The 138,171-nt window shown below is 48.8% G+C and overlaps 7 protein-coding genes, 3 long non-coding RNA genes and 1 pseudogene across 14 annotated transcripts in view; 5 read left to right on the top strand and 6 right to left on the bottom strand.

Moving 5' to 3' along the window:
* NYAP1 (neuronal tyrosine phosphorylated phosphoinositide-3-kinase adaptor 1) overlaps positions 1-1,715 on the bottom strand; it is a 7,756-nt gene extending 6,041 nt beyond the window's left edge. For 2 of the 3 annotated variants that reach the window (XM_058285863.1, XM_012524649.4), the window contains exons 1-2: positions 1,602-1,715; positions 313-464 (exon numbers count right to left, since the gene is read on the bottom strand). In XM_058285863.1, coding sequence (XP_058141846.1) covers positions 313-380 — 68 coding nt within the window. In that variant the 5' untranslated portion in view covers positions 381-464; positions 1,602-1,715. Of the gene's footprint in view, positions 1-312; positions 1,555-1,601 lie in introns of those variants that run through there. The other variant, XM_012524648.4, reaches the window with a different exon arrangement.
* Positions 1,716-5,935: 4,220 nt separating this feature from the next.
* TSC22D4 (TSC22 domain family member 4) lies at positions 5,936-14,889 on the top strand. The gene is made up of 4 exons (XM_004457167.5): positions 5,936-6,700; positions 8,802-8,968; positions 13,745-13,793; positions 14,209-14,889. Exons 1-4 carry the CDS (start codon positions 5,936-5,938, stop codon positions 14,416-14,418), a joined length of 1,191 nt encoding a protein of 396 aa, XP_004457224.1. The 3' UTR covers positions 14,419-14,889.
* LOC131275475 (uncharacterized) lies at positions 6,696-13,759 on the bottom strand. The gene is made up of 3 exons (XR_009182930.2): positions 13,727-13,759; positions 8,223-9,561; positions 6,696-7,087 (listed from the first exon to the last, which is right to left on the bottom strand). It is a non-coding gene; the product is annotated as an uncharacterized lncRNA (long non-coding RNA).
* LOC131275476 (uncharacterized) lies at positions 14,828-15,713 on the bottom strand. The gene is made up of 2 exons (XR_009182932.2): positions 15,626-15,713; positions 14,828-14,950 (listed from the first exon to the last, which is right to left on the bottom strand). It is a non-coding gene; the product is annotated as an uncharacterized lncRNA (long non-coding RNA).
* Positions 15,714-15,721: 8 nt separating this feature from the next.
* On the top strand, positions 15,722-19,310 carry SPACDR (sperm acrosome developmental regulator). The gene is made up of 3 exons (XM_004457166.4): positions 15,722-16,085; positions 16,316-16,609; positions 18,847-19,310. The coding sequence occupies exons 1-3, from the start codon at positions 16,032-16,034 to the stop codon at positions 19,078-19,080; spliced, it is 582 nt and encodes a 193-aa protein (XP_004457223.2). The 5' UTR covers positions 15,722-16,031; the 3' UTR covers positions 19,081-19,310.
* A 39,915-nt stretch (positions 19,311-59,225) lies between these two features.
* On the top strand, positions 59,226-62,541 carry LOC101444238 (CAP-Gly domain-containing linker protein 4-like; annotated as a pseudogene).
* A 180-nt stretch (positions 62,542-62,721) lies between these two features.
* Positions 62,722-70,003, bottom strand: LOC139437403 (uncharacterized). The gene is made up of 3 exons (XR_011647173.1): positions 69,911-70,003; positions 64,336-64,375; positions 62,722-64,102 (listed from the first exon to the last, which is right to left on the bottom strand). It is a non-coding gene; the product is annotated as an uncharacterized lncRNA (long non-coding RNA).
* On the top strand, positions 69,221-70,431 carry PPP1R35 (protein phosphatase 1 regulatory subunit 35). The gene is made up of 4 exons (XM_004457168.4): positions 69,221-69,540; positions 69,621-69,855; positions 69,935-70,071; positions 70,176-70,431. Exons 1-4 carry the CDS (start codon positions 69,310-69,312, stop codon positions 70,347-70,349), a joined length of 777 nt encoding a protein of 258 aa, XP_004457225.1. The 5' UTR covers positions 69,221-69,309; the 3' UTR covers positions 70,350-70,431.
* Positions 70,432-71,222: 791 nt separating this feature from the next.
* On the bottom strand, positions 71,223-76,413 carry MEPCE (methylphosphate capping enzyme). Its single transcript, XM_058285862.2, has 4 exons — positions 73,791-76,413; positions 72,264-72,482; positions 71,955-72,081; positions 71,223-71,825 (listed from the first exon to the last, which is right to left on the bottom strand). Exons 1-4 carry the CDS (start codon positions 75,450-75,452, stop codon positions 71,773-71,775), a joined length of 2,061 nt encoding a protein of 686 aa, XP_058141845.1. The 5' UTR covers positions 75,453-76,413; the 3' UTR covers positions 71,223-71,772.
* Positions 76,414-77,274: 861 nt separating this feature from the next.
* Positions 77,275-104,335, top strand: ZCWPW1 (zinc finger CW-type and PWWP domain containing 1). Its single transcript, XM_071211162.1, has 17 exons — positions 77,275-77,363; positions 82,362-82,418; positions 83,297-83,553; positions 83,992-84,070; positions 84,845-84,965; positions 85,239-85,396; positions 85,592-85,714; positions 95,635-95,751; positions 97,309-97,429; positions 98,046-98,121; positions 98,547-98,651; positions 99,597-99,680; positions 100,278-100,344; positions 101,360-101,475; positions 102,762-102,822; positions 103,242-103,391; positions 103,890-104,335. The coding sequence occupies exons 2-17, from the start codon at positions 82,394-82,396 to the stop codon at positions 104,186-104,188; spliced, it is 1,959 nt and encodes a 652-aa protein (XP_071067263.1). The 5' UTR covers positions 77,275-77,363; positions 82,362-82,393; the 3' UTR covers positions 104,189-104,335.
* PILRA (paired immunoglobin like type 2 receptor alpha) lies at positions 80,912-116,818 on the bottom strand. 3 transcript variants are annotated; one of them, XM_071211161.1, is made up of 9 exons: positions 116,254-116,625; positions 115,634-116,005; positions 111,688-111,870; positions 106,661-106,691; positions 105,613-105,662; positions 105,349-105,380; positions 104,959-105,173; positions 85,256-85,370; positions 80,912-84,155 (listed from the first exon to the last, which is right to left on the bottom strand). In XM_071211161.1, exons 1-7 carry the CDS (start codon positions 116,300-116,302, stop codon positions 105,051-105,053), a joined length of 840 nt encoding a protein of 279 aa, XP_071067262.1. In that variant the 5' UTR covers positions 116,303-116,625; the 3' UTR covers positions 80,912-84,155; positions 85,256-85,370; positions 104,959-105,050. The 3 variants fall into 3 exon arrangements, with proteins under 3 accessions (XP_071067262.1, XP_004457227.2, XP_004457228.1); XM_004457170.4 differs by lacking the exons at positions 80,912-84,155; positions 85,256-85,370 and having other exon boundaries at positions 100,703-105,173; positions 116,254-116,818; XM_004457171.5 differs by lacking the exons at positions 80,912-84,155; positions 85,256-85,370; positions 111,688-111,870 and having other exon boundaries at positions 100,703-105,173; positions 116,254-116,626.
* Between the last annotated feature and the right edge of the window lie 21,353 nt (positions 116,819-138,171).

The raw sequence follows: 138,171 nt of genomic DNA, 5'->3' as shown, positions 1-138,171 counted from the left end.
CTTCCAAGGTCAGAAGACAGGGGAGCCAGGAGCCAGCCCCAAATGGACAGAGGGGAGAAGACCACGTGCCAAAGGCGAGTCAGGAAGGAGGGCCCCGGGTGGCTGGGGAGGAAGCGCCCAGGGGTGCTTGCCGGTGGGCTGGAGGCCCCCTAGGAGGCCGGGAGAGGGGTCAGAGGCAGGAGGAGGGACTGCACACAGGGCTGAGATGGGGGGATGCTCCCTGCTGACAAGGCCGTGGGGACAGGGCTCTGGCCCAGAAAGCTGGGAGGCTGAGGTGGGACCGGCAAGGGACCCCGGGACCCGCCGCCTTACCTCCTCTTGGCCTCCTCCTCCTTGTGCTGCCTCCACTCCAGCTTGGTCTTCCGGTAGAGAAGGTTCATGTCGCGGGGCAGGAGGTGGGGGCTGGGGGGCCCTGCTCAGCGCCACCAGGCCCGGGGGGCGGCCCTCCCTGGGTCCCCGATCCACTTGGTGGTGGGGAGGGAGGGAAGGAAAAAAGAAAGAAAGATAAAGAGGGGGTGAGGAATGAAGGAGAAAGAGAAAAAGGCAGAGATGTGACTCGGGTCCTCGGAGAGGAAAACAGAGGCACAGAGAACCTCACAGAGCCCCCAGGACCGAAGGACAGACAGACAGAGACGCCTTGTGTACCCGGAGCCAAACACCCTGACAAAGGGGTTCAGAGCCACAAATACACACTCTGGAGAGGGCAGGTCGACACGGCTCCCACCGTGTGTAAATACAGCCTGCTACACCACCAATGCACCGCCGGCCCGGCGAGCCTCAGCCCCACAGCTGCACGCAGGAGCAGACGCACAGGTCGGCGCAGGTAAACACAAACACCCCCAGACACACCCACAGAGACACACACACACATCCAGACACACACAATTCTTCTACACAGAACCCGACACACCTACAGACCAGGCGCTCGGCCCGGGGCCTGCCGGCGTCCACTGCACCCACCGGGGAAGAGGGAGACAGGCTCCCCACCCCCTCTTGGGCCCTGAGGCTTGGGGTGGGGGTCTTGAGGGCAGGGTGGGGGTGCCGAAGGAAGGGGGGGCACTCAGAGTTGGGCATCTAAAATACCACCCATCCGTGCACCTCCATTCCCTGCCTGGCCTGGGCCAGGGCCGGGTCCACCCAACTCCCCCACCCCCTGGCAGGGGTCTGCACCTCCACCTCTACCAAATCACCTTCCTCCTCCTCCAGGATTTGGGAGGCTCCCGGCTTCCCCCTTCCGGTCCCCGCCCCTCAGTCCGGGGGGCTCCAGGCTGGCCCCACAGCTACCTCCTGCGCCGCGGCCTCCATACCTGCTCTGCTTTCCCTTCCCCCAAACACACACTCTCTTTCTCGCCTCCAGCCTCACCTCTCCTCCCAGGCGCCCCTCCTCACTGCCGTCCTCCCCCTCCCCCTCCCCCTGTTTGTTCCCAAACTGGCCTGCTTCATCCCCCTCTCCATCCTGGGGCCCCGGCGCCCGGCACCCTTCCCTTCCCCTTGTCCTGCTGCCCCGGGTTTCTCCGCCTCTCGCCCCGCCGATCCTCCCAGCCCCTTGCGCCCCTCCGCCCTCCCCGCTCCAAGCCTCCCCAGTTTCCCCATCATCGTACCTGGCCTGCCGGGCGCCGGCCCCCCCATGCCGGGCTCCGCCCGGAGCAGGAGGAGGGAGGAGGAGAGACAGAGAGAGACCGGGGGGAGCGGAGCTGGGCCCTGCCGCAGAGGCAGCCCCGCCTCCGGGTCCGCCCCCAGACCCGCCCCCGGCCCCAAACCCACCCTTCCACACCCTCCAAGGACAGAGCGCGAGCGGCCGCGCCGCGCCGCGCCGCGCCACGCCGGGAGGCCGGGGTAGGGGGCGCGGGGCCCGCCGGCGGGGATGCGGCGGCAGGGCGAGGGGCGCGGAGGACCCCGCGCCAGCCCGCACCGCCTGGGGCCGCCCGCCCCTTGCCCCCTGCCCGGCCGGGCCGCGCTCGCTTCGGGCTCCCCGGCCCAGGCGGAGCGGCGCGCAGCGGCGCCCCCCCGCGGCAATCCGCGGCCCGCACCCACGCGTGCACCCGGCGCGCCCGGCGCTCGCGGGGTCCGCGCCCGGCGTGGGGCCGGGGCGAGGCTGCGGCTGCTGCGGGGCGCGGGGTGCAGTGAGGCGGCGAGGCCGGCAGGGGGGGCCCCCGCTCTCCCGGCCGCGGGGCGCGGAGTCGCGAGCCTCGGGCTCCGCGTCCCTGCCCGGCAGGGGGCGTGCTCGCCTGGCCGCGCCCCCGGCCCCGCCGCCCCCCAGGTGCGGGGGCGGGCGCGGTGGCCTCGCGGTGCTGCCTGCCCGGCGCCGGGACCGAGCGCCCCGGCCTGGGCTCAAAGTCTTCCGTCCGGCCCCGCGGCCCAAGTCACCCTCCCGTAACCTTTGACTCCGCCCGCGCCGCCCGCCGCGACCTGGGCGCACCTGGGTGGGCCTGGGCCGGGACCACGGCGGCCTCCACCCGGGTGTGGCCGCGGCGGGCGACACCGCCCCTTCCTCGTCCGCTGCGGGAGAGGTTTCTCCCTCGGAGATCCCTTGGGCGCCTTAGGGTGAACGCCCCGAGACCCCGGTTCTACCGCTAACCAGTTGTGACTTTGAGGGGCGTCTCAGGTGAAACCCACCTGGATAGAGTGGTTGGGGGAGTGGGGTGGTCTTTAGAATAATGAATCCCAGAGTGCTTTGTAAGTCCTGGAGGGCCCACCCGTTCACGGTCAGGGCTCTTAGAGATGCCCTCAGGGCAGGTAACGGTCAAGTCTGGTGTGTAATTCCACCTTGACACATTCATTCATACAACATCGATTTCCCAGAGACCTAGTGAGTCCCAGACACTCCACGGAGAAGAATCCCGGAGACTGAGAGCCTGAGGGGCGGGAAGGGGTCAGCAGAGTCGGGGGGCGGGGCGGGGGAGAGTCCAAAGATGAGCTCTGAATCAGTCGCTGAGTCAGTGCTGAAGTAAGGAGGGCTGAGGCGGGGCCTGGGGTGCTGTGTTGTCAGAAGACACAGGGTTCTGCAGAGTGCAGGGTGGGGGCTGGGAGGGCTTGTGGGGGCCGCTTTCCTGACCTCAGGACTTGAGGGGCCGTGGAGCAGGTGTCGCTCAGTGGTTGAGCACATGCTTCACATGCACAAGGTCTGGGGTTCAATCCCTGGTACTTCACCCCCCCCAAAAAAAAAAGGACTCGAGGGGCCTCAGGAACCCTATTACTATGGCTAAAGGGAGAGAGGCAGGTGCTTTTTTTAGCCAGGGAATAAAGAATGAGTTTATAGATGGGGGTGGCATTGTTTTATTTTTTGCCTAACCTCAAAGGGTGGTCGGAAATTTCCAGGAGCTAACGGAGTGAGGGAGGAGGAATATGGGAAAGAGAGGGATGGCGGGAAGAGCACTGGAATAGGAGTCAAAGTTCTAAGGCCTTGGGCAAGTAGCGGAATGCCTCTGAGCCTCAGTTTCCTTTGTTGAAACAGTGGAGCTCAAAACTCCCCATCTCCACTCAGGACAGTTTTGAGCATTCAATGAAGATAATTATGGGAAGTGCAGAAATGTGAGGAATCCATTTCCTTCTGCATCTGAAAGGCAGATGTGATCATTAGAAACTGCTTTTGCTAAAAGAATCCTTCTTGGAATGTTGGCTGTGGGTGGCACCTAGTAGGTGCTTGTTAAGTGTGTGGGTTTGCCTTCATAACAAGCGATGGGTTTATATATAAAAATATATGAAAAAAAAACAACAAGTGATGGGAGAGGTGGGAAGGGTTGGGGGGAGCAGACTGAGGCCAGCCAGGGCTTGTCCTTGGGTGCACCTGGGTGGGTGACCGCATGGCCAGCAATTGGAGTGAAAGTAGAAAGCCGCACCTGCGTCTCTTTCTACCTGTGTGTCCGTTCATGAGGGCCCCATGAGGACACACCTGAGCTTGTAGTACGTCCCTCCTCTGCGCCTGAGAGCCTTTTTGAACCTCCTGGCTCTCCATTTCCACATCTAATAAGGGGGGGTAAGCGATGTCTGGGATTTGATTTCAAATATTCCAGCAAAACACAACCAAAGATTGGGGGGTGGGGTGTATAGATGACACCAAGATGAGCTGTGAGTTGGTGACTGTTGATAGAAACGATTGGTGCATGTTTGAAATTTTCCATAATATACTTTTATTTTTTTAATTTTTTTTAGGTACTGGGCCCAAACCCAGGACCGCATATGTGGGAAACAGGCGCTCTACTGCTTGAGCCACATTCGCTCCCCTCATAACAATCTTTAAAAAAGGGGGGCCCGCGGTGCAGATGTAGCGTAAATGGTTGAGCGCCTGCTTCCCCTAGACGAAGTCCTGGGTGCAATCCCAGGTACCTCCTAAAATAAGTAAGTACATAGATAAGTGGGCAGGGGAAGTAAGAGCATCTTCCTCACACGGGTACTGTGAAAACCAAATGAGGTGTGATGACAGCAGAGCAGCAGGACAGCATGTCCCAGGCTCTTAAGGGGTACGGCGCCCGGCAATCGCCTTCCCACTGACCGTGGGGCTCCAGGCCCGCAAGCGCCTGCAAGTGAGGGAAGCCCTGGCCTCCCGCAACGCCTCCCCTTTCTCCCCGCCCTCGGGCCCCCGCCGCCGGGGAAGAGGCGAGGCGAGGCGAGCCGGCAGGGGTGGGGGTAAGGCGGGCTGTCGGCGCCCCAGGCCCAGCCCGAGCAGCGGCTGCGGCAGCGGCAGTGCGGCGGCCGCGGCGGGCCTGGCGCGGGGCCAGCTGGCGGGGCGCCCCGGGCGCGCGGGAGGAGGAGGAAGGGGCGGAGGCGCGGCGGGAGGAGGCGGCGCGGCGCCGTCAGCAGGCCCGGGGAGGCAGGACTTCCTGGTGTGGGGGTTGTCAACAGCCCCGAAAGGGACAGACTGCGAGGCTGGAGCCGAGGAGCAGGGGGACCGAGCCAGCGTGGCCACGCGGGAGGACGCTTGGGGGACCCGCGCACCGAGACCGCTGAGGCCGGCTGCCCCCGGGGAGGCTTTCCACCTGGAGGAGCGGCGGGCGGTCGGGAGACCCTCGGGGCTTCGGAGGCCGCGCCTGGGCTCCGCCGAGGAGGCGGGGGGCTCCTTCTTCGCTGGCGAGCAAACTTTCCACGGAGATGCCTTGCGGGGCCAAGTGCGGCCCCCAAAGAGGACCGGGCAGCCCCTGATCGCCCCCTGCGCTCCTCGAGCTGCCCGGGGCCAAGAGGCCCCAGGGAAGGACCCTCGAAGATCCTAGGCAGGGGCGACCCCAGCTCCACTGCGCGTCCGAGGCCGGAGAGGTAGGGCTCAGGGCTGGGCGGGGCGGGCCGCGCTGCCACCGCAGCCCCAGGGATGCGGGAGCGGGGCTGCGGTGCCCCCGCGGAGGCCGGGACAGCTGAGCTGCTGCTGGTCACCCAGACCCCAAAGCCCCTGCCCTCGAGGCAACCCCCATCCCGTGGATTTGAGTCCTGGGCCAGCAAGGCCAAACTTTGGGTGCCAGCTGCCTCTTCTTGCACTCGGCACCCACTGGGATGGCCACCCCGCGCCTCTGGTCCCTGCCCTCTCTGTGCGTCTCTTTGTCCCTGGGTCTCTGGTGGTTTCCCCTTCCTCCCCCATCCTGCTCCCCAGAGAGGAAGCCCCGGAGATGGCCTGCCCACTGCTTTCTCTCTCGCACACAGCAGCCTCTCTCTCTTTTTTTCTAGTTTGCAAACTCAGCTCTGGAGTTCGGCAGCGACATCAGCAGGAAAAACCTGCCCCTGCCCCCCCACCCCCACCCCCGCTGCCTCCCCTCCCCTCTGCCTTCACCAACCAGGCACCCCCAGTTCCCGCCAGGCCCTCCCGCCATGTCGGACCCAGACGTCCCTAGGGGCCCTGATGCCCCTGCCATGTGGCCCCCCTGTTCCAGGGGTGCCTGAGCCCCCACGCAGAGCCCCAGCTGCCCCCCAACCCCTGCCCGTCTCGGCCCAGGCCTGAGCCCCAGGGACCATGAGCGGGGGCAGGAAGAAGAGCAGTTTCCAAATCACCAGCGTCACCACCGACTACGAGGGCCCAGGGAGCCCGGGGGGTGCCGACCCCCCGACCCCACCGGCCCCCACCGGGCCTCCGCCCCGCCTGCCCAACGGGGAGCCCACCCCCGAACCAGGGGGCAAGAGTACTCCCCGGAATGGCTCCCCGCCGCCCGGGGCCCCTGCCTCCCGCTTCCGGGTGGTGAAGCTGCCCCACGGCCTGGGAGAGCCCTACCGCCGAGGTCGCTGGACGTGTGTGGACGTGTATGAGCGAGACCTGGAACCCCCTAGCTTTGGCCGGCTCCTCGAGGGAATTCGGGGGGCCTCTGGGGGCACTGGGGGCAGATCTTTGGATTCCAGGTTGGAGCTGGCCAGCTTGGGCCTGGGCACCCCGGCCCCGCAGCCAGGCCTGTCGCCGAGCCCCACATCCTGGCTCCGGCCGCCCCCCACCTCCCCCGGACCTCAGGCCCGCTCCTTAACTGGGGGGCTGGGCCAGCTGGCAGGGTCTGGCAAAGCCCGGGCGGAGACTCCCCCGCTGTCGGTCTCCGCATCCCCGCAGCGCCCCCCGGAAGCCGGGGCCGGGGAGACCGGCACGGTCACACCCAGGGGCCCTACACCCCTGCCCTCCCTGAGGGTGGAAGCGGAGGCCGGGAGCTCAGCCGCTGCGACACCTCCACTGTCCCGAAGGAAGGATGGGGCCCTGCGGCTGAGGATGGAGTTGGGTGCTCCGGAGGAGTCAGGGCAGGTAAGGGAGACCCCCCGGGGGCCGCGCAGTTCCAGCTCAGCCTCTGCCTAGCCTCCACCCTGGGCCATCCCCTTTCCCCCTCACCTCTACAGTGCCTCCCCGTCATCACCTGTCTATCAGAGCAGAGAGCTCCTCCTTTCCCTTCCCTTCCATACCTCTTAGAAGTCCCTTTCTAGTCCTCCCGGGCCTTTATTTGCTTCCTCCCGCATCCTGCGCCTTCTTTGGCCTTGCCTCTACCTTGGCTGGTCTCTGCCTCTCCACCTCCGCCGCCTCCTCACTTTGGCCTTCACCTTCCATCTTGGTCTCACCCCTTCTGGCTTGAGGAGTCGAGGGTGGAAGCCCCTGCAGGGCTGGGTATGTGTGTGTGCTGAGCCTTCGGGTGAGGAGCTGCCAGGGATTTTGGGGGAGGGGGTGGGAACCAAAGGTGGGCATTCCATTGTGAGTCCATTCCAAGTCCAACCCCAATGCCGGGGTCTTCTCCTTCCCACTAGCCACCCATCACAGCCCCCTCTCCAGCTCTGGCCCAAGCCTAGTCTCTCGTCCTGAGGAACTGGGTCGGGGAGACACGTTACAGGGACCCAGTTTGGGGTCTCAGTTTCCCGCCTCTGGATCTCTGGTGGGGGAGACCACCTTGGAGGGCAGGAAGCGGGCGAGAAAGGGTTAAACCAGCTGCTCTTTCTGCTTCCTGTCTCCAAAAGAGGAACAAGTCTGGACTGGGGGGCAGGATGCCTGGGTCCCTGGTGGGGGCGGTGGTGGTGGTGGTGGGCAGCCAGGGATGTGGGGGCCGAATGCCTCTCCTGGAGGAGAAAATAACACCTTGGGGCGGGAGGAAGGCAGGGAGAGTGAGGATGGGAACTGCCCCCCCCTCCCGGCCTTGGGCACAAACCACAGTATAAAAATAACCTGCCACTGGGTGTCTGGGCCCTGTCAGGACCGGTCAGGACCGGCTGCCCCCCCCACCCCGCCCTCCTGCTCACATCTCTCACACACACCCCTACTTTATTTGAGCTCTTCCATGCAGCTCCCACCCCAGGGGAGAAGATGCTATTTCTTGACATGTCCCTGTCCCCAGACGCCCTGCTTCCAGAGCAAAGCCCTCTGCCCCCTGCCTCCCCATCCTGCCCCTCTCTCAGTGCTGCCCAACCCCCCTGCCTTCTCCCGGGGCCCCCACCCTGCCAGGGTTGGGTGTCCCGTGTGGCTGTTCCTCTGCCCTTTGACACCCCCCCTTCCTTCTCAGTTGCCTCTGGCAGGACTGGGGATTGGGGTGAAGGGCTGGGGGCCACCACCCGGGCCCCTTCCTCTCCTCCGTCCCTCTAGCCACCTTGGACTCCGTGTTCTCGGCTTTTCCGAGAAGCTCGGGCCTCCTGGGCCTCACAGAGGAGGCTTGTTCCTGTCGCCCCCGCCCTTTAGCAGCCGCCCCCAGCGCCTGATGGGCTGTGTGGGTCCACGCCCAGGCCCCGCCCCCCCCAACTTCCACTGCTCCCTTCCCCCCACAAAGGCCCAGAGCTGCCGAGAACTTCACCTGGGTCCCCAGATGTTGGAGGGGAGAGGCTGGAGTGGGGGCGAGAACAGCTTCTGAGGCTTCATTCATTCTGCAGGCAGTTATTGAACTAAGCGCGGTCCCCCTGGTGCTTACCTTCCAGCAGGGGAGACACAGGATATACTTCAATTTCAGATCACGTTAAGTACAATAAAAAGTGAAATAAAACATCGCAGTGACCTGGTGAATGACAGGGGGGAAAAGATACCTTTCTGAACACGTGTCATTTGAGCAGCGTGAAGAAGTCAGGGGACAGAAGCCACTCTCTGGCTGAGCAGGAGAAAGGATGCTGGGGTGCAGACCATAGCTCCTCTCTGGTATCCCCTAAACCAGTGTCTGAAAGCCTCTTACGCCCGTCCTCACGATGGACACTGTCCCCAGTGCTTCCAGTCCCTGCCCAATGCCTCTACCCAGCATCAGGGGAGAGAGGGACCGGAGATGCCAGGCTCCCGGTCCTGGGAAGGGCATGGGGGAGGGCTGTGGAGGGAGGAAGGCCGCTGGGCAGATGGTGAGATGCCTGTCCCCATCTCTCCACATGATGTGCCATCTCTCCGCCTCCAGGTGCCCCGGCTCGACTCGCGCCCCAGCTCCCCCTCCTTCTACTTCTTCCCCGACGCCAGCCTGGTTCACAAGTCTCCAGACCCCTTCGGGGCAGCGGCAGCCCAGAGCCTCAGCCTGGCCCGCTCCATGTTGGCCATCAGCGGCCACCTGGACAGCGATGACGACAGGTAGGTGGGCTCGCGTGGTGGGCGGTGAGCCCCGGGCTCCCCACGCAGCACCTGGGGTCTCTGCGTGACACTGCTGGGAAGGCGTTCCTCCCACCAAGTCCAGCTGGGAGAGGCCTGGGACGCGCTCCCTCCTGCAGGTGGGGCCCGTTGGCCTGGGAGTGTCAGGTGTTGATGGTCTTAGTCTGGAGGGAGTCGCTGTGGTCACATCCCCGAGCTGGTGCGGATTTAGAGGTCATCCAGCCAAACCTAAGAAGGTGCTGGCGAATGTCCTGGAGGCGGCACTAGGAGATGAGCGCCACCCCCAGCCCTCCTGGGCCCCCTCTGCCTTTGGAGGAAGCACCCCAAGAGTCTGTACGGACGAGGGCTTCCAATGCCAAGGCAGCAATTCCTGCAGGTCCCGTCCCGTAGAGTGGCCGTGTCTGGGCCCCAGGAGGGCTGAGCCTTCCCCGTGGCAGGGGTTGGCTGTCGGGGGGGCGGCCTCGGTCAGCAGGCTCTCCCGGGCTGCCCTAGCAGCGAGAACGCCCTGTTCATTGGTGGGGTGGGCAGAACTTCCTGTTTCGAGGGCCAGGTTTCAACACAGGAATGTCAGCAAGCTGAAAAGGGAGGAACAAAATTGCGTGGCCGATAACTAGGCTGCTCCCGTCTGGCCGTGGGCTGATAGGCAGGGGAGAAGGTCCGGGGCAGGCGGGAGTGGGGCTTCCTGTCGGAGGCCCTGGAGGGGAGGGACTTCCTAGTGGAAAGGCGAGAAGGGGTGGGGCTTAGCAAGAGAGGGTGCTGGAGGGGCCTCTGCCAGATGGGAGCCCCTCCTGATCCTGACACCCCACCTCGAGTCAGGGGCTGAGTCCCCCAAGGGAAAGGACCTGAGGCTTTGGAGACCGAGGGGAGCAGGAAAGGGTGGGATGGAGGGCAGGGGCGTCCATGGGGGGCTGGGTGGAAAACGGGGGACAAAGCTAGGCAGGGCCTAGGGCGCTTCTGGGCTCCCCACTCAGGAATGTGTGAGGCCAGGAGAGTCACCTGCCCCTGGCTGCTATTCTCAGCGCTTCCCACCCTCTCCCCAGCCACAGGGGAGGTTCTCTGGCTAGAGGGCGGGTCCCTCCCCCTGGCTGTTGACTTTCCGTAGTCCTGCTTTCTGTCTTAGCAGCTCTGCCTCCAGGGGCCTCAGCGGTTTTTGACTTGTCCCCTCCCTCCCTGGATCCCTGTTCCCTCCTTCCTCCCATCAGTCGTCCTCTGCACACCCTAGTCTGACCGGCTTCCAGCCTCCACTTGCCCCTGCTGCCCTCCAAGCTCCCAGGCTCCGGGGCTCTGGCCCAGCCCTCCCCTCCTGCCCCACCCTGCTGGGCCAGCAGGTTCGGGCTGGGCCATGTCCCCTGCCGAGTCCCCTTCCCGGGTTGGGGCATGTAGACCCCACCTCACCCCTCAGGGGTGATGGAGCTGGCTGGGGAACTGGCCCTCCTATCATGGAATCTCTCTTGTGAGTGGGAAGGGGGCTGGGCTGTTTATTGCCTGGATTCCAGGAGGATCCAGAATCTGTAACTTGGGGTGGGAGGGACCCTGGTGGCTTCCAACTGCTCGCCTGTTCCTGGGTGCAAGAATACTTGGCAGGCTCCTGGGTGCAAGAATACTTGGCAGGCGCTGGGTGAAGGTCCGAGTGAGCGAATGAATGGCTGGGTGGCGGGCCGGGAGGATCCAGCCTTGAAGGCAGTGGATCCCCGGGACCCAGGAAAGCACAGGTCCTGTTATGGACCCAGGGCCTCCTTTGCATCAGGCGCTCCGGATCTTATGCAATCCTAAAAGCGACCCACTGATCCCCCCTTTCCCGATGACACCGAGGCTCAGCAGGAGGGTTTTGGAAACTTGCCCAGGGTCACCGGGTCAGTAAGTGGCTGGATTGGCATCCAAACCTACGTCTGACCCCCAAAAGCCATGCTCTCTTCACAAACTCCCACGGGGACCCCATGTCCCAGGGCAGGGGAGGAGGCAACCCAGCTGTCTCCAGGATGCCATTTCTCTCCAGGACAGAGGCTGGGACAGCTCTCCCGAGCCGGGCAAGGCGCCAGCCTCCTCCCTACCTCCCCTGGCCTGGCCCAGCCCACAGATCCGGGAGGGAGGGAGTGTTTTTGGCCTCAGGCCCAGCCCTGGGGGCTCCTCCGAACCCTGTGAGGGAGCAGGGCTCGCCCCTGGGGCTGGGGTCAGAGCTGCCCCGCCTCCCAGATGGGAGCAGGGCTCGCCCTTGGGACTGGGGTCAGCGCTGCCCCACCTCCCAGATGTCCTGCTGCTTTACCGGATCCTCATTTTGAGACTGTTTCATTTGACCTTCAGAGAGGTCCCAAGAGCCCTCCACGGGACCCTGGTTGTGCCCATCATGCTTCGCACAACTCCAGGGGGCGCCTTTCACCTTTGTAGTCGTGGTGGATGCCTGAAGTCATGATGGTTTTCCGGACGATGGCACTTTTAAGGCTCTTGGAGAAGGGGGCGTTTTGTTCTTAGTCACACAAAGTCACCTTTGGAGCGTGTAGTCAGGGCTTATCCCATCTCTCAGACCAGGCTTCCTGCTCCTGCCCAGGAATTCCAGCAAGAGCCCGCAGGCCCTCCCTGGGGGGGTCTTACTGGGAGGGCTGGGATGACCGGAGTCTCAAGTGTTACTGTGAGCACGTGAGAGTGAGAAAGGGCTTCCAACAACTAGGAAGCACTAGACAAACAGGAGATAGTCATCTATCAGCCAACCAAAGTTTGCTGTTGTATTATTCCTTTCTTTCTGGCAAGAAGGAACCGCTTCCTTGCCATCTTCACCCCAGTGTCCGCCAAAGCCGGACCAGTGTCCCTCTCCCTGTGGCTCTGCCCCTCTCTGGCCTCCATGCCTCTGTGTTCTGGGCTTGGGTTTTCTGGGATGTCCCAGTCTCCACCCAGGTGGCACGGACTGAAATAGCTTGAAAGCTGCTCTGACTCTCCAGCTAGCCGGCCCACCCTCTGCTCTTGAACTTGTCCCTCCCCGCACCCCGAGAGTCCCAGGTGTCCTTCCCCCACCCCACCCAGCACTGTCCTCTCAGGGCTGGCCGTCCTCTTGGTTCCTCTCTGGCCCCCACCTGTCAGCGCCTTCTGCACCCAGAGCTTGGACGGGAAATGGAAAATTCCCAGCTCCCTCCTGCTCCCTTGCTGGCTGCAGGGCCTCATCCAAGGGTCACCTTGAATGGAGTGCTGCACCCCCCAAGCAAGTTGGACCTGTCCGCCTGGAGGGAGGGCTTGACAAGGGAGCAGGGGGGAGGGGGCAGGGTGGTCGTGCAGCAGGCTGGGGCCTGCACTCTGAGAGGGGTGAAGCTGAGAGCTGGGGGCGGGAGGACAGCACCCGCTGTCCTGGAGGGCTGGCCTGGGGGCTGAGGGGGTGAGGCAGGAGCCCTGGAGGATGCAGTGGAGCACGGCGGCCTGGGAAGGAAGGTCCTGAGCTGGGGAGAAGAGCCGGGTCTGGGACTGGGAGCCAGTCTAGCGCCCTGGGGATGGCCAGCCCAGGAGCCTGGCCCTGGGGGCCTGTGAGATTGGCCTGAGTCGACCCCTGGTGGCCACTTCACAGACTGCAGCCAGAACCCGCTGTCCTCCCTGTGGCCAGCTCCCAGCTGCCTTTCCAACGCTCCTGCGCCTGTTCCCAACATCCCCCCTCCAGCCTCACCTTCCCATCGTCCCTCAAACCTGTGCTCCCTCCAAGACCCCCAGACCCAGGTCCCAGCTCCAGAGGCTGAGCTCAATTTACAGGGCTTTTGTGTCCGTTGCCGTGGTAACCTTTCCCCCTCCTCACCCCCAGCATGGCAGGTGGGGGAACCTATGGCCCAGGCCTCAAGAGTTGCTGTGCATATTGCAGGCTTTGGGTCTGGGGGGTGGGGTGGGTGCTCTGAGTCCCAGGGAGCCTACAGGCACATCCAACCCCCTTAACTGCACCCCCCCACCCTGTCCCAGCTCAGCAGAGCTGAGGCCTCCAAGGAGGCCTCTGTTGGTGCAGAGGGGTGAGGCTGGGGTCAGCAGCCGGACGCCTCCCAGGGCCAGGCTCTCCCCACTTTTCACACCCCCCTCCCCAGCCCCGGGCCACCAGCTGACTGCCCTCCACCGTCCCCCTCCCCTCAGCTCTGGGATTCGTGCCAGGGCGAGAAGGGGACCCTGGCACTGACCGTGCCTGGGAATTCCCGCCCACCATGGAGCCGGCGGGCGGGGGTCCCCGTGTCCCGGAGGAGCCAATGGCAGCCAGGCCTTGCCCCGGGGGGCGGTGTATATTTTCAGGCCGGCACCCTCTGGGCGCTGTCTCCTCCCTGCGTGCCTGGCACCAGCCAGACCCTGCTCTGCCCGGGGGGCTCTGAGCCCCCCAGGCGCTCCTTCCGATACAGCCCTCTCCCTTTGGGGGTCCCGAGGACCTGTTGTCCTCCGGGATGGCCCAGCCGGGGGTCTCGGTCAAGTCCCTGGTGTCATCCTTTGAGACCCGGGTGGTCGGGATGGCTCCCGGGCCACCCCGCAAGAGGGGCTGTGTCTCTTCTCCTTGCTCCCCTCGGGCGGCATCCCCCATCCGAGGGGCGTCAGGACCCCCACCCCACCGGGGCCTGGGCGGGCCTGGGCAGCGACCCCTACCCCGCCGGGGGGTGGACAAAACCCTCCTCTCCCTGATTCTCTACTGTCACAGGTACGGGCAGGGGTGCGGGCGGGGGGCTGCAGGAACGGGGCACAGGGCAGGCCGGCGGCTGGGGTGACACCTGGCTTGCCACCTGCTCCTCCACTCCTCACCTTCCCGTGTCTCTCCAGCGGCTCCGGAAGCCTGGTTGGCATTGACAACAAGATCGAACAAGCCATGGTAAGAAGCCGCGAGGGTCCCTTGGCCCCAGGAGGTCCTGGCTCTCCGTGCCACCACCCGGGCCCCTGCCCCCTTCAGCAGCCCCTCTGCCCCAGCCCTCCCCTCGGCAGTACCAGGGAATCCTGACTCCCAGCTCCTCGACTGGTCCCAGGGGAATCCCCCTGGGTCCTCTGCCCCCCTCCTATCTTCCCCTGAACCCTTCACTTCTCCTGGTCCCCCATCTCTGCCCTGGAGCCCTGGCCCTGCGTCCTCGCCCCCACCCGCTCTGCTTTGTCTCCAGTGGCCCCTGGTCGCGTGGGAGCAGGGACCTGTCCTCTTCATGCCCGGTCTGCAGGGCGGGCCCTGGGCAGGGGATGACGGGGTGCGGGGGGTGCCCTGGGACCCCTGACGCTCTGCCTGTCCCCGGGCCCCCCAGGACTTGGTGAAGTCCCACCTCATGTTCGCGGTCCGGGAGGAGGTGGAGGTGCTGAAGGAGCAGATCCGGGACTTGGCCGAGCGGAATGCCGCGCTGGAGCAGGAGAATGGGCTGCTGCGTGCCCTGGCCAGCCCCGAGCAGCTGGCCCAGCTGCCCACCTCGGGGGTCCCGCGGCTCGGGCCCCCCGCGCCCAATGGGCCCTCCGTCTGAGCCTGCCTTCCCTCACAATGTGCCTTTGGGAGCTGCCACGGCCGTGGGGCCTTGCGCCAGCTGCCCGCCCCTCTTCCTCTGCAGCTTTAATGCCCCCGATTTCCCGGGGACGCGAGTTCAAGGCTCTGTACTGGCCTGACCCCCTTCCCTTCTCCCAGCTCCCCCACAGTCCCCAGGGACTGGGCTGGGGGGGGGTCCCCGGGCCTGGAGGGGGTGGGAGGGCTTGGGGACTGGGTGTGAGATGGAGCCTCTCCCTCCCCGCCCCCTCGGGGTCAGGGTTCTGGGACCCCCAGCAGTAGATGGCTTGGGGGAGTTGGAGGCCCCTGGGCACTCCCCTCCCCCACCTTGTTTCCTCACAGTGCTCTCTCTCCCCTGCCCAGGGGAAGGGAGTATGGACAGTATCTGGAAGTTCTGGGGTTCAGGTTGTTATTAAAATAATAATTATAATTAAAAGATCTGAAGAAACTTGAACTTGGGGGCTGGCATCTCTTTGCTGGTGTCAAGGTCGGGGGCCTGCTCCGGCCGCTTCCGCCTGCGGGAGGAAGACGAGGCTGAGCCCGGGAGCTCTGGACATTTGTCCAGGCTGGAGAGGTTTGATGCCGCCGAGGCAGAGTGGTGGAGAGAGAGAGAGCTGCAGCCCGAGGGGGCCGGCAGCTCTGCCCCTAGGACGGGGCAGGCGAGGCGGAGGAGGGGGGCGTCTGCCCACGTGCTGGGGGGACAGGGAAACAATGAGGCCTTTGGTGATGGTGCAGGATCCACCCCCAGCTTCCCAGCGTGTCCCCACTGCGGGCTGGATCCGGGTGGCTGCCTGGGGGCGGGGCGGGGGGCCCTGAATGGGCCCCTTGTCTCGGGGCTGGGTGTGGGCCAGGCTCTCCGGGCACACGGTGCCCTCGCCAGGCCTGGCCGGCTGCCGCCGCGTCCACCCCCAGCTGGCTGGGACCCGGCCCCGTGGGCGAGCGGGCCCCTCCCCGCGAGCCGCTGCGGGCGCCGGTCCCAGCGCCTCCCTCCTGCCCCGGCCCGGGGAGAAGGGGCAGGTCGGGAGCAGGGCCCCACCTAGCGGGGAAGGCCGGGAAGTCAGCGCCTCACCCCCGGAGAGGGGCCTGTCCCTGCCCTGTCCCTCGCCAGATGTATGACCTTGGTCGGGTTCCCTGGTTTTCCAGAATCTTAGATTCCTCCCTGGCAAAAGGGCACCGACAGTCACACCTACCCCAGGGGCTGTGAAGCTTGCGTGTCCCAGCGGGCACGTGGCCACTGGTAGTTTTCCTTCCTGGATCTGGGGGAGAAGGGCCGAGGGCGTAGGGCTTGGCCCCGGGGGTCCTGGCAGGGCCTCGGGGGTTGGGGCAGGGCCGGCAGCCTCTCACAATGGACTAGAACTCTCCCTCCCCCCACATTCTCCTCCACTTGACTCCTCTCCCTGTCCCAGGGAGGGGAGGAAAGGCCTGGATGAGTCGCTGGGAGGAGCGCCCCCCTCGGATCCCCTACTCCTGTTCTCGCTGCTGAACTTGAAGCGCCTTGGCTCCCACGAGACCCCTCGGGTGGCGGCCGCTGGCCCGCAGCCCGTCCCCCCCGGCGGGTCCCAGCCGCCTCCTTCGGGGGTCGTCCTCTCAGGACCCATGACTGGGTTCCTAGGCTTCTTCCGGTGGGTTTGGCGAAAGATTACTTGCTGGGTGAGTTTCAGAGACTGCCTGGTCCCGATGTCCCTCTCCCTAGGTCACAGCCGTCCCCCACCCCCGGCCTCCCTCCCCTGCTGGGGGCCAAGCAAGACAGGACGGGGAGGCAGTGCGGGAGGACAGCTGGGGAGGGGCTCGCTGCCCGTGTCCCCCTTTCCCCAAGCCTTTGGGTCTTGATTTCCATTGACCGCTGCCTCTGTCTCCCCTCTCCATGCCTTGGTTCTTAGGTTTTGTTCTGGAGACACAGAGCTAAGCCAACCACATTGGGGCACCCTGGCTCCACGAAGCATGTGAAGAGGGTCGAGAAGCCTTTAAAAGTTGTCGAGGCCAAGGACCTCAAGCTGGATGAGCCCCCCGACGTGGGCGAGCCTTGCCTAGTGGTCAGCCCGGCAGAGGGCACCCAGCTGGAGCTGGGCCAAGAGGCCCACTCCCTGCTGCAGCTGCCACGGACGGCCGTCCAGTCTGTCTCGACACTCATGGTTTCGGCCCTGCAGACCGGCTGGCAGATGTGCCCCTGGAAGGTCAGCGCCGGTCCCCCTGTCCCCACCCACCCCCAGCCTCCCCAGTCCCCGGTGACACATTCCCGCTTCTTCCATAATTATTTCTGGTACCTTTGTTAACTGCCAAGCCCTGAGGCAGGCACTGGGGATACACCCGGCTGGGGGGGGGGGGGTCCAGACAAGACAGAAGGCGTTGTTGGTTCAGTGACCTAAGGGGTGCAGGGAGGTGCAGAGGAGGGCGTCTCCTCCAGACCCCTGGGAGTCAAGGAAGCGCCCTGCAATTCACCTGGCTTATGTGGAGGTGGGTAGGGAGAAAAGCTAGCGTGAGCTGGACTGGCCCAAGGCGTATGGGTCAGAGTGGGAGGGACGCCAGGTGGGAGGCCCAAGTGACAGACTTTGGATTTTACCCTAAGAACATTGGAGCAGAGGAGTGACACGATCAGATCTTGATTTAGACACTCACCGGCGCCCTTTCGTTGCTGGTGGGAATGTCCTGTAAAATGATCTGCTCGCCCTGGAAAACAGCTTGGTAGTTTCTTGGAAAACTAAACATTCGTTTATCCCACGACCCAGCAACCGCACTCTCAGGCATTTGTCCCAAAGAGTGAAACCTTACGTTCACGGAAGAATCCGTCCACGGATATTCTTAGCAGCTTTATTCGTGATAGCCAAAGGCCGCCTCCAGCCGATGAATGGGTAAACGGTGGTGCATCCACACCGCGGGGTGCCCCTCGACAATAAAAACGGGCAAACCTGATCCAGGCCACAACTGGATGAATCTCAAGGGGATTCAGCCGAATGATAAAAGCCGATCCCAAAAGGATTTACGTGTATATAAATATATTTGTCCTTTGAGGTACCAGGGCTGGGGATTGAACCCCAGACCTCGTATGTGGGAAGCCAGCCCTCAACCACTGAGCCCCATTGGCTCCCTGAAAGGATATGTACTGCATGATTCCATTCATGTTCTAGAACTTGCTTGAAATGACCGAAGGACAGCAGTGGAGAACAGATTAGCGGTTGAGGGGTTGCTAGGGGCTGGACGGGGAGGTGGCAGCTGTTATCCAAGGGGAGCATGAGGAGGACGTGCTGGATGTTGACTGTGGCAGTTGGATGCACGAAAAATATGACAAGATGGCGTAGAATTAAATACACACAGACACGCCCAGATGAGCGCAGGAAAACGGGGAATCTGGAAAAGACCAATAGCTTGTGTCAATGTCCGTATTTTGACTGAGCTTGTTCTGGAGCACTGAAAGGTGTTAACATTGGGGGAAAGTGGGTAAAGGGGACACAAGAGCTCCGTAGTAGTTCTTACCGCTGTATGTGGCTCTACGATGATCTCAAAATAAAAGAGTTTAATAAAAAAGATGTCTAGGTCACTATCAAAGCAACCGATTTTGGCCTTGAATAAAGGATTGATTTTAAAAAACTAATTAAAAAACAAGCTCACCTAAGAAAAGGAAAAGAAAAACAAACAAAAATCAAGATCACCGAGTTGCCCTGGGGAGGGGGTTCCGAAGGGCACGAGGGGCCAGGCAGGAAGCTCCAGGGGAGGCTGGTGCGGGCTGGGCTGCCGTGAGGGCGTCCGGACGGGGCGCCGCGGCAGCAGGGAGAGCAAGTTCATGGAAATGAGGGGCGCTGGGAGGAAGCGTCAGTGGACCGGGCGGCCAGTTGGAAGGGGGCGAGGGGGAAAGAGAGGGACAAGGCAGGGTAGGCCGGTGCGGATCCTCGGCGTGCAGGACGGAGAAGGAAGAGCAGACCTGGGGGAGAAGGGGCTGAGTTTGGGGTGCTGGGACAAGACGTGTTGACATCTGAGAGGTGCCCAGGAGGCCGAGGGATAGGCAGGCCTGGAGGCCTCCTCCAGGGAGCCTTCTGAGGCTGCACTAGGGGTTTGTGTTCTCTTCTTTTGGGTTTCCCCCACTCTCCCTCTTTTCCTACAAGCTTCCTCTACGTGGTGCAAGGTCCTGGAAAACGGGGAGCCCGGGGCGGGGCAGCCAAACCCTTTGCTCTTTTGGCAATATATTTTCTTTGCTGACCCTTCCTTCCCTTCCTTCCTTCCCATATAACCCACTCCCCACCCCACCACCACATCATTTTTGCAAATTATGTATTTTTGAAGATACAGACATCACATAAAAATGTTACATTAAAAAGGATAAGAGGTGCCCTTAGCTCTTGACCTGCAGCTCCCGGCACCCGGCCGGTTCTTTGTGGGCCAGGCTCGTGGCACACTGTCAGCTCTCTGTCTTTTCTAGTCGCCTGAGAGTTCTGCTTCGATCCCCTCCCAAATGACGACCAGGTCCCCTTTGGAGTCGCCGGAAGCTGAGATGCTGCGGGAAGTGTACCTGGTGCTGTGGGCCATCCGGAAACAACTGCGGCAGCTGGCCCGCCGGCAGGAGCGGCGACGGCGGCGCCATGCCCGGGCCCACGCCAGCCCCCAGCCTGCCCCGGCTCAGGGCCCCAAGCAGGACGCCCGAAGTCCCCTCTAGGGGAAATGCCCGATCCTCAGAGAGCCCCCGCCTCACTCTCAGGTGAGGCTGATAGGAGGGGTCAGGGCGGCAGGCCAGGAGTTGAGGGTGAGGAGAAGTTTTCACGCTGTCACCCCCTTATTGGGAGCCCAAGGCCAGACCTGGGGTCCCACATACTCCCCTTCATTGTGTTTATTCGATTTGTAGAAATTATCAAACTCTTGGGAAATAAATATTGATATTTCCGAACAGAGCGCGTGTGTTTGTGATGGTCAGAGACAAGGAGGGACACTTGGGGGTGGGGGAAGGGGACGGGAAGGGGCCCGAGGTGGGGACCCACATAGGTGCGGGAGTACCCTGTGGGCCCGGGTGGGGGGCAGCAGGCTCTGGGCCTGCACACTTGTGAGGGCTGGACTGCTTGTGGGAACGGCCAGGCCCCAAACTACAGCCACAGCACCCACTTATTAAGCACCTGCTGTGTACCAGGCCCTGCGCCAGCTGCTCGCTATCCTGCAGGAGAGGCCGTGTGAGACCTGGGGAGGCTGCGGGACTTGCCCGAGGCCCGACAGAAGAGGAGGCGGCGCTGGCAGCCCCTGCTGGCACGGCCAGGCCGGCCTCTGCGTGGCCCCCCTGCACTCTCCGACTCTCCAAGGTCAGAGCCTCTGAGGAGGCAAAAGGGATGGGCCCGGAAGGCGCTCAGAGCCTTCTGAGAGCCCCCTTCTCCTGCCTGAGGGGAGGGGCTTTCCCCGAGGAAAAGCAGGCATATTTAACAAGAAATTTCCCCGACAGCGACATCCAGAGATTGAAGGGTTCGCAGGCGTGGGGGCGGGGTAGGGCAGAGAGAAGGGGGGCCAGGGCTAGGGGCGGGTGGAGGGCGAGCACGCAGGCCTGCACGGGGTCTTGCTCAGACAGCCTCGCCCCAGGAGCGGGGGGGAAAAGCCCGGGTATGCGGGAGCCAGGAGGACTGTTTGCTGGAACCCTCGAGTCACTGCAGAGTCGGGGCCTGCAGTTCTGGGACAGTTTGGTCATGTTGCTGGGAATCCCGGTGGCCTTTCCGCAGCATGGCAGGCGGCCAGGGGCTGCACGACAGCTCTGCCACCCTGAGCCCAGGAGGAAAGGCCCATTTCCCCGCCGGGCTGCCCCTCAGTGCTTAGCGGCCGCAGCAGTGTCCCCCCAAACTTACCAAACACCTGTAACTATTTTTCAAAGAATTGTATTGTGTCAACATGTATAAAACAAAACTTCCCATTTTAACCATTAAAAAAAAAATCGATGTTACAAGATACTCAGCACAAGATAACCACAAGAACAATAAATTTGGTCAGTGGCTATCCCACCTCACCCCCGACCCGTCCGCGCTCACTGTCTGCCCTCTGTGTCCATTTGCTGTGCTTTCTTCTGTGTCTGCTTATCTTCTTTTTGGGCAGCACTGGGAACCGATCCTGGGACCTTTCCAGAGTGGGAGAGAGGTGCTCAATCTCTTGCGCCACTTCAGCTCCCTGGTTTGCTGTGTCTCTTATTGTCTTTCCTCTGTGTCTCTTTTTGTTGTGTCATCTTGCTGCACCAGCTTTCCACGCAGGCCAGCTCGGCTTCACCAGGAAGCCCTGGGCATTGAACCCTGGACCTCCTATATGGTAGACGGGAGCCCAATCGCTTGAGCCAATTTGCTTCCCCCATTTTTTTTTAAGATTTATTTATTTATCCACCCCCCCACCCCGTTGTCTGCTCTCTGTGTCCATTCACTATGTTCTTCTGTGACCGCTTCTATCCTTATCAGCAGCACCAGGAATCTGTGTTTCTTTTTGTTGCATCATCTTGCTGCATCAGCTCTCCATGTGTGTGGCGCCATTCCTGGGCAGGCTGCACTTTCTTTCATGCTGGGCAGCTCTCCTGACGGGGCGCACTCCTTGCGCGTGGGGCTCCCCTATGCGGGGGACACCCCTGCATGGCACGGCACTCCTTGCGTGCATCAGCACTGCGCATGGGCCAGTTCCACGCAGGTCAAGGAGACCCGGGGTTTGAACTGCGGACCTCCCATGTGGTAGGCGGATGCCCTATCCATTGGGCCAAGTCCGCTTCCCTTCCCACCATTTTTTGATCATTCCTCGATATTGAGGGATTTGGGATGCTGTCCCTTCAGGCTGAGAAGGGACATAGATATCATGGGGCAGAGGAAGGGAATTATTTTGCTTGTGGTTGAAGCTACTCCTTGCTTTTGGGGTGGGGCTCGTCCATCACCGTCTTTCTGTTGGCTCCCCAGGACAAGCCTGAAGAACTGGAGAGCAGGAGCTGGCTGCAACTTGCTGGATCTCAGGGCTCCACTGGCACAGGAGCAATCCGAAGACATCCTGTCCCTGAGAAACACACTTAACAGGAAAATTGAAAATTATAGGGTCTGATAAAAGAAAAGAATCCTGATTTGGGGATTTAGAAATAAGTATAACTATGTTATACTGGGGAAGCAGGTTTTTCCTATATTGCCAGCTGGGGCCTGCTGGGTGGGTGTTGAGTTCACGAGGCCGTGTGGCTTGCCTGTGGTGTCTGGATGTTCCTAGGGCCCTTGGGAGCACTTTTTTCTAGCACATTTCGAACGTACAATTCAGTGGAACGAATTACATTCGTAACGTTGTGTGAACATCACGCCATCCATCACCAAAACCCTTTCAGCACCCCAAAAGGAAACCCAGTACCCACTAAAGCAATAACTCCCATTCGCCCCCTCCACCTGACCCCTGGTAACCTCTAAACTACTTTCTGTCTCTATGAATTTGCTTATTCTACATATTTCATATAATTCAGACACTATTTGTCCTTTTGTGTCTGGCTTATTTCACTGAAAATGAAATAAGCTTTAGTCCATGTTGTAGCATGTTTAGAACTTCATTCCTTTCTATGATTGAATAATACTTCTTTGAATGTATAAATCACTTTTTTTTTTTAATCCGTACATCTGTTGATGGACATCTGGGATGTTTCTACCTTTTGGCTGTTATGAATAATGCTGCTATGAACATTGGTATTCAGGTAGCTATTTGAGACCCTGTTTTCATTTCTTTAGGGTTATACACCCCAAAGAAGTGGGTTTGCCAGGTCATAGGGTGGTTCTGTTTTTGTTTGTTTGTTTGTTTTTAAAGATTTATTTTATTTATTTCTCCCCACCCTCATTGTTTGTACTTGCTGTGTCTGTTTGTCTTCCTTGTTTCTTTAGGAGGCACCAGGAACTGAACTTGGGACCTCTGATTTGGGAGGGAGGTGCCTAATCACTTGATCCACCTCTGCTCCCTGCTTTGTTGTGTCTCTCATTATGTTTTTTTTCCTTCTTGTGTCTCATCTTGTTGCGTCATCCTGTTGTGTCTGCTTGCCGTGCCTGCATGTTGCCCCGGCTCCCTGTCTTCTTTAGGAGGCGTCAAGAGCTGAACCTGAAACCTCCCCTGTGGTAGATGGGAGCTCGATCGCTTGAGCCACATCCATTTCCCTTTGTTTGGTTTTTAGGAGGTACCTGGGATGTTGGAAACTGAGGCACAGTGGCCTCTCAAGGAGAGACATGCTGTCTCCATGCTAGTGCTGTCTCCATGGCTACGCTCGCAACCTAAGGAATGCGGTAATTAAGAGTTCCTGGCAAATGCGACAAAGCTGTTAAAGGCTGAAAGAAAAGACGAGCATACCTTTTGTACTGAATAGAACACTTAGACTTTGTACCTTGAGATAAGATTTTTTAAAATTCCTTAGACTATGGGTAATGCTGATAGCTAATCCGTGTTGCTGCTTGATGACACATAGGCTATATGTTTATGCTTATTGGCACGTAGGCTACATATGCCTGCTTCTTGTCACGTACACTGGGGTATATAGAGAGCCCCTTGTAAACGATAAAATTGTCTGAGGAGTTATTGCTCGCAGACCCCCTGATCCCAGCTCTCTCGTTCTTTCTCTTTGTTTCCTTCTCCCTTTTCTCTTTCTTTCATTCCCGATACCCTTCGGGTCCAAATCTCCAACACTGGGATTTAACCCAGGACCTCATATATGGGAAGCAGGGGCTCAGCCACTGAGCCACACCTGCTCCCCACCATAGGGTATTTCTATGTTTAACACTTTGAGGAACCACCAAACTGTTTTCTTGCTATGACTATTTTTATGTCTTATTCTAAGTAATTCTCACAACAGCTTTGTGATGAAGTATTAGCACTTCCATTTTTCAGAGGAGAAAACTGAGAGAAGGAAAGTTTATGTTTAAGGTGATGTAGCTTTCGTTCATTGAGTCTGGCTCGCCCAGACCATGTTCCTTAGCAGGTAGTCAGTGAATGAATGAATGAAGTGGGGCTTCTGGGAATCAGTCCTGGGTTCAGCCTTAAGTCAAAGCGTGTTTTCAGGCAGAGCCACAGAACAAATCAATTACAGTGGCTCCTTTCTGGAGCTTTCAATCACCAGTTATTCATCACTTCCCCTGTTATGGGCCAAACAACATGGTGCAGTGTTTATTTCCCAGAAAGCCCTGAGATGTAATGGGTCCCAGGGCTTTGTGGTGGTGCCTCCCATCTAAGATCCAGGATCAGCCCCTCCAAGTCCTTAGAGACTGGCTTGTCTTCCTGCGGGGCGCTAACATTTTAGTGAGAGGAGGGTAGGGAAGGGTGAAAGCTGGGCTCCAGAGGGTCACTGGGAAATAGCCTTGCAAGTAGCTATAGGCCTGGCAGCCAGTCCTGGCTTGAGGCTGTGGACTCGTGGGAAGGAATACTGCTCTCATTTTCCTTTGGTATCTTCAGCCTCTTGGGAAGAGGTGGGGGAAAAAGAAGACAGTGAGTTGGGCCAGCAGCCAGGGGAGCTGTTGGCACATCCCACTCCCAGACTTGGAGTCCTGTCTGGGCTTGGCCTGGCTGGCCAGGAAGCCTCGTGGGAAAGAAAGGGATGGGAAAGAAGGAGAAGATACATGGGTCTTTCTTTTCCTAGAGGTCTCAGCACCCAGACAGCTTCCTCCCCTCCCTATCCTCAGTACCCTGGAGAAGGGCCGCCATGAGACCTGACGAGGGAGAAGACTGGTGGGTCGCTGCGGTGGAGATTTAGGGAGCAGGGGTGCAGAGAGTGTGTGTTTCTTTCCCACCCCAGCCCTCTCCTGGTAGGGAGCAGTGGAGGGGGGACAGAGTGGACTCCGAGGCAGAAGAAAATCTGCCCCCTGAATGACAGTTCTTGGGCAAAAATCCCACCTCAGACACTCCCGTTCTCCCCACCAGACCCCAAGCATCCCCCCAACCCCGCCCCCCCACCTTACAGCAGCTTGACTCCATAAAGCAGAAGTGGCAGAGCTGTGGGTGGGCCCAGCTGGGGCGCAGTCCTTTATTTTCCAAGATCATTCACCCCATTAGGGAGCGCAGACCCAGGGAACAGGGGGTGCAAAATGAAAGTGCTGGTCTCAGATTCCCTCCCTCTCTCCCCAGCCCTGCTCCTGTCCCCACTCCTTCACCACCATCCGATTCTCTGAACATTTCAAACCTTTTCTCACACTGTTTCCCTGGGAACCCCTACAAGCCACTGACCACACGGCAAACCACGTCTCTCCCCTGCTTAAACCTTCCAAGGACTTCCACAGTCTTCGGGGGAAAATTCCAAACCGTTCCCTTTGTCCAAAATGCCCTTCTCTCTGATCCTGGCATGGTGGGCTCCTTGCCGGATTCTGTTCAGATGCTCCTCGTGGCGTCCTTCCCTGGCCACCCAACCTGGAGATCGAGAGACACCGGCCCTGGCCATCGTCCTCTCTGACCACGCTCCAATTCTTCCCAGTACTTAACAAGGAAAAGACCATATTGCTTTGTTTTTCAGAACACTTGGGAGGCAGCAGTGAAATGTAGGAGTTGGCTGCATGGGAAGGGGTATTGTAAACCGTGGGTTTATAATTAACAAAGGGGTGCTAATGCAAAATACCAGAAATTAGTTGGTTTTTACAAAGGGTTTTTATTTGGGGTAGGAGCTTACAGATACCAGGCCATAAAGCATAAGTTACTTCCCTCACCAAAGTCTATTTGGAGCAAGATGGCTGCCGACATCTGCGAGGGTTCAGGCTTCCTGGTTTCCTACATTCCTGGGACTTGCTTTTCTCTGGGTTCAAGGGTTCTTTCTTCCAGGGGTTGGCTTCTCTTTCCTCTGCGTGCTGACTCCCCGGGGCTCTAGCTTAAGTCTTCGGCATCAAACTCCAACATCAAAACCCCAAATCAGAAAACCCTCGGGAAGTAGATTTGGCCCAATGGATAGGGTGTCCGTCTACCACATGGGAGGTCCAAGGTTGAAACCCAGGGCTTCCTGACCCATGTAATGAGCTGGCCCACGCGCAGTGCTGATGTGCGCAAGGAGTGCCCTGCTTCGCAGGGGTGTCCCCTGCGTAGGAGTGCCCCTTGTGCAAGGAGTGCGTCCCATAAGGAGGGCTGCCCAGTGCGAAAAAATTGCAGCCTGCCCAAGAATGGCGCCACACACACGGAGAACTGACGCAGCAAGATGACTCAACAAAATGAGACAGAGATTCTGGGTGCCGCTGACAAGAATACAAGTGGACACAGAGGAATGTACAGCGAATGGACACAGAGCAGACAACTGGGGGGCGGGGAAGGGGAGAGAAAAAAAATTCTAAAAAACAAAAACAAAAAAAACCCCTCAATTCTGTTCTTTACCATACCTTTTATCTGTGAATCCCCCCCCACCAAGGGTTGGGGACTCAATGCCCTAATCGTAAATCAACCATGGCCAGGTACAGATCAGATTATAAACATATTTTTGGAATTCACACCCATATCAAAGTGCCACACCCTCTCAGCCCCAGTTGCCCCATCTGTGAAATGGGGTACCATAGGGTTGTCATGAGGATGAGAGGAAATAACGGCTGGCAGGACACAGGGCTCAACCAATGTCAGCGCCTACCATCATGGTACTGGTTATCCTTGTGATGACATCCCATGGCTGGAAACAGCGCCTAGCAGGATGAACTGGAAACTAAATCCCGGGAAACCCCCTCCAGCCATCTTGTGGGGGAACCCCATTGTGAGAGTGAGAAAGCATGTCATGTGAAGCAAGTAGTGGAAAGAGCATTTGACAGAGCATCTAGACACCTGGCTCCTGAACTCGATTTTGCCACCACTGCTGGGTGACCTTGGGGGAGTCACTTTCCTCCCCTGGGCCTCAAGCTCCTCAAAGGCAACGACAGGGAGAACCAATGGATTGCTCTGCTCCCCACCAGCTTCCAGGGCTTCCAGTTAGGGTGACGTGTTCCCTTTGTCTCCTGCCTGCTCTGCAGGGTTTGGGGACACATGGTCCCTCCAATTTCCCTTGGCTCTTGTTCCAACCGCAAGTGAGTGGTTTCTTGAACTGCCATGGGAAGAGTCTCCCTGGTGTCTTAGCCTCCCGTGGCTGTGGAACAAGGTGAACTTGCTGGCTGCACAAACCTGGCGGCTTCAGACCACAGACCTGGGTTCTCGCAGCCCGGAGCCTGGCAGGGAGAAATCGAGGTGGCGCAGGGCTGCGCTCCCTCCTACGCCTCCAGGGACGGATCTGCTCCCTGCCCCTCTCCCTGCTGCTGGTGGACCCCGGGCTCCTCCAGCCCAGCCAGGGCCTCCGTCTTCACGGAGATGGAGGGGACACAATTCAACCGTAACCCTTGGGGAAATCGGTCTCCACTGAAGCCTTTGAACTGCTCCTTTCCCCCCATCCACAAAGTCCCGGTCCTGGAGACGGGACCTTCTTTCTACTCACGCCCCTGCCTCCCCTTGAGCCTTAGCCGGTTTCCTGGACTGCCCTGGGGGGGCGGGCACGACAGTTGGGGGGCTCAGCCGGGAGCTCGGCTCATTTCATCATCTCCGAGGGTGGGGGATGAAGGCACAGCACAGGTGTGCACGCGCAGGTGTGAAGGGCCCTGGCCTGCAAGTAATTCTCGGACACAGAGGCAGGGAGTGTGCATGACCGCGGGTACCCAGATGCCCGCGCCTGTGGGTACCGCTGTGTTTCAGCTGGACCCCATTTTCCTCTAGGAGGGGCAGGACTGGGGCGCACCCGAGGGAAAGCGGGCCCTTGGGAGGGCGGGCGTCCGCTACCTGGCTGGCATCTGAGGGAAGAGGGCGCACAGCCTGTCGAATGAGGCGTTTGTCTCTAGGACGTTTGCGGGGAGCTCCTCGGGGACACAGGAGGCCAGGGGGAGCCGCTATGGGGCTCAGCGAGCTGGAGCTTCCCCAAGGCGCGGGAGCCAGCTTTCCTGGCGGCCCCACGCTGAGACCTCGGGGCCAGTGGCTGCGGGATCTGCCAGCTCTGCCCACCCCTGACCTGTGTTCTCAGGCTGGGGTCCTGGGTCCACGGGTGGGCAGGCAGCCTGAAGACCTCCGAGGGGAGATGGGCTAAGGGGGGGGGTCTCCTCTTCCCTCCTCTGCCCTCTTGGCTTCCCCTGCCCCTCACCTGTCCGCCCGTCTCCCTGCTGACATAGAGCGAGGACTTCTGCCTGCTCCCCTGTCCCCTGAGGCCTCAGTGGCTGCAGAGGGGCAGGCTCAGGGAGGGAGGGCTTGGGGCTTGGTCCCGGGTGTCGGCGCAGGCACCTGCGCTCTGGTCCAGCTGGAATGTGGCGGCGGCTGGGCTCGCCCAAGTCTGGGACAGATGAGGATGCGAGAAGGCTGGTCCCCAGGGTGCAGGGTGCAGGGGAGGGACATACCACCCTTCTCTCGGTCTCTCTCTCCTCCCCTAAGTTTAGGAGCCAGGTGTTCCTCCTTTACTAGTTATATACTTTGCCTATTTTTTTTTAATGGGTTGTGGGTCTTTTCTAGAACACAGAGAGAGTAAGAGCTTTTTATATAATCCTGGTTCTCCCACTTCCTAGCTACACAGCCTTGGGCAAATTATTAAACCTGTGTGTGACTGAGTTGCCTCCCCTGTTAAATGGAGAGTAGATAGGGTTGTTGTGAGGATTTTTAAAAAGATTTATTTATTTCTCTCCCTTGGCCCCCCACCTGTTGTCTGCTCTCTGTGTCCACTAGCTGTGTGTTTTTCTGTGTCCGTTTCCACCCTCAGTGGTACCAGGAAACTGCATCTCTTTTTTGTTGCATCATTTTGTGTGTGTGCGTGTGTGCGGTGCCACTCCTGGGTGGGCTGTGCTTTTTTTCAGGTGGGGCGGCTCTCCTTGCAGGGCGCATTCCTTATGTGTGGGGCACCCCCATGCAGGGACGCCCCTGCGTGGCACAGCAGTCCTTGTGCACATCAGCACTGTGCGTGGGCCAGCTCCACACGGGTCAGGAGGCCCTGGGTTTGAACTGTGGACCTCCCATGGGGTAGGCAGACACCCTATCTGTTGGGCCAAGTCCACTTCCCAAGATTTTATTTTTTATTTTATTTTTCTCCCCTTCCCTCCCATTATCTACTCTCTATGTTCATTTGCTATGTGTTCTTCTGCATCTGCTTGCATTGTCAGGCAGTACGGGGAAACTGTGTCTCTTTTTTGTTGCACCATCTTGCTGCGTCAGCTCTCTGTGTGTGTGGCACCACTCTTGGGCGGGCTGCGCTTTTTCATGTGGGGTGGCTCTCCTTGCGGGGCACACTCCTTGCATGGCACAGCACCCTTTGCGTGCGGCAGCACTGCACGTGGGCCAGCTCACCACACAGGTCAGGAGGCCCTGAGTATTGAACCCTGGACCCTCCATATGGTAGGTGGACGCTCTATCAGTTGAGCCACCTCTGCTTCTCTGCTATTATTTCTTATTGATGTCTAAATTAGCTTGCGTTGTGAATATTTTAACCCAGTTAGTTCTCTCTCTCTCTTTGCAGAGTTTTTATTTTGAAATAATTGTGGTTTCACATGCAGTTGTCAGAAATAATATATAGAGATTCTGTTATACCCTTCATCCAGCTTCCCCCAATAGTAAGATATTGATACTGCATTGTACAATATCGCATCCAGGAAACTGACAGGAATATAATTCACAGACCTTATATCGAGCTCATTAGTTTTACATACACTCATTTGTGTGTGCATGTGTCTTTAGTTCTATGTAATTTTCCACCCCTGCTCCCCAACTTCTGGCAACTATTTATCTGTTCTCCATCTTGAAATGTTGCCATTTCAAGAATGTCATATAAATGGAATCATCCAGTAGGTAAACTTTGGGTTTTTTCACTTAACACAATTCCTTTGAGTTTCATCCAAATTGTATGTATTAATCATTTATTCTTTCCCATTGATGATTGGTCTTCCAGGATATAGAAGTACTATACTTTAACCATTCACCCATTGAGGGACATTGTTTTCAGTTTTGGGCTATTATAAATAAAGCTTCTATGAACATTCATGTACAAATTTTTGTGTGAACATAAACTTTCATTTCTCTAGGAAAAATGCCCAAAAGTGCAAGAGCTGGGTCATATAGTAAGTGCTTGTTCAGTTTTGTAAGAAACTGTCTTACTCTTTTCCAGAGTGACTGTACAATTTTGCATTCCCATCAGCGATGTGTGAGTTATCCAGTTATTCTGCATCCTTGCCAGCATTTGGTGTAACTGCCATTCTTTTTTTATTGTTGTCATTCTGATAGATGGTGTAGTGATATCTCATTTGGTTTTATTTGCATTTCTCTAATGGCTAATGTTGTTGAGCATCTTTTCATGTACTGTACTTATTTGTTCTCTAGATATTCTCTTTTGTGAGGTCTGTTAATGTATTTTGCCTATTTTCTAATTGTATTTTTTTTAATGTTAAATCTTGAGAATTCTTTTTTTTTTTTTTAAAGATTTATTTCTCTCCCCTTCCGCCCCACCCCGGATGTCTGTTCTCTGTGTCTATTTGCTGCGTCTTCTTGTGTCAGCGGCATGGAAATCAAGTCATTTTGTTGCGTCAGTTCTTCGTGTGGGCGGCGCCATTCCTGGGCAGGCTGCACTTTCTTTTGCGCTGGGCAGCTCTCCTTACGGGGTGCACTCCTTGTGCATGGGGCTCCCCTACGCGGGGGACACCCCTGCATGGCAGGGCACTCCTTGTACGCATCAGCACTGCGCATGGGCCAGCTCCACACGGGTCAAGGAGGCCCGGGGTTTGAACCGCGGACCTCCCATGTGGTACACAGACGCCCTAACCACTGGGCCAAGTCTGCCGCCTTGAGAATTCTTTATATATAGTCTAGATGAAAGTCTTTTGTTCAACATGTGGTTTGAGAATATATTATTCCAGTGTGTATCTGTCTTTTCATCCTCTTAACAGGGTCTTTCATGGAGCAAAAGTTTTCAGTTTTGATCAGTCTAATTTGTCAAGTTTTTGTTTTATGGATTGTGCTGTCAGTGTCAAGTCTAATAACTTCTTGTCCTAGGTCCTGCAGGTTTTCTCCTATGTTTTTTTCCTGAGAGTTTTATAGTTTTACCTTTTACATTTAAGTCCATGACCCACTTTGAGATCTAGCTAAAGTATAATCAGTGGCTTTTAGTATAGTCTACATATGTTGTGCATTCATCACCACAAAAGATTTAGAACAGGGAAGTGGATGTGGCTCAAGTGACAGGGCTTCTGCCTACCTTATGGGAGGACCGGGGTTGGATCCCTGGGGCCTCCTGGTGAAAAAGAAGAAGAGAAAGTATGCCTGCATGGCGAGCCAGTGCCTGTGCGGCGAGCTGAGTACCTGTGTGATGTGCCAGTGCCTGTGCAAGTGAGTCGCACAGCAAGATGATGATGCAACAAAAGAGAGACGAAGGGGTGAGTCAAGGTGAAGTGCAGCAGAAACCAGGAATTGAGGTGGCGCAATGGACAGGGAACCTCTCTCCACATCAGAGGTCCCCAGGATCAAATCCTGGTGAAACCTAGAGGAGAAAGACGAGAAGAGAAGACCAAAAAAGAAATACAGAAAATCACACGTGAATGGGAACAGACAGCAAAAACAGCAGGGTGGGGGGAGGGGAGGAGGAGGGGGAAAAAGATTTCGAATAATTTCATTACTCCAAAAAGAAAAACCCCACACCCATTAGCAGTCACTTCTCAATCCCTTTATCTTTCCCCAGCCCTACATAACCACTAATCTAGTTTCACCTTTTTAAAAAAGATTTATTTATTTATTTTCCCCTTTCCCCTACTCTTCCCCCACCTTGTTTTTGTTGTCTGTATCCATTTGCTGTGTGATCATACAATATATAGTACTATGTGTCTGGTTTCTTTCACTTAGTATAATTTTTTGTCTGATATTAACATCTTATATATGCAATTTTGAAACACTTTTATTTTTTATTTTATTTTATTTTATTTTAAAGATTTATTTATTTATTTAATTACCCCCCTCCCCCGGTTGTCTGTTCTCTGTGTCTATTTGCTGCGTCTTGTTTCTTTGTCCACTTTTGTTGTCAGTGGCACGGGAAGTGTGGACGGCGCCATTCCTGGGCAGGCTGCACTTTCTTTCGCTCTGGGCGGCTCTCCTTACGGGTGCACTCCTTGCGCGTGAGGCTCCCCTACGCGGGGGACACCCCTGCGTGGCGCAGCACTCCTTGCGCGCATCAGCACTGCGCATGGGCCAGCTGCGCCCGGGTCAAGGAGGCCCGGGGTTTGAACCGCGGACCTCCCATGTGGTAGATGGACGCCCTAACCACTGGGCCAAATCCGTTTCCCTATTTTTTATTTTTTAATTTATTTCTCTCCCCTTCCCCTCCGTTGTCTGCTCTCTGTGTCCATTTGCTGTGTGTTCTTCTGTGTCCGCTTGCATTCTTGCCATGTGGCACTGGGAAACTGCATCACTTTTTTTGTTCCATCATCTTGCTGTGTCAGCTCTCAGTGTGTGTGGCGCCACTCCTGGGCAGGCTGCACTTTTTTTGCTCAGGGCAGCTCTCCTTGTGGGGGTGCACTCCTTGTGTGTGGGGCACCCCCATGTGGGGGATACCCTTGTGTGGCATGGCACTCCTTGTGCATGGCAGCACTGTGTGTGGGCCAGCTCACCACACAGCTCCATATGGTAGGTGGACACTCTGTTGAGCCACAGCCACTTCCCTTGTATATGCAATTTTACCCATATTCATATTTCACATACAGTATTGCTGTGCTATACATTCCTATGTTATATTTTTTAGCTTTCCTTTTAGTAATATACATGATCTTAGACTCTCCCTTTAAACCACTTTCATATACACAAAACAGTACTGCTAGTTAGAAACACTATGTTGTGCTTTCACCTTTTCTATTCATTTCCAAAGATTAACACACATCCTTTTTACTAATTCTGCACAAGTTAACCCTCAGCTTTTCATTCTCTAGCCTAATTCTATTTTCTGGTAACCCATATTCAAGTTATTAACTCCATGAGGTTATACAACATATTTAGTTTGTAGTAGCACAATCATACCGTACTTGTTCTTTTCTGTCTGGCTTGCTTCATTCAACTTAACGTCCTCCAGGTTCGTCCGTGTTGTTGTATGCTTCATGACTTCATTTCTTCTTTGAGCTGCATAATATTCCATGGTGTGTATACAACACAGTTTGTATATTCATTTGTCAGTTGATGGACACCTAGGTTGTTTCCATCTTTTGGCAATTGTGAATAACACCGCTATGAGCATCGGTGGGCAGGTGTCTGTTTGTGTCACTGCTCTCAGTTCTTCTGGGTATATACCCAGTAGTGCTATTGCCAGATCACGTGGTGAATCTATATCCATCTTCTTTAGAAACTGCCAAACAGTCCTTCACAGTGACTGTACCATTCTGTATTCTCACATCTCTTCATATCTTCTTCAACATTTGTAGTTTTCTCTCTTTTTAATAGTGGCCATTTTGATAGGTGTAAAATGATATCTCATTATAACTTTGATTTGCATTTCCCAATTTCCCTAATCACTAGTGATGTTGAACATTTTTTCATGTTTTTTTTTCCCATTTATATTTCTTCTTTGGACAAAGGTCTATTCAAGTTCCTTGCCCACTTTTAAGTTGGGTCATTTGTCTTTTTATTGTTGAGTTGTAGCATCTCTTTGTATTTCATGAATATTAAACCCTTATCAGACATGTGATTTTCAAATATTTTCTCCCATTGAATCGGCTACCTTTTCACCCTTTTGCCAAAGTCTTTTTTTTTTTTTTAAGATTTATTTATTCCACCCTGCCCCCCAACACACACACACTATTGTCTGCTCTTTGTGTCCATTCGCTGTGTGTTCTTCTGTGTGTGCTTGTATTCTCGTTAGGCAGCTCTGGGAACCGATCCTGGGGCCTTCTGGAGTGGGAGAGAGGCGATTATTCTCTTGCGCCACCTCAGCTCCCTGATCTGCTGAGTTTCTTATTATCTCTCCTCTGTGTCTTTTTTTGTTGTGCCATCTTGCTTTGCCAGCTCTCTGTGTGGGCCAGTACTCCTGCATGGGGTAGCACTCCTGTGCAGGGCAGCACTCTGCACGGGCTGGCTCGCCACTCGGGCCAGCTTGCCTTCACTAGGAGGCCTTGGTATCGAACCCTGGACCTCCTATATGGTAGGCAGGAGCCCAATTGCTTGAGCCACATCTGCTTCCCATGACAAAGTCTTTTGAGGTGCAGAAGTGTTTAATTTTGAGGGGGCCCCATTTATCTATTTTTTGTTTTGTTGTGAGTGCTTTGGACATAAGGTCAAAGAAACCACCATCTACCACAAAGTCTTTGAGATGTTTCCCTACATTTTCTTCTAGGAGTTTTATGGTCCTGGCTTTTATATTTAAGTCTTTGATCCATTTTGAGTTGAATTCTTGTATAGGGAGTGAGATAGGGGTCCTCTTTCATTTTTTTGGTTATGGATATCCAGCTCTCCTAGCACCATTTGTTGAAGAGACTGTTTTGTCCCGTTAACACGGATTTGGTAGGTTTGCTGAAAACCAGTTGGCCATAGGGTAAGGGCTTATTTTTGGATTCTCAGTTCTATTCCACTGATCGATGTGTCTATCTTTATGCCAGTACCATGTTGTGTTTTTTTTTTTTAATATCCCCTTGTACCGTGCTGTTTTGACCACTGTACCTTTGTAATATGTTTCAAGGTCAGGCAGTGAAATTCCTCCCACATCGCTCTTCCTAGTTCGAAAGTTTTTGTCTATTTGGGTGCATTTTCCCTTCCAAATGAATTTGGTAATTGCCTTTTCTATTTTTGTAATGTAGGCTGTTGGAATTTTGATTGGTATTGCACTGAATCTATAAATCAGGTTGGGTAGGACTGACATCTTCATGATATTTAGTCATCCATCCATGGACACAGAAAGTTTTTCCATTTGTTTAGGTCTTCCCTGATTTCTTTCAGCATTGTTTTGTAGTTTTCTGCATATGGGTCCTGTATTTCTTTGATGAAATTGATTCCAAGGTAGTTGAACTTTTTTTTCTTTTTGCTATTGTAAATGCAATTTCCCCCCAGATTTCCTCCTCAGACTTTTCAGTACTAGTGTACATAAACATCACTGATTTTTGTGTGTTGACCTTGTATCCTGCCACTTTGCTGAACTCATGTATTAGCTCAAGTAGCTTTGTTATAGACATTTCAGAATTTTCTAAATGTAAGGTCTAAAAAGTGAGAGTTTTACTTCTTTTCCTATTTGGAGACCTTTTATTTATATATTTTTCTTGTCTAATTGCTCTATCTAGAACTTCTAGCACAATGTGAAATAACAATGGTGACAGGGGGCATCCTTGCTTTGTTCCTGACCTTAGCGAGAAAGCTTTCAATCTTTCCCCATTGAGTATGATGTTGGCTGTAGGTTTTCATATATGTTCTTTATCATATTGAGGAATTTTCCTCTATTCCTGTCTCTTGAAATGTTTTTATCAAGAAAAGATGCTGGATTTTGTCAAATGCTTTTTCTGCATCAATTGAGATGATCATGTGGGTTTTCCCCTCCAATTTGTTAATGTAATATATTAAGTTAATTGATTTTCTTATGTTGAACCATCCTTGCATATCAGGAATAAATCCCACTTGGTTGTGGTATATAAGTCTTTTGACATGTTGTTGGATTCTTTGTTCTTTTTTTTTTTTTTTAAGATTTATTTTATGTATTCCTGCCCCCCCCCATTGTTTTGCACTCACTCTCTGCTCTCTGGGTCGATTTGTTGTGTGCTCTCTGTGTCTGCTCATCTTCTCTTTAGGAGGCACCAGGAACTGAACCATCTCCTATGTGGGAGAGAGGTGCTCAATGCTTGAGCCACCTCAGCCCCCTGGTTTGTTGTCTCTCATTGTCTTTCCTCTTTGTGTCTCCTTGTTGGGTCAGCTCACCACACCTGCCCATTGCACCAGCTTGCTGTCTTGCTCATCTTCTCCAGGAGGCATCGGGAACTGAACCCAGGACCTGCCATGTGGTAAGCAGGAGCTCAATCACTTGAACCATATCAGCTTCCCATGAGATTGGATTCTATTTGCAAGTATTTTTTTGAGAATTTTTGCATCTGTGTTCATTAGAGAGATTGGTCTTTAATTTTCTTTTCTTGTGTTGTCTATTTGGCTTTGGTGTTAGGATGATATTGACTTCATAATGTGTTAGGTAATTTACCCTCCTCTTCAATTTTTTGGAAGAGTTTAAACAGGTTGGTGTTAATTCTTCTCGAAATACTTGATAGAATTCATCTGTGAAGCCATATGGTCTTGGACTTTTCTTTTCTGGGAGATTTTTGATGACTGGTTCAATCTCTTTAGATGTAATTGATTTGTGTTAGGTTCTTGTATTTCTTGTAGCATCTGTGTAGGTTGTTCATTTCTAGGAATTAGTCCATTTCATTTAGGTTGTCTAGTTTGTTGGCATACAGTTTCTCATAAAATCCTTTTATGATCCTTTTTCTTTTTGTGGGGTCAGTCATAACTTCCCCCTTTCATTTCTGATTTTATTTGCATCTTCTCTCATGATTTCTTTGTTAGTCTAGCTAAGGGTTTGTCAATTTTATTGATCTTCTCAAAGAACCAGCTTTCGGTTTTGTTGATTTTCTCTATTGCTTTTGTTCTCAATTTCATTTATTCTCCTCTAATATTTATTACATCCTTCCTTCTGCTTGCTTTGCTGTTCTTTTCCTAGTTTCTACAGTTGTTCAGTTAGATCTTTGATTTTAGGTCTTTCTTCTTTTTTAATAAAGGTATTTATGGCTGTAAATTTCCCTCTCAGCACTGCCTTCTCTGCATCCCATTGGTTTTTAAAAAAAATTTTTTTATCCCCCATCCCCCGCAGCTTTTTGTGTGCTGTCTGCTCTTTGTGTCCATTCGCTGTGTGTTCTTCTGTGTCTGTATTTATTTTTATTTATTACCCCCCACCTTGGGGCTTGCTTGTTGTCTGCTCTCTGTGTCCGTTCGCTGTGCGCTCTTCTGTGTTTTGCTTGTCTCTCTTTTTTTGTTGCGTCACCTTGCTGATTTGGCTCTCTGCGGCGCTTACGGGTCAGTGGCACTCCGCGGTACTTGTGGGCTGGGTGGCACTCAGCGGTGCCCAGGCTGGCAGCTCTCCACAGCGTGCGGGTGAGCCTGCCTTCACAAGGAGGCCCTGGGTTAGCCTCCCATATTATAGACGGGAGTCCAACTGATTGAGCCACGGCTGCTTCCCATCATCCCATAAGTTTTGATAAGTTGTGTTATCGTTTTCATTCCTCTCAATATATTTATTAATTTCACTTACAGTTTCTTCTTTGACCCACTGATTATTTAGGATTGTGTTGTTCAGCCTCCATACATTTGCGAATTTACCTCTTTCCTGTCTATTTTTTTAGATTTATTTAATTTTTTAATTTAATCTTTCCCCCTTGCTGTTTGTGTTCACTGTCTGTTCTCTGCATCTGTTCATCTTCTTTTTTTTTTAGGAGGCACCAGGAACCAAACCCAGGACCTCCTATGTGTGATGAAGGCACCCAATCACTTGAGCCACCTCTGCTCCCTGCTTGTTGTATCTCTCATTGTGTTTCCCTATTGTGTCTCTTCATTGCATCCTCTTGTTGCATCAGCTTGCTGTCTTGCTTGTCTTCTTTAGGAGGCACCAGGAACCAAACCTGGGGCCTCCTGTGTGGTAGGTGGGCACCCAACTTCTTGAGCCACATCTGCTTCCCTCCCATCTATTTTTTTAAAGATTTATTTATTTATTTATTTATTTCTCTCCCCTTCCCCGCCCCCCCCCACCCCCCCAGTTGTCTGCTCTCTGTGTCCATTCACTGTGTGTTCTCCTGTGACCGCTGCGATCCTTATCAGTGGCACTGGGAATCTGTGTTTCTTTTTGTTGCGTCATCTTGTTGTGTCGGCTCTCCGTGTGTGTGGTGCCATTCCTGGGCAGGCTGCACTTTCTTTTGCACTGGGCAACTCTCCTAATGGGGCACACTCCTTGTGTGTGGGGCTCCCCTACACGAGGGACACCCTGAGTGGCACGGCACTCCTTGTGTGCATCAGCACTGCGCATGGGCCAGCTCCACATGGGTCAAGGAGGCCTGGGGTTTGAACCATGGACCACCCATGTGGTAGGCAGATGCCCTAACCACTGGGCCTAGTCCGCTCCCCCCCATCTATTATTAATTTCCATTTGCATTCATTCTGATCTGAGAAGGGGCTTTGTATAATTTCAATCTTTTTATTGAGAGCTGCCTTGTAACCTAACTTGTGGTTTATCCTGGAGAAAGATCCATCAGTGCTTGAAAAGAATGTATAACCTGCTGAATTTGGGTGTAACATTCTGTATATGTCTGCTAAGTCTAGCTTGTTTATCAGATTGTTCTCTGTTTCCTTGTTGATCTTCTGTCTAGTTGTTCTATGTAATGATGTGAGTGGTGTGTTGAAGTCTCCAACTCTTATTGCAGAGATTTCTATTTCTCCCTTCAGTTTTGCCAGAGTTTGCCTCATGTATTTTGGGGCACCCTGGTTAGGTGCATAGACATTTATGTCTGTTATTTCTTCCTGGTGAATTGTCCCTTTTATTAATTATAATGGCCTTCTGTATCTCTTACAACATTTTTGCATTTAAAGTCTGTTTTGTCTGATATTAGTATAGCAACCCCTACTCTTTTTTGGTTACTGTTTGCATGGGGTATCTTTTTCTAACCTTTAATTTTCAACCAGTTTATATCCCTGGATCTAAGATGAGACTCTTGTAGGCAGCATATGGATTGCTCATGCCTTTTTTATCCATTCTGTCAGCCTGTATCTTTTGACTGGGGAGTGTATTAGTCGGCTAAAGAGGGTGCTGATGTAAAATACCAGAAATCCATTGATTTTTATAAAGGGTATTTATTTGGGATAGAACCTTACAGTAATTAGGCCATAAAGCATAAGTTACTTCCCTCACCAAAGTCTGTTGCCATGTGGTGGAGCGAGATGGCTGCCGATATCTGCAAGGGTTCAGGCTTTCTCTTCCTCTCAAGGCTCGGTGGTTCCAGCTTCTTCCAGTATCAGCTGTAGGCTGGGCAAAGTCTCATCTCTCTCCTGGGGCTTGTTTTTCTCTGCGCTGATCTGCTCTGTTCTCTCATAAGGCTAGCAGTAAACTATCAGGCGAACAGCTTGTCTCTCTTCCTGGGGCTTGTGCTGTGTCTAATGGAGCCTCTTCTCTTTTCTCACGTGTCTGCTTCTCTGTGTATTCATTTCCCAGGGCTCCAGCATTAAAACTCCAACTTTCTCTTCTGCCATGTCGTTTTCTCTGTGAAATGTCCTACTGGCACGGCCCAGTCAAAGCCATAATCGTTATTTAATCAAGTAAAAGTGAAACCTCTGAATCCAATCCAATATAATATGCTCAGAGGAACAGACCAATTCACAAACATAATCCAATATCTATTTTTGGAATTCATAAACAGTATTAAAGTGAGTTTAATCCATTCACATTCAATGATATTACTGTAAATGCATTATTTACTTTCACCATTTTATTATTTGATTTTCATATGTCATACCCTATTTTCATCTGTCTTTTTATTCTTTTGGTTATCCTTTCTGCTACTCTTGTCTTTTATACTCTCCTCCAAGCCTCTCTCTTCTGTCTTTTTCTTTCAGGCTGTAAAGCTCACTTTAATAATTCCTGAAATAATGGATTCTTTTTTATGAACTCTCTTAGTTTCTGCTTGTTTGTGAATATTTTAAACTCATTTTCATATTTGAAGGACAGTTTTGCTGGATAAAAAATTTTCAACTGGCAACTGAAAAATTTTCAATTTTTCAAGAGGAAAAATTTTCCTCTTTCAGTATCCTAATTGTATCATACCACCGTCTTCTCACCTCTATGGTTTCCAATGAGAAATCCACACTAAGTCTTACTGGGTGCCCCTTGTATGCAATGGTTTGCTTCTCGCCTGCTGCTCTCAGAATTTTCTCTTTATCTTTGACATTTGACATGTTGAGTAGTAAGTGTCTTGGAGTAGGTCTATTTGGATTTATGCTGATTGGAGTATGCTGTGCCCTTGGACATATAAGTTCATTTCTTTTTAATATGAGTGCGGTCACCCCTCGGGCTGAAGTGTGGTTTGCTGGCCTGGCGGGGGAGCGGCCGCGGTAGGCCTAATTCCGCTGCCCCCATAATAGGGTGGTTGGTCGGGCCCACCGCCACCCCTGAAGGAAGCTCGGCATGGGCGCAGAGTGCCCTCGGGTCTCCCCTTCTCGGCAGCCATGCTTCCGCGGCCGCCCCTCCTCCCGGATGGCGCCACACGATGCCTTGTGGGGCAGCACCCTTCTTCTTCTTTCTCCCTGCGCAGGTGCAGAGCGGAAAATTCCAGTCTGCCCTTTTCCCTCCCCCCGACAGCAGCAACAGCCAGGCGTGGGCGGAAAAATCCAGTCTGCCCTTTTCCCTCCCCCCCCCCCCCACAGCAGCAACAGCCAGGCGTGGGCGGGAAACTCCAGTCTGCCCTCTACCCCAGCAACAGCAGCCACCAATCCCTAAACCCTGCCCCTTCCCCCAGCAACAGCGACAGCCAATCCCTAATCACCACCCCTCCCCCATCCAGTACCGCCCACTGACCTTTCCCCGGCAACCAATCAGAACAGGGCGTGGCTTCGACCAATCAGCCTTCCCCAGCCCCTATAAAACTGTTGCCTCTCCCTCAATAAAGTGGACTTGTGTGTTTACCTTGTCTCCGCGGTAGTTCTTCTGCCGTGCGCCCTCCAGTCGTGAGAGCCCCCGACAAGGGCCTGGCCTCCCTTGTCCCCAGTTCATCACCTGCTTCTCCGGGCGACCCCTTTGTCGCCGGCTTTGCCGGGCGACCCCGTCAGCCGAACCGCGCAACCCCTGTGAGACCGACCCCTCGTCTGCTGCCGGACTGACCGCTCGTCCCAAGTGGGACCGACCCCTCGTCCCAAGTGGGACCGACCCCTCGTCCCAAGTGGGACCGACCCCTCGTCCTGAGCTGGACCGACCCCTCGTCCGCAGCCAGACCCCACCTCTACCGACCGAGCAAGCCGCCGCATACGAGTTACTTTTTCTGTCCCCTTTCTCTTCTCTTCTCCTTCTGGAACTCCCATGACACATATGAGGTTACATTTTGTGTTATTATTCAACTCCCTGAGCTCTTGCTCAATTCTTTTCCATCCTTTTCTCTTTGTCTTCTTTTCTCTCTTCAATTTCAGCTGTTCTGTCTTCTGTACTGAGCCACATCAGCTTCCCTGGGTTGCTTTTTTCATTTGTCTTGCTTGTTGTTTTTTCAGGAGGAATTAAACCCAGGACCTCCCATGTGGGAGCTCAACCATTTGAGCCACATCCATTTCCCTATATCACTTATTCTTTCTTCTATCAAGTCTGCTGTTGTATGCCTCTAATTTGCTTGTTTTAAAAAAGAGGTTTAAGGGAAACGGACTTTGGCCCAGTAGTTAGGGCGTCCATCTACCACATGGGAGGCCCGCGGTTCAAGCCCCGGGCCTCCTTGACCCGTGTGGAGCTGGCCCACGCGCAGTGCTGATGTGCGCAAGGAGTGCTGTGCCACACAGGGGTGTCCCCGTGTAGGGGAGCCCCATGCGCAAGGAGTGCACCCATAAGGAGAGCCGCCCAGCGCGAAGGAGGGAGCAGCCTGCCGAGGAATGGCGCCGCCCACACTTCCCGTGCCGCTGACGACAACAGAAGCAGACAAAGAAACAAGACGCAGCAAAAAGACACAGAAAACAGACAACCGGGGAAGGGGAGGGGAATTAAATAAAAAAAAAAAAAAAAAAAAAAGAGGTTTAAGACCCACCCTGAATGAGGTAATTTTTTAAAAGGAGGTACCAGGGATTGAACCTGGGACCTCATACATAGGAAGCAAGCATTCAATCACTGGGCTACATCTGCTCCCTTTAATTTTTTTTTAACAAATCAGTTTTATTGATAATATAAATAAAGCATAGACTTCACCCAAAGTGTACAGTCAATGGTATTTGACATGATCGTAGTTGTGAATTCATCACTTCAATCACCATTAAAGCATTTTCATTATTTCCATAATAATAATAAACTAAAAACAGACAAACAGGAACATTCTTCACTTCTCAATCTCTCTACCTCTAGTCTGATTTTGATCTCACCTATCATGTCTTTCATTCCCATGAGCTGTTACTTTTCTTTTCAGGTTTTCTAATGTTTCTTTGTGCTCACTCAGTGTCTTCCTGATGCCTTTTATCTCTTTAGCAATATTGTCTTTTTTTTAAAAAAGATTTATTTATTATCCCCCACCTTCATTGTTTGCAGTCACTGTCTGCTCTCTGTGTCTTTTTGTTATGTGTTCTCTGTGTCTGCTCATCTTTTCTTCAGGAGGCACCAGGAACTGAACCCAGGACCTTCCATGTGGAAGAGAAGCACTCAATCACCTGAGCCACCTCAGCTCCCTGGTTTGTTGTGTCTCTCATTGTCTTTCCTCTTTGTGTCTCTTTTGTTGCATCATCTTATTACATCAGCTCACTGGGCCTGCCCACTGTACCAGTTTGCCTTCTCCAGGAGGCACTGGGAATTGAACCTGGGACCTCCCATGTGGTAGGCAGAAGCACAATCTCTCGAGCCACATCTACTTCCCCATATTGTCTTTCAACTCATTAATTTGATTTTGGAAATTTGTATGAATTGCATTAATTAGTTGTCTCAAATCCTGTGTCTCATCTGGGGCTTTGCTATATTCCTTTACTTGGGCCATTTCTTCCATTTTCTTAGTGTGGCTTGTAGTTTTTTGCTGATGTCTAGGCATCTGATTAGTATGGTGAGTTTACTCAGATGCTCAATTTCTCTTCCATAGGGATTTAGTGGTGGGAGGCTGTGTTATAGCTGTTCTTTCATTCTTGGTTCAACCTGTTCTGGGTCTTTAGGATTGTCCCTTGTTCATATCTGGGTCCTGGACCCAGTAATGGTTTGCAGATCCACTTTCAAGGGCCTTGGGGAGGGAGGTTGTAAATGTGGAAAATGCCTCTCTCATTTACCTTTAATTTCCTCACATGCACTTCCTTGGTCTGCCAGTAGATGGCGATCTTTGACAGCCTTCTCAGTTCAAAGCCTCATGGGAGTGTGTTTGCTGAAATACCACTGCATTAATGTCCAGTCCCAGGATCCTGCCTGGAGGCTAAGAGCCTCTTAATCCAAACTTCTCAGAGGCAGTTCTCTAACCTTTGCTGGCAGCCCCATCCTTGTTCCTGAGTAGAGAAGAATTCTACTCCCCTGTGTGTCCTCAACAACTAGGGCTTGTCAGTAGAGAGGGAGATTGGGTGGGTCGTATATCTTTATTCCCTTGTTGACTCCCAAGACAAACAATGGCATGGCCCCACCCAGGCTGGAAGTGGGACCCAGCAGACCAAATCTGTGGGTCAAAAGCTGAGTCAGCCTTAGGCTGTGTCCCTTCTCTCCCTTTCCTGAGGAGGTGAATCCCTGGGGCCCCCTTTGTCTGTAGCCACCGCCCCAAGGCCTGAGTGTCTCCAGGGTGGGGGAGGATGCCAGCAGCTGCAGCTGCAGCTTTTAACTCACAGTTTTGCCATCACAGTTCTTTTCCTTTGCTCCTCTTTTCTCTGGGCAGTGTCCAGCCTTCTGCTGGTATCCTAAACCCTAGAACATATTTTTCTAGGCTCTTTCTTCCTGTCCTTTAGCTATTTTTCTGGAGAGAAGAGAGTCCCATGTCTTTCTAGTCTGCAATCTTCCTGGAACCCAATTAATCTTATACTTGAGATTCTTTTTTTTTTTTTTTTTCCTTCTGGCTGTCTCATTGCTCTGGCACCATTTGTACCCTTCTTCCATTGAATTGTTCTTGCACTTTTGTAAAAAATTGGTTGGGCATATATATATATGTAGGTCTACTGCTAGGTTCTGGTTCCTCTACTTTATTCTTCTTTTCAAAAATTGTTTAAGCTGTTATTTTATGTTATTCTTTTACCAGGCAGATATATTTTTTCAATTTTTAGGGTTTTAAAGAGATCTTTTTAGTATAACCTGGAGCATGTCATCTTCCTATATAAGATCCTTAAGGGCATCGTGTAGCAGTAGGGTGAAATCCAAACTCTTGATCTCAGCTTTGGGCTGTGGTTCCTGCCTGGCCTCATCTCTCCAAGTTTCCCTTCACTATCACCTCTGCTTCTTTCTAATTCTTTCCCCTGGCCCTTGCAAATGCTGATACTTTTGGGTGTTTTTTTTTCAGGAGTTGCCAGGGATTGAATCCGGGACTTCGTATATGTGACTTATATGCTCAACCACTGAGCTCCGCCTGCTCCACTGATACTTCCATTTTGGAAGTTGTTTCCCTTATTCTTCATCTGGCTTGCTCTCATTCCTCCTTCAGATCTACTCTCAACTTCCTTCCCTGAATCTCTGCCCCCTGCCCCCTGGGCTTTGTTTGCCCCTGTTTCCCAGGGCTTAGCTCAGCCCAGTCCCTGGCATGCAGTCGGTGCTCAATGACAGCTAGGGAAAGATGACTCAACGGTTCTCTCTTCCTTGGCCATCATGGGCCTCAGGGTTGAGGTTCCCTGCCTTTGGCCCCGGCCTCTGACAGCCAGGCCCTGCCCCACTTCCCCAGAGAAACTCTAAGGCCCAGGAGACAGCGGGAAGAGGCAACAACCTGGAGGGCTGCAGGAAGAGGCGGCTCTGGAGCGGCTGCTGACCCCCGGCCTCAGGCCCGCCCTGCAGGGGTGGGAATGGGGGAGACAGGGAGAAGCTCAGATCAAAGGCAGCCAGAGGAGGGAAGCCACAGGTGGGAAAGAAGTGACAGGAGGGCCTCCTCCTGCCTGCTCCTCACCCCTCTCAGCCCACGCAGAGTTGCTCTCTTCCTCAGCGCACCGTCCTTCACCGAGGGGCCCGCTGCGATTTGCTGCTCCGTTTTCCACCCCGTCCGCAGGGGTGTCTGCCAGCCCTCGGTATGGCCCCTCCCTTGGGACCTGTCTGGACTGTACCTCTGGGCAGCACCAACAAGGCCCCTGGGCGGCACTGCCTCCTCTTTCTCCCTGCAGACGTGGCAGTCCCGCTCCAGCTGCTCTGCCTCAGTGTCCGTCCCTTCTCCTGGTCTCCGGCTCTCTGTCTTGGAGACTCTGGCAACAACCAGAGAGAAGTCAAGGAACCTTCCCTTCCCAAACTCTTCCTCAAGAGGCTGAGAGGGAGTGAGGGGGCTGGACGTCCCTGTGCCCTCTTCATGAGCTCTCTGGGTGAAGAAATGGCACCCAGCAAAGTCCTCTGAATCCAGGGCGGTATGGGCGGAGGGGCTTCCAGGCCCTGTCCCGAGGGAAGGACTGTGGGAAGATGGCCAAGCCGGGAGCTCCAGGAATCAGCCCCTCCACCAAAGCCATGGAACTGGACAGAAGCAACTGAATCAACTATTTTAAAACCCTGGAGTCAAGTGGAGCACTGCAGGAAGAATATGGTAAATTGCGGTAAATACTGAATTTTTCCCTCCCTGAGGTGGCTACCACCCTCACCCCCACCCATTTGGCAGACAGCAGTGGGGGCTGCACCCTGGGCTCCTGTGTACTTGCCAGTGCCCAGGTGGGCTATAAGAATCTAGTCATCCAAAATGCAGGGGGCGTGGTCTGATTGCTGATCATGCTTTTTTTTTAAAGATAGATTTATTTATTTAATCCCCCTCCCCCTCCCCCCCACCCTGCTGTTTTTGCAGTCTGTATCCAATCGCTGTGTGATCTTCTATATCTATTTCTCTTTTGTCTTCTCTTCTCATTTTTTCTCCTCTAGGATTCACCGGGATTTGATCCTGGGAATGTTTGATGTGGGCAGAGGTTCCCTGTTAGCTGCGCCAACTCAGTTCCTGGTCTCTGCTGTGCTTCACCTTGACTTTCCCCTTGTCTCTCTTTTGTTGTGTCATCATCTTGCTGCGTGACTCACGTGCACGGGCACTGGCTCACTGCCTGGGCATTCAGCTCGCCATGTGGATACTGGCTCACCACGTGGGCACTGGCTCACCATACGGGCACTGCCTCATGTGCAGGCAAGCTTTCTCTTCTTTTTCACTGGGAGGTCCCAGGGATTGAACCCCGGGTCCTCCCATCTGGTAAGTGGAAGCCCTATCCCTTGAGCCATATCTGCTTCCCTTTTTTTTTAGGAGGTACCAGGGCTTGAACCCAGGACCTTGTATGTGGGAAACAGGCACTCAAGCACTGAGCCACATCTGCTCCCAATCTTGCTTTTCAACAGCTACTTCAGATTGCCAGGGGGTGGGCTCTGAGGGTAGCCATTGTTCCAACCCCCCCCTTAACTGCCCCCCCTTCAAAGCGGCAGAGGAATCTTAAAGAGACAGTACCTATTTTTTCCCCCTCTTTTCTCTTAACATTCCTTGCCTGAGAGCAAAAATAGTTGGAAAAGGTCAAATTGACAGCTCCAGACCTCAACAACAACAACAAACCTAGCAATCCCAGAGGAGTGGGAGAACTAGGCTTCCAGAGTCAAAACTCCAAATACTCAGAACATTCGGTTCTCAACGAAAAATTACAAAACTCACAAAGAAACAGGAAAGTATGGCCCATGCACAGGAAAAAAATATTGCCAGAAACCATCACTGAGGAGACTCATACAATGGAACTATTAGTCAAAGACTTTAAATCAGTGACTCTTAATATGGTTTTATTAAATATGGTCAGTGAGCTCAAGGAATCCATACACAAATAACATAAAGTAAATTAGGAAAACAGTGTCTGAAGAAGATAAAAGTGATAGAAATTACAAAAAGGAACCAAACGTGATCAGACTGCAGCAGCGTTAAAAGCAGCAACATCAGTGCTGACGCATGGGTAGAAGAGGCTGCATTTATATCTGGTGACCAGGTTTCCAGTGACAAGGAAGAGGATTATATTTGTTATGTCCATGGTCTCAGTTCTGAATACATTCCTACAGAATTAAGTGATGACTTAGCTAAATACTTAAAGCTTCCAGAACCTTTGACTTCATTGCCAAACCCTCCATCAAAGAAAATTATCAGATGAACCTGTAGAAGTGAAGGATTACACTAAATTTAACAGGAAAGATGTGAAGATGGAAAAGAAAAATAGCAAAATGACTGCCACTCAGAAGGCTCTGGCTAAAGTTGACAAGTGTGGAATGAAAAGTATCAATGCCTTTTTGGTGCAGAACTTTAAAACAATAACATGAAAAGATTCGAAACTTTGAAAATGAAATCTAGCAAAAATTTATTTTTGCTATTTACACGTTCCATTTTTTTTTTTTTTAAAGATTTATTTATTTATTTAATTCCCCTCCCCTCCCCCGGTTGTTTTCTGTGTCTATTTGCTGCGTCTTGTTTCTTTGTCCGCTTCTGTTGTCATCAGCGGCACGGGAAGTGTGGGCGGCGCCATTCCTGGGCAGGCTGCACTTTCTCTTCACGCTGGGCGGCTTTCCTCACGGGCGCACTCCTTGCGCGTGGGGCTCCCCCACGCGGGGGACACCCTTGCGTGGCAAGGCACTCCTTGCGCACATCAGCACTGCGCATGGCCAGCTCCACACGGGTCAAGGAGGCCCGGGGTTTGAACCGCGGACCTCCCATATGGTAGACGGAGGCCCTAACCACTGGGCCAAAGTCCGTTTCCCTACACGGTCCATTTTTGTCCTTCTATGCCACTGTACTTCCTGATCCTTAATTGCCACCTTTTGGGGGAAAAAAACGATGCTCAATAGAGAAGATGAAGGGCAATTTTCAAGTTCACTTAAACATGTCTTCATATTTGATTTTTGTGTTCCTGAACAAAATATGGAAAAGTAATTGTGTAACTCCATGGCTAGTGGCCTTTGGACACTTATTTGACAAAATGAGAAGTAATCAAGTAAACTGAATTAACATATAGCAGCACAATTTCCTTAGTTATCTGACATGTGACAATATTTGAGTGCATTCTTGCTATTTTATGCAACTTTGCCACACAGTAGCTGTGGCAATACTGTTTTCAACATACTGAGAGAAACCATATAACACAACAGTCAGATAAACTGTGACCTTTCAAAAGGCTTTAATTTTGGGTAAAACTTTTGTTTAGTGTTATTTTTCTGTTTTTATGAGTATATGTTCATTGTAGAAAATATATAAAAGTATAAAACAAAAATTGTAATCTCTCAACTTTTCATTACCCAGAGATAATATGGTACATTTTCTTTTAATAATATATATTTTAAAAAGGAATAGTATTAGTAATTTTGTAGCTTTTTAAAAAACATTATTTTGTGAGCATTTCCCTAGGCAAGTATTCTTCCTAAATATGCTTTTATAATGATAGTATAATTTTCCATTATTTGTATATTTGATTACTTGATATTAACCATGATCCTATTTTGAATATTTATATTATTTCCAAATGTTCACTATTATAAATAATGTTGTAAAGAAGCAGATTATATGTAAGCATTTATCCACATCTTTTATTGTTCCATAGAGTGGATTTTTTAGATGCAGGCTTAACCTGAGTCAAAAATATGAAGTTTTTCCAATTTTTGGTAATATATTTCATGGAAAGCTATAGCATATTCACTCTAGCATAGAGTGTATGTGAGTTCTTATCTTATTCACTGTCACTTTGTTAGTTTTTTTATATTTGACAAATAAATGGAAAAAAGGCAAAAAAGGAACAATTAACTTTGTAGCTCAAAGTACGGTAATTGAAGTGAAAAAAAAAACCTCATAGGCCAGAGGTTCTTAACCTTTTTTGTCCATGGACCCCTTTGCCAGTCGGGTGAAAACTATGGACCCCTTACTAAGTCCACACTATATTGTGTATTATTTAATAAATATATCACACCCTCACCAACATGTCCTCATAAAAATAGTGTTTTTCTGAATTTAAATTCAAGCTCATGGACCCCTTGTTAAGAACCCCTATCAAAAAAATAGATAATAAAATAAAAATAAAAGAACCCCTGTAATAGATGATGGATTCAACAGCAGATTTGAACAGACGGAAGAAAGGATCAGTGGATTTGAAGACAAGACAACTGAAATTAAACAGTGTGAGAAGGAGAAAGGAAAAATAATGACGAAAACTGAACAGAGCCTGAGGTCCAATGGGACACCTTCAAGTGTAACTACATATGCATCACTGGAGTCCCAGGACAAGAGAGAGAGAAAGGGGCAGAAAAAAGTGTGAAGAAATAGTGGCTGAACACATCCCAAGTCTGATGGAAGACGTGAATATACACATTAGGAAAGCAGAATGAACTCCAAGCAGGATAGACTCTAAGAGATCTAAACCAAGACACATTATGAGAAACCGTCAAAATCTAAAGGTAAAGAGGGAAGCGGACTTGGCCCAGTGGATAGGGTGTCTGCCTACCACATGGGAGGTCCGCGGTTCCAACCCAGGACCTCCTTGACCCGTGTGGAGCTGGCCAACGTGCAGTGTTGATGCACACAAGGAGTGCTGTGCCATGCAGGGGTGTCCCCCGCATAGGGGAACCCCATGCGCAAGGAGTGCGCCCTGTAAGGAGAGCCGCCCAGCGTGAAAGAAAGTGCAGCCTGCCCAGGAATGGCGCCACCCACACGAAGAGTTGACGCAGCAAGATGATGCAACAAAAAGAAACACAGATTCCTGTGCTGCTGACAACAATAGAAGCGGACAAATACAAGAACACGCAGCAAATGGACACAAAGACAGACAACTGGGGGGGTGAGGGGAAATAAATAAATAAATAAAATAAAATAAATCTTTTAAAAAATAAAGGTAAAGAGAGGATTTTGAAAGTGGCAAGAGAGAAGTGATTTGTCACACAAATGAGATTCTTCAGTAAGATTAACAGTGAATTTCTCATCAGAAACCATGGAGGCTAGAGGACAGTAGATGGCATCTTTAAAATTCAGAGAACACCTGATACAGAATTCTGTATCTGGCAAAATTATCTTTAAAAAATGAAGACAATGTTAAGACATTTGCAGATAAAGGCTTTAAGAGTTCATACCATAAAACCTGCCCTACAAGAAATGCTAAAGTGAGTCCTTCAGGCTGAAATAAAAGGACACTAGACAGTAACTTGAAGCCATAAGAAGAAATAAGAACATTGGTAAAGGTAACTACAGAGGTAAATATAAAATCCTATATTATTCTAATTTGGTTTGTGAATGCTTTACCGCCGCACCCACGGCTTTGGGAAATGTTTAAAATTACATTTAAAATCTATATTAATGGGCATACAATGCATAAGGATGCAATCAGAGACAATAACAATATAAAGGGAGAAGGATGGAGATATAAAGGAATAGAGTATTAAAATACTGAAACTAGGTTAGTACTAGTCAAACTAAGTTGCTAATAGTTTAAGGTGTTCGTTGTAATTACAAAGATAACCACTAAGACAATAATTTAAAAATATAGAGAAAAGGAAGAAGGGAAACAAAATGGCACCCTAAAAAAAACAACTAAAAAAACTCAGACAGTAATGGAATAATTGAGAAACAAAGAACACACAAGACAAACAGAAAACTAATAGCTAAATGACAGAAGTAAATCCTTCCTTCTAAAATGAAAAGTCAACCCACAGAATGGGAGAGAATAGTTTGAACTGATATATTTTTTAATATCCAGAATACATAAAGAACTCCTATAACACAACAACAAAAAGACAAATAATCCAATAAAAAGTGGGCCAAGGATCTGAATAGAAATTTCTCCAAAGAAGATATTCAAATGGCCAGTAAGTACATGAACAGATGCTCAACATTATTAGCTGTTAGAGAATTGCAAATTAAAACTGCAGTGAGATACCCCTTCATTCTCCTAGGATGGCTATTATGAAAAAGACTGAAAATAACAAGTGTTGGCGAGGATATGAAGAAATAGGAATGCTTGTACATTGTTGGTGGGAGTGTAAAATGAAACAACGTGGAAAACAGTTTGGTGGGTTCCTCAGAAAATTAAACATAGAATTACCATATGACTTGGTGATTCCACTTCTAAGAGAAGTGTAAGCACGGACTGGGGCAGATATTTGTACACCAATGTTCATGATAGCATATTAACAGTTAGCCAAAAGTAGAAACAATCCAAATGTACATCAACAGAAGAATGGATAAACAAAATGTGGTAGATCCATAAAATGGGATATTATTTGGCTGTAAAAAAATGTGAAGTGCTGGTGCATGCTACAACATGGATGAAACTTAAAAATATCATATTGAGTGAAATAAGCCAGACACAAAAGGACAAATATTGTATGATTTCTCTTATATGAAATATTTGGAATAAGCAAATTCTTAGAGACAGTAAGTAGAATAATGGATACCGGCGCGGGGAGAATGGGAGGTGGGGAGTTATTGCTAAATGAGTATGAATTTTGGTTGGGGAGGATGAAACAGGCTGGAAATAGTGGTAAAAGTTACACAGTATTGTCAATGTACTTAATACCAAAGAATTGTTCACTTCAAATGGTTAAAATGACTTTTATGTTAGGTGTATTTTACTGCAATTAAAAATAAATAGATATACCTTCTTAAAAGCACTATCCTGCACCTTCTCAGGCTTCAGAGAGTACTCAGTCAACTTCTAGACAAGATAATCCCCTAGGAGGTGAGAGCTGGCAATGCCCGGGTGGCAGAGCCAGCCCAGCCTTGGTGGTGGGAAGAACCTGGGCTCAAACCCTGCCCCCAAACCCTGAGCGAGTTGAGTTCGTCTGCCTGAATCACACTTTCCTTATCTGGAAAATTGGGGAAATAGTTAATCCATGGGGTTGGATGAATGTGAAGTGCCTGGCACAGGGCCTGGTACCCCACGATTGGCACCCCAGCAAGTAGCTCTTCTAAACGTTTGATTAAAGTAGTTCTCAAAGTGTGGGGTGCGGGGACAGCAGCATCAACATTCCTGGGCACCTGGTAGAAATGCCAACTCTCAGGCCCCAGCCCAGACCGACTGAATCAGAAAGTCACCCTTTTTAACTAGCCCCCCGAGGTTCCAAAACCACCACCACCCTGAGTGGGCGGGCGGACTGCCGGGATTGGGAACGTGGAGACGCGCCACGATCACCCCGGAGCTTGTTAAAAATGCAGATTCCTGGCCTCAAAGCCAGAGATCGACTCAGCACTTCTGAGGCGGCGGCTGGGAATGGATGCCTTAACAGATGTTAGTTGGGGTCCCAGCACCAGAGGTTGCATTGCGGGGTGTGGGGGCGCCCTTTGCTGGGGGCTGGAGGGCTCCGATCAATGGGGAAGGTGAGATAAAGCCGGAGGGAGGCAGCAGGGCCTCTGGTGCCCCCGAGGAAGGAATCTGGACTTCACCCTGAGGTCACTGAGGAAGGGGGTCCCAAACGAAGGGCGCGCCTGGGCACCGCACAACCCCTTGACGTCCGCGCGCACGGAAGGCGGAATCTATACAGGTGCGGGGTAGTCTCGCCCGCCCCCACCCTCGGTCAAGTCTCAACTCCGTCGCTGGCTGGCGGGTGCGGGTGGGGAGGTCCCAGGGCGGGGGCCACCTAACGCGCGCGCCTGAGCGCCAGGTGGCGCTGCGCGACGCGGACGCCCGTTCCTGTCGGGTCCCCGCCCCGGGCCCGCCGCGCCGCCCTTGGCCTCGGCCTCGGTGGGAGGGCTGGAGCCTGTGCGTCCTCGCGTGAGGCCCTGGGCACGGAGGCCCTGGGCTCACGGAGGATCCCCTGCCCTGTACCCTTAAACCCTCCGGGTCTCCTACGCTTGCTGAAATGACGCTGATTCCACGCGAGAGTTAATTTCTAGTTAAGAAAACGTCTCAGCAGGTGGAACCCCACCTGCAGGCTGGGGGACAGCCGGCCTCTCCCTCTCTCTTGTGTCCCTCTCGGTCCTTGTCAGGTCCACCACTATCAGGGCGCTCCCTTCATGCCAAGCCAGGCCGTGCATTTCTCACAGCACTGAGTCCTAAGGGCAGCCGGGCGAGGCGGTGTCCCCATCACTCCCATTTTCCAAAGTGAGCAAATTGGGACTTAGAGAGCAAGGTCCCACAGGCAGTGACATCAGACTGGATGCTGCCCCATCTGAAGCCCTTGTCGCCCAGCCCTGCTTTGTCCAACTCCCCAACTGGGCCCGTGGGTCCCTCCCTCCATCCAGGGAGCCCATCCTTGCATTTCCGTGCTTGCCCCTCATGGCCACCCTTTTACCAATGTGTGAGTTGCGCACTGCGCAACTCCATAGTTCACATCAATTTCTGGAGCATTAGGGCAATTTCCCATCAGATGGCAGTAAAGCGCTTGGAGGATGCACAATTTTCTAATTTGCACAAAGCAGCCTCTCGGGCTACTGTCCCCGCCACTGTCCCTGGCAGGCATTCTTCCTCCTCTCCCTGGCAGGTGTTCCTGGAATCCTGCTTCCAAATTCTCGGGCCCCACTCCAGACCCTCCGAACCAGGCATTCTGGGATGGGGCCCCATGACCTGTGTTTTAATAAGCTCTCCAGGGAATTCTGGTGCAGGTTGAAGTTTGAGAACCACTGCTTTGGACCTTTAGTTTTCTAAATGTGAATAATAGGACCTAAGGCATATGGCTTAAACAAAGTCATGTCCATAGAGGATTCACTGTAGTGTGTGGACCTTCAAAGCTGGGGCTCAAAAGGTATTTGTGGGATGAACAAAGAAGCTTTACAACGACTAATGGAACCCAAGTGGTGTAGTTTTCATTCATTCGTTCATTCAACAAGCATTTATGGAGGGCTTGGTACTTACTGCCTGGGGTGGTTTAAGAGAGAATTCATAACCTTGCCAGTTCATAGCAGAGGAGTAAACTGATGGTCCCAGTCGGGAGAGAAGTGCCCCAGCTAAGTGGTGTTGGCACAACTCAGGGAGCCCAAAGATGGAAGAAGTAAACTCCTGGTGACTTCGGTGCTTTCATAAGGGTTGTCTTTTCTAGTGATTTAAAGAGCACATGTGTGTAAGTTCTATTTCCTACACCTACTTGCTGTGTGACTTTGGGCAAATGCCGTGGTCTCAGTTTCCTCTTCTACTCACCTCATAGGATTTGTGTTTCAAGCAGCACAACACTGAACGGATAGTAGGTTCTGTAAGATGTTAAATCTCTTCTTGTAGTGCTGCCAGCAGTCCCACGATGGGGGTATTACATTCATTTTAAGTACAGGAGAGAAGGTGCTAGAAACTTAGGCCAACGTTAGCTTAGCATTGAGCTGCCTGGCAGCCAGGGCAGAAAATGAAACATGATGGTTACCAGGAGGGTTTCCTAATTTGCATAACACAATCGTCCTTGGCAGGCTATCTTCCAGCCCGGTGCTCTCCTCCTGCCTCTCTCCCACTCTAGCTCCCAAGGGGGAAGCAGGTTGTTCCAGCGAAGGCACAGCTGCAGGTGGGTGGGGCAGGGACAGCCTCAGAGCTCTACGCTCAAGCCCATCAGTTATGGTGATTGCTTTTTTCCAAAAATTATTTTTTATGGAAGTACATATATAAATATAAGAGTTACCATTTTAACCATTTTTAGGTGTACGACTCATCGGCATTAATTACATTTACAATGTTCTGCTACCATCACCACCATCCTTTACTAAAACATTTTGAATCACCCCAAACAGAAACTCTATCCCTATTAGCAATAATTCCCCCTTTCCCCTTCTAGGTAACCTCTAGTCTGTAAATTTTCCTATTTTAGATATTTCCTATAAATGGAATCATACAGTATTTGAACTTCTGTGTCTGGCTCTTTTAATTTGGCACAGTGTTTTCAAGAACCAGCCTTTTGTAGCCTGTATCAGAACTTCATTCCTTCTGATGGCTGAATAATATTCCATTCTTTGGATAAATCATATTTTGTTTAGCCCCTCATCTGTCCATGGACTGGTTGTGTTTTCACATATGAATGGACTCCAAGGGACTCTTAGCCTGGAAGTCGCAGAAATCGTGGAGAAGTCACTGGCTTCCCTGCCTTCGTCCCAGGCCCACTCCTGTCTCTGGGTGGTGTGGACTGACCTGGGTTCCAGTCCTAGCTTTGTCACCTGCTAACCATGCATGTGACCTTGGGATCTTTCCCTTTCCTGGCAGAGCCATTTGTTTCATCTGAAAAAAGGGGGACATACTCCATTTGGTTGCCAGGGCGAAATGGAGACCCTCTGACACGCAAGTCCTTGTTTTTTTCAGGAGGTGATGTGCTTCATGGCAAGTGTCGTTTTCCTTCTCTTCCTTCTCTGCCCAGCCTTTGCTCTCCCCTCTGGAGATCCTCTGGAGACTTACGAGGTTTGAATCCCGTCCAGTTTCCGTTTTCATTGTTTCTGCAGCAGGTGGGCAGGTGGGCAGGTGGCAGGGATGCTGTCGGCTGAGCTGTCCTGCCCCGGGGCCCTGCTGCCTGGGCCTGCAGACGCCCTGCAGCCCCTGCCCCAGCTCTGCTGGCGGAGAAGGCGGATGAGGCAGAAAACACAGCTGCGGGTCCCTAGAAGCTCAGGTCTCTTGGGGGAGGAGACTCACACTTCTCATCAGCTCTTTGCCAGGCCTTGGGCTGGGGAGTGGGGGGCTCTGAGGGGGGTCCTGCTTGGCCCTTCTGCATTCCACATGGGTTTGAACATCCAGGCCAGAGTGGGGCTGCAGGGTACAAATTAAATACTGGACTCAGCTCAGAGAAGAGTGGATCAGTGGTCTTTTTAAAAAAGATTTATTGTATTTATGTATTTATTTATTCCCCTCCTCATTGTTTTACGCTTGCTGTCTTCTCTGTGTCTGCTCGTCATCCTGCTGTGTCAGCTTGCCACGCCAGCCCGTTGCGTCAGCTCGTTGTCTTGCTCTTCTTCAGGAGGCACCAGGAACCAAACGCGGGACCTCCCATGTGGTGGGCAGGCACCCAGTTGCTTGAGCCACATCTGCTTCTCGTGGATCAGGGGTCGGGAAGCTTCCTGGAGGAAGCCCTTGAAGGAAGTGGGAGATTGGCCCGGAAGTCTGGACTGCCCTGCCTCTCGCTCCCTCAGTGCCTGGCCAGCTCCAGGCCAAGCAGGACAGTTTTGCTCAGCTTCGCCTGGAGCCCACACTGCCAGGTGTGCGCTGCCCATGGCCGCCCCACAGACCCTCCTGCCTTTCTCGGGACCTGACCCCACCGATCAGGGCCCCCAGCCTGGCCCTGATTCACCCTCTTTTCCTCAGCCTGCCTATGACATCCTCCCTGGCCATCTGGCATCCCCAAAACAGGATTCAGGAGGCCTTAGCTCTTCAAGTCACAGAAACTCTGTGGCCCTCGCTTTCACAGTTGCAAAATAGTAATCATCTCCCTGCTTGCCAAGGCTGCCTGGAGTACCTGGAGGGCACTGCTCTGAGAATGACAGTCCACGTGGCAGGTGCGTGATTGTGGGGGGGGGGTGGGCACTGCTGCAATTACAAACTGGCCTCAGTGGCGGGTCTCGGACCTCTGAGGGGCTGCTGGCTCCCCCATCCTCCAGTTACTTCCCACAGCCTCAGAGGCCATTTCTTGTGCTCTTGTTCTCCTGCGGCTACAGCCCCAAACAGACTGACTCCAGAGAGCAGGTGCATGACGGCAAAGGTGCAGAGGGCCTGGTGTGGATGCTTGTGGCCATTGGTGCCGTGTGGGGAGACCGGTGGAGGCACAGAACCTTTCTGGGGAGGGGGTGTGGTAGAGTGGGAGTAACTTGGACTTAGGGCCTGACAAACCCGTCACTTATCCTGTGTCCACTTCCTCGTCACGTGACCTTGGGCAGGTCAGTTAATCTCACTGAGCCTTTGTTTGTTGTTGTTTTTTTTTTAAAGATTTATTTATTTTACTTATTTCTCTCCTCTTTCCCCCTGCCCCAGTTGTCTGTTCTCTGTATCTTTTTGCTGCGTCTACTTTGTCCACTTCTGTTGTCAGCGGCACGGGAATCTGTGTTTCTTTTGTTGCATCATTTTGTTGTGTCAGCTCTCCATGTGTGCGGCGCCATTCCTGGGCAGGCTGCACTTCCTTTCGCGCTGGGTGGTTCTCCTTATGGGGCACACTCCTTGCACGTGGGGCTCCCCTATGCGGGGGACACCCCTGCGTGGCAGGGCACTCCTTGCGCGCATCAGCACTGCGTATGGGCCAGCTCCACATGGGTCAAGGAGGCCTGGGGTTTGAACCGCGGACCTCCCATGTGGTAGACGGACGCCCTAACCACTGGGCCAAGTCTGCTTCCCTGAGCCTTAGTTTTGTCATCTGTCAAAGAGTGAGAGAAAATGCTCTCCATAGGATACGTGATGGGTTATAGGCGAACATTAAAGTGCCTCGTGCCCTCAGTAAAAGCCTTGTCACATGGGGTGCTGTCACCATATTAGACTCACTTGCTCGTGCTGTCTCGAGTCTCCACCCTGCTGCTTGCAGCTTTCCTTCTGCGAAGCCTCTGCCAGTTCCTCCCCACAGAACAGCCTTCTGGCAGTCAAATCTGTGGCCGGTGGCACAGGACAGGAAGATAATGGAGACCCATGCCCACAGGAGAGCAGCCAGCCGTTCCACTTTGGCAACTAGTCCTCCAGTCCTCCATCCTGATTCCCCCCATCCCCACCTCTGACTGTGGGTCCAAATCGCAAGGAGATGGCTGCCTGGGGTTGGCAGGGACCCAGTATTCCAAAGAGAGGCTTGGAGTCAGAACTTGATACTTCCATTAAGAGTGTAAGCTCATATCACACAAATAGGATGTGTGCTGTTTGTTTGTTTGTTTTTAAAGATTTATTTTTTATTTCTTTCTCTCCACCCCGCCCCCCCACAGTTGTCTGCTCTCTATGTCCATTCACTGTGTGTTCTTCTGTGTCCGCTTGCATTCTTGTCAGGTGGCGCTGGGAATCTGTGTCTCTTTTTGTTGCGTCATCTTGCTGCGTCAACTCTCCGTGTGTGCAGCACTGCTCCTGGGCAGAGTGTGCTTTTTTTCACATGGGGTGGCTCTCCATGTGGGGTGCACTCCTTGCACATGGGGCTTCCCTACGTGGGGGACAAACCTGCATTGCATGGCACTCCTTGTGTGCATCAGCACTGCGCGTGGGCCAACTCACCACAAGGGTCAGGAGGCCCTGGATTTGAACCCTGGACCTCCCATGTGGTAGGTGGAGGCTCTATCAGTTGAGCCACATCTGCTTCTCTAGGACATATGTTTTTACCCATTGTTCCAGTTACTATTGTCGCATAACAAATCTCCCCAAACCTTCACCCAAATGGTGTTCTTGGAATCTGTGGGTCAGGAATTCAGAAAAAGCCTAGTGGTGCCCATCTCCACGATGTCTGGGCCTTCATTTGGGAGGGCTTGAGGGCTGGGGGTGACTCGATGGCAAGTGGATAGAATCATCTGATGGCTAGTTTACTCAAGTCTAACTTCTAGACAACTAGGACTCTTGAGCTACTTGAGGCCTCCTCATGGGACTTGGCTTCCTTATAAGATGGCAGCTCAGAGCCCCACACACGAGGGTTCCAGCCCATGTGGCAGCTGCATTGTTTGACTCAGTCTTAGAAGTCATACAGCATAATTTCTGCCATGTTCTAAAAGTTACAAGAGAGCCAAAAGCCCGCTCAGATTCAAGGGCGGGGAGCGCACACCCCACCGTCAGTGGAAGGAATGTCAAATAATTTTTGGCCATTAAAAAAAAAAAAATCGGGAAACGGACTTTGGCCCAGTGATTAGGGCGTCCGTCTACCACATGGGAGGTCTGCGGTTCAAACCCCGGGCCTCCTTGACCCATGTGGAGCTGGCCCATGTGCAGTGCTGATGCGCGCAAGGAGTGCCCTGCCACGCAGGGGTGTCCCCCGCGTAGGGGAGCCCCACGCGCAAGGAGTGCACCCGTAAGGAGAGCTGCCCAGCGCGAAAGAAAGTGCAGCCTGCCCAGGAATGGCGCCACCCACACTTCCCGTGCCGCTGACGACAACAGAAGCAGACAAAGAAACAAGACGCAGCAAAAAGACACAGAAAACAGACAACCGGGAGAGGGGAGGGGAATTAAATAAATAAAAATAAATCTTAAAAAAAAAAAAAAAATCACCATGTTAAATCCCAAACTGTAAGAATAAGAGATAAAGTTTAAAACCTGAAAAAGGTCCCTTTCTCTTGTTTGATAAACATTTACTTTCCTTCTCTGTGTCAGGTCCTGTGCTGGGCTCTGGGGCACATGGTCACCCCCTTAAAGGCCTGAGCGTAAGTGGGAAGGGAGTGAGAGAGGCAGGTGCCTTGGGTTCCAGCCTGGGTTCCCGCCCTGGCTCTGCACCTGCTAGTTGGGTGTCCCCTGGCTCTCAGTTTTCTCATATGCTCTACGGTCCTCTCTGCTTTGGCCCCCAGGTTTTAGGAAAGGCCTGAGCCTGTGCCTGAACAGCTCTTGGAGAGTAGCCTAGGGAGGTGGGAACAGTGTGGGGGCAGAGGCACAGACTGAGGTGAAAGGGAGGGGTTTCGAGGCTGGCTGGGGACCTGTATCCCATTAGTTTTCGAGGAGAAGAGTCCTGTTGCCCCACCCCACACTCCCTTGGCCTCAGCAGCAGTGGACACCAGCTGGCTCTGAGGCAAGATTCCTTCTCCGCCATCTTGGAGCCCTTTCCCAGCCTTAGAGCTAAGCCTTAGAACCAGAGCTTCTGGTTCCCTCTCAGGCTTGTTCCCCCTTTACTTCCAAATCTGGTTCCACCTCAAGTTTCTTCCTAACTGTCCAAGCTGAGGCTCCTACTAAGGACCATGATCTCAGACCCTCAAGTTCCAGCTCTAATACTTATTGTGGGCAAAGCTAAGTATCCTTAAAACAGGGCCAGTGCGCAGCCCAAGTGCCTGCAGTGTGCGCAGTGCTGACCCGCGTGGGGCCTGGCTCTCGTGCACGCGATGCGGGAGGCTTGGTGGCAGGCAGCGGGGACAGCCAGTGGGCACTGCTTGCCACGCAGGGCTGCCGAGCACAGGGGCACAGCCCCTGGCCTTCCCTCCGTGCTCGAGTGTTCCCAGCCAGCTGCCCCCAGAGGACCTGACGGAGGCAGTGGCTTTCTAGAAAATGACCACAGAGGACTTTCCAGATCTTCCATTAGAAGGAAATTCTTGAACTGGAAGATACTCATTTTTATTTCCAGGTTCTGACACACCTGTTACCTTTTCCATTTCGGCTGTACCAACAACACCTTCTGACTGTGGGTTTTTTAAAAACTTGATCCTAGTGATGTATCATGCCAGGAAATTCTCTTTAATCCCAAAACTTCAGTGTCAGAATTATTTGCCATTTTAAGACAATGGGTTCCTCAGGTCCAGGAAAACATTGATATTATTGGAAATGAGATTCTTAAGAGAGGTTGCAACAACAGAGATGGATTAACATACATGACTCTTCTGCATTAAACCTGCAAATTTGGAGCTCATGGTATGGGTGATGTTGCAACAGTTGTCAAATTTGCAACTCAACCTATTGATCTGGGAGCAGGTGTTAGTTTATGAAGTCGCTGGACAAAGATGAATGCTCTACATTATGCTGCTTATTTACAGGAGCTTATGAGTGATTTGGAAGACATCTGAACCAAAAGCTGTGGGTGCTACTTGCAGGGATTTTCATTTTGGAACAGCCTCGCACATTGCAGCATATAACGTGTGTGCAGGTGCTGTGAAATGCTTATTGGAGCATGGAGCAAATCCTGCCTTTAGAATGACAAAGGGCAGACCCTTGCTGATGTGGTTCCAGACCCAGTAGACAGGCTGTTAGAGATGGCAGATGCAGTCGCCACTGCCAGAGAAACCAAGCAGATGCTGTTAGATGCAGTGCCTCTGTCAAGTGAGCTCTCAGAGGCCACACTTTCAAACCGGATCATGTTACTGGCAAGGCAGTGCTCACCTCACTTGGTCTGAAGTTGGGGGATTGTGTTGTTATTACAGGACAGAAGGTTAGGACCTTAAGATTTTGTGGGGAAGCAGACTTGGTCCAGAGGTTAGGGCGTCTGGCTACAACATGGGAGGTCCGCGGTTCAAACCCCGGGCCTCCTTGTCCCGTGTGGAGCTGGCCATGCGCAGTGCTGATGCCACGCAGGGGTGGCCCCCGCATAGGGGAGCCCCACGTGCAAGGAGTGTGCCCCGTGAGGAGAGCTGCCCAGCACGAAAGAAAGTGCAGCCTGCCCAGGAATGGCGCCGCCCACATGGAGAGCTGACACAAGATGATGCAACAAAAAGAGACACAGATTCCCGTGCCGCTGACAACAACAGAAGCGGACAGAAACAAGAACACGAAGCAAATGGACACAGAGAACAGACAACTGGGAGCGGGGAGGGGAGAGAAATAAATTAAAAAAATAAATCTTAAAAAAAAAAAGATTTTGTGGAACAATTGAATTTGCAAGTGGACAGTACGCTGGCATTGAGTTTGATAAACCAGAAGAAAAAAATAATGGAACTGATGGGAAAGTCCAGTACTTTAAGTGTGTCCCAAATATAGTATTTTTGCACCTCTTTCAAAGATAAGTAAAGCAAAAGATCGAAGAATACAATACACACTCCTACAAAAGCTGTACCTCTCACCAGGTCCCAGAAAATTGATGTAACCCATGGAATGGCAAAAGTAAATACTGGATTAATGACACACACATAAAAATGACAGTGCTTCTGAATCAACACTTTCACTGCCTCCTTGTGAAGAATTGAAAACTAACAGAAAAAGATGTTACTCTGGGGAAGTTGGTGTGGCTCGAGTGATTGGGCTCCTGTCTACTGTATGGGAGATCCAGGGTTCAATTCCCAAGGCCTCCTGGTGAAAGCAAGCTGATACACGCAGAGTGCTGGCCTCTGAGGTGACCTGGCCAGAGTGGAGTGCTGGCTCACATAGGAGTGCTGGCCTGTGCAGGAGAGCTGGCCTGTGTGGCAAGCTGGCCTGAGCGAAGAGCTGGCACAGCAAGATGACACAACAAAAAGAGACACAGAGGAGACACATTAAGAGATGCAGCAGACCAGGGAGCTGAGGTGGTGCAAGAGATTGAGCACCTCTCTCTCACTCTGGAAGGTCCCAGGATTGGTTCCCAGTGCCACCTAAAGAGAAGACAAGCAGACAGAGAAGAATGCAAAGTGAATGGACAGAGAGAGCAGACAGTGAGTGCAAAATAAATCTTAAAAAAAAAAAAAAGACGTTGTTCTACTTGGATCCATCAGCACCTCCTATTCTACATCTTCTTTGGAACACAAACAGAGCTACACTAAGAAATTGAATGCTTGTAGCCATATCAAGAAGACAATGAGCAAAAGCCCCTCTGTTTCATCTAGAGCCAGTGCTGGTTTGAATTCCTCATCCACATCTGTAGCAAATAATACCTGTTGTGAAGGAGAACTACATCTTGGAGACAGACACTTGGTGGTAGGGCAGAGAATTGACACATTAAGTCTTTTGAGACAACAAATTTTGCTCCAGGATATTGCTATGATATAGAGTTTGAAAACCCCATGGAAAGAATGATGGTTCAGTTGGAAGTGTGCAGGACTTTAGTTGTTCTCCAAGATATGGAATAGTTATTTGCTCTCCCATCCAGGGTGCAGAGAGTAACAGATTCCCTGGATATTCAAAAATTTCATCAAATAATCAGGATCCTTCTTATTCAGATTTTAGGAGAAGTTTCAGTACAACTTCTGCATCTTCCCAAAAACAGATTAACAGAAGAAATGCTTGTGCATTGCGTCACAGTTGGAGCAGCGCTAGCACTGCTGGCAGCGCCGAAGGTGTGTGAAGCCGCTCGAGGGGGGCTCAGGTTCCCCCACCCCTTTTTTTTAAAGATTTATTTATTTAATTCCCGCCCCCCCGTTGTGGTTCTCTGTGTCTATTTGCTGCGTCTTGTTTCTTTGTCCGCTTCTGTTGTCGATAGCGGCATGGGAAGTGTGGGCGGCGCCATTCCTGGGCAGGCTGCTCTTTCTTTCGCGCTGGGCGGCTCTCCTTATAGGGCACACTCCTTGCGCGTGGGGCTCCCCTACGCGGGGGACACCCCTGCGTGGCAGGTCACTCCTTGCGTGCATCAGCACTGCGCATGGGCCAGCTCCACACGGGTCAAGGAGGCCCGGGGTTTGAACCGCGGACCTCCCATGTGGTAGACGGACGCCCTAACCACTGGGCCAAGTCCGCTTCCCTCAGGTCCCCTTAGCAGCTCAAATGAGATGGGCATCGCCAGGTACCTGGGCCTCACTGACTTTGCTTCAGGTATCTGGCTCTTCTTGAGCTTCTAAGCGCCAAGGGGAAAAATGACGGAGCAGTGGGGGACAAGCAGGACTTCACGTGTAAGCCAAACCATGGCTTCTTGTTCAGACCCAGCAGAGTCACCTATTGGGGAATTAACAGGTCAAAGCTTGTGGGTTAGAATTGTTGAGTTAAACTGCTAAACAGCTAATTAGCTCTAGTGTACAATATATATTAGGGTATAAAGCAAAGAACCCATGGCAAGTGATTTGCCTTATTTAGCCATAATTTAAAATTGGAAAATATAATTGTATTAGTCAGCCAAAGGGGTGTTAATGCAAAATACCAGAAATTGGTTGGTTTTTATAAAGGGTATTTATTTGGGGTGGTAGCTTACAGATACCAGGCCATAAGCATAAGTTACTTCCCTCACCAAAGTGTATTTCCACGTGTTGGAGCAAGATGGCTGCTGACATCTGCGAAGGTTCAGGCTTCCTCCCTTCCTCGGGTTTCTTTTTCCTGGGGCTGGCTTCTCTTCCCTCTGTGAGCTTACTTTCCAGAGCTTCAGCTTAAGGCTTCAGCATCAAACTCCAACATCAAAAAAGCCCCAACTCTGTTCTTTCCTAATTGTAACTCAATCATGCCCAGGTACAGATCAGATTACAAACATAATCCAGTATCTATTTTTGCAGTTTATAAGCATATCAAACTGCTACACTAGTTATTGTCACAAAAACCATTATAAACAATTCAGAGAGAAGCCTTTAAAAAAAAAAAAGCCAGGACAAAGTCTGGGAGTCATGGGTCTCTTAAAACAATTTGAAAATAAACAATTTTTAAATCTTTACACCCAAGAAAATCTAGACCCAAGGGAAAAATGTGGCACGCGTGGCCACCTGATATATTACTCCATTTCGTTTTTTTTTTTAATCCCCCACCCCCGTGGCTTTTTGTGTGCTGTCTGCTTTCTGTGTCCATTCGCTGTGCATTCTTCTGTGTATTTATTTTTATTTATTTATTCCTCCCCCCCACCTTGTGGCTTGCTTTCTTTCTGCTCTGTGTCCATTTGCTGTGCGTTCTTCTGAGTTTTTGCTTGTATCCCTTTTTGTTGAGTTACCTTGCTGAGTTGGCACTCCATGGCACTGGCAGGTCGGGTGGCACTCTGCAGGGTGTGGGCGAGGCTGCCTTCACCAGGAGGCCCCGGGACGCGAACCCAGGGCCTCCCATATGGTAGACGGGAGCCCAACTGATTGAGCCACAGCCGCTTTCCACTCCATTTCCTTTTGCAGATAATTTTGGAGTTTTCATAGTACCCGTGATTGTGAAGGTTCTCATATGTTTTGATTAAATGATTTTCACACAACCTCTTCCTGTCAAGTATTTTTTGGCATTTTTATCACTGTTTTACGACTGATAAATTTAAAAAGAGAATCATAGCTTGACGATTAGTATTTGTTCATATTTTTCTGTAAAATTATTCGCCCTTTCAGGGATGCCTCATCTAAAGATGTTAGAATTTCAGAGTTGGGTAGAGCCTTAGAGGCTCTTGAGCTCAACCTCTTGTCCACTGTCAGACATGGAGATGAGTGGCTAAAGTAGTTCTTCCTTACCTGTGGTCAGTTAGCTAGTTGGTCATATAGGACTTGGGTCTCCAGACTTGTGGCTCAGTGCTCTTTCATTTTTGCAAAGTGAGTAATCTCAGATTTTCCTTCTGTGCTGCTTGACTGCTTCATCTGGGTGAACTGTGAAACCCATGATTAAGGTTTATAATTCAAGTCATAATTAGAATTTTTCATACACATTTGTTTAACTTCCTTCACACACACATGCACACACACAAGAGAAGCTCTTTTAATATGGTGCACTTTCATCTCTGTGGAGAATTTGCCATCACTTCCTCCTGGGATATGGAAAACATTTTTAAAAAATGTATTTAACAGGGGAGCAGATGTGGCTCAAGCAGTTAAGCACCTACCTCCTGCACGAGAGGTCACAGGTTTGGGTGCTGTTGCCTCCTAAAAAAAAAAAGAGGATGAGCAGTGAGTGGAAAGGATGACAGACAGATGAGGGAGCCATCTCAGAAGGGGGGAAATGTATTTAACATGACAACAAATTAAGATGTGTGAGGAAAAGTATAGTAGTTACTCATATCTATGTTTATGATTTCTTGATTGTTTTATTATTCATTAAAATGGTAATGTGTTTGCTATGGCTGCTGTTTTTATACTGACAGTGGTTGCAGAATCCAGCCTGGTACAAAGCTACAGAACTGTATCATGTTTTTATTTTCCCTCTTGTGTACATGTTAACAAATTAATTTCATAATAGAATAGTATAATAATGCAAAACACTTCTGTTGCAGATGTGTATTGAAGTTTGTGTTCTATATGTGTAAGAGTGTATTAGTCAGCCAGAGGAGTGCTGATGCAAACTACCAGAAATTGGTTGGTTTTTATAAACGGTATTTATTTGGGGTAGGAGCCTACAGATACCAGGCCATAAAGCCTAAGTTACTTCCCTCACTAAAGTATATTTTCACGTGTTGGAACAAGCTGGCTGCTGATGTCTGCGAGGGTTCAGGCTTCCTGGATTCCTCTGGGCTCAGCTTCTCTTTTCTCCAAAAGGTCAACTGTAGGGTATGAGGTTCTCTAGGCTTTGCCTCTCTCCACAAGGTCAGCTGTAGACTATCAGGTGAATGGCTCTGTCTCTTTCCCCAGGGTTCCAGCTTAAGACTTCAGCATCAAACTCCAACACCAAAACTCTGACATTAAGACCCTCCAACTCTGTCCTTTGCCACAATTAAAGCCCTAATCATAACTTAATCAGGCCCAGGTACATATCAGATTACAAACATAATCCAATATCTATTTTTGGAATTCATAACCATATCAAACTGCTACAAAGAGTTATCTTTCATTGTAGATGTTTAAACTACCACAGAAATATGGGAACAATTTGCTTTGTAAGATTAAAAGCATCCTTCAGAATGGAGCTCTCTTTGTACTTAGAAATAATGTTAAACTATTTTGCAATATACTATTTTTAATCTAAATTTTGTTGCTTCGCTGCCTTTTTTAAAAAAAAGTGTGGTATTTCAAATATTACTAAAGCTATTTTCCTGAAGTTCATTTGCAAAATAAGGCTGCTTTATACTCAAGGAATTTTTTTATTGATTGAAGAAAATGACTGTACTGCAATTCAAAAAAGTAAACTTATTTTATTATACAGATTATTTCTTAAAAACTCTACTGATACCTTAACATGACATCTATGACAACTCTGAACTTGGGTACCCTTAATTCTTCTGTTAAAAATAAAACAGTAATGCCAACACAGAATTTATTTTTGAGGTCAAAGAATTAATTGTCTCCCTCATATTTAGGATAGATTATTAAATACATATAAATATATATGTTTATATATAATATACATGCAAATCAGGTCTTTTGTGTTTTGCTTATTGAATGTCAAAGTTGACTTCTGGCACATTAATAAAATGGGAAACTGCAAAAAACAAAAAATAAACAAAAAACCCTTTTCATAATGGAAAAGTCTAAATATATACAAAAGTAGAGAATAAAACTCCACCTACCCATCACCCAGCTTCAACAATGTTCAACATTAGGCCAATCATGTTTCATCTATACACCATCAAGAACTATTCCTTTTCCCAACTCCAACATATTAGTTTGTTTTTTTTAATAGCACAAGATCCAGTTAATAGCTTTGAGGGACATTTCAAGATTAGTTTTAATGGAGCTTTTCATTGAGATCATTGTAAGAAATAATATAGAGATCCCTTGTGCACTTTTCCTAGTTTCCTCGAGTCAACATTTTACAAAATGATACCATAAAAGGCCAACAAGAGTACTGACAGTTGTACTAGCCATCAGTCTTATTCATATTCTACTCCTTTGTGTATGCATGAAGTTCTGCACAACTTTATCACTTGTGTAGGTTTGTGTATCTAACACCACAGTCAAGAAACTAAACAATGCCAATGCCACAAGGATCCCCAGGTAGTGCCCCTTTATGACCTCTCCGGCCATGGTCCTAATCCCAGGCAACACTAAATCCGTCTTCCATTTCTCAATTTTTGTTATTTCTAAAATGTTATGTAACTAGAAACATAAAAACATGAAATTGGTTTTCCACAGAATAATTCCTTGATGATTCATCCAAGTTGTTCTTTATAGTTTGTTCCTTTTTTTTTTTTGCTGAGTAGTAACCCATGGTATGGATGTATCATAGTTTAATCATTCTTAATTGAAAGACATTTTGGTCATTTCCAGTTTTTGGCTATTACCAATAAAGCTGCTTTGTTTATATTCATGTAGAGGTTTTTAAATGCCCAGAGATATAGCATTTAGAGACCACATTCTGGGATCTAGGGGTGCTCTTGGCTTGCCATTGTTTCTAAGGGCTTGGATAGAGATGTTTCTTCCCCACCCCTCATGGAGGAATTTTATTTGCATGTATGTTTTACATCCCTAGAAAAAGAATCCCAGGATTTTTTTTCCTGTGTGTTTTTGTCTTGCTTCCTTGTGGTCCACGATGCCAGCTAAGGTTGTCTGTACAATGAAACCAAACAGTGGTTTTAGATTATTCTGCCATTTTTCTAGATCTTTGAGTTGCACATCGAAGCTGGGACTAATCACTGCATACTTGTTTAACCTATGAGGTTCACAAAAATTTTCCCAGTTCTGTAATCAGTGGGGATTTCAAATTCGCCAATGTAACCGTACTTCATCATCACCATTAGAATCCTGAGGATGACTTTAGAGCACAACATAAGAACCTAGCGTTTACCTCTTCTCGCATTGCTGATGCTCTTGAGAGCACTGGCTAGAACGTTCATTCACACTACTGTGGCAGCTCAGGAAGAAAGCTGAAAGCGACGGATAAAGATGCTTTTTAATTATTTATTTTTCGAAGATTTCTCTCCCTTCTCCCCCCCCCCACTCCCCCGTCCCAGTTGTCTGTTCTCTTTTCGCTGCGTGTTCTTCTTTGTACGCTTCTGTTGTCAGCGGCACGTGAATCTGTGTTTCTTTTTGTTGCGTCATCTTGTCGTGTTGGCTCTCCATGTGTGCGGCGCCATTCTTGGGCAGGCTGCACTTTCTTTGCGCACCCCTACGCGGGGACACCCCTGTGTGGCACAGCACTCCTTGTGCGCATCAGCACTGTGCATGGGCCAGCTCCACACCGGTCAAGGAGGCCCTGGGTTTGAACCGTGGACCTCCCATGTGGTAGACGGACGCCCTAACCACTGGGCCAAGTGTGCCTCCTAATTTATTAAGTTAAAATACTGATGACATCAACATAATTGTCTGCTTTATCTTATACATTTTCACCCATTTCCAACAGTATGACTACTGAGAACAATTTAAGATTTTATGGCAGTTTTTTTTTTAACGCTTATTTTTTTCCTCTCCCCTTCCCCTTTCCCCCGCCCCAGTTGTCTCTTCTCTATTAGCTGCGTCGTCTTCTTTGTCCGCTTCTGTTGTTGTCAGCGGCACAGGAATCTGTGTTTCTTTTTGTTGCGTCATCTTGTTGGCTCAGCTCTCCGTGTGTGCGGTGCCATTCTTAGGCAGGCTGCACTTTATTTTGCGCTGGGCGACTCTCCTTATGGGGCACATTCCTTGCGCGTGGGGCTCCCCTACGCGGGGGACACCCCTGCATGGCAGGGCACTCCTTGCGTGCATCAGCACTGCACATGGGCCAGCTCCACACGGGTCAAGGAGGCCTAGGGTTTGAACCGTGGACTTCCCACGTGGTAGATGGACGCCCTAACCATTGGGCCAAGTCCGCTTCCCGCAGTTTTTTTTTTTTAATGGCAGTAAAGTCTAGCCTCTTTTCTCTACTATATTCTCTCCTTCCCCATGTAAGTAATCATTAACTTTTATGGCTTATAATTCCATTACATTCTAAGTATTTCTTTATTTATATTTAAACATCCCTACCCTCTTTCACAACTAAATACTGGAAATAGGCGTATTTATTCCTGCTTTAGCAGGAAAACTCTAGTGTTTCACCGTTAAGATCTTTTTTTTTTTTTAAATGGGGGCCATACTATTCATTTTATCTGATCTTCCTCAGTATTTCTTGGAAACAGAATAAAAGTTGCAAAAACTCAAAAACTAAAAAGTGGTAAACATGCCTGCTGACTGAGCATAGACCCATTCTGGGAGACTCCAGAATCCTGAAGACACCCCAGTACATTTACATACAAAGGAAAGCAGACTCCCAGAATTGGGGGAGCTTCTCTAAGGGACATGAGTCGGTGGGAACCTCGCAATTCAGGGGTCTTTGACTACACGGAGAAGTCTGGGGCCCAGATAAATCTGAGCTTTTTGTTTTTTTTTAAAGTGCACTCAACATACAGATATCTATTTTCATAAAGACGAGTATTTCCCTCGAAGGGAGAGTCACAATAGGCCTCAATTACCGCCCAGAATCCAAGGAGAGAGCCCAGGGCTGGGGTCCGCCAACGTCTGCCCCAATCAATTGGGAAGGGGCTCCGGTCTGCGTTCGGAGGCGACAGAACGCCCCGAGGTACTGTGGGAGCACCGACTGGGAGGCCCAGATGCGGGGGTACTAGACGTTTACTTAAAGCGGCCCCGTTTGGCGGACGGGAGGAGCTGACACTTCCGGACCCCAAAAAGACACTGGTAAAGACTCCGCCCGGCAAAGAGGCCACATCTCCAGTCTCAAAAGGAGAAATGGTCCTGACGAGGACCCGTAGGTCTCCAGCCGACTTATAGGATAAAATCACGGCTTTAGGGGCGGTGCCAGGGAAACTGGAGGCGGGCTGAGGAAATGACATCACTGGAGCGCCAATAGGGCGGGGCGGGGCTGCTTCCTCCGCCCCCTCGAGTCAGGGCTGTTTCCGGTAGCGGCGACTGGGAGGGGGCGAGTCCGTGTCCGGTAGCGACCCAGCACCAACTCCAAGATGATGGGCAGTGGGGAGTCAGAGCTGGAATCGGCGGAAGGGGAAGAGGCCGTGGCGGCCCCGGGGTCACCCCCTGAGCCCCGAGCCCCGGAGCCCCAAGTACCAATGCCCGAGCCCGGCCTGGACCTGAGCCTGAGCCCGCGCCCCGAGAGCCCCGAGCCGCCGCCGCGCAGTCCTGGCCGTCGGAGGGGGCGGGCGGGCCGCGCGGGCGGGGCTCGGAAGGGACGGCAGGTGAGCCGGGGTAAGGCCTCGCCCCCGGTCCGCCGACGACCCGGCTCCCGCCTCCTTACGGCCCTCCTCTCTGATCCCAGGTCCGTTTCCGCCTGGCGCCGCCCTCCCCGGGTCGGTCCGAGCCGCCAGCGGCAGCCGCTGCGCTGCCTCAGGAGCTGGAGGCGCCCGCGCTGCAGAGCAGCCTGGCCTTGGGCCTCGAGCTGCGGGCCGCGCGCGCCGCTGCCGGGGGCCAGTTTGATGCTGCGAAGGCCGTGGAGGAACAGCTGAGAAAGTCTTTCCAGGCCCGCTGCGGCCTGGAGGAGAGCGTGGCCGAGGGTGAGGGGGGAGGGCGGGCGGCCGGCGCGGGAGTGGGGTGAGGGGCACCTCTCACCTCCGTCCCCCACTGTGGTCTCAGGGCTGAATGTGCCGCGCTCCAGGCGGCTCTTCCGGGATCTGGTGAGCCTGCAGGTGCCGGAGGAACAGGTTCTCAACGCCGCGCTGAGGGAGAAATTGGCGCTCCTGCCGCCGCAGGCACGAGCCCCGCCCCCAAAGGTGAGGGACCAGGGCCTTTGCTTCCCCTGTCCCCGTCCTCTCGCTCCCCGCGGCTTCAGCTCTCGCCCATCAGTATAACCTTGTTTTGGGCCCAACTCCAACAGGAGCCACCTGGGGCAGGACCAGACATGACTATCCTGTGTAACCCAGAAACACTATTTTATGAATCTCCACACCTAACCCTGGAGAGCCTGCCCCCTCTCCGACTTCAACTCCGGCCCCGCCCTTCAGAGGATACTTTCCTCATGCATCGGACACTGAGGCGGTGGGAAGTCTAGACATCGGAGCACCCTGCATGCTAGTTATTTTTGTGTATTTTTTTCTTCTTCCCAGAATAAAGTGGTTTTGCTAACAAGTGGACACTTATTGGCAGCCCTCAGAGATTTGTCCACTTAGCCTCAGGTTGAAAGCTGCCTAGAAGTTGAGGTTTTGGCTCTCCAGCTTGAGTCAGGACTTTACATCCCCTCCCCGCCTCTTCCCCTGACTTCAGTCACACACAAACCTGTTTTTGATGACACCATGTTCATTCCTTTGCACCACTTCTGATCATTTTAACGTACTGAGTCTTGACCCATTACACTTCCAGGAGGCTTTCACTGATTACCATCTTAAGGAGCCTGCAAGGCAGCTGCTTGCACTGAATTACTGAAATCAAACTTATCTGATTCAAAACTGCTCAATATTTATTGAGTGTTCAAAGCACCAGTAACACTTGACAAGCCACTGAAGAGCTTCACAATAAGTTTAATTAAATTGCCTATAAATCTGAGCCCACAGCACAAAAAGGCAGGTGGTGGGGTGGTACTAGAGCAGGCAGGTAGCTTTGGTCCAAAGTACCTTTTTCTAGCTCCACTCAACTCCCATGTTAACTGTTCCGAAGTTAGCCCTCTGCCCAAAGTGTGACGTAAAATATATCAATAAATTTTGGGGGAGGGGAAATTAACTCAAAATTTTCAAATCAAAATTTTTGTTCTACCCCTTTCCTGACTAGGGTCCCATATACTTGGGTATAGATTTGATTACCATTCCAGTCTTCCTAACCCTGAAAAACCTGTCCTATTCCTTAGGACTGAAATACGGACAGAGACAAAGCACAAGTTTATTGGGGAGTGCCATCCCTTCCCCACCAGTGAGAAAGTTCCAGACACAAGTGTGGGGGCCACTGCCCTAAACATCAAGTTTATTGTGCTGTTCTCACATTCAAAATCCAACCCCCTCTCCCAACTGGGGGGGGGGCAGCAGGAAGGAAGGATTTCACAGTACCTGTGTACCTCCCTGCCACGCTTCCCCCTCCAACCCCCATTCTTGTCTATCTGTGGTCCACTGAAATGCAGCTAGGGACAAGGGCTGGGAAGAAATGGGAATATCTCCATGGAAGAAGAGAGGGCCAGATAATTTGATACTCCCCACCTCCTACATCCTAGGAGCACAGAGGTCAGCAAACAGTCCATGCCATCCAGCCCCAGCAGGCTTGGGGAGAGGAAGATGATGGTAACTCCAGCACAGCTGGTCTTGCTGCTTAGATGCCAGAGGTGAAGGGAGGAGAGGCTGGGGCAGCAACATAGGAAAAGCTTTCTCTGCAAATCCAAGAAAGGAAACTATTTTTGGAGCCAGAAAGGAAAGACCTTGGGTTGCTTTCCTCTTCCCCCAGGTCCTTGGGAGCACAGGCAGCCTCTTCACACTTTTTGTTCAGGGGGCCACTTAGTGGCTAGGGGAGCGGGCCTTGTGGAACAGGTACACAGGACGAAGGAAGCCTGAGGGGAGAATGCACAATCAGGAGGGGTTGGCCAGGGCTCCTCAGACTTCCCACAGGGTCTGTACCACCCTCAGTCAGGAGGCACCACCCTACCCCCACCCCCTCCCCCAAACTAGGCCAGCTTTACCTCTGGAGGTGTTGTGAGGTGTGGCCACAAGCTCATAGCTGGAGAAGCCCACCTCTGGGGACGTCAGGTAGGAACTGAACTGCTCTGGCTTCAGCTGGATTCGATAGTAGTTCTTGTAGATGGTTTCCTAGGGAGGGAAAGCAGGGGACCACTTCAGCTTACTGCCTCCTCCCTTGGCCAAGAATGCCACCCAGGCAGAGAGCCTTTCCATCCTGTTGTTCAGAATTGTCCCCTCTGATTCCTTACTGGAAGTGCTTCTTACCTCAACCAATGCATGGCTAGTTCCCATTTCAACTAAGCCCAACTCACCGTGAGGGTCTTTCTCCTGCCGTAAGATGACCAGGGTTGGGGCTCCAGGACTAGGATGCCCCCAGGGCGTAGGTGCCTGTATATCCGGCGAAACATGCGCTTCAGCCCCTCATCTCCCCAGTTCAGATGTACCCACTTGGTGAGGCTGAGGCAGAGCACCACATCGTACTCGGGTGCTTGGGCATCGACCAGCTCATCTCGATCCAGCACATAGTTACCCTGAGAGCAAGAATTGGGGGTAAGGTCAACAGGTGAAAAGAAAAACCACGGCCCCCACTCAACCCCATCCGAGGCCTCTAAAACAAAGACCTGCAGCCCAAGGTCACCATCTTCTCCAATACTCCTCAGACATACTCCCAAATGGAGCCCTCTCTCAGTGTCATTTTCTCTATATTTTTCTGCTGCTGGTTCCTCCTGGTGGTAAGCTAAGCGTATGAAAGGAGTCTGGGCAATTTTCACATTGAGCAAATTATCTACCCAAATCTTCAAAGCTGGGGTCAAACTGCAAAGAGCATCTGGTTCTTGCAAGACCCTGTTGAGTACTTATTCCCACCCCGCAAACCTTAAGCAGAATGAGTCAATGTTATGCAAGGGTACTTAGCTCAGGTTTGAAAAGACCAGTGGTTCCTTCCTTGCAGTTGGTGTTGGCAAAGTTTCAGACCTACCCTTTCCTTTCTTCCAGAGAAATGAAAAGCCACATCCTTTAGGAAACCTTTTCTAGGTGATAAGCTTATCACCACCCTCTGGAAAGTTCCATTCTTCCCAGGCTTAGCCCAACACAGTGCCAACTATTCCTGCAGACAGCCTAGCCGAAGTTTAGGGAAGCAGTTTATGGGGGAGCTGAGTGCAGTAGGGACAGACACTCTCCAAGAGACTGGACCTCCTCTCTCTTGAAAAGGAGGCCTTTGCCTCTGCCCCATCCTACTCTCTAGGGTCAAGGTGAAGATGTTCTAAGGCCAAGCCACTTGGGCTCCTCACCAATGATACTCTACAACCAACAGTATCTGATGAAACAAAAGCAATGGATGCAAACAAGGTTCCAAATGAAAAACAGAAAATGTAAATATTAGTCTGCCACCATCCTAATCTGCTTCCCCATCATAGAGGCATCATGTCTGCCACCATTCCTTTGGGCCCTTTCAGTAAATTTGGGGACAAGTTTCCATCTTTACGAAATCTCCTAGTAAGTAGGCGCACCAGCCCTCAAGGGAGGAGTGCACTGGTTAATGAGTGCCAGAGGCAGGCAAAAGGAGTTTTCCACTATCTTAGGGAAGAGATTCTTGTAGACATAAAGGACCCCAGGGTTAAAGCCCTGAAGTTAGAGACCCCACCTCTCCCAGCTTATAGGAGGGGACAGTCGGAAACGGCAGTCACTTACCGATTCAGACCCTTCTCTTGAGGATCTGGTTTTTCTGGTGAGGAGTTAATGCTCTGAAATCCCTCTGGGTCATAACCTCTCCCTGCCACATTCTCATTTAATCTCATCTTCATACCTGGCCCCTATCCCAACAGCCTTCTGACTCTTACCGTGACGAAGACCACGTTGTTGGGGAAGACGGTCATGTCGGCTCCATCCAGTGGCACTTGGGGTGCCGCAATGGGACCCCGGCTGGCTGTCAACGAGGCTGGGAAGCAGCTTCTCTTTCTGATGGTAGTGGTCTCTTCCCCACCCTCTGCCTCCAGGTCCCCCTCAGGAGTCTGGGGTGGGAGACCCAGCTCTTCGGACAGGTAGTGTCGGATGTTCTGGCGGGCAGAGTGAATGAGCCAGGGGTCGATATCCAGGCCCACCATGCGGGACGGGCCCCATTTGCAGGCAATGCTCAGGGTAAGATGGCCCACGTTGCAGCCCAGATCTAGGACGTCCCGGCCCCGAAACCACTCAGGCTTCAACACTCGAAGACGCCCATCCTCACAGGAAGGATTGCGGTACCCATAGTACTTGGAATAATTCCCATACTGGAACTTGCTCTGTTGCTTTTTGAAGCCTGCTGCAGGCAGAGGGTGGTGGTGGCGGCCTCCCCCACTCCCTCGGCCCTTTTCCTTGGGACCCTGGCCTCCACCCCTAGCTCCTGCCTCCGACTTGCTGGAAGTCCTGCGACGTTTGCGATGTCGTGAGGAGGAAGACGGGGGTGCAGGGGTAACTGAGGCAGCTGGAAGGGCTGAAAGGGAGCCCGTGGGACCCTGGAGAGCACACGGAAGGGGAGACACGACCTCATCCCTGCAATTGATGGCTGTATTAAGTTCATAGGGTTGGGGGGCGTCCCGGTTCTGGCCTCTATGCTGCTGCTGCTGTGGGGTGCCCTCCCCTTGAAGTGAGGGAGTGAGGGGGGCTGTGGGCAGCACAGAGTGGCCGTCGTTCCCGCCAGCTGCCTGCTGCTGCTGATGGTGCTGTCCCCGGTGTCTATGCCGCTTCCGACCAGTCTTGAGTGGTGAAGCCAGAACTACCTGGGCCTCATCAGTGCAAGTATTGAGACTGAGTGGGTCAGTAATATCTTTGGGGATGAGGATCTCCACTGGATCTTGTCCCTTGACCGGAAGTGGGGATGACTTGGGGGTCTCTGCATTGAGTGCTCGGCTCACTTCCTCATCCAAGAGACTATTCAGGTTCAGCGGGTCAAAGATATTGCCCCCCAGCAGGAAGTTGGAGGGTAATACAGAGTCACAGTCCGAATTAACCCGTCTGCGCCTCTTGAAGGCCGGATGTTTGAAGCCCCCGCCACCTCCCCCTACATTACAGCTATTTCTCCTCTTGCCCCCACCCCCGCCAGGGGGCCGGTGGGGCTGGTAGCCATTTCGAGGTCGAGGAGGGGCAGGGGGCCCCAGTTCTGTTCCGCCCCCTCCTCGTCGCTCCTCCCCCACGTCCGGGGCAGCGGCTCGCCCGTGGGGATCCGACGAGCGGGCCTCCCCGTGCGACTGCGCCTGGGGGCCGCCCCCTCGCTGCTGCTGCTGCTGCGGCTGCGACTGGCCGCCCCGAAGGGTGGGTGCCGCCCCGGGGCTCTCCCTGCTGGCCCCAGAAGCCGGGGCCCCCACCGAGTGTACGCGAGGGCCCGTCCCACCGCGGAGCTCCCCGGAGGCGGCCTCTCGGTGCGGCTGCACCGTGGGGCCGCCCCCTCCGCCCGACTCATCTTTGAGCGGCGGCGGCGGGGCCGGCACCAGAAACGGCTCCTTCTCCGCCGCCATCTCGATCATTTCCTCCCCTTATTCCGGCCCAGTCGAGGGTAATGAGGGGAACCAGGGGGCTTAACCCCCTTCCCTAACCCCGCTCCCTTCCCCCCTTCCCGAGTGCGCGCGCAGCTCTGCTCTTCTGGTCTAGTCTCGCGCCCAAACGCCGCCCCCGAAGCGCGCCTCACTCGCCCGCGAGACCAAAACAAGATGCCCGCGAGACCCGGACAACTCGAGCAAGCAACCGCGCGTGCGCCGACCCCTTTCTCCTCTACCACCACAGCTCGATCGCGAGCGCGCACCGCTGAGGCGCGTTCCTCTCGGCCCACAGCCACGCATGCGCACTTCGTCACCACCCTGGTTGCGCGCGCATCGGAGTACGAACCAACTTAACGGCTCCGGGGAGTTTAAATATAGCCCCCCTCAACCCCCCAAAAGCCCACCACCCCAAACTGACACCCTACTTCCCTTTGCAGCTATGTCGGTCCCCACTGATATCCTTTGTTTCTGCCGCGCGACCCCACCCACCGTAGGCGGGGGACGGGGAGCTGGTGTAAAAAGGTCTCCTTGACACCCGACCCTTGTTCCTGAGGAATGAGTCTCAGCGGTCTCCGCCCGGCTCTAAACCCAACAACCTCCGTACCCCGCCTCCTTCCTCCCCCTAGTGGGGAGCGCCTGCGCACACCCTTTTAGGCTTGCGCGGGTAGATGCAGCACGTGCTGGAGGCGACGCCCCGCCCTCCGTCCTAGGGGCGGGGACTACTACGTCGTTTCCTCAGGTTTGGTACACGCAACGTGCGTCAACGCGACCCGGGAGACGGGCTTCCTAAGGAAAGGGGCGGAGTCATGAATTATTCATTACCTGCTCCCCCTCCTTCTTTGCCCACCTACTTAGAAGGGCTTTGTAGGAAGCACCAGGGCGAGCCTGAAAGTAGAGGAAGGGAAAGAGCCGAGTGTACCGACCGTCTTCCTACACGAACTATCCTCAGTAAAATGCGATAGGCCATTTTAACTCACCCCCCTCGAAAATATTCTCTGCTGAACTGAAAAGCAAACGATAACACTAAAACCGCCGATGTTTTCCAACTTCCTCCTTCCCCGAAGTGGCCGAGCCGGTCTCTCGTTCCTTCCGCCTTCCCCCAAAGACGAGCACCGGGGCCACCACGCCCGCCGCGCGAGCCCCAGCCCGCAGCCCCAGGCCTCTGTCCGCCACCCGACGCTGGTGCACGAGCCCACCACCCTGCGGACTTCGACCCCGAAGCCCACCAGCTCGCCACCGGCACCTCGCACGCAGTCCTTCTCAAACTCACGCTGCGGCTTCGCGCCGCCTTATATAAAACGTGTGTGGGCGGGGAAGAGGTTTCGGCCAGTTTGGGGGGCCCCCATCCTTGGCCAATTGGCAAGAAACTATTCCTCTACTCTACTGGCCCCAGAGCGCTTCTAGATGCGGGTCCTGTGGCTAAGAGGGCGGGAGAGGCGACAGTGGGGTTAAGGATAGTCTCAAAAGAAAGGCGTGAAGGAGACTAAAAGGCACGATAGGAACCAAGGAAATTAAAGAGGAAGGAAAGGGCTATCTGGGAGCAGAGAGACAAGTTAGGTAGCAAAAGAAAGACGTGTCAGGAAAAATCAGGCGCTGCCCCTGCCGCCTTAGTAAAAGGCAAAGCCAACGAGCACTATGGGATATGTAGTTTTCCAGGGGCACTCGAAAGATGGCGGCAATAACGCGGCGGCGCAAGCGCAGAGGCTGCTTCCAGCTGCCCCTGCGCCTCGGCCTCGAGCGCGCGCTGCCTTGGGGGGGGAGGGGAGTGTGAGTGGGTGGAGCTTGTGCACGTCCTCGCGCCTTTGTGGCGGGAAAACTGGACCGAGGTTGGAGGGGCTTGCATAGTCCCTGCAGTAGTTCACTCTTCTCCTCGCCTTTAGGTCTTCCTGGCTCCAGAAGGTAGTTGGCTTTTCTATGGTTGCAGGTGAAATTGCTAGGCGCAGCCGACGGTGGTATCTGTTTTCTTCGGATAAGTTTTCTCCTCAGGGCGAAGATCGGCTCTTATCCCTCCTCCTCAGAATCTCTCACCTCAAACCCACCGCCAACAAACCAACCAAAATAACCCAATATAATGACGAACAACTACAGTCTGAGCGGGAATGAGGATCCTGATGCCTCGGGGGGAGCAGGAGCTGAGGGGACATTCTCTCACGGTGGGATTCTTGATGGGGAAGAGAGGCTAGAAAGCCGCTCTTTTACCTTTTCACGGGAGTCAAGGACATTTGACTGGGTGGTACCTGCGAGCTTCAATGCTGTCCCTAAGAGAAATTGGTGAGGAGAGAGATTAAAATGTGACCGACAAAGCTCTTCTCTTTGATTTTAAAAGTTTAGGGGTTTAGGAATTAGGTGTTTCGTTGTGCCAAACCTTGATATCTCGTGAGGGAAAAAGTGAGTTCGGCACAAAAATGCTCGTTTGGGGTCGTTAACAGTTTGGAGCACGTGTGGAAGCATTTTGGGGCAGAGGTAGTAAGAATATGGAGACCAGCAGCCCCTGAAAGAAGAGATTCGGTATTTTGGTGATAAGTGGCCATATCTTTGAATTTCATGTTAAATTTCTTTTAACTTGAAGAAATTTATGTTAACATTTCTGAACCAGGAAGCTTTAGTTCACCAAGAATTTATCAGTCTGTACAAGGTTTACTTCAGGTAGTCCTACTGGATCTTAGATGGATCCCACAGTAAATGTTTTGTGAAGTGGTGTAGTATGGGCAGGTGAGAAGAGCTGGAATCTTTGTTGTTGAGTTTCTTTCTTTCCTTCTCTTTTCTTTTCTTTGTTTTGTTCTTTCTTCCAGCTTTGTTTTAAATCATTCACGCACACACAGCCACATACACACTCCCACAAGAAAGAGAGAAAAGAAAAGCTAGTATTAATTAATCCATGCTTGAAAATAAGCAGTATATATGCCATTAGACATATATGCCCAAAGGAATCAGACTTAAAAGAGATTTTAAATAAAATTTTAAATAGTTTTTTGAGGCTCATGGAGTCTGTGTTAGAGGACAATTCTAAAGGGTTGACTCTTGTTCTTTTAGACCAGGGATTCAAGGAACAAGATTAGGAGGGGAAAATTGGTGAACACATTGTAAATGGGGGTCAGGGGTAGGAGAGCGAAGAATTAATGTATTTGAGAAATAATGGCAAAACTGAATTAAACTGTTTAGCTAGAGCAGTGCTCAGACTTTTTGATTTCAGCATCTTTTTATACTCTTCAAATTACAGAGAATTCCACAGAGTTTGTGTGCTTTATACCTATTGATATTAACATATTAGACATTAAAACAGACAAATTTAAAGTATTCATTTAAAATAACAATAACAAACCCATTACATGTTCACCTAAGGAACATTTGAAATGAGAAATTTATTTTCCAAAACAAAAGAAATTTAAGATGAAGAAAAGTGCTGTTCACATTTTTTGCAAATCTCTTTCATGTGTGGCTTAATAGAAGGCAGTTGGATTCTCATGTTTCTGCATTCAGTTTGTTGTGACATCTTGCTTTGGTTGAACTATATGAAGAAAATCCAGCATAACATAGATATGTAGTTGGAAAAAGGAGGATCTTGTGCATCCCCTGGAAGAGTCTTGGGCACCCCAAGGGATCTTCAGCCCACTTTTTAAAAAGATTTATTTATTTACTTATTTATTTCTCTCCCCTTCCCCACTGTTGTCTGCTCTGTGTCCATTTACTGTATGTTCTTCTGCGTCTGCTTGCATTAAGTGGTAACATAAGTATGTTAGAAAATGCCAAAGATACGCAAGTACATTGAAAAGTAAGTCTCCCTTTCACCTTTGCCCCAGTCTTCCAGTTTAATTACCCCAGAGGCACTTTTATCAAGTTCTTCTGTATTCTTCCAGAGATAGTATATGGATATGCAGGTATATTATGTAGATGGGCATTTAAAAAAATTAAATGTTATCCCAAACATACTAATTTTCATTTTGCTTTCCTCACATAGTAATTAATTAATTATTTCTCTCCCCTTCCCCCGTTGTCTGCTCTTTGTGTCCACTCGCTGTGTGTTCTTCCGTATCTGCTTACATTCTTGTCAGCAGCACCAGGAATTTATGTCTCTTTTTGTTGCCTCATCTTGCTACTTCAGCCCTCTGTGTATACGGTGCCACTCTCCTGGACAGGCTGTGCTTTTTTCGTGCGGGACGGCTCTCCTTGCAGGGGTGCACTCCTTGCATGTGGGGCTCTCCTACGCAGGGGACACCCCTGCATGGCACAGCACTCCTTGTGTGCATCAGCACTGCACATGGGCCAGCTCACCACATGGGTCAGGAGGCCCTGGGTTTGAACCCTGGGCCTCCCATATGGTAGGCAGATGCTCTATCAGTTGAGCCAAATCTGCTTCCCTATAGCTCTTCTTATCATTTAGTTTTCCTTCACAGGGGCTTCTCATTATCCTGTTTGGAATTCTGGAGTCCAGAAGAAGATGTTTGTCATTTGTGGTCAAATTAATATTCCTCTTGCAGCCTAATTTAATCAGCTTCTAGCTTTTATTTAGGGTTAAATAGAGAAGGAGACCAATTTGCTGCTGTGTTTTTCCTCACAAATTCCCACTTGCCTTTATTCTTGGAGCCTATATTTGCAGATTGACGGTGAAGAATTACGATGGAAATAGTGAGAAAATGTGCTTCTTAACATAAAGGAAAAGAAGTTGCTGTGGAATAGCACATCTGAATTTTTCATGTTTTTAGAAGTAAGAATACCTTAACAACTGAGTGTTCACTCTAGCGTGGCCATTTCAGGGTCCTAGCATTTTCAGATCCTTTAAAGGGAAGAATATGTGAACAAAAGGATCCCTTTTATTCTGCTCTAGGGTCTCTTTATAGTGAGAGATGGCAAGTTGGAAGAGTGAGTTTCAGGTCCAGGGCCTTCAAAATGCTTAAACCCAACAGTCAGAAATGAGATCACTGAGAAGGATAGACGTGTTAGTAGTAGGATTTAGAGGCAAAAGATTTGGACTCATCTTCTCTCTACCATGTATTAACACTGAAGCTTTAGGCAAACCTCTTAACCTCTCTTTGCATATTTTTTTAATCTATAAAAAGACAAGATGGACTTTATGACCATCAAAGGCTACACTGCTTGTTTTGTTTAAAAAATGAGAATGGGTTTAAATGCTCTAGAACTACAATACACACAATAGGAAGAAAGACTATTAGAAGTGTAGGTAGATTAAACAGAAAACATTTATCTTCTCACAGATAGGTAGAAATAATATTATTAGTGGGAAAGTGTAAAGTAGAAAAATGTGTAAATTACTGGAGCTTCCTAAGATGAGTCTTGGCACTCTGGGTGCCACAAATGTGTGGAGATAATTGATCTTTTCAGCCTTTGGTGTAGTTGGAAGCTCCCTACTTTGCTCACTACTTAGCTACCTGGTAGTTTTGTCTCCATAGTATCTACAAATATTGTCCATGTGTGTTTTCAATATGTACTTTCTTTTTTTTAAATTTTTAATTTATTTCTCTCCCCTTCCCCCAGTTGTCTGTTCTCTGTGTCCATTTGCTGTGTGTTCTTTTTTGTCTACTTTTGTTGTCAGCGTCACAGGAATCTGTGTCTCTTTTAGTTGTGTCATCTTGCTGCGTCAGCTCTCCTAGTGTGCGGTGCCATTCTCGGGCAGGCTGCACTTTTTTTTGCGCTGGGCGGCTCTCCTTACGGGGCGCACTCCTTGCACGCGGGGCTCCCCTACGCAGGGGACACCCCTGCATGGCAGGGCACTCCTTGACACCCCTGCGTGGTACTGGCATTCCTTGCGCGCATCAGCGCTGCGCATGGGCCAGCTCCACACGGGGTCAAGGAGGCCCGGGGTTTGAACCAAGGAGGCCCGGGGTTTGAACCAAGGAGGCCCGGGGTTTGAACCGTGGACCTCCCATGTGGTAGACGGACGCCCTAACCACTGGGCCAAGTCTGTTTCCCGTCAATATGTACTTTCTATATGAACTTTCTTTGTGTGCTGTGGTAAGAAAATGGTTGTGAAGTACTGAATTATACTGCTGGAATGTAGCTTAGTACAGTTAAAACACAAACTTTAAAACCAGATGGGTTCTAATCATGATTTTACCACTTCTCAGTTACTTAATATCTCTAAATCCCTCTAAGACTCGATTTTGCCTAGTGCAAAATGGTATCTATCTCATAGAATTATTTTGAGAATTAGATGATAATTATAAAGGGTAAAGGATATAGTCAATGCTCAATACATGTTAGCTTTTATTAGTCACAATGTCAGTAAGAATAGTGATGCAGATCAATGATGCACTATAAATATCAAGTGAAGGTGCTATATTCTTATTACTAGCTTTTCTGGGGACCCATGCTGGTTACCAAATGTTTCTGAGCCATGAATACAGATTGCTAGAATCCAGCACACTGGGAAAGTTATTGGACTAGAAGTTCTAAGTAAAGAGGAAAATGTACATTATGGTGATGTTAAAAAACAGTGTGTGGGGATTCTTTATGTATAGGGACCTCTGAATTGGGTCAGAAAATTGTCAGATTATTTGTGTGCTAAATATTTAGAAGAACCTTGTAAAATGAGCTCATCCTTCCAAAGAAAATTTGCACTCTTTAACTTCAGAACTATCCAAACCTACCTATTACACCAATTCCATCTCTATCATTATCATTCCTCCTCCTTATGAGTACCTACCTCATGTTGGGCCTGGTTCTGGGCACTTAAAACACTAAGGATTGTTGCTAATCTTTAAAACAGTAGGTTCTCCTAATCCCCTGGCATGTAAAAGTGTAGTCAAGAAGGCAGAAATATAATTCAGGGTTCCCAGGCAATAAGATCCTGAATCCAAGAAGATAGGAAGAGAAGAAAGTTTAAAAACATATTTAATCAAATAATCAAAGTCATAGCAGTTAACTTCTTTTTTCTAACAGAGGCAAAAGAAGTATAGTTTCTGAGCTGAGTAATGACAACATTGCAGAATAAAGAAGGTGAGTCAACAGCGAGGGAGATTCACTTTTGCTCTTACTCTCATTTTCTCTCTTTCTCAGCCCTTGATCATCTGGACACCCTTCCAACCAAAAGACAGCTCAGATTACATATATTTTTTGGTGCTCTGTTTAAATTACTATACTCTGGACACTTTGAATGATATAAGTATGACTTAGAAACAACCCTCCTCAAAGAACATATGATCTAGTAGGGAAATAAAAGACATTTAAATATCTATAACATAAAGCTGAATGTGGTAAATGCCATAAGAGAGGTACAAAGTGCTATGGGAAAAAATTAAAAAATTAAAAACAAGAACAACTGCAAAAAGTGCTATGGAAGCCCAGAAGAAAAAGCTTTTACTTATACCTGGGAGGATTAGTACAGTTTTCATGGAGGAGGTATCATAAGAGCTGGGTCTTGAATCATTTGTTTTTGGCTGGAAGAGGTATAGAGGTATGAAAGAAAGGATGTAAGTAAAAACCTTTTGCCTCTTTAATATATTTTTTTATTCCAATTGCTCATAAAACTTTATCCAAAATAGAAAATTAACAAATTTAAATTTTTTACCTTTGAATAATTCAGTTTACTGCATGCTTATTTTTACCACTTTTGAATTACTCAGTGGTTCCCAAACCTGGCAGTGCATTAGAATCATCTAGATAGCCTTGTTAAATTATAGATTCCTGAGCCTCCCTCCCAACTATATCAGAATCTTGGGCCAGGGAGGGAGGTGGGGAGAAACCCAGGAATCTGAACTTGTTAAAAGTGCTTTCCAGATAATTTTGATATTGTCAGTCAATGGACAGTAATTGATAATCTCTGTGTTACACCATGTGTTTCATAAATTCCATTTGATGATCAAATTTGTTTTCAGAATGTGGGAAGGGACCAAAAAAAACCTTTGCCCCGCCTACACAAAAATTGCACAGCTTGATGCCCTTTAACCCTAACTCACCCAAGGAAGAGACCCAGGGGTTCAGTTACCCAGTGGCAGGGGCCAGGCCAAGCCCACCAAATGCCAGATTAGAGAAGAAGAAGGAGAAAGTAAACACAGAGAATGGTCCAGGCGGTAGCCAAGAGAAGAAAGGAATGGACCAAGACAACAAGCAAGCAGAGAAAAAAGCAAACAAGGTATCAGTCACATTGATGGTTTCTAGTAGGACAGAACTTTCTACCCACCCTCAACCTAGGCTAGACAAACAGAATCTTTACATGTTGGGGAAATTCTCTAAATTCATTTTTTTAATTCTTTTTGGGGTTTTCATTTTCTTCTCGAGGTAAAACGTGTTTTCATGAAAACACTTAGCAGGAAAACGTGGATAGATAGGGTTTAAAGTGGGGTGGAGTCTGGGAATAGAAGTGTACAGAGGCTTTATGAACTTTTCCCCTTTTGTCACTCCTTTGTTCCCAGGAAATCTGGGATAGAGTGTATGGAATTCTTAGGTATATTGACTTCCTGCTCTCAGACTTGTGAACTTATTGCCTCATCTAAAGGAGGCTTCTCTAATTGGTCATAGAGGAGAACTATGGAAGGATAAGCAGTTTTTCTCCCTACTCTTGTCTTGTCAGGAAAAAGCAAGTCTTACCAATGCAGAATTTGAGGAGATTGTCCAGATTGTGCTACGGAAGTCCCTACAGGAGTGCTTGGGTATGTCTTGTAGTGGGAGAAAAAGGTTTTCAGCTGGGTAAAGTAACCTTTACCCAAGTTTGACAGCTTCCTCTCTTCCATCGTCCTAAATAAGAAAACATTAGATGAGACTTTACAATATTTTTATAATAATTCATCTACTATCAATAGGACTATAGTTAAACTACCTTGGAAAAAGAATATGGAATTTTAGAAAAGTAGATTACATTGACTTCAGAACTTAATAGTCTGCATTTTAATTTTTAAAATGCAATTTACATTCATTTCTGTATATTTATATTTTACATAGAAAAGATAAGTTGTTTTTCCCAGATTTTAAAAACTGAGTCTCCATCTACCTTTTATATTTATATTTCCAGTACTGTTTGAGCATATGATGAGGGATTTAGAGTAAACACTCTAGTATAGGTCATGAGGTTAAGGAGAATGGGCTGGTATTTTAAAAACCATTTTCAGGTGTACTTCTAGAGGGAGTTTGAGGAACAAATGATATAAAATGCAGTACATATAATCATTATATACACAAAATAAAATTAATATATTGCCTGGCTCTCTTGGAATGAGATCATTCTGAAAAGGCTTACAAAAAGACACAGATTTGCAGTTTTTTTCTGAAAATTGAAAGGCTTAAAGTTATATGATATGACAAAGGCCAAAGGTATATTCTTCCCAGGTAGCAGGTAGGAGACATTTTAATGAAAGAGATTGTTAGGAAATAATAGAGTGATTATTTTGTTTTACTGCTTCTCTGCTTATAATATTTTGTTTTGGGAGGAATAGGATCTGGTCTTGGTTTTGCAGAGAATTCCTGTACCCAGCCCATAGGATGTATCCAGTCAGACAGGGAACCAGGAATTGCTTCTACTACTACTTCAGAGAACAGTAATGCTGATGGGTAAGTTTATCCAAGTGGACTTAACACTGGTTAATGGTTATCTACCTATCTATCCATCTATCTATCTATTTATCATCTTTAGATTTTTTCCAGTAAAGATACCTGTTTGAGTTAGGAAAAAATAGTCAAGAAGATGAATAAAATTACTTCAGAGGTTTTAGAGAGCCTAGGATTATTCTGTTCTTTTAACTTTCACCAATGAGTTCTTTCAAAAGAAGAGTACTGCAAATTACTTCTTTCTAAATGATCAATTTTTAAAAATCTCATTTTCAGAGAGAGGCTAATGGTACCTCATACTCCAGAGATTTCAGCCCCTCAGGAAGATAGAGTTGTCCTTGAGATAAATACATCTGAACCAGGCCTGCCAGATCCTGCACCCACTGAGAAGAAAGTCAATAGATTCTCCTTAAACAAAAGAAAGAAAGAATCTCGTAAGTATGGTCAGGTGTATTTTGACATAGAGCTCAAGTACTTCAGTAAATTGAGGAATGGGACAGTGGACAGGCTGATGATTTTCAGCTCAAAGCTTGAAACTGTTAGACTATGATTCTTCTGCGTTCTTTTGTTGGTCTTTACTACTTTCTTTACCTGCCTCTCACCCCCAATGTTTTGTTTTGTCTTCCTAGAAGATGAAAAAATGGAGAAAGTCCAAGGCAGACCTGAACACAAACAGAAAGACCAACCAAAGAAAACGATTCAGGATCATTCTCAGACCAGTGACAAGCAAAAAGGAGAGAGTAGTGGTTTTGGTGAGTTTGGCCATTGTTTAGAAAACCTACTTAGACTGAATATTGGAGATGGAGGAGAAAGGCAAGGGTTAGAAAGTTACAGGAAACTCTGCAAAGTCTCTCTCTCACAGCTACTTGTTAGAGGATTGGCTGCGGAAGAGAGAGAAAGCTTTTATTCATTTAGTCATCCATTCACATAACCTATAGTTGTTGGGTGTCCACTGTGTATTGGGCATTTTAGGAGGTGCTGAGTAAATGCAGAGGAAACTAATATAAATCCTGACTCAAGACAAATAGATTGTGAGAAAGTCAGACAAGAAAGCTACAAGTTGGGAGTGGACCTGAAAAAATTTCCAAGAAAAGATGCTGTTTGAAGATACAGATTTCGAAGTATGATTTAATCGGGTAAACTCTGAGGTAAGGATGGGGATCAGTGTGATAATTACTGGCAGAATTATGAAGAAGGACTTATGGTTGTAGCTTTTGAGTATTTTGGGGTTGGTGGTCATAGGTTGGGGAAGGAGATAAGATTAGAGGCACATATGCAAGGGCCAGATCATAAAGAACCTTAAATATTGTCTTAGTTTGCCAAAGGGCTGCCTATGCAAAGTACTAGAAATGGGTTGACTTTTATAATGGGAATTTTATTTAGGGTAAAAGCTTACAGTTCTGAGGCCATGAACTTTCCAAAACAAGGCATCATCAGAGATGCTTTCTCACCAAAGTCATCTGCCACGTGGTGAAGCAAGATGGCAGTTGATCTCTGCCTTCCCCTCTGTGCTCACCGTCTCCTGGAACCCAGCAACTGGAGCTCAACTGTGAGCAGCCAGGCACAGACAGGGCTTGTCTATTTCCAGCCTCCTCTCTCAGTCTCTGCTGCTCCCCTTTCTTCCCGAGTTCAACTGTGAGCTATCAGACATATACCAGGGTTTGTCTCCTCTTCAGCTGTTCCATGGGCCTGGACTCTTGGGAGTTTCATGCCTAAGCTTTAGCTGTTAGTTGGGTCCTCTCTCTAGCTACTAGTCCTCTCTCACATGGCAGGATAAAAAATGGTGGCTTCCTTTTCCTGTACCTCTGTCTTTCTGTGTCTCTGTTTATATCAGACACAGCAAGAGGGCAGAGACCCAAGCTTACTCATGCCTCACTGACATAGACCAATCAAAAACAATCTGATCAAGTGATCTAAAGTGAATTTAATAGAATCAAAGGGTACCACACACACAGAAATAGGTTAGTTTAAAAACGTAATCTTTTTCTTTTTGAGATTCCTAACATAACTTCAAACTGTCACACATGACAAACTAAGAGGTTTGGATTTTATTTTAAAGATAAAGAAAAACAACTGAAAGATTCTTCATAAGATTTATGCTTTAGAAAGATGATGCTGGGATGGCATGGAAGGTGGATGGGTGAGAGTAAGACTAGACCCATAAAAACAGTGATCGAAGCAAGAGAAGATAGGGACAGCAGCAGTCAAAAGGGAGAGACAAATTTGAGAACTGTGGAGGAGGCCAGATCAATAAGATATGGTTAGCAGTAGGATGGGAGAGTTGAGGAAGAGTCAAGCTTCTAGAATGATCCTCAGCTTTCTGACTTGGGTGGCTGAATGGCTGAAAGAATCATTATTTGAAATAGAATATATAAGAAAGTCCAAATTTAAGATGACAGTTTTTCATTTGGACAAGTTAGGGTGTCTGTGGAACGTCCAGGTGGTAATGAGGTTTGGAGCTTGGGAAAGAGATCTGGGCTGGAGATACAGATTTGAGAGTCATCTTCCTCAATAGAAATGGAGGAAATTTTCTGAGAGTGTGGAATGAAAAGAGAAGAGCACCGAATAAAAAACCTGGGGGTGGGAGTGGATGTGGCTCAAGGGGTTGAGCTCTCACATCCCACATGGGAAGTCCCAGGTTCCATTCCCAGTGCCTCCTGAAAAAAAGAAAAACAAACAACAAGCAAAACAAATGAAAAAACCAACTCAGGGAAGCACATGTGGCTCAGTGGTTGAGCACCAGTTTCTGACATAGGAGGTCCCAGGTTCAACCCACGGCCCCTGGTACCTCAAAAAATAAACAAACAAAAAACCCTGAATATAATGTTTACGGATTGTGTAGAGGAAGAGCTGCTCAGGAAGAAACTAATAAGTGATCAGAAAGGTAGAATGAAAACTAGGAGAGCATGTTATCACATATGTCAGGGGAGGAAAGAATTTCAAGAAAGAGGGAGTCATCAGTCATGTCACATATTATGATAGAGAAATCAAAGAGGATAAAGATTTGAAAATGCACGAGACTGGAAATCAATAATAGATAGGGGGAAGCAGATTTGGCCCCACAGATAGGGCATCTGCCTACCACATGGGAGGTCCGCGGTTCAAACCCAGGACCTCCTTGACCTGTGTGGAGCTGGCCCACGTGCAGTGCTGATGCACGCAAAGAATGCCGTGCCTTGCAGGGGTGTCCCCCGCATAGGGGAGCCCCACATGCAAGGAGTGTGCCCCGTAAGGAGAGCCACCCAGCATGAAAAAAGTGCAGCCTGCCCAGGAGTGGCGCCGCACACACGGAGAGCTGATGCAGCAAGATAACGCAACTAAAAGAGACACAGATTCTGGGTACCGATGACAAGAATAGAAGCAGACACAGAAGAACATGCAGTGAAAGGACACAGAGAGCAGACAACTGGGGGGCGGGGCGGGAAAGGGAGAGAAATTAAAAAAATAGATAGGAAAGAGGTAAATTTGCAAATGGCTGGAGGCTGAACAACACACTCCTAAGTAATCAGTGTGTCAAAGAAAAAATTGTAAGTAAAATTAGTAAATATATTGAAGTGAATGAAAATGAGAATACAGTTTGCCAAAACTTATAGGATACAGTGAAGGCAGTGCTGAGAGGAAATTTATAGCCCTAAATAACTATATTAAAAAAGAAGATAGAGCTAAATATCATGATGATGTCAATCCTACCCAAATTGATTTATAGATTCAATGCAATACCAATAATAATTCCAACAGCCTACTTTATAGAAATAGAAAATACAATTACCAAATTTATTTGGAAGGGAAAGTGCATCCAAGTAGCCAAAAGCATTCTAAAAAGAAGAGTGATGTGGGAGGAATTTCACTGCCTGACCTTGAAAGGTACAGTGGTCAAAACAGCATGGTATCGGCATAAGATAGACACATCAATCAGTGGAATAAAATTGATAATCCAGAAATAAACCCTCTCCTGTATGGCCAACTAGTTTTTGACAAATCGACCAAAACCATATTAATGGGACTAAATAGTCTCTTCTACAATTTGTGCTGGGAGAACTGGCTATCCATAACCAAAAGAATGGAAGAGGATCCCTATCTCACTCCCCATACAAGAATCAACTCAAAATCAATCACCTGGATCAAAGTCCTAAATATAAAAGCCAGGACCATAGAACTACTAGAGGAAAATGTAGGGAAACATCTTAAAGACCTTGTGGTAGATGGTGGTTTCTTGGGCCTTTACACTCAAAGCATGAGCAACAAAACAAAAAATTGATAAACGGGACCTCCTCAAAATTAAAACACTTTTGCACCTCAGAGGACTTTGTCAAAAGGGTGAAGGGGAGCGGATGTGGATCAAGCGATTGAGCACGTTTCCTACATGGAGGGCCTGGGTTCTATCCCCTGCCCTGGTACCTAAAAAAAAAAAAAAGGTGAAAGGCAGTCAACTAAATGGGAGAAATTTTTTTTTTTAAGATTTATTTGTTTATTAATTTTCTCCCCTTCTCCCCCAGTCCCCCACCCTGGTTGTCTGTTCTCTGTGTCTATTTGCTGCGTCTTCTTTGTCTGCTTCTGTTGTTGTCAGTGGCATGGGAATCTGTGTTTCTTTTTGTTGCATCATCTTGTTGTGTCAGCTCTCCATGTGGGCAGTGCCATTCTTAGGCAGGCTGCACTTTCTTTTGCGCTGGGCGACTTTCCTTATGGGACCCACTCCTTGCATGTGGGGCTCCCATACGTGGGGGACACCCCTGTGTGGCAGGGCACTCCTTGCGCGCATCAGCACTGTGCATGGGCCAGCTCCACACGGGTCAAGGAGGCCCAGGGTTTGAACCACGGACCTCCCATGTGGTAGACGGACGCCCTAATCACTGGACCAAGTCCACTTCCTGAGAGAAAATATTTGAAAATCACATAATCACATATCCAATAAGCATTTAATATCCATGATAGGTAAGGAGATGCTACAACTCAACAATAAAAAGACAATGACCCAATTAAAAAAATGGGCAAAAAATTTGAGTAGACATTTGTCCAAAGAAGAAATACAAGTGGAGAAAAAACACATGAAAAAAATGTTCAGTGTCACTAGCAATTAGGGAAATGCAAATCAAAACTACAATGTGGGAAGCGAATTTGGCCCAATCCTCCGCCTACCACATAGGAGGTCTAAGGTTCAAACCCAGGGCCTCCTGACCTATGTGGAGCTGGCCCACACGCAGTGCTGATGCGCACAAGGAGTGCCATGCTATGCAGGGGTGTCCCCTGCGTAGGGGAGCCCCAAGCGCAAGGAGTGCGCCCCGCAAGGAGAGCCACTCGGTGCGAAAAAAAGCACACATGGAGAGCTGATGCAGCAAGATGATGCAATAAAACAAGACACAGATTCTGGGTGCTCCTGACAGGAATACAAGCGGACACAAGAACACAAATGAATGGACACAGAGAGCAGACAACTGGGGGTGGGTTGGAGAAGGGGAGAGAAACAAAACAAAACAAAACAAAAACTACAATGTGATATCATTTCACACCTATTAGAATGGCCTCTGTTAAAAAGACAGAGAACTACAAATGCTGGAGAGGATATGGAGATATAAGAGCACTTATTAATTGTTGGTGAGAATATAGAATAGTATAACCTCTGTAGAAGACTGTTTGGCAATTTCGAAGGAAGTTGAATATAGACTTGCCATATGACCTGGAAGAAGCACTGAGAGCAGTGATACAAACAGACGCTGCACACCAATGTTCATGGTGGCATTATTCATAATTGCCCAAAGATAGAGACAACCCAGGTGTCTATCAACTGATGAATGGACAAACAAATTGTAGTATATACACATGATGGAATATTATGCAGCTGTAAGAAGAAATGAAGTCATAAAGCATATGACAACACAGATGAACTGGAGGACATTATGTTGAGTGATGCAAGCTAGATACAAAAGGACAAATACTGTATGATTATTCTACTATGAGGTAAATATATTGTGTAATCTCATGGAGTTAGTAAATTGAATATGGGTCACTAGGAAATAGAATGAGGTTAGAGAGTGGAAAGCTGAGGATTTACTTTGGCAGAACTGGTAAAAAGGATGTATGTTAATCTATGGAAATGAAAAGGTGAAACATAATGTCTGTAACTAGTAGTACTATTATATGGGTATGAAAGGTGTTTAAAGGGAAAGTCTAAAGTCGTGTATACTACTAAAAGGAAAGATAATGTAACATGGAACTGTGTAGCATGGTAAAACTGCATGTTAAATATGAATATGGGTAAAATCACACATATAAGACTGTTTTTCTTTGAAATTGAACAAATTTGTGTTAACACTATAGCATTTTAATATCAAATAAACCAGACACAAAGTACTACATATTATATGATTCTGTTTATATAGAATGTAAATATAAATCAGTTTATAAAGTGATTGAATGAAATAAGCCAGACACAAAGTACTACATATTGTATGACTCCATTTATATAAATTGTAAATAAATCAATTTATAAAGATGAAGTTAGACTAGTGATTATGTAGGGCTGGGGAAGGACTGCTAAGGAGTGTGGAGTTTTTCTTTCTGGAGTATGAAATTGTTCTAAAATTTTTTGTGTTGATGAATGCATAACATTGTAATTAAACTAAAAGCCATTGATTATTTACTTTAGATAGATTGTATGGTATACGAATATATCTCAATAAAACTGCTTTCTTGCACAAATAAGTAATTGCATGAATAGCCAGAAATAGCAGCTATGTACAGCAGAGGAAGCATAGAGAGATCAAGGGGTGAAGAATTTCCTATTAGGTTGGTACAAAAGTAATTGCGGTTTTGCATTGTTGAAATTTGCCATTTGATATTGGCATACATTCTTAAATATGGTTATGTTTTACATCATTTTAATGTGCATTTTTTGCTTTATGTTTTTTGGCTAGTGACTTATTAGTTGCTGTTTATTTTATATTTAGTTTAGACTATGGAAATGATGTTAGACAAAAAGCAAATTTGAATAATTTTCTCATTTGAGTTCAAAATGGGTCATAAAGCAACAGAGACAACTCACAACATCAACAACGCTTTTGCCCCAGGAACTACTAATGACTGTCCAGTGCAGTGGTGGTTCAAGAAGTTTTATAAATTACTTGATTCGCAAGAGCCTTGAAGATGAGAAGCATAGTGGCTGGCCATCGGAAGTTGACAACGACCAATTGAGAGCAATCATCAAAGCTGATCCTTTTAAACTACATGAGAAGTTGCCGAAGAACTCAACGTTGACCATTCTATAGTCGTTCAGCATTTGAAACAAATAGGAAAGGTGAAAAAACTAGGTAAGTGGGTGCCTCATAAGCTGACCAAAAATTTAAAAAATCATCGTTTTGAAGTGTTGTCTTCTCTTATTCTACGCAACAACAATGAACCATTTCTCAATTGGATTGTGATGTGAGATGAAAAGTGGATTTTATGCGACAGCTGGCGATGATCAGCTCAGTGGTTGGACTGAGAAGAAGCTCTAAAGCACTTCCCAAAGCCAAACTTGCACCAAAAAAATGTCATGGTCACTGTTCAGTGGTCTACTGCTTATCTGATCCAATACAGCTTTCTGAATCCCAGAGAAACCATTACATCTGAGAAGTATGTGCAGCAAATCTATGAGATGCACCAGTGACTGCAACACCTGCAGCCGGCATTGGTTAACAGAAAGCACCTAATTCTTCTCCACGACAACGCCCGACTACACGTCACATAACTAACGCTTCAAAAGTTGAACAAATTGGGCTACGATGTTTTGTCTCATCCACCATATTCACCTGACCCTCTCACCAAACGACTACCACTCCTTCAAGCATGTCAACAACTTTTTGCAGGGAACATGCTTCCACAGCCAGCAGGGCGCAGAAAATGCTTTCCAAGAGTTTGTTGAATCTTGAAGCATGGATTTTTATGCTACAGGAATAAACGAACTTATTTCTCATTGGCAAAAAGTATTGATTGTAATTGTTTCTATTTTGATTAATAAAGATGTGTGTGAACCTAGTTATAATGATTTAAAATTCATGTCTGAAACCACAATTCCTTTTACACCAACTTAATAGTTTGTTTATTATTATTATTATTGATATAATGAAAATTCTCTAATGATGATTAAACTGATAAATGCACAACTTTGTGATTACACCAAATACCATTGATTATACACTTGGATGAATTGTATGCTTTATTAATATGTATCAATAAAATTGATTTGCTAAAAAAAGAGGAAATGCTCAATGGATATCACAATTGGGAAGTCATTAGTGTCCTTGGTTAGAGCCCTAAGTAGAGGTGAATGGTAGAGTTGGTTGAAGAATACTTTTTTCAGTTAGTTTAGTTGTGACAAGTTTTAGAGAGGGAAGCAGATGTGGCTTAAGAGATTGGGCTCCTGTCTACCATATAGGAGGCCCAGGGTTTGATTCCCAGGGCCTCCTGATGAAGGTGAGCTGGCCCGAGTGGAGAGCTGGCCTGCACAGAGTGCTGGTGCACATGGAGTGCTGACCCACGTGGTGTGCTGGCCAACACAGGAATGCTGCCCCCACAGGCGTGCTGACCCGCATGGAGAGCTGTCGCAGCACGATGATGCAACAAAAAGAGACACAGAGGAGAGAATAAGAGACAAAGCAGACCAGGGAGCTGAGGTGGTGCAAGAGATTGAGTGCCTCTTTCCCACTCTGGAATGTCCCAGGATTGGTTCCCAGTGCTGCCTAAAGAGAAAACAAGCAGACACAGAAGAACACGCAGCGAATGGACACAGAAAGCAGACAGAGAATGCAAAAACAACTGGGGGTGGGGGAAAAATAAATAAATAAATCTTTTTTTTTTGAGTAAAAGAGAAAATGGTGGATAAAGGGAAGTGGGTGCAGAGTTGAGGGGTTTTTCCTTTTTAATTTTTTAAAGAGGAAAAGGCTAGAGCATATTTATATGCTGAGGGAAAATTGTTTATAGAGCAGGAAAGATTGGAGAGAGAAGAATGGGAAGAGATTCAGAGGATTTATTCTTAGAAAAAAGGGCACCCCAGCTTTTTTTTTTTTAAGATTTGTTTATTTATCTCCCCTTTCCCCCGCCCCCAGTTGTTTGCTCTCTGTGTCCATTTGCTGTGTGTTCTTCTGTGACTGCTTCTATCCTTATCAGCAGCACCAGGAATCTGTGTTTCTTTTTGTTGCATCATCTTGTTGTGTCAGCTCTCTGTGTGTGCGGCACCATTCTTGGGCAGGCTGCACTTTCTTTCGCACTGGGCGGCTCTCCTTATGGGGTGCACTCCTTGCGCGTGGGGCTCCCCTATGCGGGATATACCCCTGCGTGGCACGGCACTCCTTGTGGGCATCAGCACTGTGTGTGGGCCAGCTCCACACGGGTCAAGGAGGCCCAGGGTTTGAACTGCAGACTTCCCATGTGGTAATGGACGCCCTATCCATTGGGCCAAGTCCACTTCCCCACCTCAGCTTTTGAGAGTAGATGGTGGGAAGGTAAAGATAGATATGGATTCATTTATTCTTTTAACAATATTTATTCATGCCTTATTATGTGCCAGGTACTAGAAATAAAAGGTGAATGCAATAAATATCCCTTGCCCTCAGAGATTTCATGCTTTTAGTGTGTTAGTAAATAAGCAAATATATTGTGTGAAATAACCACGGTTATGTTGAGAAGCTTCATGACAAGAAATAAAATAGATTCTACAATATAATAGAATATTCAAAATTTCAAAATGAGTAGATTTAACAAGCAGGGGGAAAAAAAAGTCTTCCACCAAGAAAACAGAACACAAACTATAAGGAAGAGTGGAATAAAAATTCAAGCAGGTCTAATACTTACAGGTGTATGTGTATAGTTTTGATCATGGAAGCATAATATGGTTTGCACATACTTGAAAGAAAACTCAAGGACTGTGCAGACAGCAAACAAGGTAGTCCTGGGCAATAAACTGCTGCTTTAGCTATAATGGTGTGGTTATATAAGGAGTTGGAAGTATAAGTCTAATTTGGGCAGACAGGTGGTCTGTAGCTCAGACCATCCCAAGGGAGGTTCTAGATAAAGTCAGGAAAGAGAGATAAAAGGTTATTTTTGGTTTCATGTGAATATATAAACTCAGATGTGCCTGTTGAGAACTTCTGGGGTATTGTAGGCCCAACAGATCTCATCACCAGTTAGCATAAATAATTCAGTGTCATTAGATTTGTGTTGCTCCATCTCCTGTGCCTCTCAATGTTACTGCAAGGACTGGATTTTGGGCTGCTGGAAGGTGGGGAGGTCATGCCCAGACAGTGCTGTGCTTTGAACTGTGGTTGCAGAGAATGTGACAGCCTCCTGTTATAAAGGAGCTCGCTTCTCTTCCTGTTTCTTAGAGTTGCGGAAGAGGGCTAGTTCTCCTAGAGAAGGAAGTAGAAAGGGTAGTGTTCAGTGACACCAGTAGATGGATGGGTGAGATTTGTAAGGAGCACAGAAGTACTGTGAAGGAAAAGAGCAGAGGGGCATGTGAGGAAACAATGGAGACCTAATTCAGACTGGGCGGGGCAGGGAATGCATTTCTAAGGATGGGTTATCTGTAAGGTCTCCTTGGCTCTGTGATTCGGGAGGTGGGGTGGTTTATATTGATTTTAATTGGGTTGAAAAAGGAAGAGCATATTTTTGAGTCTCTTATTTCAGTTTTTTCCTGTTACAGGTCAGTGTCTAGTCTGGGTCCAGTGTTCTTCCCCAAACTGTGAGAAATGGAGGCGGCTGCGTGGGAACATTGACCCCTCAGTTCTACCAGATAATTGGTCCTGTGACCAGAATACAGGTAGAATGGAGTGTGGAAATGGTTTGTTTGTTTTACAATTTGTATTGTTACTTTGTTTATTTCCCTGTAGGTTTCCTTTAGATTAAATATGACATAGGAGTAGCTACCACTCAAATGGCCCTTGTAGTGCTTGGGAAAAAGCACTCATGTCCAGATGGGCTTAATAGGCTGGAGGAATAGTTGTGTTATGGGGAGAGGCCTGGAGTCAAAATGGGTATACTGAGTGAACTCCATTTTCTTCAACACTGGTCTGGCCGTGTCAGTCCTGATTAGGTTATTGGTATTGGGTAGTACATACAGAGCAATATGGCATATATGGGGGGGAAGGCGAGAGAGATTCGTGAACTTAGAATCTTAAAATATTTGAAACTTTTTACTTGGAAGGGATTATGGTCATCTAGTCCAGCCAGATTTATTTTACAGATGAGGAAACAGTCACAGAGAAGTTACTGTCATGGTATTACATAGATAGGAGCAGAGCCAAAGTAGGATAAAAGCAGGTGCTTGGAATCTCTTTCTATAAAGAGGGAGCACACCTACTTCTTCTGGCTCTAGTTGCACGCGTCATGCTTTCTCCCATACTCCTTTTGATCTTGCTGTTATATGTGTACACTTGTTCCTTCTTGTCCTCCAGCCCTTTACCCGATTTTCACCTTACGAGTCCCTTCCTTCCCTTTTTTTTCCCTCTCCCCTTCAACCCCCCCCCTCCACTCTCGGCTCTCTTGTGTCCATTAGCTGTGTGTTCTTCTGTGTCCGCTTGCATTCTCAGTGGCACCAGGAATCTGTGTCTCTCTTTGTTGCATCATCTTGCTTTGTCAGGTCTCCATGTGTGTGTGCCACTCCTAGGTGGGCTGCACTTTTTTCACGGAGTCGTCTCTCCTTGCGGGGTGTACTCCTTACGCGTGGAGCTCCCCTATGTGGAGAGCGCCCCTGAGTGGCATGATACTCCTTGCGCATGGCAGCACTGGGCATGGACCAGCTCACCACATGGGCCAGGAGGCCCTGGGTTTGAACCCTGCACCTCCTATGTAGTAGGTGGACGCTCTATCAGTTGAGCCACATCTGCTTCCCCCTTCCTTTTTTTTTTTTAAAGATTTATTTATTTATTTCCCCTTCCCCCTTCCCCCCTTCTCGCTCCAGTTGTCTGTTCTCTGTGTCCATTTGCTGTGTGTTCTTCTTTTTGTCCGCTTCTGTTGTTGTCAGCAGAACGGGAATCTGTGTTTCTATTTTTGTTGTTGTTGCGTCATCTTGCTGTGTCAGCTCTCCTTGTGTGTGGCGCCATTCCTGGGCAGGCTGCACTTTCTTTCATGCTGAGCGGCTCTCCTTACGGGGCGTACTTCTTGCACGTGGGGCTCCCCTATGCAGGGGTCACCCCTGCGTGGCATGGCACTCCTTGTGCGCATCAGCACTGCACGTGGGCCAGCTCCACATGGGTCAGGGAGGCCTGGGGTTTGAACCGCGGACCTCCCATGTGGTAGATGGATGCCCTATCCACTGGGCCAAGTCCCCTTCCCTGCTTCCCCCTTCCCTTCCCTTAATTCTTCTTTCTATTGCCAGACTTGGAGTATAATCGCTGTGATATTCCTGAGGAGACTTGGACAGGGCGTGAGAGTGATGTGGCTTATGCCTCCTATATCCCAGGATCCATCATCTGGGCCAAGCAATATGGTTATCCCTGGTAGGATATCAGAGATAGAGCCGCTTCCATGAACTTGGGAATGATAGATTCAAGCAGGGAGGGAAGGAAATGGAAAGTATTTCTTACAGGGATGATATCTGCCTTAAAAAGGGCATGGGGTAAGAGAGAAGACAGAGGCTTTGAAAGAGCATGTTTTCCAGAGATTGCAAGGTGGGGGCAGTATCCCCCTGGACAAAAGGGTCAGACAGTGCTACTCTGAGTGGTTTGAAAGGGGAAGGTGGATCCAAGGCATTAAAAAAAAACAAACAGTAACATTCAGATGTGAGAGACATACAAAGTAAAGAGAACAAGGAAGGGTAGGATAGCTTCTTCTTTGGAGATGGCCCTTGCCAGAAGATTTTGTTCTCAGGGTTGTAGGCAGGCCTGGAAGGCTAAGGTATCTTTACCAGGAAGATACTGAGCCTCCTTGTGCATTGATGGACGTCACTTCAGTCATTTGGTGGTGACCACTGGAAAGGGTTGACAGGGGTCTATCTTTGGAATCTTTGATCTGAAAAGCATATTGCCCCTCTCTGTACATGTATATTGATGAGTCTGTATTCTGTTCATCTAACCCTGTCTCTTCCTTTCCCCTGCACCCATCTGTCTTCTCCAGGTGGCCAGGCATGGTAGAATCTGATCCTGACCTGGGGGAATATTTTCTTTTTGCTTCTCATCTTGATTCCCTGCCGGTGAGTTTCTACTCACCCAACAGCTTATCTCCCTTAGAGAGCAAGAGGTTCAGGGTAGGTAGGTTCTCAGGTCCAAGTAATGAATAAATCCATTTTATCAGATGTGCAGAGTTATAAACATAAGACATAGCTGGCAGACACGAGCAGAAACAGACTCTTAACTAGAGTGACAAACTCACAAATAAGTACGCACACATAGAAACACACTTATAACTAAATATCCATTATAAGGACTTTTATGGACAGGATTCCTGAGGTCAGAGTGGAAGTATAGTGGGAGGAGGTGGGTAGGTAAGTCAGGTTTAAAGGAGCAGATGAGGCCCAGCATCTCCTTCATTGAGTCCCCAGTTCTCCCCTGCACTTCCTGGCTAGAGAGCCAAAAGGGGAGGTACAGGAGACCATAGCAGGACCGTCTTTTATTTCAGTCCAAGTATCATGTGACGTTTTTTGGAGAAACAGTTTCTCGTGCTTGGATCCCAGTCAACATGCTAAAGAACTTCCAGGAGCTGTCTCTGGAGCTAGCTAGAGCGGTAAGCAACCTTGGGGGTCAGTTGTGATAGGGGGACCTTGGAAACGAACCTTTCCTTCATTAAAGCGATTTTATCCCAGGGGAAGCTCTGTCAGGAGAAAGTCCCATGTCTGATCAGGTACTTCAAGGGTGGTTATTCACGAGGGGCTCTTCTTTCTACCAGGATTGCAGCAGGGTAGTGATTTTTCTGTCTCCTTCCCTGCCTGCAGATAGGGGATCTTCCTGAAAGACCTTGGTTTTCTACAGTTTAATCAAAGCAGGTGTAGTGGATATGACAGCACAGGTTGACTCGTGGTTTCTTGTTCTTGGCATTCTTAACATTTGGGGCCAGATAATTGTTGTAGAGGACGTCATGTGCATTGTAGGACGTCCTGAACTCTACCTACTAGATGCCAGTAGTACCAACCACTATCCCCTCCCAAGTTGTGACAACCAAAAAATTGTCTCCAGATATTCCCAGATGTCTCCTGGGAGCAAAATTGCCCCTGGTTGAGAACCACTGGATTAGCAAATCATATTTCCTCCCAGTATTCACTTTGGTTCCACTAGCCATAGAAATGAGAGGCACAGAAGCTAAGGGGCCTTAGAGAGTCAGGCAGTGGGTATTCAGTCAAGCAGCTGGATCTAAAGAAACTTGTGAGACACTTCAAAGTGGAATTGCCTTAACTCCTTTAATCTTGTGTTTTCAGTTTTCCGTGGGCTTCACTTTGGAGAGGATACCAAAATATTGCTTGAAAATAGTGCTAGGAATTGGTGATAGGAGGTTTGTTGGGAGGTGGGAGGTGGTGGTGGTGAGTGTCTGTGTCTGAGCCCAAAGATTTAGAAAAGGAGTATCATATCAATATGAGGAGCTGGAATAAAGGTATTAAAGATAAAGGAGGGCAGGTAGCAGGATGTTGGGCCATTTCTCTGATAGTTGTCATTGATTCTTATCTTCTTGTTTCAGAAAAGATGCAGGAACAAGGACTGCAGCCAGAAACTGGGGGCAGCCCTGATGATGGCTCAAGAGGCAGAACAGATCAGTATTCAGGTGGGAGAGTGTGCAGACCCACATGCCCCTCTTCTTTGGGACTTGTGATATGAAGCAAACTATACCCTGCATTCTGCAGAAAACCAGGCATCCTTCCCCACTACTCAGCCAGTCTGAGAACTACTCTTTCCTTCCCAGGCCAGATTCCCTTGACTCCTTGGCACCATCCGTTCTTTCTCTACCCTTGAGCAAATGGGGCGCTCTCTCAGCCCAGACAGGGACAGTTTGCGGTAGGGGGCATCCTAGCTCCTTATTTAGCTTCAAGTCTCTGACCTAACTTCTGTCTTTTGCTGAGTCACTTTTTACCCTCAAATTCTGCCTTTGAGTTGGGGTGGAGAATGACAAACAGAAAAATTCCCCTTCTCAGTTATTTATTGAATTCTAAATAAACTGCGAAAAGATTATATAGTTCATTAGTTTCATAAAAATCCAGATAAACCTAATATGAAATTTCCAAGTGAAAATGGTATAGAAAATTGAAGCAAATCTTTTCATAACTAAAATCTAGGAAAAATGAGTGGGGGGTGGGGAACGACCAAAAAATAAACCCTGGGAGAGTAGTGAGCTACTTGATGCTTTTGTTTCTTGATTCCTCAGGAGCGGGTTAACTTGTTTGGTTTCTGGAGCCGATACAATGGATCTGATTCTAGTGGGGAAGAAAGAGGTAGGAGAAGTGGGAGGGTGGAGGATGAAGAGGGAGGGGAGGGATTCTTTCATGGGAGGAGCATATGAACCTTTTAAAAAAATTTATATTTATCACCATCAGTCTAGTTCCAGATTCTATAACAGGAGGGTCTTGGTGAATGTCACTGACAAAGTAGCTAGGATGGATGCATGGGTAGAAAGAGGAATGGAGGAAGAAAGGAGGTCGGGAGGGGGCACATGTTGCAGAGTGGTAGATCTTCGATAAGAGTGGAATCATGATAATCTGGGACCATGTTTTATGGAGAAAAATACTAAGATATGAAGGGCAGAGCTAGCAGACTGATTTTCTAGGATCAGCTCCATTAACTCATCCACTATTTTTTTTTAATTAGTAAACTTTATTTCAACTTCAAAAAATAAAATAAAAGACAAAAGGCAGCTTAACAAATTATGGAAGTATTATTTTAAAGAATTATGTCCAGGCACAGTTATCTTATTTAATCCTAAAAACAAGCTCAATTGTTTTTCCAGTGTTCGGAAAGATAAATAAGTGAGCACAGATTGGTTAAATGACATGACCAAGGTCTCCTTGTTAATGAAGAAAATGAAGGGAAAAAAATGCTTGGTCATATTCATATCTCTTAAAAGTAAATCTCATATTCTTTTTTTTAACCTTTAGCATTGATATAGTACCTTTTTTGCCTTTGTTACAAAAATATTACAATATTACAATTAACTCTAGTTCATAAGTTACATTAGTTGTATTTTTCCCATGTATCACCATACTCTTAACTCCTTGTAACAGAGGAACATTTTTGTATTTATATTATTAACAACAATCCTCATCTACACCCACAATCAACCATGGTATACCATGCCTAAATTATTCTCTAGCTGTCTCTGGATTAACATTAACCTCCTTAGACTTCCTTTTAACCACAATCACATTTATAAATCAGCAGTGTTAGTTATACTCCTTCACCCACTATTTTACCGATAAATCATTTAGTCTTTTCTTCCTTTTTTTAATCTAGACTTAATGCTGTCTGGGCCTAACAGCTCAAATTCCTGCTTGGATGAAGAAGAAGAGGAGGAGGAGAAGATGGAGGAGGAGGAGGAAAAGGAAGAGGAGGAAGAGGAAGAGAAAAAAGTAAGAGTAGGGAAGCGAACTTGGCCCAGTGGATAGGGCGTCCATCTACCACATGGGAGGTCCTCGGTTCAAACCCCGGGCCTCCTTGACCCGTGTGGAGCTGGCCCATGCACAGTGCTGATGCGTGCAAGGAGTGCCCTGCCACACAGGGGTGTCCCCTCGTAGGGGAGCTCCACGCGCAAGGAGTGCGCCCCATAAGGAGAGCTGCCCAGCGCGCAAGAAAGTGCAGCCTGCCCAGGAATGGCGCTGCCCACACAGAGAGCTGACACAACAAGATGATGCAACAAAAAGAAACACAAATTCCCAAGCCGCTGACAACAACAGAAGTGGACAAAGAAGAACACGCAGCAGATAGACACAAAGAACAGACAACTGGGGTGGGGGGGTGGGAAGGGGAGAGAAGTAAAACAAATCTTAAAAAAAAAAAAAAAGTAAGAGTAGACTTAACTATTGGTTTAAATAAAGATCTTTGGTTTCCTTTTTTTTTTTTTTAATGATTTTGGGAGTTTTATTTTCTGAAAGGAGAAACTACAAAATTGAACAGAAAGGGAAAAAAAAAAACCCCACCAAATTGCAAAATCCTGAGTATTTGACTCAACATTTAACCCTTTAAAAGTCACTAAAACAATTTGAAATATAAGTGTTGTGTCTTACATTTGTATTTGTAAACTTTTGGGGTTTTCTTTTAGGAGATTCCTGTAGGGCATCTGGTTAGCATGGATTTAAATTTTCCAAGGAATTATCCTGTTCCTGCCTCAGGGTAGCCCAGATTGACTGGCTTTCTATCTTACAGGTCTCCAGGGAAGGTGGCTCTTTCCTCAGTTATTCTTTCTACTCTTTCAGATCTCTAGGAACTTCTTTCTTGATTGTAATCTCAGTTCCTATTATATTTCTTTGGTTCTTCCTGGAACATTTTCAGAGAAGAGTAGGTTGCCTCCTTTCATTCTCCCTTGGATCCTGAGAATATTCGTTCTGTTATTTCTTAACCTCTATTTTCTAGGCATAAGAACTACAGACTTTTTACCTTCTCTCCTAATTTAACTTACCAACTTTATTATGCTTGTGACCTCACTGTATTTTCTTGTCTTGTGCATAGAGCCTTGCACTATTACCAAAAATAATGGGAAGATGACCACGCGCTTTTCTTTTTGTTGTCATTGACAAACAGTATCAGGCTCATGAACCTAATTTGACTCCCCTAGGTCCACCCATCATCTGTAGCCCTCCATTAACATGCAGTTATGTGCCTTAATTTATCTCTTTCTTATTTTCCCTCTCATCCTTAGGACCCAACTATGCCCGCTCCCAAGTCAGCCAAAATACAGACCAAAAAGCCCAAGTCAAGAGGTAAGCAAGCCATCTGGAAACAAGACATGTCCCACAGTTAAGGCAGGCAGAGTGTAATGGGTCTGCAGGTAGCTCAACCTTACTGACTGTCTCAGCTTCAGAACCTGAGAAAACAGGCAAGGCAGACAGGTAGTATCATCTGGGGAGGCTGTAGCCTCTTGGCTCCTGGGTGTTAAACTGTAAAATCTTAGGTTAAAGATGAATGTTTTAAAATCTTAGCCAAGAAGGATGACTTTCTGGAGAAGGCAGGCTCTGAAGAGAACTGTGAAGGAAGGAAGGAAGGAGAAAATCCAGGGATGAGAAGATGTGGGGCAGGTGGATACTAGATGTGGGAAGTTCATGGAACCTTGCCAAGCTGTCTTTAGAGAAAAATAAACAGATTTCCTTCTTTTTTTTTTTTTTTTTTTTTGGTGGGGGAGGGCGCAGGGATTCAGGCATGGCAGATGGGCAAGATGGGACCCCACAAAGGAAGATAATGAAGAGATCTCTGGGAGAAGACTCGACAGCCCCTCTTGTACCCACAATGAGAAAGAAAGAAGGCCAAGTGAATTCAGATCCTGATCAGCTAGGTAAGGCTGAAGGCCTGAAAAACTATGGGGAAAATGAGCTCCATGTCCACACCTGCCCCTCCTTAGGTCATTTCATAAGTCAAAAGGGCTTCTCTCAGACTGTAGTATAGGGCACACACTGTGGAAACTTAGTAATTACTGATTTGATTCAGTCTAGACTTTAGAGAACGTTAAGGAGAAGGGAACTAATGTTTATTCAGTATTGCTGAGGGTTAAATGGACACTTCCTGCACATTTCCTTTAATTCTTTCAATATCTCTATGACTTGGGTATTTGCCATTTAAGGATGAGGACATTTTAAACGCTTTGAGGGTTTAAAAATTTGCTCAAGACCCATGTCTAGCATATGACTGATTCATGGCTTCAGTACAGGTGTGCCACTGAAATAGGTCATCTTGTTCATAGATTTCTTGGAAATAGAAATTGAGGAATTTTACCTGTGCAAAGATGAGGCTAGACTGACCTAGTAGGACTCAGCTTTGTCACCTTTTCATTTAGGCCCTAAGAAAAAGTTTAAAGCTCCTAAGTGCAAGACCCTGGTAACCAGCCTGTCTGAGGCAAAAGGAGCTAAAATGGTGCCAAAGGGCCTGACCCTACCAGCTCCTAGTGGGGCCTGTCCTCCTGGGCCCCTACAGCCACCAAATCCAGAGGCTGGAAGGGTCCCCCCTGAAGATGAAGGCTCCAGTGATCTGGACCTGGAGCAACTCATGGAAGGTACTGGAAAAGAGCCTGAGCAGAGAGAGGAACCTCAGGGTAGAGAAGAAGAGGAGTTCCCCATTGTCTTCTGTGAGGAATAGTTGGGTGAGCGCACCCTCCTGGAGTGTGGGAGCGAGAGCCTCTCTGTAGGGTCCCTGAGAAATTTGTTAAGTGTTGGTGCTGTTAACTGGCTACATGGTTAAAGTCAGAGTTGTACAATTTATGTATTAATAAAACAGGCTACAGGTTTTGTTGGTTTGGTTTATCTCTAACCACATGCTTTTTGCTCCTTTTCCTTACCCTTGGGGTCACTGTGGCATGTCCTGTGTCTGGTGGAAGACCTGCCCAGTACAGGAATCCGGGAAATGCAGTGACACCCGAGTTCTGGAAGAACTTAAGAAGGGCAGAGCTAGGTTTGTATCCTGGCTGGCAACTTACTAGATATATGTCCTTAGGAAAATCCCTTTAACCATTCAGGCTCTTAGTTTCCAGGCCTCAAGATAAGTACATCATCTTCCTTATAGGGCTATTGAGCTTTTTAAATGAGGTCATCTGTGTAAAGCATTCAACACCATACCTGCTTAGTTATTACTGTAAGGGAAGCGGAATGGTTAGATTAGAGGTACAGACCTGGGGTTCTGGACTGGCTACTAGTGTTTAGGGATTTATTGTTCCCTGGCCTGAGGCAGTCACTAGTAAAAAGTACTAGAGGGGTCTTGGGTGTGGGTTATTACATTTCATCTTTGGTGACGGGTGACATCACGTTTCTCCACAGAGGCATTCCAGCACAGCCTGCGGGTACTTTCGCTTTTGTGGGTAAGGGTTAGGAAGCTGCAAAGGGCACTGGGTTAGTCAGGGGGAGTGGTTGCACCTGGCAGCGTGAGGCCTCTGGTATTCCAGGCAGTCATGTGGCTGTGTGGGGCTTCCTTCAGCTTGGTCCAGGTGAAGAGGGCCAGCCCCTCACTAGGCCTTCAAGGCAGAGTAGAGGGTCTCTGCCTGAGGGCTCCTTTGCGGAGGGTAGAAGGGAGGTTCTCCAGGGGAGCTTGGGCTGGACAGAGTCAGGGAGGCATAGACGATGCCCTCTTCCTGGGTGAGAACCAAAAGAGAAAAGGGTTGGACAGTGGTGGTGGAGCAATCCCTGTCTTCAACCAGAGTACCAAAAGCTGAGTACCTTGCTGATACCATGGCCCGTCTATTCCTTCCACCCCTCCTCCTCCATGCCTCCCTTTCATTCCTCCAGACCCCCGTCTATGCTGCTCACCCTGTGGTCCAGCTTGGGGTCTGTGTGCGATCCTAGGAAAAAACCAAGGTGGGTTGGAATCAGGTGGTACCACAGCCAGGGTAGAGAAAGGGAAGAGGGTTTTGGAATTGAGGTTATCTGCCAGGTCTGGGTCAGGGTCATTTGGGAGGTATGGGGTGAGGAATGGGAAAGAGGAACTTGGGAGAGGGCACATATGGAGATAATATTGGGAGAAGAGGAAGGGCCAAGGGTGGAAAGTGGGGAATGATGGTGGTAAGGACTTACCTTTATTCCAAGTATTCTCATATTGCACCTCAGTGTCTTGGAAGGATTTCCTGAATTGGAACAATAAGGTAGGAAGTGTCTGAGAGACTGGGTAGAAAACACTCAAAACACGTCACAGGGACTGCTTTTCTTTGTGGGGTGCTCTCCATCCTCTCCTCACACACTCAGAGGAGACTGGTTTTTGGCTCTCAGGAGGAGGCCATCTGGAGAGGAGTGAGAGGCAATTTGTGGTATAGCCCCACAGAGTTCCCAGCATGCTGACCAAAAGTGGATTATTCTCAGAAAGCTAATTTATTGGTGGGGATCACAGGAGAAGGAGGAAGGGCCAGTTCCAGTTCTCCTGCTGACACTGCCTTGGCTCAAGCTGGGTGGTAAAAACCATTGACGCTGTTTCACGTCCTCTGGGCCCGTACTCGGGCCTTGGTCCTAGAAGGAGAATGAAGGAAGGGCACCTGGCCAAAGATGGGGAAGAGGAAAAAGGAGGAAGGGAGGCTGGAGAAGGAAAGTCACAGTAATGGAAGGAAAGAACAGGGGAAAAGAAAAGGGCAGTAGGAGGATCTGGAGGAAGTGCGCTGAGGAAAGGAAAAGGAGCGGGAAGAGAGCCTGCATAGAATGGGAGGCTGCTTCTCAGACGAGATGGAGAGAGGAGCTAGAAGCAGAGGAATCCTTGTGGCCCCTTCCAGCCCTTCACCAGGGGAAGAGGAAAGCTTGGTCCAAGGGCAAGAAAGGAGGGAGGATGATGTTTAAGGAGGAGAAGAATATCCCAAATGATAGAAGGAAAAAGCCTAGAAATGAAGACAAAATTTGGAGGACAGAGGATACAAGTGAAAGAAAAAGGAGACATTCTGGGAAAGAGCATTGGACAAACTTAGCACTGTAACCTTTAGGTCCACCTTTCTCCTTTAACAGAATCGGCCCATGTGAGGGCATGTGGGACCGTGGATTGGGAATTTTGGAGGATAAGGGAGGGGCTCTGAATGGGTCCTGTTGTGTTGTTCTTATATGGAAACTTCCAGTTTCCCAAACAAGTGGGAAGACAAGCACTCACCTGGCTGGGGTTTGTGCTTTAGTCTGTTGACCTGTAGGAGGACAAAGAGTGTGTCAGTATGTCCAGACTCCTATGGAAGGGCACTTCTCAGCTACTTCTCACTCTGCCAGGAGGTCTTACAGAGACCAGGGTGGCAGAGCAGCTCTGCCAGAGTCAGCCTGGGAGGAACCTGGGGGTCAGAGAGCTGGTCCCCAAACTGGCCACCCCAAGGTCTTCCCATCTATCCTTCCTATTTTTTTCAACAACTAATGTTAAGAGAAGTTCTTTTCTGCCCCTCCCATCATCCTCTCTTCTGACTCGTCCCCTTTGCTTCCTTCTGTCTTCCTTGAACTCCCCACCACCCTTCCTATCTTGCCCAGCACCCCATCCTTTCCAAGCATTTTGACAGATGCATCCACTGCCCTTCTCTCACCTTAACAAAAACAGTACCCAGCTTCTTTTGCATTCCTTTTGAGGAGCAGTTGGTTTTGCTCTCTCACTTCATGAGCCTTATGACTCAGAATCAGTATTTGCAGTCGCTTTTTATTTCTGTTGCCTCTTCTGCACCAGTCTCCTTCCACCTGCTGGTCCAGCCTTCTTCCACTGAAGCCTCGGCTGTCTGTCTCCATCCCCTGAACTCCTCCATGTCTGGTCTCTAAGTCTTTGCAGTATTGTCCAAGGATTTTGGCCCCTGGTTCCCAGACTTCCTCTCTGCCCAGCATCACCAGGACAGTTTCATCATCCACAAGGACAACCCTCTGAACACTGGGCTCTCAGCTCCCCCTCCTCTCCAGTCACCCCCACTTGCACTTATACCGTGGACTTTAAATGCTAGTTATTGTTTTCATACCACCACTTTCTTTCCTTCCAGCTCTCTTTTGTAGTTAGGGTACTATACCTGTTCTTTGACCTTACTGAACTCTTGCCCCTGAGTAATCCATTTTCTTTCAGGTTATCCAAGCCCCCTTTTGTCCCCTCTACTCTCCAGTTGTGCTCTCTCATTAGCTCCTTGACCACCTGTTGCCTCTATTCTTCTGTCACATGTAGCTGACAAAACTCCAAACTTGGGATGTGTCCTGTGGCAAGGGATGCTATAATATTTGCTCTCCAAATAGCCATTCACTTCTTACTTTGATTTTATTTGGAGTGGCAGTGTGCTCAACTCACAGACTACATTTCCAACCTCCCCTACAGATAAATGTGGATATTTGGTTAAAGTCTAGCCAATAAGATATAGGTTGAAATTATATTGGGCTTTCAGGAAGGCTCTAAAAGGAGGATAGCCACCCAAGGCATGGTGTTCTTTGTCTTTTTTATCTTCTTCTTGTTTCCTTTGTGCAACCTGGAACTAATGGCTGGAATTCTGGCATCCATCTTGGACCATGAGGCAGCCTAAGGGATGAAAGCCAGTACCAAAACAATGGAAAAGAAAGGAGCTTGGGAGCCTAAGGATGGTGACCTGGTCTATCCACCTCCAGATCCTTTTACTTGAGAAAAAAATACGCCCTGATTTATTTAAGCCGCTGGTCTCCAGTGCTAGCAGCTAAACACAATTCCTAACCAACATAGGTCCTGAAACACTTTTAAAATCTGAATGGTTGAGCACTGCTGAGGAAAAGCACAATCATGTATAATGATGCTTTTATAAACTTATGGTTTCTCACCTGAGTTGAACCCTCAAACACCATCTCCCATCCCCTCAGCAATTGTCGAACTTTCTATTCAAGTCTCCGACCCTCTTCCACTGTGGTTTTAGCCATGCAGACTTTTTTTTGTGTGTGTGGAAGTACCAGGGATTGAACTCAGGACCTCGTACATGGTTAGCAGGTGCTCAACTACTGAGCTACATCTGCTCCGCAACCATGCAGAATTTTTAAAATTTTATTTTTGTGTAGTTGAATTTATCAATATTTTTCTTCATCACTTTTGGGTTTTGTGTCATACTTAGAGAGATCATCTCCAGTCCATGGTTATAGTTTCACATGTTTTCTTCCATTACTTGACTCCCTGACCCCAAATTTAAATCTTTGATCTCCTTGGTATTACTTTGGTGCAAATTATGAGGCTGAGGAACAACTTTATTTTTTCTTAGATGACTAACCAATTGTCCCAGCAGCATTTGTTGAATTATCAGTCTTTCCCCCCTTCATTAGAAATGCTGCTTTTTAATCTACTAAATTCCTGCATACATTTGGGTCTCTTTTTATCCTGCACATACCTGGGATTTTCTCTTTTCTTCCATTGGTTTATCTGTATATTAATATGCCAGTATCACATTATTTTGATTATTTTTGGCTAATAATTATAAGTGCTAATACCCATTTAATGCTTACTATGTGCCAAAATCTATTTTAAACTCATTATATTTAATCAATACAATTATTATCCCCATTTTACCATTGAGGAAGTGAGGTACAGAGCTATAGTAATGAGCCAAAATTTACATAGCTAGGGTATAGGACCAAGATTTGAGTGTGGGCATCCAGGACCAAGAGGCCAGCCTCTCATCTCTGTGCTTTAATGTCTGGTAAGGCTAATTTCTTACTGCAAAAAAATTTAAAAGTAACTTCAAATCAATTTTGGAGGGTGTGACAGTTTGGTATTGTTTATGAATTCCAAAAATAGATATTGGATTGTGTTTGTAAACCGATCTGTTTCTCTGGGCATATTAGTTTGTATTAGAGTCAGATGTTTCATTTTCACTTTATTAAATCAAGATTAGGGCTTTTATTTGACCACTTGGTTTGAATCCCTGCCCCACCCCCACCCCTTTTGTGGCCTATATAAACGGAAGCTCAATCAAAGACAAGGAAATAAATGCATGGAGATGGAGAATACAGAGAGTTTAGTTTTGGACATTGGAGGTCTGGGGAGAGAGCCGAGCTGTTTCCTGATAGTTTGCAGCTGAAGAGACCAGAGTCCTGAACAGCTGAGAAAGCCCAGAAAGGAACAAGCCCCAGGGAGAGAGATGAGCCTTATGTCAGCCTACAGTTGAGATTGGAAGAAGCTGGGACCATAGAGCCTTAGGAGGAAGAGGAAGGCTGAACCCTGGCAGAGACTGGCAGCCATCTTGCTCCAACACAAGGCAACAGACTTTAGTGAGGGAAATAAATTACTCTTTATGGCCTTGTGACTGTAAGCTTCTACCCCAAATAAATATCCTTTATGAAGGCTAACAGATTCATGGTATTTTCCTTCAGTACCCCTTTGGCTAACTAATACAGAGGGTGTTGGGGATAAATAATTAATGCCTCTAGCCTTGTCCTCTCTTTTGCACTCTAAATACATACATCCACATTTTTTGCTGGACGTCTCTACCCAGATATCTCAAACTTAACATATCCCAAACTAAACTAATCATCTGTCCCCCTAAATGTGGTCTTCCTCCTATGTCCCCCATTTTACTTGGTGGTTCCACCACAGTCTTAATCACCCAAGTTGAAAATTTGGGACTGTTCCCTCTCCCTCACACCTCCATCAGTCCAATCGGCAAGTCTTACTGGTTTGCCTCGTAAGTATTTCCAGGACCTGGCCTTTTCCCTCCATCTGCACTGCCACTGCGTTGGCCTCAGCGGTCTTGCCCGCCTCCGCTCCTCTACCGCAGGATGATGGAGCTTCAACACGAGCTCAGGCGGTTCCCTTCTCTGCCTCACGTTGTTTCTAGGAGCAGAGGCGCTCGGGTGTGATTTACAAGCTCCCCTTCCAGGAGGACTCTGCCTCTTCTCTTGCCTCCTGCTTCCTCCACCAACACTGAGCTTCCTTCAGTTCCTGGAATGGCTTCCATTTCCTGGGAGGACAATGACCTCTATGTCATCGTCAACACTTGCCTGGCTAATTCTTTTTTATTCTTTTAGACTTTTTTATTTTGAAATAATATCAAACTTAGAGGAAAGTTGCAAAAATAATACAAAAGCAATACAGAGAAGCCCTGTAGATCCCTACCTAAATACTCAGATTTAACAACTTTAATATTTTGCCACACATACTATATCATTCTATCTGATGAATCATCTTTCTGTTTTCTAAACATTTGTGAGTTGGCTGTATATATCATGCTCCTTGAATACTTAATACTTCCACATATATTTCCAAGAACAAGGTTCTTCACTTTTGGGTATTTCCTCCTCGATTATTCGATCCAGCCAAGGATCGTGTATTGCATTTAATTGTGATAAACTCTTTAATTCTCCTTCTCTCTCTTTTAAAAATTGAGGTAACATATATACAGACTGAAATTTCATCTCACCCATTCCTAAGCATATGATTTAGGGGCATTAATCACACTCACAGTGTTGTGCTGCTGTCACGGCAGTGCTTTACTAGAACTTTTTCATCACCCCAAGCAGAAGCTCTGAGCCATTAAGCATTAATTTCCATTCCCCTTCCCCCATGTCCCTGGTAAAGTCTGCTCTACTTTTGTCTCTATGGATTTGCATATTCCAGGTATTTATATAAGTGGAATCATACAATATTGGTCCCTTTGTATCTGGCATCTTTTAGACTTTTTGGAGGTGTTACTTGCTCAGGAAACCCCTCCTCCCAGCCTTACGTGTTGTCATAACTCTCCATATGTGGCAAACAGCCCTTGACCTGACTGTCATCCCCCATTCTCCGCAACTCCCCGCAGCCCTGACTGAGAGTTCCTTGAAGGCAGAGTCTCTGCTTTATTTACTTACTTTTACATCTCCAGTCACAAGCCAGGCCCTGGAACGTGGGCACTAACCCACTGCTCTCTATAGCAGAGCCAGTTCCCTCCCCTCCACAAGAATCCAGAGGGGCAGACTGATGAGAAATAACTGAAGTGAGAGTGAGGAACTGGAAAATTATCAGACTGTGTGGAGAGGGCCTGGTCTGGAGCAGTGGTTCTCAGAAGTTAGGACACATGAAAGTCACTTGAGCAGGTTAGAGAGGCAGACTTCCAAGCACAGACCAAAGAGTGACTCGTGGGTTTGCGGGGAGCCCAGCAGCGACCTGCATTTTTAACAGGCGATTCTTATGCAGCTGGGTTTCCAGGAGTGGGGCGTGAGCGGGCAGCCTGCGCCTTGTACCTGTCCTTCTCTTCTGCCTGAGGAAGATGATCAGTCCCAACATCACGAATATGATTGCGACGCCGGCCAGTGCCGCTCCAACCGTGGTTCCCAGGTTCAGGGGCTGAGAGGCGGGAGTCTTGTCACCCTCCCAGACCCTGAGGCCCGCTGAGGTGGTGGCGGGCTTGGTAGTGGTACTGACAGCTGGGGAGAAATGAGAAATAAATTACTTCTCCCCTTTGGGTGAGACCATCACATCTTGTTCCCTGGTTTGGGGAATGGGCTGGGGGTGCCGAGCAGCTCTCAGAAGCTCACCCAAGGGAGCGGAACAAGGTGGAGTGCTAAAGGCTTAGAATTCAGCTCGCTCAGCTTAAATCCCAACTCTGCCACTTCTTGGAAACCTTATTTCATCATGTATAAGCAGGGATAACCATGGCTAAATCACAGGATTGTTTTCATAAGTGAGAAAATATCTGTAAAGCACCTAATGTATGTTAGAAATATATTTTTAAGGTTAGATAACATATATTAAACTTTAGGTGTTGTAAACAGATGATACCTTCTTTAATGGGCCATTAAAAAAATTGAACAAATATTCAGCCACAGGAAAAAATTCAGTTCCAATAAAATCTTTAGATTAGTGTGCACCAAATTCATGGACTACTCTTATTAGAAATTAATTATAAAAGTGTAAATACCATCCCTCGATTGAGAATTTTTAAAAATTACCTAGTCAAAGGAAATTATATAATAACATGCTTTTTAGAAAATAAGAGCTATAGTAATTACATATTTAAAAGAAACCTTGGGATATGACTAAAGCTCTGCTCTAGGCTAAATCATAGTATTAAATACTCTCATTTTTAAAACAAGAATTAAAATAAATGAACAAAACATTAAGTTTTCAAAGAAAAAGTACCAAAAGCAGAGAGGAGCCAGCCCTGAGGAAAATCAGAGGAAGAAAGAATTGAAAATGATGTAGAAATAAATGTATTAGGAAACAGAACAGCAGTAGGATTAACAAATGCAAGAACTGGTTATTTAGGGGAAAAACGAATAAGAAAACAAATCTAACAACAGAGTGTTGAAATCATGAGTGTACACTCAGTGATAGGTCAATAAATTTAAAAACTTCTATTAAATGAATGAGCTTCTGAAAGATAAAATAATTTTAATGGACTTAAGTTGCAAACCTTAACTGATCAGTCTTCCCCTGGGGTCAGGGATGGGAGTATGGAAGTTTCCCTGCTTCTTAAATAGATTTTCACATAACCTTCTGGTTCTCAGACCCACTTCCACACTTGCTTTCCTAGGTACTCGGGGCCACTATTCCTGAATCTTTAAGGGGTACTGCAGTGTATATCACCTTTCTTCTGGGTTTCCCCCACTTTGGGCTTAGGGTTTAGCTCCTCTGATCTTTTACGTGAGTTACATTTGCCTGTTTCCAGCTTGCCAAATTTTGGTTTTGTCCACCTGTCATACAATTTTGTGCTTGTGGGGACTTGCCTTAAAAAAATTCTCTGCTGTCATTTTAGTAGATTTTGAGAGGGAGTGGAAGTAAACACATGGATATGATCTGGACCAAAAGGTATGCATTACTTTTCCAATAAAATTACCAAAAATAAACATTCAAAAATAATAACAAGGGAAGTGGACTTGGCCCAGTGGATAGGGCGTCTGTCTACCACATGGGAGGTCCGCGGTTCAAACCCCAGGCCTCTTGACCCGTGTGGAGCTGGCCCATGCGCAGTGCTGATGCGTGCAAGGAGTGCCGTGCCACGCAGGGGTGTCCCCCGCATAGGGGAGCCCCACACGCAAGGAGTGCGCCCTGTAAGGAGAGCTGCCCAGTATGAAAGAAAGTGCACCCTGCCCAGGAATGGCGCTGCACATGGAGAACTGACACAATAAGATGACGCAGCAAAAAGAAACACAGATTCCAGTGCTGCTGACAACAACAGAAGTGGACAAAGAAGAAGATGTAGCAAATAGACACAGAGAACAGACAACCAGGGTGGGGGGAAGGGGAGAGAAATAAATAAATAAATACATCTTTAAAAAAAATTAGAAGAATTTAATTAAACATTTTCAACCCCTTGTGAGGGGTGGGAGTTTGAGGCTTAGAAATGAAAGAGAAAAATTACAAAGGAGCATACAATTAGATTTGGTTACAAAAATAAAACATCTCTGTGTAAAAAAAACAAAAGAACAGCAAGCAAAAACCAAAATAAAACACCGAACCGTAAACCTGTCATTTATATTTTCTGCAAAAATCCTTTTAGTTGATGATGTCTTTGGGCAGTGGTACTTGACAACATTTCTTTTGATTACTTTCCTGTGTATTTCTTTTTTTTTAATAATGAGCATGCATACCCAGTTACTTGATCTAGTTAGAGATTAGTTTATCAAGCAAAAAACCTCACAGTAAATATGACTGGAACAGAGTAATGAAAAAAGCAAGAAGGTAGGTAGGGAAAGAAGTGAGATCTAAGGAAAACCAAAATCTCCCCCAAAAGGCCATTTAAGGGAATATTCTGGCAGGGACACAAGAAATAGAAACCCAAGGCTATTGCCCTTAATTCAGGGTGTGGCGTCCCTTTCTATTCCCTTTTAAACCACACAGTTGTTAAGATCAGGCAGGGACACCCCAAGGCAGAGGCTGCGAGAGCCGTTGGAGGAATTTATCACCTGCACTGTTCAGAATTGTTGGTGTAGGTGATCAGGTAAAAGAAACCCACCTTTGGTCTATTTTTAATTAAACATAAAAATGTCCTGCAGACCAGGCATCCCCTTACTGCCTGTGCCTGGACAGACCACTCCTTCCCCTCCCTCCTGGGTACTCCACCTTGTGCTCTGGAGACAGGTAAACCCAGGTTCAAGTTCCGATGCCCCTACCTAATAATGCAGGAAAATCTATTCATGTAACACATCCCTTTACTAGGTTAAAACAGATCGAATAAGCAGTCTGATCAGCTCAATAGATGAGGCAGTGCTGTCAGTGGCTGAGGGAGGAGGCTGGGGGCTAAACGGTTTGGTTCCAATCCCATCTGCACCTCTAGCGTGACTTGGGACAGGTACTTCGCCTCAGCTTTCCTGCCTGTAAAGTGGGGGTGACGGCAGCACCCGCTGTTGCCCTACGAGTTGCGGTGGAGGTGAGATGGGACAACACACTGAGCGGGGATGCGGGACATGCTCAGGGAGAGGCAGCTGGCCTTGCTGCTGCCTTGGGGCCTGCTGGTGGCCAAGAGAAGAGAGGGCCGAGAGAGTGTGGACACAGGACACAAGGCCAAAAGCACGCAGAGGCTTGAAGGACCGGGGTTTCGAGAAGGCTAGTGTGGGAGAGGTGGTGACCGAAGAAGGGGAGGGCAGTGAGAGGCAAGGAGGGGGGAGGCTGGAGGCAGGAGAAGAGGGAAGAGGAGAAGAGGCGATGGGAAGGGAGAGGAAAGAGACAAGACAGGGATTCAGTGCGGGGAAAGCGGAGGGCCCTGTCCAGGGGAGCAAGACCGGGAAGGGAGAGGGGCGATTGGCCTGGGGCATTACCAGGGAACTGGAGGCTTCTTGGGCTGAGCTCATGGCTTGGAGAGACCCCAGAGACACACAACAGGGTGCCTACCCCGAGCGACTGATGGGGCGCCAGGCACACAGCACACACCAGGGTGAAAGGCGAGCCAGCTCCTGCCCAAGTCCAGGCAACCTGGAGGTCGTGGGCACAGGTGGGAGGCAGGGCGGGAGGCCCAGTTTGGAGAAAGAAGGGGGATAACTGGGGAGTCTGGCAGGTTTGAGGTCTAGGGAGTGGGGGCCGTGGGGGCGCCTAGGGCTGGAGGGGGTGGGGGGATGGGCAGGAAGGCAGCTCAGCAAAGGGGCAAAATTGCAGGGGCTGGGGGCAAGCAGAGAGGACGGAGCGGAATCTGGGGAAGGCCGGCGTCCTGGACATGGACAGCCCCGCCAGGGCCTCGGCTGCTGGACTAACCGGGGGTGACAGTGAGCTTGGTCCCTTGGATGGCCTGCCACTGCTGCTCGCCGACCTCCACCGTGACCAGCTGGACTCGGCAGAAGTACTCGGTCGCGTCCTGGTGCCGCAGGCCCGAGATGCGCAGGGAGCCGTTGTGTGGCCTCTCCGTCCAGGTCAGGGCCAGCCGCCCCTGGTACGCCTCGAGCACGAAGGACGGGCTGGAGTTGAAGATGAACAGGCCGTGGAAGTGCTGGTGTCTCCAGGATAGCCGCAGCCTGGGCTCCTTGGCCAACTTCCAGGGGTGATAGATGGAGAAAGGGATGTCCACGGAGCCGCCCTCGGGGCCCGAGAGCATCTTGGGCTGCTTGATCTCAACATGTGCACTGAGTCCTGTCGGGGGAAGGCGGGGGGCCGAGTGGAGCCAGGTGGGAGACAGCGGCCCGGGTGCAGTGCGAGGGTGGTCCTCGGGTGACCCTCGCCAGGGTGTCCCCTCTCTGGGCTCGGGGAGGAGGGGAGAAAGGAAGGGCCTGGTGGGCTGCGCTCCCACCCTTCTCCAGGTGCCAGCCACAGCCCCTCGGGGTCTCTCCTCTCGCTCGGGACATCCCCCCTCAATCCCCGTGCCCCCTGCTCCCACTCACCCGCCTGCGGCAGCAGCAGCAGCAGCAGCAGTGACAGGGGCGAGCCCATGGCCCAGGGGTGATGAGAAGACGAGACAGCTGTCGAGGCAGAGGAGGAGACCTCCAGGGGGACCCCTGGGGCACCCACGGGTGCACAGCTGAAGGCCCTGGGAGAGCGAGGTGGGCTCGTCCAGAGCCTGCAGGGACCACGGCGGGAGGCCGGGAGGGTGGGAGCCTGCGCCAGAGCCCTGGCCCCACGGAGACAGGCACTTCCTTGGTGGATCTGGCTTCTTCTTTTATTAGGTTGCGAAAGGGCCTCCCTTGTGGTCGGGGCTGTGAGAGGGCTGCCCACTGGCCCCCACCCATTCTCACGCCCAGGCCTCCCTGTCCTGCCCCCTTTTACCTTCCCTTCCCCCCCATCATCCCCCCTCCCCTCCCTGCCTCTGGCAGCTCCCCCTGCACCTCCTTTGGAGTCAGCCCCTCTGCCTTCTTGGTCCACACGGCAGAAGGGGCAGCAGCAGGACCCTGGCGGCTCTTTCAGCGAGAGGAAAGGTGATGCCAACCTCTGCCCAGCCATGCCCCAGAGTCTGCAGGCCCTTTGAGTGAGGAAGAGCGCGGTTGGTGGCCGGGTGCCCTCAGTCCCCAGCCTGCACAGCCCCCCTGCTTCCTCATCTCCGGTCCCTTTCCCACAGGCGGTCCGAGGCCCCTCCCTGCCTGGCCGGTTCTGCTGGGGGGTGTCCTTCCCGGGGAATCAGGAGGCGAGGGTGGGCTAATGAACCCTTGACAGAGAGGGGTCCTAATCCAGAGGCTTCCTCTGAGAAGGGAGGATCAGTGGCTCACCCCAAGACACAGCTCACAGGCTGGCGAGGGCTGGTGATGGGCCAACATGTTGTCCATAACCGAGGGTTTCGCCAGCCCGTGACTGGCTGTGACCAGGTGGGGATCAGGAGACACGGGGGCTTTCTCCGTAGGAGGCTCTGCCTGCCCGCTTCCTGGTATGGGGTTGACATGAGCTTACTGAGTAGATTATGGGGGTGGGGAGAAGGTCATGGTTTCATCAGAGGAAGTGGCACCAGCTTTCTTCAGGTGGAAGCAAGCAGTTTCTTCCCTAATCCGACAATTTCCTTCCACATTCTTCCCCGCTTGCATGCAGCCAGCTCCTGCCCTCTCCCTGTAGTCTGCTTTTCTTACCCCTCCTCACGTGCCCAAGAAAAGGGGTTCCATATGTTCACGGAGCCCCCTTATCTGAGTCAGGCTGTAAGCTTGCATTGCCTCTTTGCATCTTCACGACATTCTGTGATGGACATATCGTTGTCTCCATTTCTTTTTTTTTTTAAGATTTTTATTTTTTATTTATTTCTATCCCCTTCCCCCCCCCCCCCACCATTGTCTGCTCTCTGTGTCCATTCGCTGTGTGTTCTTTTGTGACCGCTTCTCTCCTTATCAGTGGCACTGGGAATCTGTGTCTCTTTTTGTTGTGTCAGCTCTCCGTGTGTGCGGTGCCATTCCTGGGCAGGCTGCACTTTCTTTTGCGCTGGGCGGCTCTCCTTACGGGGCGCACTCCTTGCACGTGGGGCTCCCCTACACGGGGGATACCCCTGCGTGGTACCGCAATCCCTGTGCACATCAGCACTGCGCATGGGCCAGCTCCACACGGGTCAAGGAGGCCCGGGGTTTGAACCACGGACCTCCCATGGGTAGGGGGACGCCCTATCCATTGGGTCAAGTCCGCTTCCCCCGTTGTCTGCATTTTATCCATGGGGAAACTGAGGTATGGAGACTCAATGCCATGGTTTCTCTGGGCTGCAAAAGATGTTTAGAAAGGCGGGCAGAAGAGAGGAAAAGGGACCTAGTGTTCGACCGTCACGCTCCACTCTCACGACATCATGGTGGCGTATGGCAACAGCCTGGCTCAGCTACATCCCATACCCCCGGATCTGTGCAAGAGCAGTAGGAGATATGTGGGTACATGGTATGGCTTATTGAAAGCGATCTGGCTTCATGGAGGGAAAAAAATACCTGTTCATAGATTGACAGTGCCAATAAAATGAAGTTTGGTTTAAAAAAGGGGGGGGGAGCTAGTGGCTGTCTGGGCAGGGCCTCAAGGGTGTGGCCTGCCCTGTCTGAGGAGGACACCTGGGTTCCATCCCTACCTTGTCCACCAGCTGTGGGTCCTGGCTGGAAGGGCATGTGCTCTCCAGGTGGCCTAGAGGGGACTGGACCCCACCAGAGGGCACCCCTAGCCATTTGGTTGGTCCACACAGACCTTTGGGCAGGGTACATGCTGTCCAGGTGTTCTCAGGCCCTGCTGCTCCCATAGATGCACTCCTTGGATGCAGGTCATGCACTTCCTGTTGCAGGCCCCAAACCCAGATGAGCCTCCATGAGGCAAGGAATTCTGTGGCGTGATCTCTGCTGAGGGACGGGGGATGGTCTCATGGGTTTGTTCATCTTCCCTTCCCCCAAGGGGAGTGAGAGGGCCTGGGAATCAGTTTTGGGCTATGGTGACTATTCCATTACCCACGGAGAGGGCTTCTGGGAGGAGGAGGGTCTGGAGTGTTGTGGTTTAAAGATGGGCAGAGCCAACAAGTGGCCATGGAGGAGGGACCAGATGCAGAATGATCAGGACCAGGGACAGCATGAGTAGGCCATGGACCATATTTGAAGAACCACTATCTTAGATTTTCCCCGGGTCCCCCCTAGCTTCCTCATTGGCCATGCCTATCACTGCCTCAGTCCCTCTCCCCCCTACCCCATTGCACCATACCCTGTTCTTGCTTCCAACAAGTCAAGGATGTCCACTCTCACTATCTCTATTCATTGTACTGGAGAAAATATCCAATGCAACAAGGTAAGAAAAAGAAATAAAATGAATCCAGATTGGAAAGGAAGAAGTAAAAATTGTCTTTATTCACAGATGACTTGGTTGTTTATGTAGAAGATCCAATGGAATCTACAAAAAAAACTAAAACTGGCCAGGGGTGCTCTGTCGTGGTCCCTAGGGGAGCAGTGGCAGTCCCCCAGGTGCAACGGTAAGAACCAGGAAGGAATGAGGGTCCAACAGTGGGCTCCTGATACTAATGACTATGCTTGTGAGCCTATACACCTGAAATAAGAACAAGGCCTAGAGCAGCACTGTGCCTGGGAGTTTCCTCCTGACAGTCTTCATGTTACTCAAATGTGGCCAGTCTCAAAGCCAAACTCAGCATGTAGATGCAGTGCATTCCCCCCAGCATGGGACATGACACCCGGGGATGAACCTCCCTGGCACCGAGGGATCACTGCCAAATATCAACTGATGATGCAACTAGAAAATGACCTTGAATTAAAGGTTCAACGCGGACCAGCAGAATATCCCTGTCTACATATAATAACAGGAGTTTAAAATGCTGTTTGACCTAATGTAAGGGGGAAATGGAAAGGAGAAATGAGTATATATGGCTATGAGTCTCTAAAAAAGAGTCTGGAGGTTGTCAGAAGGATTGCCCTTATGCACACCTGAGCAGAGTCTCAGAGACAGATAAAGTAGATACAACCCCAGGTATTGGTTCTTTTGAGGGCTAAAGAGACCCACGGGTTCTATGGTCATGGCAGATGGGGTTCACTGCCATGTCAGTTGGTCCTTCTTTGGAGCTGGTGTTTCTGCGTGATGGAACTGGACTCAGATGGGATCTCTTTCACAAGCCTTTCATGCTACTTTACTGGAATTGTAGTTGGTGCTGGGGTTTAAGATATATCTAGGGGATTTGAATCTCTGGACTGACAATATGATAGCCAGGCCCTGAACCTCAACAGACTTCAACTCCTACACTCTGATTTATTGGACTTACCCCACTCAGCTAACATGGAGTTGAAGAATGTCAACCACCACACCATGGTGCCTAGAGGCCTACAACTGAAAGCAGGAGGATTGCATCCAGTATCCATGTAGAATCTAAGCCCCCTCTTGACATAGATGTGCAATGGACACAACCAATCCAATGTCCGCAGAGAAAATGTGGCATTGGTGTGGGAAGGGTGGCCATGGTGGCTGCTGGGTGCGGGGAATGGGAGGAAGAGATGAGATGTGGAGGCGTTTTCGGGACTTGGAGTTGTCCTGGGTGGTGCTTCATGGACAATTATGGGACATTGTAGATCCCCCTAGGGCCCACTGGATGGAACATGAGAGAGTGTGGGCTATGATGTGGACCATTAACTATGAGGTGCAGCGATGCCCAGAGATGTACTTACCAAATGCAATGGATGTGTCATGATGATGGGAGAGAGTGTTGCTGTGGGGGAGTGGGGGTTGGGGGCAGTGGGGTTGAATGGGACTTCATATTTTTTTTTATGTAATATTTTTTAAAAAATGAATTAAAAAATATTACATAACTTACCTAGAATTAAAAAATAAAAAAATAAAAAAAAAACTAAAACTAATAAGTGAGTTAAGCACTGTTACAGGATACAAAAAATATACAAAAATCAGAAGTATGCCTATATACTAGCAAAGAAGACTTGGAAATCAAAATGAAAACAATGCCATTTATGATAGCATCTAAATATGAAATATTTAGGAATAAGTATGGCCAGAAGTGCAAGATATATACATTGGAAACTACAAAACAATGCTGAGATAAATTTAAAAAGACCAATAAATGGAAGGTACATAGATGAGAAGACTCAATATTGTTAAGATTTTAGTTCTCCCCAAACCAATCTATAGATTTTACACAAATCGCATTTAAAATCCCAGCAGGCTTTCTTGTAGAAATTGGGAAACCAATTCTAAGGAAATTTAAAGGACCTGGCATAACCAAAACAACTTTGAAAATTAAGAACAAAGTTGGAGGACTTTAACAGCAGCTGACCTCAACACTTGCTATTAAACTATTATAATCTAGACAGTTGTGGTATTGGCATCAAGAAAGGCAGATCAGTGGAACAGAAGAATACAGAAATAAAACCACACATGTATGGTCAATTAATTTCTGACACAGATGCACAGGCAGTTCAGTGGAGAAAGAATAGTCCTTTAAACAAATTGTACTGGAATAATTTGACATCCACATGAACAAAATGATCATACCTTGCACTATATACAAAAATCAACTCAAAATGAATCATGAACCTAAATGTGAAACCTAAAACTATAAAATTTCTAGAAGAAAAGAGGAGAAAATCTTTGTCACCTTAGGTTAGGCAAAAATTTCTTAGATTCAGCACCAAAAGCATGATCTATAAAAGAAAATATGGATAAACTGGGTGTCATCAAAATTAACGACTTCTGTTCTTTGAAAGATACTATTAAGAAAATGAAATGACAGATTATAGACTGGGGGACAATGTTTGCAAATCACAGAACTGACAAAGGGCTTGTATCCAGAATATATAAAAACTCTCAAAATTTAGTAAGAAAACAAAATCCCAATTTAAAAAATCGGCTAAAGATGTGAATAGATACTTCATCAAAGAATATATACAGATAAACAAGCACATGAAAAGATGTTAACATTGTTAATCATTAAGGAAATGCAAATAAACAAACAAAAAAAAGAGATACCAACTTGCTCTGTAGCTGAACAAAACAGGTGAGTATTCTTGCCCTTTTCATTCAGGGAGCAGATGTGGCTCAAGTGGTGGTTAAGCACCTGCTTCCCACATGGGAGGTCCCGGGTTTGGTCCCTGGTGCCTCCTAAAAACAAACAAGCAAAAAACAACAAGCAAACAAATGAAAAGAAGAAAAAGCAACTCAGAGGAGCCGATGTCGCTCAGTGGTTGAGCACCGACTTCCCATATATAAGTTCCCAGGGTTCAATCCCTGGCCCTGGTACCAGAAAAAAAAAAACCGGGTGTTCATTCTAATGGAATACTTGGATTTTAAATTAGAAGCATAACAAAACACCTATGAAACCCCCCATTTACAACTCTTGCATACTCTTCCCCATCCCTTCAACGTTCTCCTTAAATAGGTGATGAGGTAACCATAATTCCAAACTGTGTTTATCATTCCTTTGCCTCTGTATTTTTTTTACCATATATGCATGTCCCTAGACAATATACTTGTTTAATTTTACTAATATTTGAACTTTATGAAAATAGAACACTATATGTATTCATCCAAGATTTGCTTTTTTCTTTTGACATTGATTTCCTTCAGATTCATCCATAATGCTGTATGTAGCTGAAGTTAATTTTTACTATGATGGAGTGGTTGCTTACCCAGGCAGCAGACGTGATTCAAGCAATTGGGCTCCCGTCTACCATATGGAAGGTCCAGGGTTTGACCCCTGGGGCCTCCTGGTAAAGGCGAGCTGGTTCACAAAGTGAGCCATCCTGAGCAGAGAGCTGGCCCACACGGCAAGCTGGCCCAAGCAGAGAGTTGGCGTGGCAAGGTGACACAACAAAGAGACACAGAGAAAGACAATAAGGGATGCAGCAGACCAGGGAGCTGAGGCAGCACAAGAGATTAAACACCTTTCTCCCACTCTGGAAGGTCCCAGGATCAGTTCACTGGTGCTGCCTAAAGAGATGACAAGCACATACAGAAGAACACACAGCAAATGGACACAGAGAGCAGACGACAGCGGGAGGGAGAGAAATAAACAAAGGAATCTTAAAAAAAAACAGTTATTTACCAATTCTCTTGATGATATTTATTATCAATTTAATACTACTATGAAGGAATCAGATTTGGCTCAACTGATAGAGCATCCCACTTAGGGGAGCCCCCACATGCAAGGAGTGCACCCCTCATGGACAGCCACCACGCGCGAAGAAAGCACAGCCTGCCCAGGAGTGGCGCCGCACACACAGAGAGCTGACGCAGCAAGATGACACAACAAAAAGAAACACAGATTCCCGGTGCTGCTGACAAGTATGCAAGAGGACACAGAAGAACATATAAAGAATGGACACAGAGAGCAGACAATAGGGTGGGGAGGGGAGAGAAATAAATAAAAAATTAATCTTCAAAAAAACACAAAACACTATTATGAATAATGCATTTTTTTTTTTAGGACAGTAAAAAAGAATTTATTAAGAAGTGGGGGAAAGAGAAGAGAGCTTACTGAGAAATGGGAGAGAAGGCTGGAAATATGCCACCGAGATTTGGTTCAGGCTCCCTCTAGGCAGAGAGCCAATAATGCTTTTTGAATGATCTGCTACACAGTCCTAGCATGCAGTTCATAGACTAATGTACTTCAGAATGGAATTTGCTGGGTAGAATACCATAGCCTGTTCAAGTCCAAAAGGTAATGTCAAATTGTTTTTAGTCTTGTATAAACCAGCACTCCCATTACATCTTTGTCAGCACTTGGTATTGGCAGGCTTCTTAATTTTTTTTTTCCATTCTGGTGGTTATGTAATGATATATCTTTGTGACCTCAGTTATTATTTACGTGTGTGATTATTAATGAGGTCAGGCATTTTTTTCAGGTGCTTACTCTCTGTATAATTTTTAAATAGACTTTTATTTTTGATATTTTAGAGTTATAGAAAAGTTCTAATAAATGTATCCCTGTTTGCTTTAAAAAAAAATGAGAGAGAGAGCGATAATACCATTATACGCCTATTAAATGGCAAAAATTGGAAAGATTGGCCACACTAAGTGTTGGCAAAGATGTGGAACAACTAGAATTCTCACACACTGCTGGTGGGGATGTAATGTGGTACAACTACTTTGGCCATTCCCTAAAAAGTTAAACATATGCCATAGGACCCAGTCATTGCACAATTAGGTATTTGCCAAGAGAAATGATTAGTACATAAATGTTTATAGCAGCTTTATTTGTAATAGCCAAAAACTGAAGATGACTCAAATGTCCATCAACGGGTGAATGGATAAACAGTCGGCGTCTAGCCATACAATGTGCCTACAACTCAGCGATAAACAGGAATTAACTACTGATTCGCGAATCAACATGGGTGAATCTCAAAATAAGTAAGTCAGACCAAAAAGGGCACATCTTGGAGACTTTATTTATATAAAATCCTAGAAAATGTTAACTAATCTATGGTGACAAAAAGCCTATTGGAGAAAGTGGATTTGGCTCAACTGATAGAGCATCTGCCTACCACATGGGAAGTCCAGGGTTCAAACCCAGGGCCTCCTGACCCGTGTGGAGCTGGCCCACATGCAGTGCTGATACATGCAAGGAGTGCTGTGCCACGCAGGGGCGTCCCCCGCGGAGGGGAGCCCCATGCCCCAAGGAGTGCACCCCTGCAAGGAGAGCCGCCCCACACGAAAAAAGCGCAGCCTGCCTAGGAGTGGCTCTGCACACAGGGAGAACTGACGCAGCAAGATGATGCAACAAAAGAGACAGATCCCCTCCCACCGTCCCCCCGCCTGCCGCTGACAAGAATACAAGTGGACACAGAAGAAGACACAGCAAATGGACACAGAGCAGACCACTGGGGGCGGGGGGACGGGAACATAAATAAATCTTAAAAAAAAAAATGCCTACCAGTGGCTGTCTGAGGGTGAGGGGTGGGAGGGAAGGATTACAAAGAGGGATTGAGGAAACTTCTGGGGGTGCCCCAGTGGTCACCCGGTGTGCTGAGGAAGGTAAGGGCACTCAGGGATGGTTCTTTTCTTTCCCCTCCAGTCGTGGTTTTTAAACTTCACAGCGCAACGGAATCGCCTGGTAGCTTTTTCAGACAGGCATGCTGCGTGCTGCCTCCCAGAGTAGGGTCAAAGTGTGGTTTGGCTGCCTCAGTCTCCCCTGGCAACTTATAGGAAGGCAGATTCTCAGGCCCCACTCCAGGCCTGCTAAACTTGAGGACCTCTGCCCCTCAGGGAAGGAAAACAACATTTACTGAGATCCTGTGAGATCAAAGAATTTTATTCCCACCTGACCGAAGAAGAAACCGAGGCCCAGAGAGGTCACCTCCCTTACTCCAGGTCCCCTTTGCTGGCCAGGGCTGGACTTGGGCCCACGCTCAGGTCTGTCTGACTTGCCCGCTCGGTGCTTTCCCCAAATGCTTTGTCCCCCTTGTCTCCTGCCCCGGGCAGCTGATCCCCCTCCCCTCCCTCTCATCCCACAGCCCTCCCTATAGAGTCAGGTCTGGGGAAAAGAAGGGCGGACGGGAAGTGACCAGAAGAGGGAAGTGAGAAGCCGCTTGGGCAGGCCACGCAAGGCAAGGAGAGATGACAAGTGGGTAGCGGAAGGGCAGGGACGGAGCAGCGAGGGACGAGGTCGGCCCCACTGTCGCCGGCTCGCTCAGTTTACTTCCTCTTGATCGCCATCTGGAGGAGGGGCCCCAGAGAGGCTTTACCCTGCCCCTGGCTGGGGACAGACAAGGAGTGAGCCCTCCACTCACGCCACTGACGGGACAGGCCCAGGATCCCACGAGGTTCCTGTCGAAAAAGGGTGGAAAGACTTCTCCCACTTGGCAGGCACTGGGTCCTGGGTATTCAGTCCTCCCAGAACCCCCAGGAGGCGGACTCGGTCGGTCATTAATACAGTCCTTTGACAAAAGAGGAAAACGAGGCCCGAGGGAGTCCAGGAGCCCTGCCCAAGGTCGGCAGCCAATGACTGTGCCCTGGGCTGAGCCCAGAGCCCACTGCGGGGCTCCCGACCACTTCCCCACCAGTGACAACTGCCAACTGTCCCTTGCGCCTCAGTAAAACCCAACGGTTCCCTTTTCTGTGTGGTCTTGGTAGCTTGGGCCCTGTGAGCAGGACCCACCACACAGTGTGGAAAGAATGAAGAGGTCTCCAAAGGATGGGCATGCGATGATGAAGAAGATGATCTGTAAAAAACCCCCATTTTACAGATGAGATCACTGAGGCTCAGAGAAGAGGGGTCGTTTGCCCCAACGTGTCGCCTCCGGAGCCTGCCTCTGTCCAAGGGTTTCCTTTCTCGGCCTCCTTGTCCATCAGCTTCCTTCTCGTGCCGCAAGGCTGCCTTTCAATCTCTGGTTAACCTCACCAAGGCCGACTGTGCTTCTAGGACGTGAGAGCTGGGAAGTGAAGGCTGAGTCCTGACCCTGGAGCTCCCAGGCTGGAGGAGAAGACGTTCAAGAACCAGGAAAACAGGAAGTACTTGTGCCCCTTCCCCCAAGGCAGGTGGGCACTCTTAAGTGTCTAATCAGCTCTCCGATTGGTAGGGTTTGTAGCACTTGCCAATTTCTGTGGTGTAAATACTCCCACAACCACCGATTTAACTCCCGACGGGAAATCGCTGGAGATGGAGTTGGGCAGGGATGCGAAGGAGCACGCCTTGATGTAGCAGCCCCACCAGACAGACGCCGTGGTGTAAATAACCTCAAGAGCATAGATGATAGTAAAATATGGTCCAATAATTAGGAAGGATTGAATATTTATCTTCACCTAAAAATTGTATTTCATTTTTAGTATAATTTAATTGTAAGTTTTTTTTTTTTTAAAGATTTATTTATTTCTTTCCCCTTCCCCCACCCCCCATCCCGGTTGTCTGTTCTCTGTGTCTATTCGCTGCTTCTTTCTCCTCTTCTGTTGTTGTCAGCGGCACGGGAATCTGTGTTTCTTTTTGTTGCGTCATCTTGTCATGTCTGCTCTCCATGTGTGCGGTGCCATTCCTGGGCAGGCTGCACTTTCTTTCGCGCTGGGCGGCCCTCCCTATGGGGTGCACTCCCTGCGCGTGGGGCTCCCCTACGCGGGGGACACCCCTGCGTGGCAGGGCACTTCTTGCGCGCATCAGCACTGCGCATGGGCCAGCTCCACACGGGTCAAGGAGGCCCGGGGTTTGAACCGCGGACCTCCCGTGTGGTAGACGGATGCCCCAACCACTGGGCCAAATCTGCCGCCCAATTGTAAGTTTATAATATTTAATTTTTTCATAATGCACATGCTTAACAACTGGCTCACAATATTCCTGAAAATTTAACAATTGCCTCCAGTACACCCTGCCCCGGGGGTCCCCCAAATGGTCCTTGGGGTTTGGCAAATTCAGAAGAAAAGCCATGAAATTATTTTGTTAGCATGCATTTCACAGAAGTGAAACTTATGATTAATGACAATTCTTGCAGACATCCTTTCCTTTTTCTTTTTCCTTTTTGCAGGATGTTTTTAGTAACTGGCCACTCTGAAAGCCTGAGCATGTGCTCACAAAGACTGAACTGGCAAATCGCGGTCGGCTAAGGTTCTGAAGTCAGGGCGCCATTCATCGCAGCCCACGTAACTTCATGTCATTGCATGTCACTGGCTATTTCTTATTGTTACAAATGGGCTTCATTATATTCCTTGTTCATGAAAGTAGATCGGCTCTAAAGTGGTTCATGGAAGTGGAAAACTTGGGGTGAAACTAGTTAACACTGAAACCCAAGAAACAGTGAGGGGGATCCCAGAGTGAATTAGGTGTGAATTTGTATCTGCTGGGCAAGCCAGTGAGTGCGCACATGCTCTGACTCCACACAGTGGACAACAGGAGAAAAAGACTCCTCCAAATACGGGGGTATCTTACTGGACCTAAAGATCCTTGTCCTCATTACATAACCTGTTACAGAACTTTATTAAATTGTGATCTCTGGAGTAAATTATTTGGTGCAAGCAAAATACAGCGCTCTTCAGTACAAATTGATGACTTTTGTTTCTAACTATGGAGAAGATATAACAAGCGCGGAGGCATGACCACAGCTGCTCTTCCTGTAGCATTGTTTTACTTTGCTAAAGGCTGCGAGGAATATACCCGAAATGGGTTAGCTTTTAGAATGAGAATTTATTAAGGTAAAATCTTAAGTTCTGAGGCTGTGAAAATGTCCAAATCAAGGCATCACTGGAAATGCTGTTTCACCAAAGGTCGGCCGTTGGCGATTCTGGATGGACTCCTGCGATGTGGCAGGACGAAAGGGCAGCCTCCTCCAGGCTCACTTCCCTCCTGAGCTCAGCTGCGGGTGAGCAGGCGTGTGGCCAGGCCTCATCTCCTCAGCTTCCAGCTGCTCTGCCGATTCCAGCCTCCAGCCTCTCTCCAACCTCTTGGGGGTTCTCTATCTTTCTGCGGCTGTAGGTGATCCTGGAGTTCTCTCTCACATGGCAGAGTGAAAACAGCAGCTCTCTTTTGCTGTGTGTGTCTGTGTTTACAGTCATCTGTTTATAAAGGATTAAGACCCGGGAAGCGGACTTGGCTCAGTGGTTAGGGCGTCCGTCTACCACATGGGAGGTCCGCGGTTCAAACCCCAGGCCTCCTTGACCCGTGTGGAGCTGGCCCATGTGCAGTGCTGATGTGCGCAAGGAGTGCCATGCCATGCAGGGGTGTCCCCCGCGTAGGGGAGCCCCACGCACAAGGAGTGCGCCCCATAAGGAGAGCCGCCCAGTGGGAAAGAAAGCGCAGCCTGCCCAGGAATGGTGCCGCACACATGGAGAGCTGACACAACAAGATGATGCAACAAAAAGAAACACAGATTCCCGTGCTGCTGACAACAACAGAAGTGGACAAAGAAAATGCAGCAAATAGACACAGAGAACAGACAGCTGGGGCGGGGGGGAGAAGGGGAGAGAAATAAATAAATCTTTAAAAAAAAAAAGGCAGTGGTAAAATTATTAAAAAAAGAAAAAAGACCCATGCTGGGTCCGGCAGTCTAATCAAAGGCCCTTAACTGAAGCGATCTAACCAAAAGGTCTCTTGACTGAATCTAACCAAAAGTTTCCACATAAAATATCTGCATGCACTGGTAGGGGTTGGCTTTAGAACTTAATTTTCTGGGGTCCACAAAAGCCTCAAGCCAGCACAAGCACAGAAGCGTTTACTTCCTACTGCTGGACTCGCTTCCCTTTACTTAGCATGTGATGTGCGGGGCAGCTTCGATTTTCTCTTCCAGATGCATTTCCCAAGTTTGCCTTCCCTGTGCTGTGCCTTGGGAGGCTTTATGGACTGACATCCAGTTATACTCAGACGATGGGGAGCAGGGGCAGGATTCTAATGGGAGGAAGGGAAAAAAAAGAAGTCAGAGGAGTGACTGCCCCTGGCCCCCTGCTGGTTTGGGAGCAGATTCACTGTGGGCTGGCCTTGTCCTGATCAAAAGTCAAAGCTGGGCTTGCCCCCAACATTTGTGGGGACTGGGGACATGTCCACATGCCTTGTGTTGAAATATTTAGAAGTTATAAATTAAATTCATGGTGTGCCATATAAAGATGCTCAGTTTCTACCTTGCCAGGCATACCTTCATAATGCAAAATGGAAAAAATATGAATTTTTCTATGAACGAAAGCTGGTAAGAAAAGGACAACTGTATTTACTTATTATTGCATGAGCCTGGAAATGGGCTGGTGATATTTGGAGGACTTACAAAGACGTGGAATTCTTAAAATTAATATACATTTGTTGTATAAAATTTATTTTTTGCCTTCTCTCACAGTAGAGTCATGAAATATGTTGTCATAATCAATATACTGTTTTCTGTTGACAGTAATGCCAAATTCAGTAATCTTTCGTGAATCATTGTAGTTCTCCAGTGGTTTTCGTCATTAATTTCCATTTTGAGAAGTTGTTGAGGCAATAACATCTCCAATTATCAATACAATTCTTTAAGCAATACTTAGATTTGGAAATGAGCTGGGCATTTTATACAACATATTCAAGTGTTGCAGTGGGAGCATAGATAAAGTATCATTAATACAGACAATATCACAAAATATCTTAATCTTGAATCTCAATTGCTATTTTCTTATACCACTATTTTCACATTTTCACGGTCTTTTAAGGCAACATTGGTAGCTTGCTTCATGCATCATATGTTAAACACGTGTGTGTGTGCGTGTAAGAGGAATTGTTTAAAGTTCTACAGTGGCCATGTGCAACTGTTAGGAATAGCACGTTAATTTGTGAGTACCATAAATTCAAACATGAAGAAAAGAAAGACGGTGGATGCTTGACACAACTGGGTGACAGTTATTTGTTATGCAAAAATCTATTGCATTCAGGTCATCTGGGAGGAAGGATTTAGCTTGCTGATGAGTCTGACTTTTCCGTTTGCGGTGCACTTCCGCTGCTCACTTCTGAAGCAGAACCAGGCTTAATGTCAGCAAGGGCTCGACCCACAGATCTTTCTGGCTTTGGGCCCAGTCCCTAGTGGGCCAAGCAGCTGGGGCAGGCTCTGTGGAGAAGCACTTCCCTGGGGCCCATAGGGCTGGGCATGAGACACCCTGTCTACATGTTACAGGTTGCCCCGAGGCCAGCAATGGGCGCTGGATTCCCAGGGACTGAGCTGCTCATGTGTCTTTTACACACTCACTTGTGTGTTTATGGTCACGATGAGTGGGTCTTTCTCCAGCCAGGGGCCGGGTCAAGATCCCTCTTGCCTAATTCTAAGGGTGGGGCTGGTCACCCAGCCCTTTCTGGATTTTGGGAACTGCTTCCTCTCCTGACCCCTCAGGCCTAGAGGGATAACCAAGCCTTTCTGTCAGCCTTGCATCCTTGCTGTCCACAAGCTCTCTTACATTGTTCCTACTCCTTCCTCTTATGCTCTCTTCAAACTACCCTGATTCAAGAGTGCTAGTTTTGAGAGTGGATGTGGTTCAAGCAGTTGGTCGCCTGCCTCCCCCATGGGCAGTCCCGGGTCCAGTTCCCAGTGTCTCCTAAAGAAGACGAGCAAGACAGTGAGCTGATGCAAAGGGCTGGCATGGCAAGCTGACGCAACGTGATGTCATAATGAGATGATGCAGCGAGGAGACACAATGAGAGACACAACAAGCAGGGAGCAGATGCAGCTCAAGGGATTGGGCGCCTTCCTCCTCATGAGAGGGCTCAGGTTTGGTTCTCAGTGCCTCCGAAAAGAAGATGAACAGACACAGAGAGGATACAACAACACACAGAGAGCAGACAGCAAGAGCAATCAATCACAGGGAGAAAGGAAAATAAATAAATAAATCTTAAAAAAAAAAGTGTTAGTCTCCACCCCTGGTCCTTATCACTGCTCAATTATACAACTCGATTATACAAAGACACTGCAGGGTATGAGTTAGCTCTTGGTATAGGGGTGGCAGAAATAAAGGGACAAGCACTCAGCAGCTTTTTGCTCTTTTTATTGCTGAAAATACCTGCTACCGAAGAAGAGAGCCTCAATGTAGACTGGAAAATGTGGACAAGAAGAAAGGGGGTCTACAGACAAACAAAGAAATTGTAACTTACTTTTTTTTTTTCTTTCTTGGCCTTCTATGGAGAGGATAAAGTCAGTCAGACTTCTCAGGGTATGGCACAGGCTCATTGGTCTGTGCCGGCCCTCTCATCTCCAATCATCTCTCAGTCTACCCATCAATCCATCTATTCCTTTTTCTTTCCATTCCTTACTCTCATTCACTTTCCACTTGTTCAGATCCTGTTTTTATGTCTTTTAATAAGATTTTATAATTGTCTTCATATAAGTTATGTGCTTTTCTTAGTTAATTTACTTTTAAATATTTTATTTATTTTGTTACTAAAAATGGATTTTCCCCATTTCTAAATGCTTATTGCTAAGACAAAGGAAAGTTATTCATTTTTGTTTATTTATCTGGTATCTAGCCACTTCACTGGAATCCCTTATTAATTCTACTATTTTTTTCTTTCTCTCTTGTTCTTTCTCCTTCTCTTCCTATTCTTTATCTTCCTCTTCCTCCTCTTCCTCTTTCTTTTCTTATTCCTCCTCCTTCTTTATAACAGAGTCTCTTAAATTTCCTAGGTATATAGTTACTATATACCAACTGCTGTAGCAAACAGCCCCAAAAGACAGCAGTTTAGCACAATGAAAGTTTAACCCTTTTCATCGCCATTCCAGTGTGGATGTTCCTGGTCAAAGTCTCTTCTAAGTGTCTCTCCTCCAATCAGTGATTCGGGGACTCAGGCTTCTTCTTTCTTGCAGCATCACCACCCTCTAGGTCCTCAGAGTCCTCTTCGTTCATCAGGTAAATGGGAAAACAGAGAGAGCTTGGAGGATCACACAAGATGGTTCTACATCACTTGCTCTGGAGGAAATATACATCACTTCCACCTACACTGCACAGGCCGGATCACATCTATCCGCAAGAGAAGCTAGAAATGTATTTAGAGGTAGGGCTAAGACATCTGTCAATTCCCCAAGTTTTGTTTTTCATCCTTTATTTTATTTTTTATCTTCTTCAATAATGAAAACATTTAAGACAGGACATTTTCTCCACAAACAGTTTTCATTGTATTCTAAGATTTTGGTACGATATTCTCCTTCTCATGGCTTTCTAAGTAGTTTGCTATTTCTCTTTTTAATTTCTTTTTGTTTCAAAGTTATTTAAGATTGTGCCTCTTGGGAAACGGACTTTGGCCCAGTGGTTAGGGCGTCCATCCACCATGTGGGAGGTCCGCGGTTCAAACCCCGGGCCTCCTTGACCCGTGTGGAGCTGGCCCATGCGCAGTGCTGATGCGCGCAAGGAGTGCCGTGCCACGCAAGGGTGTCCCCCGCGTGGGGGAGCCCCACGCACAAGGAGTGCGCCCGGGAGGAGAGCCGCCCAGCATGAAAAGAAAGAGCAGCCTGCCGAGGAATGGCGCCGCCCACACTTCCCGTGCCGCTGACGACAACAGAAGCGGACAAAGAAACAAGACACAGCAAATAGACACCAAGAACAGACAACCAGGGGAGGGGGGAGATTAAATAAATAAATAAAGATTTAAAAAAAAAAAAAAAAAAAAAAAAAGATTGTGCCTCTTAACTGCCAAGTACATATACAAAGATATTTTTGGTCACATTTTTATCATGTATTACAAAGCCTATTGGTTTCCAGTTGGAAAGCATGACTAGTAAAATATTTTTAGAAACTTGTCAAGGTTTCTATGTGGTCTGAGTACAAGATCAAGTCTTGTAAATGTTCTATATGGAAAAAGTGTGATCTCATTTGGAGAATGTGACGTTCCATATACATTTAATACATCATAGTCAATTCCTCTGTGTCCTGGCCTATTGGGGTTCATGTGTGTGTGTATGTGCGTGTTACAGGATCTATCGTATTCTGAAAGAAGGGCATTGTAATTTCACTCTAAGTTATTTTTTAAAAGATTGTTTAATTAATTTATTTATTAATTCCCCCTCCCCCTGTTGTCTGCTCTCTGTGTCCATTTGCTGTGTTTTTCTTGTGTCTGCTTGTACTCTTGTCAGCGGCACTGGGAAATTGTGTCTCTTTTTTGTTGCGTCATCTTGTTGTGTCAACTCTCTGTGTGTGCAGCGCCATTCCTGGGCAGGCTGCACTTTTTTCACACGGGGCAGCTTTCTTTATGGGGTGCACTCCTTGCATGTGGGGCTCCCCTATGCGGTGGACGCCCCTGCGTGGCACGGCACTCCTTGCATGCATCAGCATGGCGCGTGGGCCAGTTCATCACACAGGCCAGGAGGTCCTGGGTTTGAACCCTGGACTTCCCATGTGGTAGGCAGATGCTCTATCAAGTGAGCCAAATCTGCTTCCCCAAAGTTATTTTTAAAATTCTTGCATTTCTAGAAGCATTCACATTATTTATTTAGCAATTATGTTGTTTGGTGCATATTGGCTTATGACAAATCATACTGTCATCATAAACTTTTTGTTTTTTATTTTTTGGTGCTTTGCTTCACAGCACCTTGGCCTGTGCCTCTCCACACTATGTGGGGGCCTGTGCCTTACCATGCAGGTAGGGGGCCTGTGCTTTGCTGTGCAGGTCTGGGGTATCTTTGTTCTTTTTTTACGAGGAGGTCCTGGGGATCGAACCCAGGTCCTCCATATGGTAAATGGGAGCTCAACTGCTTGAGCCACAGCCGCTTCCCGTAAACTCTTCTATAATGATTCTTTCGTCTTGCTTGGTGCTTTTATCCTTAACTGATTTTAATTGTCACATGAATTAGAATACATGAGCTACAGTTGCATGTAACAGTGACAGATGTTTATTTCTCTCTTATGCAAAAGTTGCACAGGCAGCTCTGCCCATGAGACCTCAGGGCTGGTGTGCAAGTGTGATGTGCTCCTGTGCCAGGGACCCAGGCTCCATCTCACCATCCCCAGGGACTTGCCCTCATCTGCATGGCCACCAACATGTCCACACTCCATCGGTCAAGATGGTGGGCAGAGGAAGAGGAAGGCATGATCTAGAAGTCCCATAATGCACTTCTGCTCACATCCCATTGGCTAGATCAAGCTTCAAAGCAGCCTGGCCAATGCAGTTTTTACTCTGGGCAATCACGGGCCCAGCTGAAAGTTCTAATATAATGGAATAAGGGAGACTAGGGTACTAGGGGTACATCGAGCCATTTCTGCCACATATACTTGCTTCCTTTTTCTTGGTTTTGCTTGGCATCATTTTGCTAGACTTTTAATTTTAACCTTTCTTTAGCACTTTGTTTTAGTTTGTCAAAAGACTGCTGATGCAAAGTACCAGAAATGGGTTGGCGTTTTAAAAGGGGATTTATTTGGGGTAAAGGGTTACAGTTTGAAGGCTGTGAAAAGTCCAAATCAAGTCTCCATATGAGGGGCTTTCTCACCAAAGTCACCTGCCACACGCTGAAGCAAGAGGGCCACCGATCTCTGCTGAGGTTTGAGCTTAGCTGAGGGCAGCCGGGCATAGCACATGTCTCTTTCCGGGCCTCCTCTATCAGTCTCAGCTCCTCCACGTTCTTCCTGAGTTCAGCTGCAAGCTATTGGGCATAAGGCTCGTCTCTCCCTGGGCCTCAGCTCTTTGAGCTTCTCGGGGGCTCCTCTCCTTGCAGCTCACCTGTGGGTGAACCCGGAGTCTTTTCTCTCACATGGCAGGATTAACTACGGCATCTTCCTTTTCCTGTCTACGTCTCTCTCTGTGCGTCTCTGTTTTTATCAGACCCGGCAAGAGCGCGGAGACTCGACCTGAGTCACACCTCACTAATGCGGTCCAATTGAAAGGGTCTCACACCCACAGGAATAGATTAGTTTAAAAACATAATCTTCCTCTTTTGGGGATTCATAAAATAATCTCAAACTGCCACACACTTTAAAATGTGGTTCTTGTACTCAACATGGAGCTGGCTATTTTTTTTTTTTTTTAACACAATACGGCTCTTCACCTTTTAACAGGAGAATTCAGCTCTTTCAAATTTAATGGAACAAGTAGCACTCACTCCAGCTGGAAAAGTGGAGGAGGCAGGGGAGCCGTGGCCGGTCAGAGCCCCTCGCAATTGCCCCGGGCTTCAGGCTCAGATAGTCACCCTCCGCTCCTAGACGCAGTTCCCTGGAGCCTGGCGTTTCCTGAGGACAGGAGTATAGGGGCTGCTCATTAGATGGGATTTGGTTCTCAGCAGAAGAAATAATCATCGTGGGGGTTGTTGGATAAATGGTTGATTGGGTAACTAAGAGGGAAACTCAAATCTCATCACTATTCCATCACATCTACCCCCTGGGGGTCCCCAGGATCTTTATTTCACTTAGCTTCCTCCTCCACACCCAGCTCTAAATCCAGGGTTCTCAACCTGGGTTACAACTCAGAGGATCTGATGTGGACGAGAAAAAATTACTTCTTTATTTTCTAACTGAAATTTGACATTTCCTTAAATTATGAATAAATGCAATAAACTTAGCAGCACCCATCATCACATTAACCTCACAGATACCTTCAAATCCCCTCGCACTATCGTTTATTTCTTCACTGCTTCAAAACCACGGAGATTATTAGATAGGCCACTGGGTCTTATTATTTAATCTCTTAATAAGGAAGTATGTATATTGCCATATCACAATTTTTTGATAATATTTTGATAACTATATGTCAGTCGGACTGGATTCCTTTGTAATCCCAGGCATTTTTATTTATACACTTAAAAGACATCATCCTGAAATATCTAGAAGAAGCAGATCCACAGAAAGAGAAAGCAGATTAGAGATTACAAAGGACTGTGGGGAGGGGAAATGAGGAATTATTAACAAGTGCAGAGATTTCATTTTGGGTCAAGAAAAAGGGTGGTGATGATAGAAGTACAAGATTGCAAATGCAATTAATGCCACTGAATTGTATACTTAACAATGGTTAATATGGTAAATTTTATGATCTATAACCACAATAAAAATAAATTTAAAAAAAAAGAAAAGAAATATTCTACATTATGACCAAAACAGCCAAGATGGAAACATGAAAATCTCTGGGGGACCATCTTTCACAGCAGCCCACCCTCTTCTTTTGCCAGGATCCAGCCTGCAGGTGGGTGTGTAAAGCCTTGTGACACCGTTTCCAAGGACTCTTCCCTGACGCCTCTTCCTGCCTTTGACTCCATGACTCCGGCCCCACCTGTTCATCTCCTAGATCCCTGGCCAAGCGTGAATGCAGCAGTGGGTTTCTTCTTTTCCAGCCCAGAAAGTGTTTCTGTAGTTTCCTTCCCTGAAGGATGAAGAAGGTGGGAACACACCCCACTGTCTCTCCAGGGCCGTCCCACAGGGCGGGACCCTGGATGGTCATCGGTCACAGCTGGGGTGTCCCCTGGGACATGAGGTTCCCGGGGTGAGGGGAGACACTTCTCTCATCCTGATGTCAGTTTCTCTGGCCTCTGCCCCCACCCAAACCTGGGCAAACAAACACAGGTGAAAGTCCAAAAGAGGTACAAGCACTGAAGCTTGAACTTGAAGCTCTGAGCTCAAGTCTTCTAGAGATACGACCCAAGACTGTCCACTAAGGGAAGCACCCGTCCTCACTGCCACTCCCTGTCACAGTGCCTTTGGGATGTCCCCATGTGGCAATGCCCCAAGGTGGAGGAGACTGGCTCACCTGGACCCCCTCTGCCCCTTACTCTCCTTGAGTCCACAACCCCCAGTCGCCTTCCCAGGACTGCCACTGACCCATGGGGCGCTGTGACAGTGAGGCTAATGTGTCAGCTCGGCAACTGTGCCCAATTGTTTGGTCAAGCAAGTGCTGGGCTAATTGCAATACAAGGACATTTGTGGACTTTAGTCACCAGGGACTTTACTGCATAAGATAGCTGATTACATCTACATCCGTCATTGCTGAGCAATGCGTGACGCTTTATCCAATCAGCTGAATGCCTTAAAAGGGGAAGTGATTCCAGCATTGAGAGAATTTCCCAGCTTGTCTTTGGACAGCCAATGTCTCCCAGAACCCATCAAGACCCTTCACTGGACTTTCATCGGAGCCTCTGGTTGCAGCCTGCCTGCGGAACCTGGACTTGTGCATCCCCACGGCCCCGTGAGAGGCTCTTATGAAATCGCATTCTATTGACAGGTCCCTTCTGCTGATTCTGTTTCCCTAGAGAACCCTGTAATACAGGTGCCGGCGCTAAGGATGCCTCTTGGGCATCAAAACATTCCACAGTCCTGACCACTGTCTGTGATTTTTGTTAGTTTGTTAGTTTTCAGAAAGAACAAAAGAAAAACAGAAAAGCGAACAGAACCTTCAAGATGTGGCCAGGTCCACATCCTTCCTCTCACTGTCACACATGGGGGCCAAAGCCTCCGTGGTCCCCCAGGCAGCAGGTGGGCTTGAGTCACAAGCGGCGGTGGAAGTGCAATATGACTGGGTCTTGGCCGCTCTTTCTGGGTCCAGCCCCACTTCCAGGGTGGAGCTGGGGCGGAGGGAGAGACTGTTCGGATTCTGGGGCTGTGAAGATGGTGTGAAACCGCTCGAGGCATTTACACGCAAGCTCACACATGTGCACGAGCAAGCACTTGTGCACACGCCTGGGTTCTTCTGCATCCACCACCATTGGCTGTGTGACCTCGGGCAGGTTGCTGCCCCTCTCTGAGCCTCACGAGACTCTTGCTGTCAGCCAGTCTTGCCCGTGCACCTTCTCTCCTTCCTTCTCCCTGTGCCTGGAAGGTCGGAAGTAAGCTTGCTAATTCACCAACAAGCGCGTGAAGCAGGCGCCTGCAGGGCTGGCGAGAAGGTGGCAGCAGGGGTGGATGAGGGCCGGCAGGAGCCCGTGGTCCACGGAAGGGGCAGCGCCCCTGGCGGACGCCGGGAAGAGGGGATCAGCCTCCAGATCCCAGCAAGAAGGGTGGTTTTCTCCTCGTCCCCCCGATGGGGGCAGCGGCCCCTTCGT

This window comes from Dasypus novemcinctus, chromosome 23 (genome assembly GCF_030445035.2).
Source record: "Dasypus novemcinctus isolate mDasNov1 chromosome 23, mDasNov1.1.hap2, whole genome shotgun sequence".
NCBI lineage: Eukaryota > Metazoa > Chordata > Mammalia > Cingulata > Dasypodidae > Dasypus > Dasypus novemcinctus.
Note: the sequence above shows the minus strand (reverse complement) of the source record. Positions and strands in the feature narration are given on the sequence as shown.

Bases quoted from the DNA above. Each gene is read 5' to 3' on its own strand.
- TSC22D4 (XM_004457167.5), top strand. From the start codon at position 5,936: ATGAGCGGGGGCAGGAAGAAGAGCAGTTTCCAAATCACCAGCGTCACC. The intron at 6,701-8,801 runs GTAAGGGAGACC...CTCCGCCTCCAG, and splicing joins CTCCGGAGGAGTCAGGGCAG to GTGCCCCGGCTCGACTCGCG. The intron at 8,969-13,744 runs GTAGGTGGGCTC...GTGTCTCTCCAG, and splicing joins CTGGACAGCGATGACGACAG to CGGCTCCGGAAGCCTGGTTG.
- SPACDR (XM_004457166.4), top strand. From the start codon at position 16,032: ATGACTGGGTTCCTAGGCTTCTTCCGGTGGGTTTGGCGAAAGATTACT. The intron at 16,086-16,315 runs GTGAGTTTCAGA...CTTGGTTCTTAG, and splicing joins GGCGAAAGATTACTTGCTGG to GTTTTGTTCTGGAGACACAG. The intron at 16,610-18,846 runs GTCAGCGCCGGT...TGTCTTTTCTAG, and splicing joins GGCAGATGTGCCCCTGGAAG to TCGCCTGAGAGTTCTGCTTC.
- PPP1R35 (XM_004457168.4), top strand. From the start codon at position 69,310: ATGATGGGCAGTGGGGAGTCAGAGCTGGAATCGGCGGAAGGGGAAGAG. The intron at 69,541-69,620 runs GTGAGCCGGGGT...CTCTGATCCCAG, and splicing joins GGGCTCGGAAGGGACGGCAG to GTCCGTTTCCGCCTGGCGCC. The intron at 70,072-70,175 runs GTGAGGGACCAG...CAACTCCAACAG, and splicing joins CACGAGCCCCGCCCCCAAAG to GAGCCACCTGGGGCAGGACC.
- MEPCE (XM_058285862.2), bottom strand. From the start codon at position 75,452: ATGATCGAGATGGCGGCGGAGAAGGAGCCGTTTCTGGTGCCGGCCCCG. The intron at 72,483-73,790 runs GTAAGAGTCAGA...TCTTGCTCTCAG, and splicing joins ACAACGTGGTCTTCGTCACG to GGTAACTATGTGCTGGATCG. The intron at 71,826-71,954 runs GTAAAGCTGGCC...TTCTCCCCTCAG, and splicing joins ACCTCACAACACCTCCAGAG to GCTTCCTTCGTCCTGTGTAC.
- ZCWPW1 (XM_071211162.1), top strand. From the start codon at position 82,394: ATGACAACATTGCAGAATAAAGAAG. The intron at 85,397-85,591 runs GTAAGTATGGTC...TTGTCTTCCTAG, and splicing joins CAAAAGAAAGAAAGAATCTC to AAGATGAAAAAATGGAGAAA. The intron at 98,122-98,546 runs GTGAGTTTCTAC...CTTTTATTTCAG, and splicing joins CTCATCTTGATTCCCTGCCG to TCCAAGTATCATGTGACGTT.
- PILRA (XM_004457170.4), bottom strand. From the start codon at position 116,809: ATGGCTGGGCAGAGGTTGGCATCACCTTTCCTCTCGCTGAAAGAGCCG. The intron at 116,006-116,253 runs GTGAGTGGGAGC...TTCCCCCGACAG, and splicing joins GCTGCTGCTGCCGCAGGCGG to GACTCAGTGCACATGTTGAG. The intron at 106,692-111,687 runs GTACAAGGCGCA...GTCCTCCTACAG, and splicing joins CAGGCAGAAGAGAAGGACAG to GTCAACAGACTAAAGCACAA.